The 144,179-nt window shown below is 37.8% G+C and overlaps 5 protein-coding genes and 2 long non-coding RNA genes across 7 annotated transcripts in view; 3 read left to right on the forward strand and 4 right to left on the reverse strand.

Annotated features, from left to right (window-relative positions):
* Positions 1 to 36,878: 36,878 nt before the first annotated feature.
* Positions 36,879 to 38,111, reverse strand: LOC121731110 (basic helix-loop-helix neural transcription factor TAP). Its single transcript, XM_042120454.1, has one exon. The coding sequence runs from the start codon at positions 38,109 to 38,111 to the stop codon at positions 36,879 to 36,881; it is 1,233 nt and encodes a 410-aa protein (XP_041976388.1).
* Positions 38,112 to 42,325: 4,214 nt separating this feature from the next.
* On the forward strand, positions 42,326 to 51,066 carry LOC121731218 (retinol dehydrogenase 11-like). The gene is made up of 2 exons (XM_042120573.1): positions 42,326 to 42,345; positions 50,103 to 51,066. The coding sequence occupies exons 1-2, from the start codon at positions 42,326 to 42,328 to the stop codon at positions 51,064 to 51,066; spliced, it is 984 nt and encodes a 327-aa protein (XP_041976507.1).
* Positions 51,067 to 53,602: 2,536 nt separating this feature from the next.
* Positions 53,603 to 62,213, reverse strand: LOC121731111. Its single transcript, XR_006036192.1, has 2 exons — positions 61,941 to 62,213; positions 53,603 to 54,227 (listed from the first exon to the last, which is right to left on the reverse strand). It is a non-coding gene; the product is annotated as an uncharacterized LOC121731111 (long non-coding RNA).
* Positions 62,214 to 63,712: 1,499 nt separating this feature from the next.
* Positions 63,713 to 79,017, forward strand: LOC121731246 (exocyst complex component 4). Its single transcript, XM_042120602.1, has 16 exons — positions 63,713 to 63,915; positions 64,741 to 64,902; positions 65,147 to 65,467; positions 65,871 to 65,994; positions 66,662 to 66,819; positions 67,182 to 67,396; positions 67,495 to 67,591; positions 71,341 to 71,494; positions 71,807 to 71,936; positions 72,274 to 72,423; positions 73,346 to 73,631; positions 74,551 to 74,682; positions 76,263 to 76,403; positions 77,119 to 77,256; positions 77,502 to 77,690; positions 78,413 to 79,017. Exons 1-16 carry the CDS (start codon positions 63,859 to 63,861, stop codon positions 78,575 to 78,577), a joined length of 2,619 nt encoding a protein of 872 aa, XP_041976536.1. The 5' UTR covers positions 63,713 to 63,858; the 3' UTR covers positions 78,578 to 79,017.
* Positions 79,018 to 85,290: 6,273 nt separating this feature from the next.
* Positions 85,291 to 86,256, reverse strand: LOC121731219 (retinol dehydrogenase 11-like). Its single transcript, XM_042120574.1, has one exon. The coding sequence runs from the start codon at positions 86,254 to 86,256 to the stop codon at positions 85,291 to 85,293; it is 966 nt and encodes a 321-aa protein (XP_041976508.1).
* A 20,488-nt stretch (positions 86,257 to 106,744) lies between these two features.
* LOC121731098 lies at positions 106,745 to 126,245 on the reverse strand. Its single transcript, XR_006036191.1, has 3 exons — positions 126,042 to 126,245; positions 124,662 to 124,664; positions 106,745 to 106,756 (listed from the first exon to the last, which is right to left on the reverse strand). It is a non-coding gene; the product is annotated as an uncharacterized LOC121731098 (long non-coding RNA).
* A 1,779-nt stretch (positions 126,246 to 128,024) lies between these two features.
* Positions 128,025 to 144,179, forward strand: part of LOC121731220 — a 22,689-nt gene continuing 6,534 nt past the window's right edge. Inside the window, exons 1-4 of the mRNA XM_042120575.1 lie at positions 128,025 to 128,312; positions 128,692 to 128,884; positions 129,044 to 130,254; positions 134,432 to 136,003. Of these exons, the coding sequence (XP_041976509.1) occupies positions 128,025 to 128,312; positions 128,692 to 128,884; positions 129,044 to 130,254; positions 134,432 to 136,003 (3,264 nt within the window). The remainder of the gene's footprint in view (positions 128,313 to 128,691; positions 128,885 to 129,043; positions 130,255 to 134,431; positions 136,004 to 144,179) is intronic.

Here is a 144,179-nt window from a genome sequence, read left to right on the forward strand (position 1 = left end):
CGTCACAAGTACAACACGTCAATATTATAAAATGATGTACTATTTCAACTTTCCTACTTTGGATGCAAGCTCTATAAATATTATAAAAGCGAAAGTTTGTGTGTTTGTATTTGTATATGCTTCTTCACGTCAAAACGGCTGGAGCGATTTTAATAAAATTTGGTATGGAGTTAGTTGATACCCTGAATTAACACATAGGCTACTTTTTACTATGGGAAAATATCACAATTTATAATAAACCGCGGGTAACATCGCAAGGCACACGTAGTATAATAAAGATCGAACTGCTAAGCAATATATTATAATAATTAATAAATAATAGGCCCAATTTTACCAACGTCTGTTAGTGACTAGTGTTAACAGCTTGAATGTAATTTCTTCTCTTTCATTCATATGAAAAATGAAGGAGGAAACGTGATACTAATTATTCGAGCATTAACTTTAAAGGTACAAGTTGGAACCGAGCGTCACGCTACAACTGCGACGCGTCGTCGCGACACTACTGGTTTCTATATATTTCTATGAAAGCCTCCACAGCTAGCGACACTTATTCATAGAAATACATAGAAACCAATCGTGTCGCGATGACACGTCGCCCGTTCCCGCTTCATGTAGCCGGCTTCCAACTCGTACCTTAACGTTAGTCGTTGATGAAATTGGACCTTACTCTACCTACTGGCAATAGTAAACGTTTGGGATAATTAAATCTTGAGGGTGGCTGAGGAGCACAGGGGCACACAATAGCGCCAGGTGCCGGGTACAGGCGAGCACAAAGCGGTTTAATACCGACAACTGTTTGTACAGTTCTATACACAAGTTATTGCCTTTATATTTGTTTCATAGCACAATATTCTATTCCTAGTTTAAAACTCTTACGAGGGCTGCTATTTATGTATCCGGAATTAAAAAAAGAAACAAACATATATCATTTAATATGGTTTTATTGCTTTTCAAAATATTCGCCGCGATGATCGACACACTTTTGCATACGCTGGAACCAATTTTCATAGCACTTTTTCCATTCTGATTGAGGTATCTCCAAAACGTGCATTTTGAACGCATCAACAGCCTCTTCGCGGCTCGAAAAACGTTGACCACGTAATTTGTTCTTCGCGTATGGAAATAAAAAGAAATCGTTAGGTGCCAAATCAGGGCTGTACGGCGGATGACCAGTCAATTCGATCTTTTGACCCTCCAAAAACTGAGTTGTTTCAGCTGAGGTGTGACAGCTAGCATTGTCGTGATGTAATATGATTCTGCGTTGTCGGTTGTTCTTTCTTATTTCTTCAAAGACTTCTGGTAAACAAATGGTCGTATACCATTCAGAATTAACCGTTTTACGATTCTCTAATGGCACTGTAGCACATGTCCATTAATTCCAAAAAAACAGGCGACCATTTGCTTCAAAGTACTTTTTGCACGAGTAACTTTTGTTGGTTTCGGCTCATCTTGGAACACCCACACCGTTGACTGTTGTTTAGTTTCGGGGTCATATGCATAGATCCAAGATTCATCACCTGTGTAGATATTATAAACGGCTTTTGACGTACCACGGTTGTATTTTTTTATCATTTTTTTGCACCAATCGACACGAGCCCGTTTTTGATCGATTGTCAAGTTGTGCGGAATCCAACGCGAACATATTTTTTTTACAGCCAAATGTTCGTGTAATATCTTATGTATGCTCGTCATACTTATGCCTAAGGACGCCTCTATCTCGCGATATGTAACATGACGATCACGTATTATTAGTTCCCGCACAGCATCTATATTTTGTGGGACAACAGCTGTTTTTGGGCGACCTTCTTTATTTTCATCCGTGAGCATAGACCGCCCACGATTAAACTCACTGTACCAGTGATAAACAGTGGTTTTTGATGGTGCTTCATCTCCAAAAGTTGCGGTGAGTTGAATAAAGCACTGTTGTTGATTTAGCCCACGCCGAAAATCGTAGTAAATCATTGCACGAAAATGTTCACGCATTAAATCCATGGCAAATGAAGACACGCAATTTTCAAAATGACGCCACAATGGAAAAATAATTGACAGTCACATGAAACAAAATGTATTCTTCAACCAAAGAGTTCTATTTTCAAATGTTGTAATTACTTTTTAAATATTGTTCTTGTAAGTGGCCAGTTCCGGATACATAAATAGCAGCCCTCGTATGGCCGCACACATGGATTGAATCATTACTTAACTTTAATTTTAAGAAGAGTTTGACAGAAAATTATTAAATTTCACCAAGTGCAGCCGTTATTTTTTTAATGAATAACTATGTATTATTAATGTAAATAACTGTGTTTAATGTTATATGGCTTCTAAATTAATAATTTGGTGTAACTTTTTGTTTATTACGATACATATTTGCCTCTTTAAAATAATCTATACATACATACATACATACATACATACATACATACATATATATATATAAATAAAATTGGAGTGTCGGTTTGTAATATTGAAAGAACCGTTTTTTACTACATGCATATGAATCTATATACGATACATACACCAAAACAACATTTTTTACAATTTTTGTCTGTATGTCTGTCTCTAATCTCTGAAACGGCTGAAGCTATTTTGCCGGGACTTTTTTTGGTAGATAGCTGATGTAGTAAGGTGTAACTTAGGTTACTTTTAACCGACTTCCAAAAAGGAGGAGGTTATATTTTACTTTTTTCATATTTGTTAGCGGACTATCCATCTTTGTTATTATACTATGTTAACGCGGACGAAGTCGCGGGCAACAGCTAGTCCTAAATAAAACACTAGAAATCGTAAACGTTATATTTTTTGTGCAAACAGTAGATTAAAAGATTTAAAATCTGAGAAGCGATTAAACTGTGTACGTAGTTAACAAAAACTTCATGTTTTTAGAAAACAATACGCAATAAACGTGTGATGATATCAATTACTTTATTCACAAACCTACTGCTTACATCAAAAAATCTTAACAAAATAATTTAAAAAAAATACTCAAAAAAATCTTACAAATTGATTAAGTACAAAAATATTTTTTATTATATCTGAGGTGTGATTGAAAATATGAATAATGTAAAAGTAGATAAAAGTCTAACAAGTGGGGTGTAAAAGTATTAATCTCCGCGCTTAAACCCAACACCCGTTTCACCCAAAGCCGTGTTTTTTGGTCGAAAAATCCATTTTTTCGATAAAAAATCGCATGAATGCACCTCATTGTTGCTGCAGTCGACAGATGCAGCGATAAGGGTAAACGGTTTGACACCGACAAGCGGTCAAAAGCATTGTACCGTACATATTTTCTGACAAAAATATGGTTATTTCAAATGTTATGGTAGACAATAGGTTTAAAATTAATTTCTATATCAATAAAAATTAATTTTAAATTTTGTTAGGCTCGCTAAAACTCGGAAACGGCTGAAAGTATTATTGTACACATTTTTCCGATTTGACTAATTTTAGTCTTGAATAATACCTACGTGGAAATCCCAAAAACTTCTATTTAAACTAGGAAATCCAAGGTTTATATATTTAGGAGGGAAGTGATACGAAGTTCACCGGGTCATCTAGTAAGTATTTGTTATAAAAAAAGTTATTTTACTTCAATCTCTGACTAGTGTGGTATGCAATAACATTTGGATGAACACGAGTCACGACGGATTGAACGATCTATCGCAAGCGAGATCGAATGGGAGCCGTACTTGAATATTGATTGGAAACAAAAATGCATTATCGGCTACTATCAAGGTTAAAAAGATAAGAATTAAGATGCTGCTGACAGACAAACAGACAGTGAAATCTCGGTTCTCTAGTTGTCATTATCTATCCTTTTGGGTATCCATAATTTTGGGTACATACCCTAACAATCACAGACACCTCGTCATACGTCTATTGAAGATTAGCAGATAAATGAATATGCTTTATTGTGCTCAAAATTTACAAACATAATAAAAGAAGTTACATGAACTCAGCATGCAGAATGCAGATGTATGGCTTTAGGTAAAATTCGCCCCCAAACCTTTAAATTTGATATAACAAGCATCAAATTAAGACCTCCACCACGGCACCGGCGTGACGAATCGCCAATATAGCTTATTTCACGCTTACTATACTAACATTACTAACCATAGTCACCACAATATTTCCATAGTCATAGACAGGCGTGACAATTCTGTGTTTACTTAATTTCATAGTAATTATGTTATAGTTAATGAGAAAAGCATTTTGGGTGATAGTTGTGACTTGTGAGGGTGGGAATCTATAAATTAATACGTGAGCAAAAAACTTTGGACCCCTTTTGACGAAAAATGCGGAAACGTAGGTGAATGAATAGTTTTAAATACTTTATATGGAGAAGGAGTGCATCGAGCCAATATTGTTATAAAATTATGCTTTATAATACCTTATTTTAATATATAAAATAATACACACACTACAATGTGTGCACATTGTAGTGTGTGTAATATTACACGAATAATATTCTTTTATTTATGGTTGAAGTCTGTTGTCAAATTAAAAATGGATTATTGTTTTTTTTTTATTAAATCTGAAATAGTCAATACTTGTACAAAGGCAAAAGAAGAAAGACAATATATATAGAATATTAATAGCATTGAAACTTATAATTCGACCATTGGGCGATCTCTAGTACACATAAATGGTCCAATTCTAATTTTTAATACAGTCCAATAATTTCATCATCATAAGTGCAGTTTTGTTGTTTGTATGTCTATGTAGCCGTTACGTCTATCACCAAGCTGAATCGTTTGAAATCAAAGGTTTTAATAACCGTCAAAGTCAAAATAGTGCAAAAATATCGGCACCATCACTTTCCCACGGAAAAAAGCTTAAAATATGGCAATGCAAAATCCGAAATAGGTACTTGAAGTCCTATATTATCACTTAAAATTTCTCACAGTATAAAAATCATAAAAAAGTTCACACCATGGTGATTTACGCCATAAGTGGTGTAATTGTTGGTGATAATGGTGGCATCCCACTTCAGAGAGCGCGTGTCACTGGTACTTGAGTGGTATTTATGGGATTATTAATAACATTCACACGAACATCCACCTAATTTAAATGAGGATTATAAAAATACTTAAAAAAATCCATATTTGTATGTTACAATTAAAGATTGGATGGATTTTTTAATCGTGAGAAAAAGTGTTGAGGATACAATTTTTATGTTGTTTCTTATGAAAAAAGTAGATTTATGAAAGGAACATTGTGACATAATAATATTATTTTGAACCACTTTTGCCCATACTATTTTTTAATTATTTAAGTAACTGTTGTAAGCTTACTCGTTTGTTAGAAAGTTATACTTAACTCTATTTCTCTACCATCGCACTTTATAAAAAATGCGATTGCCTTATGAAAACAGGATTTTTGACCAACTGTGGTGTTTTTATAAAGTGTGATATAACAAGTGTGGTTTACACTTGAAGTGTGCAAGCGTGCCATGCGCTGTCGCGTGACAGTCACGTGCCGGTCACGTGATCTCGCCGAATGAGCCGCATATTAGATAATTAATTGTTTTTTTATTTGATGATATTGAACTCAAGTGGCGCACGTGTCGACAATATGATGTGCAAATGTTTCTAAAACGCATTTTTAAACTACCCATAGAAAAAAAATCTGACCGTATCGGCGATATGGTCAGATTTTTTTCTACGGGTAGTGTTAAAATGTTATCGCAGAAGATATGAATAGCATGAACCAGATAAACCCTGATGTTCTAGCACTGAGCAGGTTGATGATGATGAATACTCTCGATCATGACAGCTTTTAAACAAAAAAAATAGGTCAAAATCGGTCCACCCGTTTGGATGCTACGATGCCACAGACAGACACACACACACAGAAAGACAAACAGACAGACAGACACGTCAAACTTTATAACACCCCTCTTTTTGTTGGGGATTTTTCTCCTTCTGAGTCTTATCAGATCAGTGAGCTCTCTAGTCCACCAAGATACAAGATGACTTCTTTTGTTTAATGCTCTTTGACTTTAGAGGCATCCTTGCAAGCGTTACTTCACTACGTAAAAATCTTCAATCTCCTCGATATAATATGATCTTGTAATAATTTATTTGTTGTCAAGTTCTTTTATTAGCTCGTCTTTAAACTTAATCCAATTTGCTTTCTTTGTATTGTATATACGAGTACTGTTAGTTTGTGAGAATGAAGGTACATCTTTTTCGCAGTACTTAAATGTTAATAGTCTATGATGCTGGAGTATAGAGTTTTACACCGGTAGATTTTGCGCCAACATTACGTTTTTTTATGCCATTTAAATCGGTTCAGAAATTTAGAAGTCCATCGCGGATAAACAACGTGACAATTACTAACAATATATATAGTAGGTATATTTTTATTTATAAAGATTTAGGTATTATGTCATTATGTCATATTATGTCATTCAGAATTCAATTATGTATTTCATGAATTCATTATGTTTATGTTGACAGAAATCAATTATACAGGGTGCTGGGTGTCACAAAATAAAATGATAATACTTTATGGAGTGTATGAATTATGAGTTCCCTTTGAAAGGAGCAGCGCGGAAAGAGTAACTTTTTTTACTTATGTATAATTTACTAGCTGTCCCGGCAAACGTTGTTTTGCCCATATTATTTTATTGAAGTGACTAATATATTATAAGTATGGCACCATGGTCGTCCGACCTGGCTCTCTTAGGCATTTTCAAATATTTAAGAAAATGTTAATAGCGTGTAATATTCTAAGCTCTGAAAAGAACTAATAGATCTAAACTCCCCTTGATGACGCCCACTTTGCAACGGGCCCTGCAGTAGGGAGGGAGGAGGATCTGCCCCTAATAAGGAGCGGTGAGACTCTCGACGCCCGATATTGAGCCGAAATTGGGCACATCGATAACGGGTGAGAATCTGCCATCCATCCTGGGGGGTAAAAAGCGGGATATCTTCCTGGCTTTTTGCAGGATAATCGTGGGTGTAGTAAATAAGCGTAACGGTAGTATTTTGTGTGATAACAATAATTAGGATCTAATTTTAAGCTGTGAATTGTGATATTAGGATAGTCTCTGTAATTTTGGTTTTATATTTGTGCCGTTGTTTTATTATTTGACATTTTAATTGTATTTTATTTTAATTGTTTATTTTAGTGGAATCATTTGTATTTTTATTGGAATTGGTATTTTAATGTAGTGTTAATTACATCGTATATTTATATTGGATTGTATGTATAGACAAATAGAAAATAAATAGCCCTGATAATGTTAGGGGGACGAAATAATAAAAAAAAAAAAAAAAAAAAACGGGCCCTGCAGTAGAAATCGTAATACATATTTTAATTTCGCCATAACTTCAAAACCAAACGTCCACTTTTAGTCATTCAAAGACCAAATATTATCTACATAAACTGTACTTAGTGATTAAATAATTTGTTTCATAAGGATTAATAGCATGTGTAAAATAAACGCGTTTAAATGTAGTCCAAAAAAATTCAAGATTTTTTTAATAAAAAAATTGTTCTTGTGCCTCACTCGACATAGATAGGTATAGTGTGTCGCGGACTTTTTTGTAGATATCTATAGGATCTACAATTAATCCCAATATTTTATGGTTCTATCTTTTATAGTTTAGGCAGCGTACGCAAAATAGGTAACTTTTCTGGTCGATTTTTTACACCTTGTCTCAGAAAAACCCAAATATCTTACGGAAACCTACTTTTTCCTAAATAAAATTTTACCTATGTTACTTGTGGATAATGTAGCTTTCGAATGGTGAAAGAATTTTAAAAATCGGTCCAGTAGTTTTTGAGCCTATTCATTACAATTATACAAACAAAGTTTTCCTCTTTATAATATTAGTGTAGATGACGCCGCGGCGGGGCGCTTGTCCATACAAATAAAAAAATGTTCTTTTAGCGCTGCTACTTTCACAGTAAGTATATAAGTAGTATAATACCACGTTCTCACAGAAAACCGGCGTGAAACAGCGCTTGCGCTGTGTTTCGCCAAGTGAGTGAGTTTACCGGAGGCCCAATCCCTTACCCTATTCCCTTCCCTACCCTCCCCTATTCCCTTCCCTTCCCTACCCTCCCCTACTACCCTATTCCCTCTTAAAAGGCCGGCAACGCACCTGCAGCTCATCTGATGCTGCGAGTGTCCATGGGCGACGGAAGTTGATTTCCATCAGGTAACCCGTTTGCTCGTTTGCCCCCTTATTTCATAAAAAAAAAAACCAAATATAAAGACGAGTCATACATCACCTTAAAGTATTATTACTTTGTTTTATTACAGCCTGTTTAAAAGAAAGTGTAATGGAATATTTTTAGTTTTTAGGGTTCCGTACCCAAAGGGTAAAAACAGGACCCTATTACTAAGACTTCGTTGTCTGTCCGTCTGTATGTCTGTCTGTGTGTCTCCAGGCTGTAGCTATGCTTCTGAAATTTTCACAGATTATGTATATCTGTTGCCGCTATAACAACAAATACTAGAAACGAAATAAAGTTAATATTTAAGGGGAGCTCCCATATAACAAACGTGATTTTTTGGCCCTTTTTGCTCGTAATCAATAATGATAATAGCTAGGCACTTGAAACTTTCACAAAATCCTTAATTATATTTGTACATTCATAATTAGGTATTAATAATATAAAATAAATATTTAAGGGGGCTCCCATACAAAAAACACATTATTATTGACCAATTTTCGCTCTATAACGGTACGGAACCCTTCGTGCGTGAGTTTGACGCGCACTTGGCCGATTTTTGTTAACTACGAGACCTTGTTGCTCTTGTATTTGGTTTCAGTAAATAACATTATCCGACCCTCTAGGCCTAGCCTAGGGTTACCGTCTTTAATAGCTATTTGTTTTTTAACCGACTTCCAAAAAGGAGGTGGTTGTAAATATTCGTTTGTTTATATATTTTTTTTGTATATTCAATGATTACTTCGCCGTCTGTGGACCTATTTTCAAAAGGTTTTCGCTGTTGTATAGGGTACAATCCAAATTTGGTACCATGTTCGGAAGACTGGTGTTCTGATGATGGGACCCATGAGAAATCGAGGGGCCTCCTTGAAATTTTTATGGAAACATATTCGAAGTCTGAAGACGGCACTATAATAAGGAATAAGAATAATTCTTATTCCTTGTTATAGTAGTAATAATTTAAAACGGATCTGATAATTAATATCAGATCCTTTTTAAATTATTTTTAAGAATATAATATTTTTGTTTTTATCTTGGAAGTCGGGTTAAATTTTTCTTTAAAAAGTAATAATTTCACACACATAGGAATCTGCATTTATATTGTTCTTTTATACGCTAGAATCTAAATATGTATATAAAACTCAAAGATGACTGACTGACTGACATAGTGATCTATCAACGCACAGCCCAAACCACTGGACGGGTCGGGCTGAAATTTGGTACGCAGGTAGATGTTATGACGTAGGCATTCGCTAAGAAAGGATTTTGATCAATTTTACCTCAAAAGGGTTAAAATAGGGGATGAAAGTTTATATTTATAATAATACGTCTTGTTTTTTTACAGTAAATGTAGTAAAATGAACTCTATCAACTTTTAAAACTCGTGGCAAAATTTGGCAATAATAACTTTGTCTGTTCTACCCCTAACAGTGAATAAATTTACTGTTTTTATAGATTTAAATACAAAAGTATTTATTGTAAAATAATAAATGAATAGATTCATGTGCATATTATACATACAATATATTACCATCCCACATATTTTATTTGTCACTTGATACGCTTACCTAATTCTAACAAAATTACAAAAATGTACGTACTTTTATTGGCATTAATATTGTGTGTGTATTTTTACACAACTAAAATACAGAATAGTAAAATAAGCAGTACGTTCTGGCAGTACCCCACCTGCTATAGTGAAGTGCCTTTTCTCGGAAATTTGTATAAGTTTGGGGGCGGCCCAAAAGGTATGTACTTATACGAAAATAAGTGTTATTACAAAATATTTTTAGTGTAAAGAGTTTAAAGAAACAGTGACATTATTATACTACATAATACTTATTAATTTTAGATTTCTTTAAGATTTTATTCAAAATTTGCAAGAAAACATGTGAACTCGGTGGTGTAAGCAGAATAAATGGCTTCAACCGTCATTATTTAGGTAAGCCGTAAGATCAGTCATTCAACAGTCTTCAAGATAGAATTTAAGAACATAATATAGCTATTATATTTTGTGTTGTAACATTTTTAAAACAGTGATTTTGCACCATAATAATTATTATGAACTTTAGTCTTTACAGATGTTGCGGATGTAGGGGAAATCCTCAAGTTTTATTTAAACAAAGACAAACTTTATAAATTATTACAAGTCCTATCTGGAGATGGCAGTGTCTTCAATCTAGGTAATATAATTATTATAATATACTAACACCGCGAGCATTCATTTGTAATGTAACATTATAGATTCGTTTTTGAGCATTACATTACACGTGTAATGTAACATTAAAGATTTGACTTTGAGCATTACATTACATATACCACCTCCCTGACTGACGAGCATTAGCGTGTAATGTAACATTCGGCTTTGAGCATTCCTTAGCTAGTTGATGTTACAAGTTGTATCAAGATATTACATACTGTATCATAACAAGGTGAGCATTATAAAGCTCGACTCTGTAACGTTACATTACAAGCGAATGCTCCTGGTGAGGGAGCACTATTAAGTTCATTCTTTGTTTTATTAGCTTATAAAAGTACCTTACAAGATATTAACTGTACTGCTTCAGCCATTACAAAAATGCAAAGATGTGGTGCCGTTTATTAGGGTTCCGTAGTCAGCAAGGAACCCCTATAGTTTCGGTCTGTCCGTCCGTCTGTCTTTCTGTCTATCCGCAGTTTTGCTCAGAGGTTATAGGTTTACAAAGCCGTAATTCGACATGAATGCACATATTAATGATGCCGACAAAATGATAATATATTAAAAAAAAAAAAAATTTATGGTACCACCCCACACGTCAAGCTGATTATTTTTTTTCGCATCTACCCCACCGTGTCGGTGTGGATTTTTTCGGTGTCGATATTTTAATAACCTTCTCATTTTTGGAAGTCGGTTAAAAATATTACGAATGTGTCCCTCCCCCCTTCTACCAGCCAAATGGTTGTTTCTGGAAATGTGAAAAAATTTACGGGAGTAGGAAATATGCTGAATTTAAAAGGAAAACTATCACGGCTAAGAAGACTTCATAAGTTATTGCTTAATGAGTAATAGTCGATCAACTAAAAAAAATGTATTGGGAGAAGTTTAAAGTAACTTTTCGTTCAAATTCCTTTAAACGTAACTTAGATGATGATATTACTTATTAGTAGTGTAAAACACGTAAATACATACATTCATTGACCATACAAAAATTATACAATACGCACTTGGCCGGTTTTTTAACCACAGTTCTAAATATTTGAACACATCTAAATTAAGAAAGTGGACATGGCGAAGCCCTGACTCTGTGGTAAGGAACGAGATAGATTTCATCATTACGGATCGGAAGTATATATTTAGGGATGTCTCTGTAATCAATAGGTTCAATACCGGTAGCGATCACCGACTACTGCGAGGATCCTTGAGTGTATGCTTCAAACTCGAAAGAGCCCATAATTATGCTGAGGTCTACTCTCCGACCCAACTTCCAACAATCCGTCGCTGACACCCAGAAATTTCAGTTACAACTGAGAAATAGGTTCGACGCTCTTAACATCTCGGAAACTACAATGGAAGTTGACGAGGCTTTAAATGCAATTATGGAGAGTATACGGGTCGAAGGTGAAAGGTTTTGCAGGCCCAAGCATGCGGGCAGGAAATCCAAACTTTCGGATGAGACACTCAAACTTATGAGGGAACGGAGGGAAAACACGGACTCGGGTTCGTCAGATGTAAAACTTCTCTCGAGGCGAATACGGAAACTTGTACGTAGAGATCTTCGCCGCTCGAATACGCTGGAAATCACGGAAGCGATTGAGCGGAATAGAGGGTCTAAAGTTTTCGTAAGGCGCCTCGGGAGGAGTCATCTGACGAAGGTGAAGAATAGCTGTGGCCAAATCGTTTCCTCACGAGGGGGGGTTCTGTCCGAGATCGAGGATTTCTATAGCCGCTTGTATGCTCCTCATGCTTCGCAACCTGATCCTCGTGATGACGACCCGCGTGCCAAACTCACCCGGCATCTTTCTGGCGAGCTTCCTGACGTCAGTATAGGCGAAATCGGATTGGCTCTAAAACAACTTAAAGGAGGAAAGGCCCCGGGGAGGGACGGAATTACGATCGAACTTCTCAGAGCGGGAGGCGAACCCGTCTTGAGAGAGCTTCGTAAAGTCTTTAATTTTGTCCTTCAACGGGGAGTTTCCCCCGAAGAGTGGCTTAAAAGCGAGGTGGTTCTCTTTTTTCAGAAGGGCGATAACACCCTTCTTAAAAATTATAGACCCATCTCGCTTTTGAGTCACATATATAAGTTGTTTTCTAGGATCATTACGAATCGCCTATCCAATAAACTTGACGAATGCCAGCCACCGGAGCAGGCTGGGTTTCGCAGAGGCTTTAGCACCATAGACCATATTCACACCTTAAGGCAAGTTGTACAAAAGTCACATGAGTACAGGCAGCCATTGTGCCTTGCCTTTGTGGACTATGAGAAGGCTTTTGACTCTGTTGAGACCTGGGCTGTTCTGGAAGCCCTGCAACGATGTCAAGTCGATTGGCGTTACGTCGAAGTTTTGAAAGGTCTATATAATGCCGCATCTATGTCCGTCCGAGTACAGGGGGCCACAACAAGGCCAATCTATTTGCATCGAGGAGTGAGACAGGGGGATATTATTTCCCCGAAAATGTTCACAAATGCGTTAGAGGACGCCTTCAAGACCCTAAACTGGAAAAGACGTGGCATAAACGTTAATGGCAAGTACCTCTCACACCTTCGTTTCGCTGACGATATCGTCATATTGGCAGAATCGTTGGAGGACTTGCAGGAAATGTTGAACGACCTAAATGAATCTTCCCGGCGGATCGGTCTCGGGATGAACTTGGACAAGACGAAAGTCATGTTCAACGAACATGTTCTCCCGAGACCGGTTGCAGTTAACGGTGTCTTTCTCGAAGTCGTAACGGAATATGTCTATTTGGGGCACATACTGCAGGTAGGTAGACATAACTTCGAGAGAGAAACCGATAGGAGGATACAGTTGGGTTGGGCAGCATTCAGGAAGCTAAGCCACATTCTCACGTCGCATATTCCGCAGAGCTTGAAGACGAAAGTCTTCGATCAATGCGTGCTTCCCGTTATGACCTACGGGGCGGAAACCTGGCCTTTTAACAGCAGGGCTAGCTCGTAAGTTTTCCGTCGCTCAGCGTGCTATGGAACGCGCTATGCTCGGAGTTTCTTTGGCGGATAAGCTTCGAAATGAAACAATTCGTCAAAGAACTAAAGTCACCGACATAGTGCAGAGAATCAGTACGCTGAAGTGGAACTGGGCTGGTCACGTAGCTCGAAGAACAGACGATCGCTGGAGTAAACTTACTCTGGAATGGAGACCAAGGCTGGGAAATCGGGGTGTAGGTCGACCTCCAACTAGGTGGGACGACGATCTCCGCTTAGTTGCAGGCCCATGTTGGATGCGAGTAGCAGGAGATCGGTCATCTTGGCGTTCATTGAGAGAGGCCTATGTCCAGCAGTGGACGACTATAGGCTGATATGATGATATGATGAAATATTAGTACTAATTCGACTACATGAACGCATCGTTTTGTATAATAATAAAATGATTGCTTTAATTAAATAAACTACAAGGCATTCGACGACAATTCGTAAACCTGCCCTATTAGACAAGTGGCAAGCGATCATCGTAAACGCCAACAAAATGTATGCGATTTGACATAAGTCATCGCTTCGCTAGCGAATACTAATGTCAAATCCCATACATTTTGTTGGCGTTTACGATAATCGCTTGACACTTGTCTCTAGGCGCAGTAACTTTGGCAGAGTTTGAAGCAAGGGGCAAAGACGTGTGTCATTTATTCCAGATGCCTCAGAAGCAAAAGTTCGTCGTCTACTCCTGTTGCCGGCTTTCAGCTCAAGGATGTTAGCGAACTGCACTGAAGACATCTGCAAAGAAAGCACTTGGCTAATTGAGGAACTGGCTCAGCATGCCGATAGCGGTCCCTTCCGTGGTGACAACTATTTCACAACATTCTGTCTGCGTTGTCATTTAAGTAAGCACTAGCTATTTGACCGAGCTTTGCTCGGTATTCGATAAAACACGAATAAAATGACATTTTCTAAAAATGATTCCTAGCTAGATCGATTTATCGCCCTCGAAACCCCCTATATACTAAATTTCATGAAAATCGTTGGAGCCGATTCCGAGATTCCAATTATATATATACAAGAATTTCTCGTTTAAAGATATAAGATTTATCTATAAGCCTAACAAAATGTGCATAACATAAGAGAATACGTACATGAAAATTGTCTAAGAATATTGGCTATTAATTCATGAAAGGACTAAGGAGTATGAAAAAAAAATTTGAGTTTGGTCCAAAGTCCACCACTAATGATACTTAATGCAATGGTCTGCTAAATACTGAATCATTATAACTGGATCGCAACCAAAAATATCCTGTCAGTAAAAAAAGTTATGATGGATTGAAAAAGTTTTCTACCATTTTATTCCATAAAATATTGTTGATAATAAACACACCGGCAAAATTAGAGGAACATAACAAAATTTTCATTTTTTTTTAAATTGTTCACTGATTTTTATATATTTATTTATTAATTTACTAATTGATTATTAAAAAATAAATTTTATATAAATTTAGGGCATAAAAACGTGAAAAATAGGATTAAGAAAATCTTTGAAATTTCAGTAGTAAGTTTTTAAGATAAATTCTCCATTTTTAGGGTTCCGTACCTCAAAAGGAAAAAACGGAACCCTTATAGGATCACTTTGTTGTCCGTCTGTCCGTCCGTCCGTCTGTCAAGACCCTTTTTCTCAGGAACGCGTGGAGGTATGAAGCTGAAATTTATATCAATTACTCAGGTCTACTGTCCCTTGAAGCTGTGAAAAAATCAAACTTCTAAGCCAACGCAATCAAAAGATACAGCCGTTTATGCCGCAAATTTTCGACACTTGCAAGGGAATCAAAACCTACAGGGTGCTTCCCGTGAACTCAGAATCTTGAAATTTGGTACGAAGCAACGTCTTATAGCATAGATAAAGGAAAAATTACGAAAACCATAAATTTTTAGTTACATCACATAATATATATTTTTTTAATAATTTTAAACTTACTACCCATTTCCTCATAAACGCGTGGAGGTATTAAATTGAAATTCATACCAAATACTCAGGTCTATAATACCTTTAAGCTGTAACAAAATCAAACTTCTATGTCAACGCAATCAAAAGAAACAGCAATTTAAGCTGCATATTTTGAAACTCGCAAGTACTCGCAAGGGAATCAAAACCTAAAGGGTACTTCCAGTCGACCTAGAATCTTGAAATTTGGCATGAAGCAACGTTTTATAGCACACATAAAGGAAAAATTCCGAAAACCTTAAATTTTTAGTTACATTACAAAATATATATTTTTTAATAAATATAAACTTATTACTTTTTTCCTCATGAACGCGTAGAGCTATTACTTAAACGATAAAGAGATCTTTGTCTTAAATTTATGCTCCTCCATCTTTCCCCATTGTAATGTTATGAATTTCATTTTGCAATAAAAATACCATAGTTATGACTCGATTGTCGTAATGAACGAACTTTGTAAACCTTGCAGGTTTGTACGGAACCCTCGGTGCGCGAGTCCGACTCGCACTTGGCCGGTTTTTTATTAAAGAAATGCCATGTTAAAAGCGTGTAATTTTTTTAAACGGGCTTTGGCCCACCACACATTCCCACCACTGTATCTCCTGTGTCGCCAGGATCGACAGCGGCATCCAACCACGAAAACCCTTTGATATGATCTCAGGGAGCCCGAGGGACATGCTAAAGCTGTCTTGGGACCCGCAACGAAATTAATCAGAAGAAAATAGGAGGAGTAGGAAGAATTCCAGATTCCCTCCCCAATATAAAGCGGGAGACAGCACAAAGTTGCAGTGACCGAAAGTCAAAGAACTGAAGGGGAGAAGCACCACGGGAATTTAACGTTAATAATAATAGTGACTACTATGCTACAGCTAAATTAATTTATTGTGTTAGACTGTTGCCAATAGTAATTGTGACAAAAACGCTTGAAGGCACGGAAGTTCCTAGCGCTGTCCACGAGATCACCGTAGTATGCGACACCAGATGTGCAGAGTAGGTTGTTTAGCATTGTAGTTCTTTCGTCCTGCCAGAGACTGCACTCCCAGAGAACATGATGAGCTGTTTGTTCAAACATGTTGCCTTCGGTCGAGCACTCGCACATGGGTGATGCTACCAGATTAAATCCGTAGAGTTTGGCCTTAAAATTTCCATGACCGGTCAGGAATTGAGAAACGCAGTGATCAATATCCATCCAATGTTTGGATAGTCGTTCACGAATATTAGGGAAAAAATTATAAAGATGTCGCCCTTTGGTGGAACAGTCCCAACGCGTCTGCCATTCGGAGATTAGGCTTTGCAAAGAGTTTTCTAAAGGTTCAAACAATCTTGCTATTTTATTTTTATCGCGAGCGCTTAAAAAGAACGGGTTGTCAATGTTTTTGTTATGATAGTACATTGTCGCACGACGCTGAATCTCAAGGTCAACGGGTAAAACTCCGGCTAACACGGGCAAGGCTTCGGTGCTTGTGGTTCTGTAAGCTTTGCACAAGAATATAAGAGCAAGACGTTGGCTTTGTAGCAACTTGCGACGAGCCGCGCCGATAGTTGCTCTGTCGGCCCACACGGGGGCCCCGTAGCAAATGCTACCAAGGTAAGTAGCAGTGTAAATTATAATAAGCGTGTAATGCCTTCTATGGATCTCAAGAGGGCCTGGATTAGGGTTTCCAGATGTCCGGTATTTAAGCGTACAGTCCGGTATTTTTGAGGCCTGTCCGGTAAAAAATAAACGGTTATACCGGACAGAACAATGTCCGGTATTTTGAGGAAAGTTGGTGTTACTGGTACCTAGTTTTAGGTGATTTTAATTTTTTTAGAAGCTCCTACCTTACCTTTATTTCGTTAAGTAAGTTATATTATATAATGGCGACCACAATTTAATGACCGCATTTTATAATATACTCGTAAAAAACAACATCTCCCCTGTTGACGCGCAAATCTTAGCCTGGCTCTTCGGTGTCCTGTCTCAAGTTTTGGTGCCCTTGCTGGCACTTTTGAGTTTAATTTAACTTCTTTGAGTCTTCTTCTTACTGTACAATCACTTACACGTTCATCTTGGACCTGTTCCGACAGGTTTCGTGTCTGCATAGCAGTTTGAGGTCGATTTCTTAAGTTTTGTTTCCTTACAAAATGGTCATCCTGAACCATTGTCACCCGATATCTGCCTTGTTCTCGTCTCCGAACGTAAGATCCAGTCTCTCTGAAGCGTTGAAAGTTACGATGAACCACGGAAGCCGACACACCTAAGGCCTGACTGACCGAACGGTAGGTGTGACCTTTCTCTATCGTGGTTACAGCTCTAGCTGTCGCAGATACTGGGAAATCACTAATTTTGTATCTAAGCAATGTGTTCTTCCAAAAACCAAACAATCAAATGAGCTGAGCATATCTTGCACCCCGCTAAAACGCCATTCTTATCAGGAACACTTACAACGTCAATAATCGAAAAACACTTATTAGGGCATAATTGCTATAAAAACCTGTCAACTTGCCAGTTTTGTTCAATATTTTATTTCTTGAATGAGCTTAGAAGCTATAAAAAAGGCTTTCAGACAGCCCGACCCACTTGAGTTCAAGTTTTGGTCCTTTTTACCTACGAGTATGTTCCGCTAATTTTGCCAGTGTGTGTATGATCCAGATTCCAGTACATTTTTTAACTACTTAATCGATGTTATGTCATGCCTCTTAGTAATTAGGTTTTCACTGAAATAGATGAATATATATTTACACTCAAAAAAGTCATTTTCTATGGTCATAATTTTTGCTGATAGCTTATTTTTATTTTGTCTCATACTGGTATTTAATATGTACCTCTATAATATAATATTACATAGATTCAATAATTGACAGACATGCTCTTCACGGCTTTGGCTACAAATATTAAAACTTGAAGCGACTATGATTATTGTTATCCTTTCTAGATATCTAAATCTAATTTTACCATTATCTGTAATAGGAATAGGAAAGGTACTAGAAATTGAAAAGGAGATCAAATTAACAGAAATAGTCGAGGAATACAGAGCAAATTTTATACTCTTCACGAAGAGACTTTTCTCTGTTTGGCAACATTCAGATTTCTTATATAGATTCACAAGCGACTTCAGAAAAATGAAAAAACATAAATTAGAAGTTCATCATTACGCTGACAGGGTAAGATGTTTTATTTACAATATAATCGGTCAAGTACGAGTCAGTGTAATTATAATGTTACTAGATGACGCCCGCAACTCTGTTGTTTATCACGCGGAACCGTACATTTTTCCCGGAAAAAAAGTATGATATGTCATTTCCCGGGACTCAAAGCATCTCCATACCAAATTTCAACAAAATTGGTTCGGAGGTTTGGGCGTGAAGAGGCAACAGACAGACAGACAGACACACTTTCGCATTTATGTATAAATATTAGTATGGATTATGGATATGTTACGCTCAAAGACCGAAATCGCTCAGTGAGCGAAAAAATAGCTCACAACGCGTTGTGGTTGCAGTGAAACAGCCACAACGCGAAATTCGCGTCGTGGCTCTGATGAAAACGGCCACGACGCGTTCTGGCAATCACAAAAAGACCATAACGCGAAATTCGTGTCGTGGCTAATATGCTATACGTTTTTCTTGATTTGTTCTTGATTGATTAATCGTCCATAGGTATGGAAGATTATATTTGAATTAAGTACTACGCGTACTACAAAATATTTTTTCTTTTACTAAATCCCTGCATAACGTGTTTAACATTATTATTTATAAAATATCCATAGTTCCATACATTTCGTACTAATATTATTACTGTCTGTCTGTCTGTCTGGCGCAACGCAGTTTTTTTAATTAAGATCAGATTACGTCTTTATATTAAAAAAAAAACAACACGTTTCGCCAGACAGACAGACAGTAATAATATTAGTACGAATAGTATGGAACTATGGATATTTTATCTATATATTTAAATAAAATTGGAATGTCTGTTTGTAATATTGAAAGAACCGTTTTTTACTACATGTATATCGCTGGCCCGGGCAACAAAGCGGTAAACGCCGGTTACACCCTTTTTAATGTTATTTGATTTTTGGCTTCTCTGAGTATTAGTCTATCACCCCTACTTATTTCATATTTTTAAAATAATATTTTGGGTATAATAAATGACAAAAGCTTTATTGAATCGAAAATTCTCTTACGACTAAAACTGTATTCTTGCATAACTCTATGAAACATAACTAAAAAAACCGATGAAGATACGATACAACTAAGCTTTCGCTGTAAGATTCCCCAGAAGAACGGAGTAATCGGCTGGTACGCTCGAAATCTAAAGCGAAAAATACGTCGTATTATGTTCTTACAGCCGTAAATCTCAAGCGGTTTGGTGTTTTTATAAAGTCAATAAACAATGTTACAATTGAAACAATATCGCTTATTAGTTGTATTATACTTTTTTCAATTATTTCAATAATTTTTTATACTATTACAATTATTTTGATATGGTTAAATAGGTAAAAAAATTAACTTTCATATGAGACATCACACATTTGTTTTGGACCACTGTACGCTGCACTATAAACAAAATAGCTTATTTTGTCTCTCCTGAACAAAACGATTTTTGATATTACGCCTTTATTGCCCGGGGCCAGCGAATTATGAATGTACATACAGTACATATACCCAAATAGCAATTTTTATAATTTTTGTCTGTCTGTATGTCTGTCTGTTTGTTCCGGCTAATCTCTGAAACCGCTGGACCGATTTTGACGGGACTTTTATTGGCAGATAGCTGATGTAATAAGGAGTAACTTAGGCTACTTTTTAACCGACTTCCAAAAAGGAGGAGGATATTTTTTACTTTTTTTATGTTTTACCTATATTTTACTCCGCCGTTTGTGGACCAATTTTCAAAATTATTTTGTTGTTGCATAAGATTTGGTCCATTTTGTTGACGCGGACGAAGTCGCGGGTAACAGCTAGTAAACAATAATGATAAACACGTAATACAGTGATTTAGTAAAAGAAAAAATATTATGTAGTACGCGTGGTAATTCAAATATAATCTTCCATACCTATGGACGATTAATCAATCAAGAACAAATCAAGAAAAACGAATAGTTATGGTCTTTTTGTGATTGCCAGAACGCGTCGTGGCCGTTTTCATCCTAGCCACGACGCGAATTTCTCGTCGTGGCTGTTTCACTGTGACCGTGAGCTATTTTTTCGCTCACTGAGCAATTTCGGTCTTTGAGCGTAACAGATACTGCCCCCGTAGACAAGTGGCAAAACGCTAACGCTAGCGCTAACGCTAGCGCTACAAAATGTATGGATTTGACATTAGTATTCGCTAGCGAAGCGATGACTTATGTCAAATCGCATACATTTTGTAGCGCTAGCGTTAGCGTTAGCGTTAGCGCTTTACCACTTGTCTACAGGCCCTGATACATTACCATGCAAACTTTCACACAAAATGAGCTTGAACGAGAAAATAGTAAGTAGATTTTATTACGTCATAAATCGTTTAAAGCTATAATTTAACTTTCATTCAGTCAACTCATACATAAAAATAAAAGAAAAGATTTGTCCGATTATAAATGGCACGTAACAAGTAATAATTATTAATAACGTAATAAACCCGTACGTCGTGTCGTACGCAAGTCGCACTTGGCCGATTTCGTTAATTTTTAAACATTTACAACAACTATTACTACAACTATTGAAAATATGTCGGTTTCAGGTACAAGATATTCGAAAGCGGCAGTTAGATGCACAGGAAACGAGAGGTAATGGAGGATAAGAATAATATTCTACTACAGTTATATTATATCCCACTTATAAACATATACCTATATATATATTTATAAGTGGGAGAGCCATGCTTCGGAAAGAATGGGTCGGCTCGACCGGCGAAATACCACGTTCTCACAGAAAACCGGCGTGAAACAGCGCTTACGCTGTGTTTCGCCGAGTGAGTGAGTTTACCGGAGGCCCAATCCCCTACCCTATTCCCTTCCCTACCCTCCCCTATTCCCTTCCCTTCCCATCCCTACCCTCCCCTATTACTATCCCTCTTAAAAGACCGGCAACGCACTTGCAGCTCTTCTGATGCTGCGAGTGTCCATGGGCGACGGAAGTTGCTTTCCATCAGGTGACCCGTTTGCTCGTTTGCCCCCTTATTTCATAAAAAAATACCAAAGTTTTGCGTAGTCTATATTATACACACATGAACAAAGTCTAGGGCAGGGGTTCCCAAAGTGTGCGCCGTGGAAAGGCAAAAGCTGGGGCGCCGTGAGTCGATCCTCCATCATTATCCGAAACCACAAATATTATTATAAAATAAAATTATAATGTTTATTATTATTTACCTGCTTAACCTAACTGTTATCATTAAAGATATCTAAAATCTAAATATATATATGTAAAACTCATAGGTGACTGACTGACATAGTGATCTATCAACGCACAGGCCACGGCCCTTAAACCACTAGACGGATCGGGCTGAAATTTGGCATGCAGGTAGATTGACGTAAAAAAAAAAAAAGGCATCCGCTAAGAATGGAATTTGATCAATTCTACCCCCAAAGATATAAAATAGGGCATAAAAGTTTGTATGAAACTTTTATCCGATCGGGCTGAGACTGTTATACTTACCTAATAAAACTTCTTAACGCGAGCGAAGCCGCGGGCAAAAGCTCGTTTATTTATGTAACTTTTTCTAATTGCTAGGTAGAGTAGGGCCCCGTGACAAAATATTGCGGCGTGAAAAAGATTGGGAACCCCTGGTCTAGGGATATCGGATACATATTTTATGAAATATATATTTTATGAAACATCTAAAAATCAGTCAGAAATTTTCTAACTTCTTTCTAATGTAAACGGAGGAATAATAAGCTTATGACTATGGTCTCAAGGTACAAGTTGGAACTGAGCGGCACGCGACAACTGCAGACGACGTGTCGTCGCGACACTGCTGGTGGCTAGCGACACGAAGCTAGCGACACTTTCATAAACCAGTGATGTTGCGACGACACGTCGACGTCTGCTGCCGTCACTCACAAGCTGCTAAATTACTTTTTGGCATACTATCATTCCAAAAAGTTTAGCAGTTTGTGAGTGAAGAAGTAATAAATAACTCACATACTTTTGGATTCATTAGGGTTCAAATAACTTTATATTGTCATAACTATTGGATTATTTAATTACCTATTTATTTCAGGATACGGCATCTTTGATGATATAATCAAAACTCTCAGCAGAAAAGAAATAAGTGAGGAGATAATTGTTATATCGGGCACCGCCGAAGAGCCGGGATTGACGATAGGATACGTGTTAACACTTCTCTCTCAGTTCCCTTCCGTACAAAATAAGGTTTATGAGGAGTAAGTTTTTGAATATTTTAATCCCCTTGATGTAAGTTTTGTTATGAAAAATCCAAACTCTATAGTCAATTAACACTTTGTTCTTGTCTTAAACGTAGTGAACATAATAATAGTTAAACACCAGCGCCGTAAGCGAGATTTCTTAGGCGCCCAGAGTGCCGGTAGTGGCGCCTGCCGCCCTTTTTGTTTGCCTTTGGCGCCCCTTTTATCCGACGCCCTGGGCGATTCCCCTGCGTCGCCCCACCCTAACGCCGCTACTGTAGACACGCGGCAGCGTGTCAAGCCAAGTTCAAGTATAACAGAACTGGAGAGCAGCACCGTGTGTAATATTACTAATAAATAATAACTAGCTATTTGACCGACCTTTGCTGGGTATTCGATAAAACACGAATAAAATGACATTTTCTAAAAATGATTCCTAGCTAGATCGATTTATCGCCCCCGAAATCCCCTATATACTAAATTTCATGAAAATCGTTAGAGCCGATTCCGAGATTCCATTTCCAATTATATGTATGTATGTATATATATACATACATATATATATATATATATATATATATATATATATATATATATATATATATATATATATATATATATATATATATATATATATATATATATATATATATATATATATATATATATATATATATATATATATATATATATATATATATATATATATATATATATATATATATATATATATATATATATATATATATATATATATATATATATATATATATATATATATATATATATATATATATATATATATATATATATATATATGTATATATATATAAGATACACCTACGTCCACCTTATATTAACTGAAAATATTTTTTAAGGTTGATAGAAATCTTTGGAGATTCAGATCGGCCATCGGTCCGAGAAGATTTGCTGAAGATGAGTTATTTGAATATGGTTATAAAAGAAGCCTTGAGGCTTTTCCCTCCTGCACCTTTAATTTTTCGCAAAGCAGACGAAGAAATGACATTATGTAAGCACAAATTATTTCAAAACGTTGGCAAACAAACGATCTGCAAGTTGAGAGAGAGAGATATGATGCTTCTGAAGGATAGTGGTAGCCAAAAAAAAAATTATGACCGTATGTAAACTACTATTTTTTGTTCCAAGAAGCACTTTTTCGACAATTCCACAATTATTATTCATTCCTCAGAGGTATGCTTTTGTGGGATATAGATTTTAACGGTGTGAATGGTGGCTGAAAAGGAAGATCTTCCGACCGAGAGAGATGGCATGCTCGGTCAGGCCCACAAATAAGGTCAGGCCGAAGCCCACTGACGTCATTTCAGACGTTGTATACAAAATGTTAGTGTAAACACCGTTTATCCTTGAAACCATCAAATGAGCCCGTCAAAATGAACAACTTTTTCTATGAGAACAATGCTGGGAACTCAAAAAAATTTCAAAAAGTTGTTCATTTAAAGGGCTCGTTTGATGGTTTCAAGGATAACGGTGTTTGCACTAACACACTGTATATCTTGCCGTTCTCCGAAACTTCGATAGCGCGATGCAGGAATTGTTAGGCGAATTGTGGGTACCGCCACAAGGTCATAGCGTCGTGATATGCTCGAACAAGCCGAGCGAGAAGTTTGGCCGAGACGTTATCAGTTACGTGATAAGTTATCACGTTAGTTGGACAAAGTTCTCATACCATAACGTCCCCGTAGAGCTAAAATTCACCAGATAGCTTTTTCATCATTTTGAGATACGAGCGTTTAAAGTTTTAAAATTTTCAAAAAAATCCTGCAGATTTCTCTTAAGAGATATAAACTTTTTCTTTTTGCTATTGCTTGGATGGTATACCAAAGTTACTTAAACAATAATTTCTAATGAAATTAAATGTATTTTTATAATTAATATTCAATAAAAACTACTTTAGTTACTTTTCGCCCTCAACGTTTGTTTCATTAGTGTAATTGTATTGCTTGTTAAGTGCATTTAGTGAGTTTTCGCATAAAAACTGAAGAAATAAAAAGAGTTATAAGTATGCTTAGTTAATTTTCAACTAAATAAAAATTAATAATGCTCACTTAGTGAAAAGTTGGAATTTTCGTTTATTAATAAAAACAACATTTTAATCAGTAATCCTTATAAAATTCACAGCATGAAAACGAAACAAAATTATTATTTTTTCTATTATTCATAATTGGATACGGATATGGGGGACTGGCCGACGAGTAGTACCAGCCAACCCACTAAAAACATTTGCCATCAGCCGTATAACGGAGAGTGTCCTGAAACTATCTAACACAAGAAGCTTACCTCGACTGGCTGATCTACCACATAAGGGATTGGATTTCCAACAAAATAAGGGAACTTAGGCCAACTGAAGCATTTTCATCGGCACCGGGACTGGGTCAGCTGAGAAGGTTCCTCTACACCCAAAACCCCTTTAGACAAAGTCTTAGAACTTTTCAAAACTACGTCTCTGCTCTTTTGTTCTACCAAAATCTGTATCCTGAGCCGAATAGAGGGTGGATCTTTCTCCCTGTTCTGCTCTGCGGCCCTTTTCTGTGAAATTACGGATTCACAGCTGATGTCATGGCGCTGCATCGCACACCACAAGTTTTCTACAGCGCCACATTCGTGGCAGGCTGACGTAGGCTCTGCTGAATTGTTAATATTACGTACATGTACATACCGACATCTGAGTCCGGTGAGCACTTGTGTAAGACGGAGCCGAAAGGTGAGAGATTCTCTGAGCTTTGAGAACTAGACGCAGGGTCTGAGTCTCTGTTGGCATTAAGCTTCTTACTTCACCTTATCAGGAGATACTGCTCTCTTTTTCCGCACTTCCCAGAGCTGGTTCCATTGGAGGTTTTTCACCTTGTGACCTCATCTCTTATACGAGCAGGTGGAACTTGGCGAAGAACCCGCAACACACCCACAGCGGGTCCCCCTTTCATACCTGAATGCTCATCCTCATCGAGTCGTGTTCCTCATGTCTGAGGATCTTGACCTCCCCCTTCTATGACCTTCCTTTATATTATAGTGTTACGGCAGCTATTTCTATCTTTGGCCACTCGAAAAGCGTTATAGACATTGAACCCAAGTGTGGTGCGGATTTGATCGGACCAACTCATGGGAAAGCGGCCCCGCAGTCTTTTTCCTACAATCTTGCCAGTTATCATGAGTTTTTCAAGGTTGACTCCTTTTTTCTGCCTATGTGTCCAAAAAATTCTAAGATGTGTGATGTTTTTATGTTTAGTTTAGCCAGAATGGATGCGTTGGTTCTGAAAGCAGTTCATGGAATTCAGAGCATTTTCCTCCAGCAACACATCTCGAAGGCGTCGATGCGTCTTCGATCTGCAGCAGCAGATCCTTAAAGACAGATGGAGAATATGAGTGTGTGGACAAGCTTTGTCTTTGCATTTGTCTTTTCGGTCAGGTTTTTTGTGAAAATCTGGTTCACAGGAGCCGTTGTTCGTAATAATAAACCCAAAGACAAATACGCTAACCACTTCCAATTTTAGCGCGCCAGTCACAGGTAGAGTGTTGCTTCTATCTATGACCATGATTTTGGTTTTCTCTTTATTAATAGAGAAGCCCAAGGTATTGATGATTTGCTCCATTCTCTGAAACTGTTCTTGAATCTCGACTTCATTTGCAGCCAAGAGAGTAGTGTCATCTTTAATGCTAGCTATCTACAATTGATTGCGTTACATGTATAAACCTAAAGGTTTAGCTAAAAGCACTAAAACTTTATAGAGAATCTTTACGGATAAGACTTTTTGAAAAAGTGCCCAAAAGTGATATATATTTATAATTAAGGTAAGGGACTAGTGAAGTTATAACAATTACATAATTTTGTCTCAATTCTCAACGTAAAGGACATGTTGTGAGAATTATTATACTAAGCTGAAGGTTAACGTAAGAGACTGCATCGTATTTTAGAAGCAATTTACGCAATTTTTCTGACACGTTAAAATATTTACGTCCTTTAAATATTTTTTTTACTAAAAAACCTGTCTAGACGTTCAGAAATGTGTACTGTAAGGGACATTTTTTTAATGATAGAGGAATTTAAAGTATACCAAATGATAGAGCTCGAAATTCTGAATTCAATGATATTTATGTAACTAATTTTCGCCAAAATACATTACGTTAATTGATATTTCCGGTGTCGAAATATGCACTTGAAGTAGCATACAATAATCACTAAGTCTTGTTAGATGAACACGTAATTCGCATTTGCAGTATTTAAAAGAAGTATAAAATTCATTAAAATGGTTAAGTTGAAGAATTTTTACAATATATTTATGCAAAAAGTAACTAAATAAGACATAGTGAATTTACGCATACCAAACACAAACGCTAAACGCGTAAATTAATAGATCGAAAATTCACCAAGTAGACTTAGTTAGTTTCATTTAACATTATTCAATGCAAATATTTAGAGAGTTGTGACTAAATCAATGTAGTGAATTTTCGATTTACTTAAGTTATTTGAAATATAAGATAAGATAAGATAAATATTCTTTATTGTGCATACATATTATAACAATTTAAAATAAAAGACATTTTTAAAACACAGGTAACACACAATGGCGGCCTTATTACTAATTAGTAATTTCTTCCAGGCAACCACAGGTAGAGGAAACATAATTTTAAGATAATATAAGTATGGTAAATGTGCCATCAACAAAAATGTATTATTACATGATATATCAAACGTAACATAATGCTTCAAAATAAATATAATAAAAATATAGATATATAATTATAAAATAAATAAACAGCTACATGCATAAATACATAAATACATAAATACATACATATGATTTGTTCATAGGATGAAAAGTACCTAAATCAATTTATTTACGTAAAAATGCGCTCCGTTAGTAGCTATAATTAATTATGTCCATTAAGTGTTTTTTCGCTATCGTAGTCGATCTAAAAACACAAAGTAAGTGAGTTTTTACACAAATTATCTCCGAAACTACGCATCGTATCGATAAATTGGTAACATAGAAAAATAGAAAAAAAATCACACATCTCAATGGCATCCTTAACTCAATTTTGGCCATTTTGCTATCTGGTGAGTTTTAGCTCTACGGGGACGATAATTATTCATTGCTTACAGCGTCTGGAAGAGTGGTCCCCGCTGGTGTGGGCATAGCGGTTCCTATCATATATATCCAGCGGGACCCGCAGTACTGGGGCCCTGATGCGAAGCACTTTGACCCAGAGCGGTTCTTGCCCGAGCGAATACGGGGGGTTCCCAGTAACGCCTTCTTGCCATTCAGCCACGGCTCTCGGAGTTGTCCTGGTAATCAATACTTATAATATATTTTAGAGGCTAAAGTTTTTGTTATTTTAAGGGGCCGGGTGCCATCGAAATTATCATACATAAGTAATAATAGCTCCCATACCGATTTCGGTGACGGTGGCCGGTTTCATTGAAACCAAGCCAGCTACGCAGGAGTAATTTTATAGTGCCCAAATGTGTGCGCAGTACACAAGAACATTCTCTATTCCTTTACTCTCATAACCCAGTGAGACGGAAGACCGACACGACTGGCGAGAGATCAGGCGCAGGACTTACTTTTTACATGCCCATCCGACGCATGGATCATCTTACTTGTCAGACAATCAGGTGATCAGCCTGCATTGTCCTAACCAAACTTGGAAATAACATGTTGCCAACGCGGGAATCGAACCCACGACCTCCGAGTAAAGAGCCGCGCTCTGTACCACTAGACCACGGAGGCGTTGTGTTTTTTATATTTTGTAGTAAATTTTTGTGCAGGAACCGCCTAAGTAATTACTATTTTAAGCTGAAAAATAACTCAAACATGTTAAATATTTTCGTATGAGAAAATTATTTTGGTATTACGTGTGTATGAGAATTTCGATGGTACCAGGCGTCTTAAGAGGATTCCACACCGCCGTTTTTCCATACAAACGCTGTCCCCTGTTTCCTCCCTGGATAATGCCGGTAGAGTTATGATTTTTTTCCTGTATATCTATGGCCACCATTAGCATGTCCCTATGTTTTCTTTTTTTTCATAATTTAATTATTAAAATAGATAAGAACGTCCAAAAACCCAAAAAAATGGCAAGATTTTCCTCTGCGTTCAAACACCCAGAAAACAAAACTGGCTAGAATATACAAAAAAAATAAAACATAGGAACACAGCTCAAGCCTTGCTTTAATCCTTAATGAAAAAATTACTTAAATCGGTTAAGTTTTGGAGAAGGAATCAGCGGACAACGAATCGAAGATTTTCTGTTCTTTTATTAGAACTTTTGTCGTGTTGTCTCTATTGCGCTCTGCGGTGGGAGACTTGAGATGGGTGAGACAGCAATACATTTTCAAATACCTATTTTCAATTTATCTCGCCCCTTGTGTATCCTCTTAAGTGATAGGTGTTTCTAGTCTAAGGGCGTATTTTGCATAGGTACTCGATGTGAACTGAGTATGGAGTATATCACTTTGAACTCATAAATAGTTGGAGATTATCATGCTAAGACTTACCAAGAGGTTTTCCGATAAGTCTGTGTCTTTATAAGAGTTCAAATTTTTTTTTAATAGAAGAATACAGTGCAAGCATTTTTCACATAGCTCCTATACTAGAACGGTCAATGACCGCCGGTGCCACCATAAATTCTTTTGACTATAACATTTTGTTGATGTTACAGGTAACAGACTTGCAATTTACATGGTAAAAGCGGCCGTTAGTTCGGTACTAAGAAGATACAAGATTATAGGAAAGCCCGCGCCCGGACCAGTACCTAATATTGAGACGAAATACGAATTGATCCATAAACCTGTAAATCATTTTGAAATAGAAATCATTAAAAGAATATAGATCATAGCATGACCTTTGATTTGTTTAAGTATGTAGTATTTGTTACCTTTTGTAATGAACAAGTTGAATGAATCAACCTAAACAGGGACCTGTCAAACTACCTGCCAACTCGCACATGGCCGGTTTTTCAGTTACTTCATTGGTTGGAAAATAGCACAATAAAAATAGTTACCCTTGCTATTACGTGGATCATTTAAATGAAATACCCGGAACTAAATGAGTTTTCATACATTTTTTTTTTTTTTGATTTAGTACCTGGAATTCACCTTTGTATGAAAACTTATTATTTATCTTAGGTTATGGTAAATGCTTTTTTTAAGCAATATTGAAAATTTTAAACGCCTATCTTTAAAGACTTGGGGATTCTTCTCAGTGGCTTTCGAATTTGGATATGTATATGATACAATTTTGCATGAAAACATATCAAATCCACTTACATGTTTAAACTACTTAAAATATAATTATCCCTATACGTATATATATATATATATATATACGTATATATATATATATATATATATATATATATATATATATATATATATATATATATATATATATATATATATATATATATATATATATATATATATATATATATATATATATATATATATACTCAATCAAGAAGTTCCCTACATACTTTATAGATCCCATTTGGATCCATCATGGATTTTCACAAAATCACTCAACAAACGACAGAATAATGATCAAAGGTTCTCTGATCTGTCTCGATCTAAAAGACTACAAAATATTTTGTGCCTGGGTAGAGCCTACTGTTTTATATTACACTGTGGCTATTGTCCGCAACCTGCTGTTGCGCAGATGCGTGCTCGACTTCAACAATATCAGTTTGTTATCTTCACAAACAAACACACAATACCCTGCCGGTTTTCGATCTGCCTCAAGTGGCGCTCGAGCGCACCAAATGTTGTTACAAATAAAATGGGTCTATGAAGAGTGAATGTTAGTTATGGTACGATTCTGTTAATAATGGCTTTTTTAATATCCATACTAATATTAAAAATGCGCAAGTGTCCATCTGTCTGTTACCTCTTCACGCCCAAGCCGCTGAACCGATTTTGCTGAAATTTGGTATGAAAATAATTTGAGTCCCGCGAAAGGACATAGGATACTTTAATAATAATGTACGGTTCCCGCGCGATAAACGAATTTTGGCGCAACGGAGTTGCGGGCGTCATCTAGTAAAATATAAAAGCCAAACCATCTGCAGAGTAGACAGAAATAAGCCATCTGATAATGACGAAGTCGATAGTAGATTTTATGGAGAAAAAAAAGTTGTGGTAAAAATAATAAAAAGTTACGTTATACCGTAGTTCCGGGCAGCATTTAGTATTTAAGATGACGCCTTGATAATTTGGCTGCAGCGATATCGATTTTTCTCAACAATGACTAAAGCTAAGAAAATAAAGTTGATTGTCCGTAATTCGTATTCATCATGTCTTAATCTTTGAACTACCCATAGCATAACACGATTGGTCAACATTTATAACACAGAATAATTAATCAAAAAGACCTCTATAAAAACAGGGATTCTTATTTTGCCAACATAGGAGATTTAAGCTTCCAAAATGTGTACATACATTAGTTCAAGCATACACTTTAATTGACCCATAGCTTTTATGAAATATATTTATGGTTTGTAATTACGTGACAAAAACCATTTTGTAGCTTATGCCCTTTCTATTTCTTGCTGTTCCATTTCTTGTTTTCTATGAGAGGACGGCCCGGCCTCTCATAGAAAACAAGCGATCTAAAACATATCCAAAACGACTTTTTACTTTAACGCGGCGTCACCTTAATAAGCCTCAGATCAGTATCGGTTTGTGGCATCCTCTCGTGCAAACAGAGTGTCATAAATATATGATCGAGGGGCCTCGATATTTGCCCAAAATGTTTGTACAATGCCAATTGTGATTTAGCTATTTCATTTTCATCTAGACTAATAAAATCACACACATTTTATTTTGAGAAAATAGTATTAATTTTATGGTCTGAATCAAAGCTGCCTTAAAATAATGGCGACAGCGAAGCAAATAATTTGAGCCCTGGAAATGTACTAACAAACTGATTCATTCATTTGTTTTTGGTTGGGTTACATATTATATGGCAAGTCCAAGATTCTGTCAGCTGGGGTTGACTCAACTCCACCAATGCCATCTTTACGGGATAAAAAAAGTGTCCTATATTAAGGAATATAGGTATCTAATCAAAGAAAAGGTCTGTCTTTCACCTTTTAGGAGATACTTTTACTCGCTGGAAAAGAAAAACAGACACACTTTTGCATTTATAATATTATGTATTTGTATGGATTGAATACAGTCCGAAACTACGATGTATCGTAAGTTACACTATTTATTAATAAGTGTCACAAACACATTACTTTGCGGAGAAATTTGTTTTTTGCCCGGAGAATGTCTGCCAGACTTTCCTGTCTATGGACTGAAAGCGTCTTTACTCTTTACAAATTTTCATATGAATCGGTTCAATGGCTTACACGATACCAGCGGGGCTAAAATGGTCGCTTTGGAGAATCATATAATTAATCATAATATGATTAATTTTTAAACTCCACTTTGCGTGCAATTCATATAGTGATTCACTTACATCAATGACTGGTTTCTCGCGCGCGGCGACCAATCATTAATTTCGATTAATGATTGGTCGCCGCGCGCGAGAAACCACTATATTATGAATTGCACGCAAAGTGGAGTTTAAAAATAAATCATATTATGATTCAATATATGATTCTCCAAAGCGACCATTTTAGCCCTGCAGGCAAATACTTTTGAAGTGGTAACGGTATAGACATAATGTTAATTACCTCTATATTATTATGGTTTAATCTCAAGTGTGCAGACTGCAGAACTACGAATAATAAAAACTAGTACATAGAAAGTAATTCTGTTTGGTTTTAGTCCGATTTAAGTTGATATTTATGATGGTTTGGGTATAATTATGATGGTAAGAGCCTTTGGGTTTCTAGATACTGAATGAATAATATTATGTTAAACGAGAGTACCCAATAAAATCATGTTTATTGTTATTAAAATTCAATGAATAATAGCAGACTTTAAACAAATACTGCCCCTGCATCTCAATCCATTTAAAAAACTACAAACAACGTTATTAGCTTAGCTCAAACAGGGGACTGTGGCAATGAATTCAAAAGATACACACTATATCGGGTCGCAGGCTGTTGGAGCGGAGCGCAGAAATCCAGACAATATTATGTATGAATTACCGCATTGATTGATTGAGTTGTGATACAATAATATGATGGCAGAGGTTTGCTTCAATGTGAAGTGGATTTGCATCAGTTCGATACGGCCCACCCTGGTACGCTGCGCTTCACCAACAGTGTGCTATAATAACTAGCTGATTCTATAACTACTACCAATTTAAAGAATTAATCATTTTCCTCGCGGAGGTCTTAAAGTTCCCGTGGTTTCGGCAAATTCAGTGCTGTTGGAGTACGCCGAGTCTAGTCCACATACCATACCTTTTCGTATGTAAGTCCAACAAATCCGCGATGCGAGCCTCCAATCCTTGAAAAATGCTGAACGGCATTTCTTGACGAAAAAGGTTAGCATTTTACGCTGCGCTGCGCTCCATCCATACTGCGACTATTAAATTAGATCCCGGGATTTTCGGGACTAAAATATGACCGGGATCCCGCGCGCCCAGATCGAATCCTCTAACTGCGACTCAGCATAGTGTGCGCGTTTTAAGAGCAAACAGCAGCAATTAGCCCGAGGCGACGGACATAGTACACATCATTGTGGTCATAAAAGACAAGGGTCGAATTACTAGAGTATTTGAACAGATGTCTGCTTTTTAAGGGTGTGTTAAAACACTAGTTGCCTGTAAAGTCTAAGTGTCATGAATAAGTAAACATTATTTGAATGTACCTACAGTAGACCAGCAACGGAATAGCATTGTAGCAAGTAGACCACCTGAATCGGTGCAGCCAATGCGTGATAGCGTTTTCGCACTACGTCCGATCCGAATCCGATCCGAACCCGAGATTCGTAAATAGACCACCTGAATCGGTGCAGCCAATGCGTGATAGCGTTTTCGCACTACGTCCGATCCGATCCGAACCCGAGATTCGCAAATAGACCACCTGAATCGGTGCAGCCAATGCGTGATAGCGTTTTCGCACTACGTCCGATCCGATCCGAACCCGAGATTCGCAAATAGACCACCTGAATCGGTGCAGCCAATGCGTGATAGCGTTTTACCACTATGTCCGATCCGAATCCGATCCGAACCCGAGATTCGTAAATAGACCACCTGAATCGGTGCAGCCAATGCGTGATAGCGTTTTCGCACTACGTCTGATCCGAATCCGATCCGAACCCGAGATTCGCAAATAGACCACCTGAATCGGTGCAGCCAATGCGTGATAGCGTTTTCGCACTACGTCCGATCCGAATCCGATCCGAACCCGAGATTCACGGATAATTAGTGAGGTATCCGAAGTCGGATTTAGTCCGTAAGCTATCATATAATCAGTTCTACGTCCGCTCCGGAGCGTATTTTCACGGGTACGGAGCGGATTCGGATCGGACGTAGTGCGAAAGCGCTCAGGCCGTAGCCAAAGTCCCTTTCGTTAAAAACGATGACGAAATTCGTTACCAAAATGTATGGGATTTGACCAAAGATGAAGGATCATTGATGCTTGGTCCATGGGATTTGATCGCTAAATGACATTTCGCTTGAGAAGACTAATGAGTCTTCTCAAGCGAAATGTCATTTAGCGATGACTTATGTCAAACCGCATACATTTTGATAACGAATTTTGTCATCGTTTTTATAGAAAGATACTTGGGGGCTGAATCTAAGAGCAAAGCTATCCAGTAAAAAAATGCGTGCGGAAAACGTGTCTGAGTTTGAGCTAGTTTCATTTCAAGGACATTGCTGAGTTACCAGTTTGATTTAAGGACATTGCTGAGTTACCTACTCTACATTCAATTAATGCGTACCTACTTTACACTGAGGTAGAAAGCAGCTTTATATTTTTCATCAATACTAAAACGCACAGAATAAATGGACGCTGTTAAGCATTTGTCAATACGTAATTTTTTGTGGGATGATAGTACTATCATCCCACAAAAAATTACGTATTGAGTTATGAACGCAGTAATGTTCTATAGATCATTTACACTTTACAGCAAGACTATATTCGTAAATCAAAAGAAATAATTGTGGGTTAATAGAACCAAATAAAAATAAAATATTCATAGCCAAAAAATTCAATATTGCCAAATGCTAGTATACCGCAAAATCAAAATGATCCTTATAAATCAATATTTCAAATGATTTCTATGGAATACCATTAATTTGGTGTGGGGGAGAAACTGGACAGAATGTGCGGGATTAGTGGCTTAGAGAATGGAGTGACAGGGATAAAGTATGACGGGCTCCTACCAATTTGTAGGGATAAGCTAATGTTACTAAAACCACACGGAGCACCTGCAAATGTAATTAAAAGAACATAGTTAATAATGGGAAAAAATCTAATTTTCTGCAGGATAAACTGAAATATAATAACTTTTATGTTTATTTTTTAATAATGAAATGAAAGATTTATTATTAACTAGCTGTTGCCCGCGACTTCGTCCGCGTCAACATACTACATAGTATAATAACAAAGATGGATAGTCTGCTAACAAATATGAGATAAGTAAAATATATCCTCCTTCTTTTTGGCATTCGGTTAAAAAAGTAACCTAAGTTACTCCTTACTGCATCAGCTATCTGCCAAAAAAAGTCCCGTCACAATCGCTCCAGCCATTTCAGAGATTAGCCGGAACAAACAGACAGACGTACAGACAGACAAAAATTGTAAAAAATGTTGTTTTGGTGTCTATACCGTATTATTCATATGCATGTAGTAAAAAACGGTTCTTTCAATATTACAAACAGACACTCCAATTTTATTTATATGTATAGATAATTATTTTTATTAGTGAAAAACGTGAAAAGAAAGCAACGAGATATGATTGATTAATTAACTTAGAATGTTGTATTGCCAAGACTCATTTACACCGAGCCGAGTAAGTAAGTGAGTTAGTAAACTGTACTAAAACATATATTGCATACATAGAACAGCTATAGAAACAAACTATCCGTTATCAAAGAATATCCGTTAGACAGATACATCACTCGACAATTTATAATCCACAATATTTCGTGTCAAATAAACGATCCATTTAATATCTCTATTGAATCGTAGAAAGTACGAATAGAATAGGCCATAACGAATTTCCAGAGCAAACATACAGAGTAATTCGACCCAAACGGGTGCCCACTGCCCTCATTTTGATTTACACGAAATTTACATTCAAAACTTGACTTTAATCCAAGTGAGTAAGGTTTAATATCGTGAATCAATTAGGTTATAGTGCGGGTGGCAATCGTTGCACATGCACGTTTCATTTTGGACTCTAATTAAGTGAAAATAAAGTTCGAAGTAACATAGCTTGTGGTAGTTTGTGGAAAACAATGCGTGCACGCAGGGGTGCATTCACAACTTTTCGCTCTTTATTCTACATTGTTCCAATTTGATTTATATTCATTGCTCCTTGTATTAACACAATGCAGTAAATCAAGTGTGAATTCGTTTTCTGTTTGCTACTGGGTTCGGATCGACTCCTGTTTTAATTACCTATGATAAAATCTAACGTTCCAGAAATATTTATCGTCGTTTAAGTTCTATCCCCACGTAAGTCATTTCTAGGAACTTTTCAGGAGAGACAAAAACCAACTAATTCGATAAAAACATTATATAGGTCTACCAGAATCTGATGGCAAAAAGTGAGAAAATAAATTGACTCTAGATATACCGGGGTAATAGGAATAAAACATTTTGATCCTTTTTCTTCCTTTAGCCACTTATTCTGTATGTAAAACATGCAAATATAAAAATGTATCCAATGATCAAGGATATTTTCTGATAGGTAGTCCCTGTCCTATACTTGTGTTACGTTTTAAGTACATACTCAAAGTACAAATTAATGTAACTTACAATTATTATAGGTCTATATCAAATTAGTCGGTTTTTGTCTCTCCTGAAAAGATCGCATAGATTACTTACGTAAAGAATTTGAACGACGTTACGCTATTATCATATTATAATATATTTGAGTATCAAATAAAACGAACGCAGTATTTCAAAATATAAAAATATATTGTTAAATCTTGATATGACTAGAAATACATTTTTGGTCCATTGTAAAGCTAATTATTGTCACTAACTAGTTTGTACAATTATATAAAAATACAACATTCTTGACTAGACCGTATTGTCATTAAAAAACTTTATACAAAAATATTAAATCTGAGCATTCACTACGCTGGGCCCTCGGTAATAATCTCTGCTAATATTACTTTGATCGTAGCAATAGTTACGTTGAGAATAAAATTCTTCGTTATAGTTATACCTATCACCATAATAATATCCGTACTTTGATGGGTTATTATAATTAGTTAAGTAATCGGTAGTATTTGGGCTTTGGTATTTTCTGTTCTTGGCATTTTCAAAGGCATTCTTGAATATCTCGTAGTTGTTCTGATTAAAATAATCTTTGGTATCCTCAGTTCCGTTATAGTTGCAATAATTGTTTGGCATGTAGGGCTTCTGATTGTAATAGTTCTGTGTCATCAGATCGTCTCCAAAACTCGATGGGTTTGTGAAGAAACCACTGCCTGTAGTCGAAGTTATACAATTTCCGCCTTTATTGTTAACAGAAACTGTAACATTACCGACGTTGATAAGAACTCCTTCAGACGTCTGCATGAAGTTACATCCGTTCGAAAAAGGTTTACTGAATCCTTGGAAGTTTCTGTAGCTGCCGTCACTGTTTTTCTCTTCAGTCTTGTTGGGCATAATAAATATTTCCCTAAATGCGTCTTTGTTAGTCTTTTCTGTTGGAAAACTTGTTTTGTCGTATTTGTTATTACAATCGGTGTCACCAGAATTAATGTTGTCTAACGAATCCAAAGTTTGGCTCAAAGCGAAGATATAGTTGTGTGCGAATCTTAGAGTTTCTATTTTCGTCAGCTTCGTATCTTCTGGAAAGGTTGGTAGTACACATCTTAATCTATCCAGAGCTTCGTTCAGCATGTGCATTCTGTTTCTTTCCCTATCGTTGGCTTTCATTCGTCTATTTCTTTTTATTCTTAAAATCTGCGTTGGGCTTTTACATCTCGATACTCTAGTCTTGCTGTTGGCGTATTTTCTTTTCGGTTTGTTGGGATCCTTCGATTTCTTGTTGTCCTTCACAGGCGTCGACGTAATATTAAGTGGCTGGAATTCTTCATACGTTTTAATGTTTTCAATTCTGCTTTGAATCTGGTAATCATATTCATCAGGGAAGAGTTTCCTTCGTATATTCGATTCTTTGACCGGTGTAAGCGATATTCCGAGATCTGTTGCATCTTGTTTGATGGGAGTGCTCGTGTTTGGTGTCCCGATGGATTCGGCGTAGGACCTGTCGAAACCGGAGTCGTTGCTGCAGATGCTGTCGTTGAAGTCGCAGAAATCTTCGAAGTCGTTGCCAAACATTTTTACCTGGAACAAAGAAAAAAATGTTATAATATAAAGGTTGATGCGTGGTAGATTTTTCTTAACATACAATACCTACATAGAAGAAATATTTGTTTATTTATATCGAGGATGCTTCAAAAGACCGACTTTGATAAAGAAAATGTGAGGAAATAGGTAGGTACTCTTGATATAGATTATTTGTTACGTACCACTATATTGTTATGTACTTGTAAGTTGATTACATCGAAAAATAACATCGTTGTCCCTTCGTATCTTGGCTAAAAAAGTAACAGGTGTGTAATCACTCAAGAGTCAATATTTGTATAATTTTCATGTCAAGTCCCCTCTCTCCCCTGGTTGTCCCTTGGCTGCCCCGGGTTGTCCCCTGCCTCGCGTGACCCACGTGCCGCGGAAACCGTGCCGAACTTTATCACTTCCTACTTCCGGTGCCCGATTTCCTGCGTCATAAGTTAATTTGTCGCTACACTTCACGCAACATAATTGCGTCCGCTATTAACTTTGATTTACTTTTGATACAATAATTTCCAATTTATACGCATAATTATTAATTTTAACGCTTATTAAAGTTATTGCTACAACAAAACTGTGATTTAATTAGATTGAAGATAATAACACTATTGTCTTCTTAATTGTTTTGTAACCTTTAATTATTTAAGTGATTGCTAGTAACAAAACTTTGTTATAATTAGATTGAAGATAATTAAACTATTATTTCTTTATAGTATTATTAGTTACTTAACTTTTGTGAATGTTTGCATTATAGCGAAGAGAAACCAAAGTAATCTAAGGAATATTATTTCATATTTTAACAAGTAGGTAAAATAAGAAATTGTCGAAAATTGTCGACTACGATTTACCAGAAGCTTTTAGAGCGATTTTGAGATATTTTGTTACAGCGGCTTTTTAAACAATTACAACTTATGCGTTTATCCCAAAAAGTATGAAGCTACAAGGAAACGAAAATAATTAATTAAGTACCTACCTACTATTTAAATACTATCAAACCTTTTTCTAATCTAGATTATACAACAGTAATTAGGTAACAAAAGTCACTTGCGCCCACAACACACCTGCACATAGCACGCGATTCACGACACGCGACCGACGCGTGACCGACGCGTGACCGACGCCTGCCACCACTTAGGCTAAACCGAAAGTGGTGGAATGTCGTATTGTAACAAGATTATTTGAGAGTTATGATTGAGATTAGTGATAACTGTAATTGATAATCCGTTTCAATTCGTTATTTTGAATAAAAACAAAAAATTCAATCTAGGCCAAAGGAATGCGCCATTTTTTGCTTAATTAATCCGTTAGCAGATACGAAAGCGATTATTAACATTTAAATTTAATTAAAGTCCTCTCCGAATATAATTACTTTTCCTTAGTATCTATTACCCTATTCGAGTATAATTATTTTCTTGTTTTGGTCAAACAATAACAATAATAGCTCCCACACCGGTTTCAGTGACGGTGGCCGGTTTCATTGAAACCGGGCCAGCTACGCAGGAGTAATTTTATAGTGCCCAAGTGTGTGCGCAGTACACAAGAGCACTCTCTATTCCTTTACTCTCATAACCCAGTGGGTCGGAAGACGACTGGCGAGAGACGCAGGACCGACTTTTTACATGCCCATCCGACGCATGGATCATCTTACTTGTAAGACAATCAGGTGATCAGCCTGCATTGTCCTAACTAAACTTGGAAATAACATGTTTCCAACGCGGGAATCGAACCCACGACCTCCGAGGCAAGAGCCACACTTGATTATTTTTAAATTAAGGTGAGCGAGACACAATAGCATAACAATAGATTTCCAAGAATCCACGATCGAAAGATTAACTAGATTCGGTCGCCGCGCTCAAATATGCAATAGCTTAAAACTTATTCTCATTTAAATAAAATACGCGTATTTTGTATTAACAAATTAGGTAATTATTATGTCATACATGATGTACAGTAAAAATATATCCCGAAAACTATTAAAGAGCAGTATTGTGTATCATTACGTTAACATAACCACAAAACGATCCGACACGTTCGCAAGCGGCGTATGCGACTTAGCCGCGAATCAGCAGTAAACGAATAGTTACGGTAACATCCGAAACCATAATCGGTAGTCGGCAAAGACTTTTATTAAACTGAGGGTAGTCGGCCGATTTGTCGGCGTCCTTGCAACGGACTAATCGGCTAGTCGGCCAAAGTTATGATCGGAACATCCATAATATTTTAAATGCGAAAGTGTGTCTGTCTTCCTGTCCGTCTGTCTGTTACCTCTTCAAGCTCAAACCGCTGAACCGATTTTGCTGAAATTTCGCATGGAGATACTTTGAGTCCCGGGAAAGGACATAGGATACTTTTTATCCCGGAAAACGTACGGTTCCCACGCGATAAACGTGTTTTGGCGCAACAGAGTTGCGGGCATCATCTAGTATTTAATATGCCACTAGTAATCTACTTAATACGAATTAAGAATATATTATAGTGCCAAGTTCTAAGGTGAAATGTTTAAAGGGACAGACGTGCGAGTAAGTACGCGGGCTTGTGGCTCGACGATCTTAATCGCCTGTATGTCAGCAAAGAGCCGCGAGCCTGGGGGCATGGTGATCCAGTGTAAGCGATTCGCGTGTGTCACCGACGCGAGCCGAGTAAGTTCGCGAACTTAAAACCCGCGTACTATAAGAGGATTCCACACCGCCCTTTTTTCCATACAAACGTTGTCCCCTGTTTCCTCCCTGGATAATGCTAGTAGAGTTATAATTTTTTTCCTGAATATCTACGGCCACTAATACAATATCCCTATGTTTTCTTTTTTTTCATAATTTAATTATTAAATAAGATATGAACGTTCAAAAACCCAAAAAAATGGCCAGATTTTCCGCTGTGTTCAAACGTCCAGAAAACAGATTTGGCTAGATTATACAAAAAAAGCAAAACATGGGAACACAGCTCAAGCCTTTTTTTAATCTTTAATGAAAAAAGTACTTAAATCGGTTAAGTTTTGGAGAAGGAATCAGGGGACAACGAATCGTTGATTTTCTGGATTTTCTGCAGTTGTCTCTATCGCGTTCTGCGGTATAGGCTTGAGGTAAGGGAGACAGCTATAGATATTACACGTACTTTTTTTTCATTTCTCTAGCCCCTGTTGTATCCTCTTAAGTTCGTACGTCTATCAGGCACTTAGCATGGCGCGTGGGAGCGGCGTAGTCTCGTAGACGCGGCGAGTGCTACGATTACGCGTAGCTGCTACGAAGCCGCTACGAAGATAAAAGCTACAAAATTATTTTTGTCTAACTACCCTTAGGCTTAAAGGTAAGCTTGTCCCTTGTAGGTTGTTCCACAATCCATACGCGTGTATGGAATGGATATAATACTAGCTGACCCGGCAAATATAAATACAACTATAAATACAAATATAAATACCCGCCATATAAATTATTACTAGTATCAATGTAAAAAGTAGATGAAAACCTATTCTCAGGCCTAACGGATGTACATATAAAAGTGCATTAAAATCGGTTGAGGCGTTTTGGAGGAATTCGAGCACATACGCTGTGACACGAGAATTTTATATATTAAATGTTTATTTATATTTTGGCACGATATAATATGGCCTACACAACTAAACTTATTTCTCTTAAGTCTTAATAATAATAACATTTTTGTGTTCGTGACAGAAACACTAATTGTTCGTTTGTTTGTTTTTCGAAATGAATATTATGATAAATGATAATATTCAAACTACAACATTAGGATAAAATTAATCGTTAAGAGGGCGACTAACCCCAAAAATCAAACATCCTCCTTCTCTCTTCACACTCACGCCCATCTTCCATATGCCAGGTGAAAAAGAACGACGCGGATTCATCGCCAAATTAGTTTTTTCTCAATAACTCGATAAATATACAACATTTTAAAAATCCGCTAGGTCGATCTCTCAATGATAGAATTTTATACAACGTGTTAAAATATTAACTTAGTTCAATGCACGGTTATGGCAATAAATGAAAAATTCGTGAAAATTAGATGCATCTTTGTGATTTTTTTCTATCGAGAAAATTTTAAGATATCGTGTTTTTGCTCAGATTGAATTCTCGGAAATATAATGTAGTATCTAATTTTAGAAAATGAAACAATTCGGGGCTTATTTTCAAGTATAAAAATGAATTATAAAATCGACACTTTAGGGTTAGTCGCCTCCTTAAGTAAACATGTATTGTAACATGCACTGGTACGTTTTGATTGTTTAAATTATAGCATAACATCATACTTAAATGATGTGCACTAATCTAATTTTAACTATTTGCCGACGGAAATAATGCGTTATTTCAGATGTAAAAAAAACTGCTATTTTAACATCTCATTATCTAATGTGACGTAAATTTTGAATAAAAAGGTTAAACATTGTTTTTCATATTTTGAACAATGTGTCATACACGAACACCGCAATTTGCCCGCTTTACACCTTTTATAAACATCGAAACACCTAAACGAACAGCACACATCAAAAACATCACAAATCCAACAACAAACAACACTTACTTTATATTAAACACTATACACAACACTATTTCACTGACTAGAACCCATGACTGACATGACCAGAGCTGACATCGGTCTGACATGAACTACGGGCGGCGTGAGGTCGCACCACTATATAAGATGGGGTCGTCCAATGGGGAGTCCCAATTGGGGACACCCATAGAACGTGGGAGGACCAAACCACGCCCACTCTTAGGACCCCAAGTTCTGATATAGTAACAGGTTGCGTATGAATTGTTGTGATAGTAAAAATATTAGTTTTAAAGTTACTAGACTTGTCGTAAATTGTACTGTAATTTTTAAAACGTTCTCCAGAGGGTCAGCACCTCTGATCTGACTATTTAGGATCAGTCCTAATCTAACTTTTGACGTGGGAGAGAAATGCTTTGGCACGAATGGGCAGGTTCAGGGAAAATACCACGGGTTCACAGAAAACCGGCGTGAAACAGCGCTTACGCTGTGTTTCGCCAAGTGAGTGAGTTTACCGGAGGTCCAACTCCTATCCTATTCCCTTCCCTACCCTCTCCTATTTCCTTCCCTACCCTCCCCTATTCCCTTGCCTACTCTCCCCTATTGCCCTATTCCCTCTTAAAAGGCCGGCAACGCACCTGCAGTTCTTCTGATGCTGCGAGTGATCCATGGGCGACGGAAGTCGCTTTCCATCAGGTGACCCGTTTGCTCGTTTGCCCCCTTATCTGATAAAAAAACTGGCTTAAACTGTAGTTTTTAAAAAGTTATAGAAGAAAAATCTAAATCTTCTTATTTAATGCAATATAGTCGTTCCTCGGATCATTCGATTTCCCATCAACATCAAAAAAGTACCTACTCATGCATAAAACCAACGGTTAGAACGGTAGTTCCATGGGAATACCATTTTGTAGCTTGATAGGAAACTAAATTGAACAAGGAGGGAAGCTGTATTGATATCGCATTAAAATAATAATAGGATTGGAGTATAGATCTTAGAAAAATTAAGTAAATATATTATTATACTTATTATAATAAAAAATAAATGTCAGATTAATTTAATTATTTTGTAGAGTTTTTACTAACTAGCACAGTTATAATATTATCTATTTCCAAAGTTATAAATGATACTTTTTAACGCTTTCCGACACCTGTTTGTACCCTTTGCCTATCAAACATAACAAATGTGAGCAATAAAAGTATCTGGGCCAGCGACGGCTTGAATGGGACATTTGTACCGTGTAGGGCCGATCAAATATTGATATAAATCGCTGTCGATACTGACAAAGGGTTAACGGGTCGATTCGACCCGCACTATTAAACCATTAAGTAAAAAATTATTGGAATTTATGGCTGTGCCAGTTATGGTTAAAAAGACTACGCATCTATATATATAAAACTCAAAGGTGACTGACTGACATGGTGATCTATCAACGCACAGCCCAAACCACTGGACCGATCGGGCTGAAATTTGGCATGCAGGTAGATTATATGACGTATGTATCCGCTAAGAAAGGATTTTGATCAATTCTACCTCCAAGGGGTTAAAATAGGGGATGAAAGTTAGTATGTAATAATACTGCTTAACGCGAGCGAAGCCGCGGGCAAAAGCTCGTTTAACTCTAAAAGTAAAGTTTTTGGAAAAACTATAACCTCACAATGTCGTTACACTCACATTCTAAAATATGCCGCGTGGTTATTGGTCAATACTCATCCGTATCATTAGTCCTCCTCCTTCCTCGAGAATTCCTCTATTCGACTCAACCGCAATCCTCAAAAATGACGTTTTGTTAAACAAAATAAATGACATAATTTTTGAGGATATGAGGTTGAGTCGAGTTGAGGAAATTTCGAGGAAATTGCTGATGATACGCGTGTTAGTTTCGACTCTTGAGGCAATATTAACTTAATAATCGACCGTTAAGTTTCGAATACGAGCTTGCAAAATATGCTGCTAGAATCTTCAATACTTTATTACTTAGTACTAAATTTCTGACATTTTATGAACACTATCTTCTAACTACCTTTAACCTATTTCACCTTCAATGATTGTAAGTCAAATTCTTTGACTTGCAATAAAATGTCTGGAAAACACGTAAGCCAAGCGTAAAGTACTACACAGCTTTCCGTACCATTACCACACAAATGTTCAGTCACGGATCGCTTGCAAATCGTTTATTGACATTTTTTCACGCCAATAAAAAGGGTTGATTTACCGAACATCTGCAAGCTTTCTTCTACAACTGTAGAAAATTATATAGATGACGTTTTTATGTGTTAAAATTTTCAAAAACCATCGTTGTAAGTCACAAATAGGAACATTATTTTTAAGAATATATCTAATATAAAGACGATTAAGTACAAGTAGAACAATAAGAAACCAACTTATTAGGCAAGTCTTAACTATTCTTTAAAGCAAGCATGCTCAAAATATTAGCAACTTCTTCTACTTGGGTGCATGGCTTAGTATGCTTTATATATTTTAAAGAGATCGTACTTTTAACATCATTTCTGCAACATGACTGTACAGACACTGTTTCTAAACATTTGGCTTCGTGCCTCTTTTTGGAACTGCCTATTAATCATAAACAACCCCTGTCTAAATCTCAAAATTATAACAGTGCTGTTTAAAATAATAAATAAAACGCGCGGGGTCGTTAGTTACTCCGACGTCGTTACGGTCGAGAGCCCATGAATGCATTACTACACCAGCTCCAAAGGGTTAGTAGTGATGTGTCTTATATCGATATAAAAAAAAAGATCTAATTATAAAGATACATAATGTCCACACAACGAAACTCGTATGGCCAATAAAAATATTAAATGTGTCATGAATAAAAAGTAGCCTTTGTCTTATCCCCAACTCAAAGTAAGAAGTTTAACGAACAAAAATTTCAAGCTTAACTAGTAGCTTTGGCGTTAGAATATTCTCATCTTGTCTGCCATAAGAAATATTGGCATTGGCAAGTAGCAATCCAAAGCAATTTGAAAGAACAGATAAAACCCATGCCAACACATCACGAACATTGACTTGACATAACCTGAGTCCTGACCAAATAACGAAGGTCCTCCATTAATTAATTTCTCTAAAGGTGTTCGTTTAATGATTTTTTATAAATAAATCGACATCGATACACGAAAAAAAACTTTTAATCGACACAGCACATCCCTACGTCAACCCTCGTCGCGCGCCCCTACGTCGCCACCACCGAGCATAATTCTGCGGACTTAACAGATCGCGCATTCACATCATTATTCGCTTATTTCAGGCCTATCAGCCGTTTATTTACTTTACACTTACGTATTTCTACACTTTCAATTTACATTTATGTAAATTCAACTATTTTCAAAAGTTGATTTAATTCCATTTTTTAATTGAAAATATTGGGCATAGCTCTGGGCAAGAAATAATTTTACCGTTAAACCAGTTTTTGGAGAGTTATTCGACAAAGTTAAAAATATAGGTACTGCTATTCTCTGATTTCATTTGTTATAGTTATTTTCAATGTTTAGTATCTAGCTTTGGTTTTTATGCACACAAAGGTGCCTTTTTGAATCTTGTGTACTGCAATTACTGCAGTTGTAGTATTAACAGTAGTAACGAACTTAATAAAAATAGAAAACCCTAGCAATTTCAAATAACGCAACTTCAAAATCTCTTCAATAGACATCAAAGATTAATAAAACCTGTGCTAAGTCTTCTCCAGACGGTAAAGCAAACAAGATACGTTATTACATTTTAAATCCAAAAACAAACATGTACGTACAAAATATTTAGCTACTTAATGCTAACATGACGCTAATCTTTTAAATATTAAAACATTTACAACTCCGGCACTAATCCTCTGCCAAAAAATCAATGTTCCATTGTGGAGTTTTTAAATGTTAAAAGTTTTGTTGTGAAGGGTTAAGGTGGGGTTGTAAATAATGACGCAGCTAGTCGCCCTAAACGGTCGCCCATCAAAGGGTTGAGTGCTCAAACTTGCTAAAATTCAATACCTTTTGTCTCGTGACGTCAGAGTTAAGTTTTTTAATCGATAGAGAACAAAAGAACAAAGTAGTTGTGCAATAAAAATATCTATGCTAATATTATAAAGCTGAAGAGTTTGTTTCTTTGAACGCGCTAATCTCACGAACTGTTAGACTTTGATGTATATCTGACTGGATTTTTATGTAATTTGAAAGAGTTAATTTAGTAGATAACGGGAAAAAAATTTAGTAGATAACGGGGAAGGACATAATGTCATTTTATCGGAAAATGAAAGGTTTCCGCGTAATTCCTCGAATATCTTGTTTTGAATAAGGAAACGCAGGTACATAATTGAAAATAGTGCTACGTGGGTGCGCGCGCGCAGCGTAGTCGCTCTACGATGGTCTACGGCGCGCCGCCCAAACAACACGTGTGCCAAACAAATATTATATTCGCAAATATTACTAAAATAATATTAAAATGGCAATTATTTACACAATTGTGCCATTCGCTATCTAGAAATGGCCGATCCAAAAATAATTCCAGCTTAGAATAAAATTGATAAATGGCTTATCCGTATTTACATAAAAGGTGTTTGAAGTGGGTGAAATGATAAGATAATGATGGAAACAAATTCGGCATTAAAATTGCTTTTATTAGAACTCAAAATTGCATACAGTTTACGCGCGGCGTAGAGCGCTACGCATGATATCGGTGAACCAAACTATTACTCATAACATAAATCATAATAATAGAATTATTATCACTAAAATATTTTATAATAATATCAGTCGGTTTATTTTTATATGAGGCACGGCAGTTCCGCCGCCAAGTCCAGCATTTTTCTTTGTTTTAAAATATCCAACAGCAGTCACGTCTAACGTAACCGTCGCAGCGTAAAAATTTTTAAAAGCCATAATATAATGGACACATTTATAAATTATAATTCAATATAATGAAAAATAAAGATTCATTATTTTGCCAGAGGTTTTTTAGAATAAGTAGCTAGCGATAGGCCCAGAGACTTCTAAAATAATATAATGATATTAGAAACAAAATCGTACTTATAAATTAAGATTTACTTCGTTGGTGTCGAGACTGCGTTATCGAACTGAACTGTCTTATATTTTGTGAGTACAGGTAACATATTACTTATATTATATAACTAATATAAACAGTACTTTTAATTAAATATGAATTAGTGTGTTAGTGCAAAACTATCGTTCTTCGGAATTTATTAGTATAATAGTATCTATTGCAGAATTATTCGATTTAGGTGTTTGGTTGCCAATTTCATTGAAACCAGGGAAGCTTGCATTTTTATCGTGCCCTTAAGCAGAGTACAAAGATACCTTCTGTTTCTTGACTCTAATAATTCAGTGGAAAGAATTTTATTTTTTATTTATTTATTTATTAAACATTCATACAACTATCATTATACAGACTAATATCCAATTCGATAGCGTAGTAAATAGATTAATAATTCATGTATAACATATTACTGATGTGTCACTTTTGTGAACTCACTCAAAGGACATATGAATAAGTCCAACTTATTGTTGACTTTGTTAAGTATGACCGACACGATCAGACGCAGGACCGACAGTATAATTATGTACATTCATTCTGAAACAATCATTTAGTGACCACTGATCAGCCTGCATTGTCATGTAAGTCCTAATCCAACTTGAAACAATATTTTTCAAACACTTGAACTGAAACTACGTGAGTTCGACAGGTAGAATATAGTTAATAGCGTTTTCGGCATTTACGCCTTTAGTCCACCGACGTGGCGAAGCGAACTGCAAAACAGCGGCGAACCGATTTACTGTCTCATCCGCCACACGACTATGCGTTATCTATACTGTGTTATTATAATTGAGAAGAGTCTGTTTGTTTGTTTGTTTGAACGCGCTAATCTCAGGAACTACTGGTCCGATTTGAAAAATTATTTCAGTGTTAGATAGCCCATTTATCGAGAAAGGCTAAAAGTTATATTCTATCACGCTAAGACTAATGGGAGCAAAGAAATAAAAGAAAATGTGGAAAAAATAGGGGAAATTATTTGAAAGGGCTTATTTGAACGTGCTAATCTCAGGAACTACTGGTCCGATTTGAAAAATTCTTTCAGTGTTAGATATCCCAATTATCGAGGAAGGCTATAAGCTATATTTTATCACGCTAAGACTAATAGAAGCGAAGAAATAGAGAAAAATGTGGAAGAAACGGGGGAAATTATTTGAAAGGGCTTATTTAAACGCGCTAATCTCAGGAACTACTGGTAACTGGATCAATTTAAAAAAATCTTTCAGTATTAGATAGCCCTGTTATAGAGAAAGGCTATAGGCTATATTTTATAACGCTTCAGATGTGAGCGAAGAAATAGAGGAAAATGTGGAGAAAACGGGGGAAATTATTTGAAAGGGCTAGGGGCTAGGGCTTCAGATAAGAAGTAAACCACGTAAAGGATCATAGGCTTTTTGTGGACAAATTTTTCTGTGAAATGTCTAATTTACGCGGGCGAAGCCGCGTGGAACGTCTAGTTATATATATTGCATCTCGCTCTATTCCTATTTCGCATTGGTTTCGCAGATAAATTTCGCAGTTCGCAGCGTCGGTGGACTAGAGGCGTTAGAACTGCCACGGGGCAGGACAGGCAGGGTAGGCAGTAAAAAGATACGGAAATAGCCGAACAAAACCGGTGATCCACTAAGCACACGTATTATTGTGCGCTTTTATAATTTTGGACGTGACGGTAATATCCGAGTGGACGTTCGCGGTAAAACTCTATATCTCAGGGATGTAAAATGTATGGAGCTAATTAGATCTATATGAAGACGCTTTTTCTGTCGGCGATAACGTTATAAGTTATAACGTGCACGTACATCGTGCCGTAGAGATCCGGATAATTTGGATTTTTAGGACTACGAAAAATCCGGATTTTTATTTTAAAAACCTGTACTTATTTTCGGTTTTTCCTGAAGTCTTCCCAATCATCAGTTGCTCGCTACGGAGCCAAGAGATGGACCTAGTAAATAAAAATATTTTCGCCTTCTCTTTGACTTTTCTACTCTACTACAGAGCAGAAACTTTCCTACTCTACTAAAGAGGAAATTAGTGGCTCCAATCTGAACCACATCGTTCAATATATTGGCAGCACTGGGTTGGGGACGGTACTATGATACGAAAGAGTTACAACAGATCCTAAAGGGTCCAGGGGCCGTACCACGAACAACGCCGTAAATAGCCTTTTTTGTCGCCCTGTGCGAGCTTCTATATAAGTGCACCTTTGTTTTTTAACCGACTTCCAAAAAGGAAGAGGCTATGTGTTCGGCTGTGGATATTTTTTTTACTACATTGGGAAACATCTCTGGGGCGCAGCGGAAACTTATCGGGAGCAATTCGAAAAATAAGGATCTGTCTGGTCTGGCCATTCTTGCGCCCCTCAGAGTCTACGCCCTGTGCCTGGGCTCCGGCACTGGGTATTTACGGCACTGACCACGAAACAGTTTTGAGACTCAAACAATCGAACGAAAATGCCGCATTCTACTCCATTACGTGAAACAATGTAATGGGATCTGTACTTCCAAGAGGAGGCTGGACGGTAGAACGGTGATCATCACGGGTGGTACTTCGGGCATGGGTTTGGAGATCGCGGTAGACCTGGCTGAAAGGGGAGCCAGGGTGATCGTGGCCTGCCCCTTTGAGGATGAAGGCGAGACCGGTACGAAAGCCATCATCCAAAGAAGCGGCAGCGACAACGTTGTCTTCAAACTACTGGATCTATCCTTGATGTCCTCCGTACGGAAATTCGCAAAGGACATCCTCGAAAATGAAAGGAGAGTGGACATTCTAGTGAACAATGCTGGAACCTGCGCGCGCCAACAGTTCCACACATCTGACGGGCTAAACTACATCATGGCTGTCAACTATTACGGAGCCTACCTTCTAACACTCCTACTGCCTTTGCTACGAAAATCCAAAGACGAACCAGCTAGAATCATCAACGTATCGTCTGTACTACACTATTTCGGTCTTATAGACATTGAAAACTTAAATTCTGTGAATCGCAGTACGTCAGCAGTACGGGTATATGCCAACAGCAAGCTATGCCTGACTTTATTTACTATGGAACTAGCTAGAAGGATAAAGAGTAACGCGATAATTCATGCCGTAGATCCAGGGGCAGTCGGAACACCAATATACCTTACCTTTGCTGGGAAAATCGGTATACTAGCTACTATAATATTAAAATACGTCCAAAAGACTCCTTGGGAGGGTATGCAGACTGCGCTCCATGTGACTTTAGATAGAGAAGCGGGGAGTACCAGTGGCGGCTTCTATAGGAACTGTGAACCTGCTAGAGCCAGAAAGACAGCTTATGATGAGAAATTAGCGGGTAGACTGTGGACGGAGTCGGCTAGACTGGTCAATCTAAGTGAGGAAGACGTACAGAATTTGCTTTACAAATGATTGATGCACAACTAATAAAAAATGAAATAAATCTGTTATTTCTAAAACCTCTGATTAAGTCACATTTTTTTCAAAATCCTTTTTTTTACTGAAAATGTTTCTTTGCCGGTAGATGCACATCCTGGGTAAAAATTACGCAAGTCAATTCACATTCCTTCCTATTTAAATAATACCACGAAAAAGGTACGTTCATTGATTAAAACACATGAGTCCAGTGACTTCAAGTTCAGGACTGCATTTGGAAGTCATTTTATAATTTATATCTTGAATTAAGTAATTTTATAACAACATCTTTAGTTGAAAATAATCAAAATGGAAATGTATGGGGAATTTGACTGCGACCTTAAGAGGATACACCAGGGGCGAGAGAAATTGAAAATAGGTATTTGAAAATGTATTGCTGTCTCACCAATCTCAAGTCTCCCATAGGAAAATCGTTATAACTTCTAAACTATCTGACTTAGAGCATTGAAATAAAGAATTTATTTAAGATGAAAACCTCCTCTATTTTTTTTAAACAAAAAGGAACCAGTTTAATTTGCCAATTTTTTCACAAAAAGCCATTAATTAAAAAATACACAATTTTTTTCTTAAACTTTAGTTTTTCTATGTTTGACTCCACGAAATTTATAACATATTGCCTGTGTAAGCGTAGTCCACAAGTTTAGCTATCAAATGAGATCTTTTTTATCTTCATAGGATATTAACATGAGAAGTACTGGTCAGATTAGTGTGAAAGCCCGAGAAAAACTAAAATGGCTGCCATTTTACAACCGTGAGAGAGAGTAAAATTTGAGAGCCAATTCGTCGATAAAATATGCCATAGATCATGACATTAAAGGATCGGACACCGGTGTCGGGACACATTGTATATACCTTATAGACTAACACACATAATATCATTTATACTAAAACTAAACACGTGGGGCGCGACGTGTTCGGAAGTCGTCCTCGGAACCTCCTGTAGACGACTCCAATCGGCCAGAACTCCTCCTTCTCGAAGGTCGGTAGATGATGCTTCGGGACCCTCACCACAAAGGAGCTAAAATTGACTTTGTGGCGGGACTCCAAACGCTCGACCCTCAAGACGAAGTGGGTCTTGCTCCTGATGTAGTCCACGACCTGCTCGACCGTCGTGGACCAGTGCAGCCTGGACACGTACAGCGGCGTCGCGGGAGTCTCACGCCGCAACGGCTGCTCGGGTCCTTCGGGTGCGGTGCCGCGATGGTTGCGGACGACGGGTTTCTTCTTCTTCCTCTTCACTCTTATAAGCCCGTCATTATCGCACTTTCGGTCCTTTTTGGAGAGAGGACACTCTTTTGCAGGAGTCTCCTTTTTCCCTTTGTTTTTTGAACGCGGGGGAGGAGGCGGGGGGCAAGCGGCGACACTTGCGTAGTTCAGCCGCGGCTCCGTTGCAGGCGGCGAGCGGGCGGCGGGGGCAGCGGCGGCGATGACGTGCTCGTGCGTTGACGTACGTCGTGGTGCGCAGGTGATCACGTTCACGTGATCACCTGCGCACCACGACGGCGGGTGACGAACGCGGCATCAGGTGACCTACATATTGAGTTACCAATCTTTAATTGTGATAATCCATTACGTAGATCGCTGATCATAGACTCTGATGCCTGCGTCTACCTCGAACTTCGGCCAACTCTTCTTTCAGGAACCTGATGTCCTTTAAGAGGGTGACGGCGTCGATGTGGTCCAGCGTCACGGGCGGCAGCTTGTGCAGCTTTTTCGCCACAAAAGCCGGCACCTCATCCGGATCCGTCTGCTTCAGCAAGGATATTATATCCTGCAAGCTTCTTTCAGTTCCATCCCTCCGTCGCGATGGCTTATTATAATTCTTGTCTGATTTTGTGGAGTTGAGGTTATTTACCTTGCATCATAAATTAATGGATGAAAAGTATTACATATTCAATTACGTACCTCAACAAATTTATTGCAAGTGGGTTGCCTAAAAAATTTCAGTCCAGAATACTTATAAAAAAATATATACTTACTTATATATTTTTTTTTTACATTTAGCTGGTTTAGTTAATAGACAAATTCTATACCAATCGAAAGTATGGATAATGGAGCCTGTAGAATATGAAAACGTTAGGTTGTTTATTTGGTATCGAATTTGTCTATTAACCAAACCAGAAAAATGTATTTTTTTTTATTCTGGACTGTTTAGGCAACCCACTCCCAATTAATTTGTTGCGTACGTAATTGAATATAAAATACTTTTCATTCATTAACCAGCTCGGTAAAGGTCCTTCTATGAAGGGAAAGGGATCCTAGGCGATATTGCCATATTATTTCAGTGTGCGAAAAGAACCTAGAGAACCAAATTCAAAACTATTGATATAGGTATGGGATTTACATTTCCTTATTCGTAGTAGGTGATCAGTCACCTACTACGAATAACTTTAATACTCGAATAAATTTTGTGTCAGTACTTGGGTATGATCAAAATCTGCTCTAGAGACGATAGCTGTGATAGCATCAGGTTACTGTTTAGTGTGTTCTGATTCTTCTTATTAAACAAAACTACTTGAGTGGTCTTTTTATTGTTTTCGTCAATAATTTACAAATTGATAATATGTATTATGATGGCGAAATAAACGTCGATGGCTGCTGAGAGGTAACATCGTAATTATTTTGGAGCCGATTTTGTTTAATTTTTTTAATAGCAGTCAAGATGTCCATTTGCAATTCGATTTTTTCCGATTCTGACATATCTTTTATGTACGGTGTGAATGATTGAAAAAAAATTTCCTCATCAGTTAGTTGTCTTTGTGGCTGTGAATTCTGGCACTTATTATTTTTTAATTCTTCTAGTATCAGCTGCAGTTCAATATTATCTAAGTTTCTATTAGTAGTTGCACTTTTTTTGGATCTTTTCTGTTCCGGTGACTGAATTGTTTCTATTTCTTCATTTGTTGACAAATCTGGTGTAATATAATCGTCTCTGTTCGTCGCATCTTCCTTAATAAAAGAACCATTTTTGGGACTAGTTAAGGAGTCATCTGTATTTTCTTTTTTGTAACATTTTAATAAAAAGTCAAGATGCCTCCCATATACATAGGTTTTTTTAGCTCCTTGTCCCGATTTTGTTTTAAGTGACTTGAAATAAGCATCTCTTACATAAGTCCACTTAGTTGTTATTTTATATCCTGAAAAAGTAAGTATGTACGTGTAAGTAGTTAATTACATTTTCTGTTTCAGGTACCTAGCAAGTAGTTCAACATTTACAGACTTATACTACTATTATAGAATAGGCATAGCAACCTTAAGCAAAATAATATTTTCTGTCTGCCAAAATATATGGTCTACAAAACAGAAACACCTACCAAAACCAACGAAACAGACATGGGAAAAAGTTACACATAACTTCTCAGTTCCCTATGTGCATAGGAGCAATTGACGGCAAACATATTAGAGTCCAGAATTTTCCACATACAGGTGCATTGCATTATAACTAAAAAGGATATTACTCGGTTGTACCATATTGTACTTATGGCTGTTTGTGACTCTGAGTACAATTTTTAGGGTTCCATACTCAAACGGTAAAAATGGGACCCTATCACTGAGATTTCGATGTCTGTCCGTCTGTCTGTGAGTCTCCAAGCAGCAAGCTGTAACTCAAGAACCACTATAGCTAGACTTCTAAAATTTTCACAGATTATATATGTCAGTTGCCGCTATAACAACAATGTTGTCTAATAATATATTCTGGATGTGGTGTCCGTACAAGCTTTGCAAATTATTTTGTATCTGATGTTGGAGCTTTACCCTGGCAATTACAAAAAATTTGATGTACATACATAACCTTACAGTTACTGAATTTTTGACTTCGTTTAAGCCCCTGATCGACGGACGAGTAAGACCGTGGTTTTATGGCTTGTCGGTGAAGCTCGCCGGTGTATCATTGCAAAACCACGGTTTTGAATACCGCCGAGCCTGGCTCGCGGCTCGTCGTCGTGCTATATTTTTTACTCGGCCCGCCATGCAAAACCGCGTGTCGATCACGGCCGGCGAGCCGAGCCGTCACTTTTCGGCGACAGCGCTAGAGGACGGATGTGCGCCAGAAGAGGTTTAAAGGTGTCACTAAAGATAACAACTCGTTGTACGATTCCTCAGACATTCTCAGATAATTTTGGTAATCAAGTGGCTCTGCTGCCAATTCTTGAATTAAATCTTTTTTTTTTCGTCTACCCTCGGATGACATAGCAGTGTTGAATTTGGTATCGCTCTTATTAATTTCTTAAAAAATATTAATTAGACAATTCAAACTATTTACCTACGAAAACAGGACACTTCAAGTGAATTTTGTTGGCGCGGTATCCATTGTGATTTGTGGCGTCACTTCAAAGAAAAAGTGTTAAAAAATGAAGTGCTTTAAGTGTGAAGACGATTTTAATGACGACAATACAGTGCAATGTGATGGATGTAAAAGAAATGTCTGTTTACAATGTAGCAACCTTACCAGTAGTGAAGCACGCGTTATGGGGCTGAAAGGCAAACGGACGCTATTATACCTATGCGCTCTTTGTCGCGAGGCACTATTTCATGTTCCGAAGCTGATAAAGGCTTACGATGGCCTACGTGAAGAGCTTGATGAGATTAAAACTCTTCTTAAGAATCCGAAAAGTACTACTCCGCCCGTACATGAACTACAAGTACCCCCAGCCCCTGTGAAATCCTCAACGGACACAAACACTATCATGATGGAAATCGCTGAGCGGGAACGCCGAGCTAATAATGTGATTATAGTAGGAGTACAGGAGTGTAGCTCAGATTTAAGTAATGATAGAAAAGAGCATGATAATCTAAAAATTAAGAATATATTCCTGGATATTAGCAAGAGTGGCAATCTCGATTATAATGCTTCTGTAGTATCTGTGCAGCGCCTGGGTCGCCGGGAAACCGGAAAACACGTTAAGGTGGTCTTTTCCTCGCGTAATATTGCTATTGGAGTACTAAAAAATAAAGGTAGTGCGAGCAAGGAAATAAGGATTTATGATGACAAAACGCCCATGCAACGAGAACAATTGATGGATCTCAGAGAGGCACTTAAATCTAGGATTGAAAAGGGGGAAACAGACCTTACAATAAAATATGTAAAGGGCTCCCCAAGAATAGTTCAACAAAAAAACTAATACATAACACTAATACAAGCCCATACACTGACTTTACATTTTGCTATACTAATTTATTCTCATTACCACCCAAATTTGATCTTTTTCTTCAATATATCAATGCAAAAAAGCCAGCAATTGCCATCATAACAGAAACATGGCTTAATAGTAACGACCGTTCCTGTTCCTTTAATATATCAAACTATACTCTATTTAGATTGGATCGCAAACATAAATCAAAAAGGAGTGAAGGGAAAACTAGAGGTGGCGGTGTTGCCATGTATACAGGGTTACCTCGTAAGTCGACCTAGATCCTTTAAGGGGCTATAATTTAGATCATTTCTGACTGATTTGACTATGAAACACCCTATCCTAAATCCAATGGTTTTCGAGATAAACTAATTTTAAGTATTTTTCATAAAAAGTCCATTTTTTGCCTTTTGTTGTATCTCCTTTTTGTAATCTGAGGCTCTGGTATGTTTGTTTATACGTTTTATTTTAGGAGATAAATTGCTTTATCCATTACAATAAAAAAAAATACAATTGCAGAATAAAATGAGTCGTAAAAGATGGAGAAAAGTGAAAAATCAAACAAGAAAAAAACCTAAGATGTGTCTTTCTTTAAGCGATACTTAAAAAAAATCTATGGAAGTCTGTTTGCAGATGAGCTTAAAAACATCTCCGTTTTGTCAGCTATCCAAAAAGGTATAACATTATAGGGTAATAGCAGTTTTTATTACAAAAAACTCAGATGATAGCCTCCCCGGGCATTGAAATAAAAATATTAGTTAGTTCTAAAAATTAAACAAAAAAATGTAAACAGTAAATATTTATTAAATTTTGTTTTTACAGTTCATTTTCTACGTGTCCGCCTCTGTTTCGGACATAAATTCGCATTCTTTTTCTCAAAGCACTTTTAACTACTCCAGTTGTTAGTGTAGTTCGCATTTTATCGGCTGCATCAATAATCTTTTGGCGTAAAACTTCTACACTCGTTATGGGATTGGGGTCGTCATACACCAAAGTCTTCATGTGTCCCCATACGTAATAGTCCATGGGGGTTAAGTCGGGACTTCTGGCTGGCCATGGTGTAGGTCCACCTCTCCCAATCCACTTATTGGGATACGTCGTATCTAGCAATTGTCGGACTGATCTTCGGTAATGTGCAGGACAACCGTCGTGTTGAAACCACATATTTTGGGTGATTTCCGCCGGTAAGTCCTGCAATAGTTGTGGTAATTCTTCAGTCAAAAAGTTTTCATATGTTTCTCCATTTAAATTTTCGGGTAGAAAATATGGGCCAATTAAATGGTTACAAACTATACCCATCCACACATTCAAACTAAATCGCCTCTGGGATCCCTTTGCTCTTTTCTTTTTTGGATTTCCGTCTGCCTTTGAGGCCCAATAGTGAGCATTGTGGTAATTTGTTATACCATCTTTGTCAAATTTGGACTCATCAGTCCACAAAATGCGTTTAAAAAAATTTGGGTCTTCTAAATCGGCATGCAGCATAAATCTGCAGAAATCCAATCTCCTCACAGGATCGCCTTCTTCGATGACTTGTACGGGCGTGTAATGGTATGGGTATAAGCCAGCTGTATGGACGGTGGACCACACTTTCCACTGCGAGCATCCAAGATCTCGGGCAACAACACTCGTTGTTGTAGTTGGATCTGATCTAAATCGTTGTACTATATCGTTATCTTGTTCGTCGTCATCATTAACACGTGGACGACCCAGGTCAGACCGTCGTCTTGAAACTGAACCAGTCTCTCTAATTCGTCGGTAAACTCCATCAAACACACTGACATCTGGGGCGCGGCGGTTAGGAAACCGTCGTGTGTATTCGGCACGAGCTCTTGATGATACACCATCGCAATATCCGTAACACAATAACATGTCAGCATATTCCTCGTTCGTATAGGCCGCCATTTTCAACAGTTCCAAATCAGAAGCACAAAACAAAGTCCACAAAGCAAGCACAGGTAGTCACGAAGATAAAACGGGATCAGTCCAGAAATACAAGCCGAGTCAAAAAACAGAGAGAGCACAGAGCAAGAATCGCATCTACCACGGACGAATCGCATGAGCAGACTAAGCTAAATCTTTTGTTTAGTCATCCAAACTCCAAAGTAACTCGTACACTCCAAAGTAACGTAAACTATCTTTTTTCTCACTCCCACATACACAAAACGTATCTCATCTCGCTCGCACGTATCCTATTTCAAACAAGGATACTTAACAAAAGACCGGAATTTTTGCTACCTGTGGGCCTTTTAACAAAGTTTTTTTTATGAGGTTTTGATGTTACCCTATAATGTTATACCTTTTTGGATAGCTGACAAAATGGAGATGTTTTTAAGCTTATCTGCAAACAGACTTCCATAGATTTTTTTTAAGTATCGCTTAAAGAAAGACACATCTTAGGTTTTATTTTTGTTTGATTTTTCACTTTTCACCATCTTTTACGACTCATTTTATTCTGAAATTGTATTTTTTTTTATTGTTATGGATAGAGCAATTCATTTTCTAAAATAAAACGTATAAACAAACATACCAGAGCCTCAGAATAAAAAAAGGAGATACAACAAAAGGCAAAAAATAGACTGTTTATGAAAAATACTTAAAATTAGATTATCTCGAAAACCATTGGATTTAGGATAGGGTGTTTCATAGTCAAATCAGTCAGAAATTATCTTAACTATAGCCCCTTAAAGGATCTAGGTCGACTTACGAGGTAACCCTGTATAAGAGACAATTTTAATGGGGTTCCTATAATAGCCAATTATAATAGGAGATATATGTGCGATGAAGTGGAAGCTCTTTACATAGATATACAATATAGTATATACCACTTTCTTGTTGTAGGAGTATACAGAGCAGACGATACCAATGAAGATATATGGAGACCTCGAGACACCAAGCTCTACTCCAACATTTTAGAAGCGGCTAAAAACAATACAATTATAGTTGCCGGTGATTTAAATCACCCTGCTATAGAATGGCCAATGAACATAAGCCAGACATTACCTGGTCCCGCACTACTCTTTAGAGAAATGTTTATGGACAGTAATCTTACACAGCTTGTAAACTTCCCAACAAGATTTAGAACAAATCAGACCGCCTCACTATTGGACTTGATAATGGTTAATGAACACTCTTTTATCTATATATTTTTATATTAAAAAGCGATCACTGTGTTATTGAATTCAGTACCCAACTTCTTATAAAAAGACATATAAATAATCAAAAGTTGCAAAGACCATACCATTTGATCAATTATGAAAATTACAATGCAGATCTTGCCACACACTTACAAAATGTGAACCCGAACTGTAACACAGAGGAACAATGGTTACAATTGCTGACAGCAATAAACGTCACCACGAACAAACATGCCCCGGAAAGACTTATCACATATAAAAGCCACAATAAACCTTGGATCAATAAAGACATTTTGAAACTTATCTCCAAAAAGAATAAGCTCTGGAAGCTACATAAACAGACTAGACTAAATGAGGACTAAGAAAGATACCATGAAGTGAATAATAGATGTGTCTCACTTACAAGAAAGCAAAGATTTAACTATGAATCAAGAATTTTGGACCACGGTGAGAAGGGATTTTACTCATATGTTCGGCAGAGTCTCCTCAAAAGTTGGCATACCTCCCGCTATGAGAAACCCGAATGGAGATCTTGTTACAAATCCAGTGGACATAGCAGAAATATTTCGACCTCGGTACGCAGCTTCCTATTTTACCTAAACTTACAAATGAATTGAGTGATATTGAATTCACAGCTACAGATGTTACAAAAGTAATTGCAGGACTTAACACTCACTCATCACCTGGTCCAGATCAAATTTCATGCAGTATTATTAAGAGCTCCAGCAATTTACTAGCCCAACCATTAACAGACATAATGAACAGCTCATTCCGCTCTGGTGTAGTGCCTCAAGATTGGAAAAAGGCCATTGTAACACCAATTTTTAAAAAAGGAGATAAGACTGATCCCAAAAACTTTCGACCTATAAGCCTTACAAGTGTAGTGGTGAAAATTATGGAAAAAATCATCTCTGAAAAAATGAATACATTTTGGCATAGGGAGGGAGTGATCTCTGCCAAGCAACATGGATTTGTCAAGAAAAGATCAACCATAACCAATCTACTGACATGTGTACGTTTTTGGTGCAATGAACTTGATAATAAACACCCTGTTGATATCATATACCTGGATTTTGAACGTGCCTTCGATAAAGTTTCCCATAAACACCTTCTTTTGAAACTTGAACACTTTGGAATAAGAGGACGGCTTCTAAACTGGATTAGTAACTACTTGAAAAACAGAACATTCCTAGTTCGAATAGGTAACTCTCTTTCCAACTGTAAAGCAGTGACAAGCGGCGTTCCACAGGGCTCGGTGCTCGCAGCAGGCCTGTTTGGTATGTATGTAATTGATCTAATTGCAATGATAAGATCTCACTCAGCCTTCTTTGCTGATGATGGCAAATTATTTGCTAACCCTCTAGGAAGCTCTAATCAAATACAGGATGACCTTGATCGGATACTTACTTGGACCAAAAACTGATTATTAAGTTTGAACTTAACAAAGTGTTGTGTTTTGCACTTGGGAAACAACAACCCAAAATTACAGTACACCATTGACGGTTGTCCTTTGACCTCTACTAACTCACAAGCAGATCTGGGAGTTCAGATAACACACAACTTAAAATAGGATCAACATATTGCCAACATTGTCAAGAAAGCCAACTCGTTTGTTTACTTGGTTAAGAGGACCTTTCAAGTTGTAACAATTGACCTTTTTTTGAAAATATACAAAACATACATAAGTCCACTACTGGAATATGGATTCCAAATTTGGAGTCTATACTTTCATAAGGATATTGATCTTTTAGAAAGTGTACAAAGAAAGGCAACAAAAATACCGAAAGCACTTCGACATATGAGCTATGAAAATAGATTAAAGGCATTGCGCCTCACGACGCTAGAAGACAGGCGCTTTCATGGAGACCTCATAGAGACATACAAAATACTAACACATTGTTACAGCGTACCAGAGCTTGAAGATATTTACATTAGGAAAGATGTGAAATTCAGGTCAACTCGAGGTCATCATCTCAGACTAGAACGTACACCAGCGAACTCGCTTGTAGCTCACAACTTCCTAAGCAATAGAGTTGTGCAGACTTGGAATATGTTGTCCTATGATATTGTATCCGCACCAACTGTTAACAGCTTTAAAAATAGACTTGACAAATGGTTGATGACAAATAAGTCCTGCAAAAGAAATTAATAATGAGTGTGTGAATTACAACACTGTGTGATATGGTCATTATCAGCTAAATGCTGCTAGATCATTAACAATAAATAAATAAATAAATAAATAAATGGGTATGTGACAAAGCTTGCCTTTTTTCAATCCAACTTTTAACCCAAACTTTAGGGTGTTTTCTTTTTTTTTCATAACTGCGTAATATCCTATGGCGAGATAACACAAGACTTCAGACTCGGAACAAGACATGTTTGCGACTGTTTTGCTTGCTAATCGATCAGCACCAACGAGCCGCGAGCCAGGTTCGTCGGTATTTAAAACCACGGTCTTACTCGCCCGTCGATCACCCACTTTAGCTTTAGGGACCAACACTGGGAAACATTGTATGTACCTATAGATGTACTTAGAAATGCTGAAACTATGTAAAATGATGCTTAATAAAAAGTAACTAACCAACTTCTTTTTTTTCGTCACTTGATAAATTCATATAATTTTCTTCGAGTAATTGGAATATCTCCAACCATGCCTCTTGTTTAAGGATTTTATCCTTAAATTCCTCTATGGATTTGTCCCATATGCATGGTCGCATTCGCACGAGTTCTATTAATGTTATAATATCGTATTTAAACGCCATTTTTAGGTCCAGTCGTGTTCACAAAATACAAATTAGTAATTACTAACGGAGAAGAACATTAACTGGCAGAAACTGCTGTTAGCAAGACCGCCTATTTGTACATTGTGTGTTGTCTAGACTTCAAAATAAAGTTTTAAAGTTTTCCTTTATTGTTTTGTTTATGTTTATTAGTTGTACAAATTGTCAAACGGCTGTCACTTCTCACAAGGGCACAGAATATAGGTAATATATTAAGGAGTGAGCACACTGAGACGGGCCGTGCCAGGGCTCAGCGTGCCGGGGCTCATCGCAAAAATCCGCATACAATTTGTGTGGAAGCGGATGCGCGTATCGCACACTGTGTCGGGGCGCAGTGGATTTCCGCTTCCATACAAATTGTATGGAGGCTAGGATCTTAGCTTTCTAAATGTTATTCCACTTGACTAAATTTTTTAGGATCCTAGCTAGGACTTCCTAGCTAGGATAATCAAATCAAATCAAAATCAAAAATATTTTTATTCGGAGTAATTTTTTTACAAAAACTTTACCGAACGTCGATACTACGGTGCCTACCACTGGTTCGGGAACTAACCCGGCGAGAAGAACCGGCGTAAGAAACTCGCACGGGGCCATCTTTTACTAAAAAGATGGAAAATTACAATTTAAAACATATACAGTACAACACGGTCACATTAACCTGACGCACCACTGGAATGTATATGCAAGCTTCGTAATGACGTAATATAACAATATTATCACTAAGAGCTATTTACAATAGGAATTATAAAAAATATTCTAGTATCCTGTAAGAACCACCCTATTCCCAAGGTGTATTGGTATAAGTATAAGTGCAATAAGCGCTTAAAAGGCCCATTCACGGCAGAACTGCACGGCAGTCCTGCAGTGAATGGGCCTCTTTAAAAGCGCTTAACGCTGACAGGTATTGACGTCAGGGTTACTAGATCTCAGAGAATTCGATTTGTCAAAAGACATCGTCATTTTTAATATGGCTTGTTTTTTGTTATTTCAGCAAGATTATCCAAGTATATAATTAAAAAAATAATTACATTACATTATTTGAAACATATTAACGAACAATAAATTAAAAACTCTTTTTTATATTTAATAACTGGTAACACCTATTTCTATGACCGTATTGGATTCAATCTCTCAGCAAATGTCAAAAATCTATGATCAAGTAAGAAATTAATCATAATTATTATAATATGTCTATATTACATTATCCAATATAATAATTGACTCAATGATCTCGGATCCAATTGTATATGATAATCTAATATGATATTGCAGGACTGCACGGCAGTCCTCAGTGAACCGTGGCCGGAAACACCGAGTGTGAACCAATCAGTGAGGCCCGTTCACTGTAGGACTGTCGTGCAGTCTTGCCGTGAATGGGCCTCTTATGAATAAAAAGGCCCATTCACGGCATGTTACTAATAGCCCCCTAATGAATAAAAAGGTCCATTCATGGCAGGACTGCACGGCAGTCCTGCAGTGAATGGGCCTTTTTAAGGAAACAGAAGTCAATTACCTAATCTGTTATCTGTGCTGACATCTGTTAAGTCTAGTAATCTGTGGTTAAGTTGTCGATTTTCATTTCTCGCAAAATGGTTTTTAATTTAGTTTTCAGAGTCAACTTTATAATTTACGATAAAATATGGTGTTTTATAGAAAATATGTGTTTGCACTGAACTGAGGAACTTCTTTGTTTATGTAACCATTTCATAAAGCCAAAGAATGTCGTCTCCACCGCCCACCAAACCTCCTAGAGGGGTAAAACAGGGCAAAGAAACGGTAAGAAATATACTTTAGGATATACATTATAATATTATTATATTCCTCTTATTATAAATGTTATATTAACACAGTAGTTATCTACTAAATGATGGTTGAAAAGTCACCATACAACATCCATAACTGTGAAGTGACTTAGGTAGGAACACACACTAAGCCGAACCGAACGAATCGAATTCCCTGAAGTCCTTACATGGGGTCCTGTCAGATTCGACCGATTCAACACGGGCAAATGTGCGAGTTCTCATAGGATTTCATATAAAGAATTCTAAAATTCGTTGGCTCCTTCCATTCTTTCGGCTCCGATAAGTGTGCGTTCACCTTAATTCTAACTCAACAGGAAAGGGCAGTAACATTGTATTAGCTATCATGAATGAAACAATTCTTTTTTCAGTAACTAGCTGTAATTATTGTTTATATTAACATAGTTGTTAAATGAAACAATGCTTTTAAAAATTGTTTTTTAAAGAACATCAAACCTTATCGGCATACCTGTCGTATTTTGGTGTACACCTATAAAACATACGCCAATCGAAAGAGAAGATGTTTACAATCAATAAATATTCTTTGACAAAATGTTGTAAATAATATAGTTTCTGAGATAATGTTTGAAAATGTAAAATAAATAACATCTTAGATATAGAACCTGAAATATTTAAAAAATTATAACATTTACGACATTTTGTCAAAGAATATAATATTTTGTTGTTTGTAATTATTTTTTCTGTCAATTGACATATGTTTCATAGGTGTACACAAAAATACTTGAAACTAATTAGGTATGCCATGCTCCATACAAAAAGGTTCGAACTCTTTTGTTTTCAGAGTGGACTGTTGATGTCAGTAATAAGAACATTATCTGCAAGTGAAACAAATGAGCAGAGAGAAAAAGAGCGAGCGAAACTAGAAAAGGAATACAAGAAAAGTGATGCAAGACTTGATGAGCTTGTAGCGGCTCATGCTTCCGAGATCACTGAAGTCATGCAGGTTAGAAAAACTGAGTTTGTTTAGAACACAGAGATTTATCAGTGCAATTTTACATATTGTGGTTCAAGTTCTTATACCATGTAAGTCACTTTTTGGCTATTTGAACATTTTGAGGCCCTTCGCTAGAATATGGAAATCATGTTCTAGCAAATGGTATCAAAATGTTCAATAATGAATCAAATAAATAAAAGGTGCATTTTTTAAATTTTAATCCTAATTTTATATTGTTATTATTTTTTTACAGATGTTCAGTGCAGTGAGTGCTGCACTTGGATCGTGGGGTCAGCACTGTGCTGCAGCAGAGGCGCGGATGGCTGCATGCCGAGCGCTGCTGCGTTTACGTCGCGAAGACCTGCGACGTCTCTGGGCGGATGCTCGTGCACATCATCATGCTCTACGCACTCTCAGTGACATAGAAGCAGTGGTGCTGGGAGAAAGAGAAGCGAGGGAATTGGCCAGTGCAGGCAGAGTGCTAGGCGCTGCGGTGGCGTTGCGCGCGGCGCGACAGACGCAGCGGACGCTACTGCATGTGTCCGCGCTGTCAGCTATCACTGATCAACTTGAGGTGAGTCATATACATTTGCTGTAAACAATAAACATCATGAGCTGAATAGTGGTTTAGACCTTTAATACATAATAATATTATTATGTGCATGTCTTGATCTGCAAGACATGTACTATCAGAGAAGTTGATTCCTATGCAAATCGGGGACCTAAGTAGTTTGCTTGCATTATGTCAAACCCAGCTGACAGATCACAATTAACATTGAATTGACATATTCGACCAAAATATAACGTTGGTCTGTCAATTGCATAGGAATCAACTTCCTTGATGGTACAAAATATTATTTTTGTAGTTAAACTTTTTAACAATAAGGTCTCGTCATGAGAGTTGCGTCCAATTTAAGTGAATAAAGTATTGTTTTCCCCACTTGTTTGTAATACTCTGAAATCAACATGTTTTATAGGCTAAACGTCGTTCCCTCACTGCACTAGCAGTGAAGCGGATTAGTGCCGCAGTATACAGTAGCGGGCCAGCGCCGCTCGCCCGCCGCCTGTCCGCGCGACGCCGCACGGCGTTGCTCCTCGCAGGTGATTTAACCTTGTTGCTATTGTAATACAGTACAGCCACAGTTATAGCGGTGAAATATTTCTAAAAACTTGCCTTCATGTACCTAAGTAATTTGGTTGGTATAGGGTGCAATTAAACCCTCCTGCCAAATTTTTTACAGGTATCATTAGAAGAGTCCATTTTACCAAAAAAATTTGGGTGTTATTTTTTTTCAATGACATATTTTATCCCATTTAAAATCGTTGTAGTGACGCGGGGGGAGACGCGCGCGCGGGATCACTTCACGCGCGGCCGACGCATCGTGTCCATTAATTGCAGTGTTTTTTAGGATAACTTTCGGAAGCTACTTCTCAACATTTTAGTACTGAGTGATTATAAAAGAAAAAATACGTGTATTTTTATTTTCAACAAGGATCAATATATCAAAATTTGGCAGGAAGGTTTAATTGCACCCTGTATATAAATGGCCGATACCAAATAGCCACAAAAAATTATATCCCCAGGCTATTATGAATCAGCGTAATTTTTTGTATGGTGTTTACTTATAAGCATGACGTGCCATGTCGCATACAGACACTGTATAGAGCACACAACTTGGTCAACAAATATGTAATGTACTACAAACAATTTACTCAAATCAATTTTTCTAAACTCAAGTTATACATTTAATTCCATTCTGACTGGCAGAACTGACCAAGACCGAGGAGGTGACTGACGCGTACCTGCAGGACGTGACGCCGGAGTTCGAGGCGTCGCTGTCGGAGGAGGACGCGACCTTCGAGACGCACGTCATGATCGCTCTCGAGGCGCTCGGCGCTCTGGACTCGCTCGAGGACGCCACTGAAGTGAGTGACAGAACTGACGAGGACCGAGGAAGTGACTGACGCGTACCTGCAGGACTTGGTGATCAATCGTTAAAGGAAGTCGTAAAGTATTTGGTGAAAAGCGGGTTTAAAGTTAATTTAAAGGAGTTCCGAGACAATCAAGCATGCATGATCTGGATTTCGAGATCCATTGCGAAAAAGCAGCTTGACAACAAGCACGTTTATTTGTGTAGCATGCTCAAAAAGTTTGATGAGCCTATCAAGAAGATTGATCCAGCAAGGAAGATTATGATTAGATTATTTATGTACTCGTACCACAGTAATAAACTAATAACTATTACTGTGGTATGACTATAAATATATTTTATAAAAATTGTCCCCAGACGTTCAAAGTCCAAATCCAGACGGAGCTGCTGGAAGTGATCGACACGGTGTCCCGGCGTATCGCAGCCGATGACGGTGACAATGATGTGGACCCTGACGGGGAGGGGGACGACGACGATGAGCTGGTGGATGGAGTGGAAGGTGGGAGGACCTTCGGCCGCCTCGTGGCTTGTCTGGCTGAGGAGTTCCAGGCGTGCGGACTGAGACATAAGAGGTAAAGTCTAAAATTATACCCATTAAAAAAAAATAGTAGACTCAATTATTATTGATTGATTATATTATTATGATATTGATGATTAATTTCCCTTTCAGACTGCTGCAGCTGTGGCGCGCGGCGCTGACGCGGCACGGCGGCAGCGAGAAGTCCCTACACGCCGAACACCACTACTGGAGTGCCGTGCAGCAAGTGGTCAGTACACAACGAGGGACAAAATATGGTGGACTATGTAGCCATAGGGTCTATTGGGTCAAACAGCTGTCATATGTCACGAAATAGCATCCGGATCCACACGTAATATAGCTGTCATATTGTGTCTGTCTGACACGAAAGATCCTACCGTTCCTCCAGTGGCAATGGACCTTCATTGACAGATAAGAGACAGAAATTGTGCTACATGCAGTGAAAACAGTCATTTTTGGTCAATTTCAACAGAAATATGCAGAGAGACAATATATAAACTTAATGTGCTGACATAAATATTTAGATACTGTCGTTTTAGGTCTTTGATTTGTCGATTTGCACTTTAGGGTTGGGGTTAAACAGGATCTACTGACTCCAATGCAAATTTTTTGCCTTTACTGTTTTCACTGAGTGCCACCGCAAGTTTGTGCGCTTTTGTAACGCTTCTATCGATACTAAACTGTACCTATACCTAATTTTATTTCTTATTTATCTCTAAATAGTATAAAACAAAGTCGCTTTCCGCTGTCTGTATGTATGTGTGTGTGTATGTATGCTTAGATCTTTAAAACTACTCAACGGATTTTGATGCGTTTTTTTTTTAATAGATTGAGTGTTTCAAGAGGAAGGTTTATATGTATAACATATGCATAATATGGTAGAGAAACACTGATAATTTTAGAGGTTTCTAAGGTTATGTCGTAAATAAATTCATTTTTTTGCGTTTATATTGCAAACGCTGGCTAAACCCTACGAGATAGATCAAAATAATGTACTACAGTATTGTACACCTTAATAAGGTAAACAAAAAAGTCCGCGATGGTATATGTCTATTTCTTAGGTGGGATTTCACCAAACACACATAAAACTTAGTTTTATAAAACTTAGTTCCCATTGAACGCGTTCCTGCTGCGACGTAAATCTCGTTTTGTTTCGATTGGATTTCACAAACTTCTTTTGATCGCGATTATTAAATCTAAGTTTACGTGACGTCACGCGATTATTTTACATGTTTTCATCATTTTAAAGCCTTTTCACGTTAATTTAACCACAAAATAGCAAGAAACAATACATAAACTAACAAACGCATGTGTCAAAACTGTCATCTTGACATTTCTTTTGTCTATGTTTTTCGTTCCGCCATGACAGGGCTTGAACGGGTTTTATGACGTTAAACTTCGGACTTTGGGCGTTCAAAAGATAAAACTCGGATTTGCTGTGAACGCGTTTAGTTTATGCTGGTGAAATGCATTTCGATGCTATAATCGCGTTTATACGTTTTGAACCGGTTCAGAGTGCTTTGAACGCGTTCCATTTCTTTGGTGAAATCGCCCTTTAGGGATAACTCACAATAGCCATTTTTGTTCTTTACTTTTTACGAAAAATAATGGCTTATTTACGAAGCGATTTTAACAATTTACAACATTAACCCTTATCCAAATAAACATGTTTGGAAGCTAAGACAGTAAATGTAGATTATAATTGTCTTTTACACTATACAATTTCGACCAATACTTTAGAAGTTTTCAAACGTATAAACTTACGCGGAATCAAAAAATATGTCGCGCGGCGGCGGCCGAGGGACATAGCGGTTACGGCGGAACCGGCCGGGGGCTCTCATAAGCTTCGGGCTTATGTTATTGTAGTACATAGTGTATTTCGTCATTGTGTGGTTGTGCAGACGGTAACGCAGAGGAGCAACCACAGCGCTTTCTTTCAGATATTCATTGTTTCTGGTTCTTTGGTTTCTGAATTGTCGATAAAAATATATTTGACTTGGTTAGAAAAACGGACTTTTGTTTTTGCTTTGCGATTGGGTTATTTGTTGCTTTGTGGGTATTACTATACGATCATGCCTGGAAGACGTCGTCGTTCGAACATAGGTCGTAGTACAGTGAATGCCAAAAGAGCACGTTCAGCAAGAGATGAAGAATCGTCAACGGAACGTGAGACTCGCCTCAGCCAGAATAGTGATAGAAATCGGACACAGAGAGAAAGAGAATCGTCTGTAGAGCGTGTGGCTCGCCTCAGTCGGAAAAATGATAGAATTCGGATACAGAGAGAAAGAGAATCGTCTGTAGAGTATGAGGCTCGCCTCAGTCGGAAAAATGATAGAATTCGGATACAGAGAGAAAGAGAATCGTCTGTAGAGCGTGAGGCTCGCCTCAGCCAGAATAGTGATAGAAATTGAATACAGAGAGAAAGAGAATCGTCTGTAGAGCGTGAGGCTCGCCTCAGCCAGAATAGTGATAGAAATCGAATACAGAGAGAAAGAGAATCATCTGTAGAGCGTGAGGCTCGCCTCAGCCAGGATAGGGATAGGCATCGAATACAGAGAGCAAGAAAATCATCCGCACAGACACATAGCAACACCGAACAAAACGAACAACCAAACAGCCACAGACCCGAGAGAGTAACTAATTCATGGGTAAATAAAGAAAATTCTGCCAATTTTTGCGAAACTTTTATCGTTTACGCAGCACAATAGGAAAAATCACCCGATTTTGAAACATTCTTCATTGGTGCTCCGCTTCTATTGGTCTTAGCGTGATAATATATTATAGGCTACATCCTACTAATATTATAAAGGCGAAAGTTTGTTTGGATGTATGGATGTGTGGATGTATGGATGTTTGTTACTCTTTCACGCAAAAACTACTGAACGGATTTTAATGAAACTTTACAATAATATAGCTTATACATCAGAATAACACATAGGCTACAATTTTAACCGACTTTCAAAATGGGGGAGGTGTTATGTTCGTTTTCTTATATTCAACGATTACTCCGCCGTATGTTACCCGATTTTTATATTCACAAAAGTGGTGATCTGAGAAGTATTCTAAGCATATGCTACCAACAAGTAAGATTTTGCACCGAGATATACCTGGTATACCGTGGTTCGGAAGGTGCTGAGAGAACTCCTGATTCTTTATAGATGCAAGTTTGGGAGTTTCGGCGTTGTTTTAAGAACAGGAACCATATGCTACTATGCAAATTACATTCATCATCATCATCATCACTACCATATTATACCATTTCATAGTCTTTTAGATCGAGACTCGAGTTTGTCAAGCGATAATTAAAAAAAAATCTTTATTTTATTTCTAAAAATAGATTGACGACCTCTGTGGCTCAGTGGTGAGCGCGTTGGTAGCTCAAGCCGGAGGTTGCGGGTTCAAATCCCGCCGACGGAACAAAAAGTTTTCAAAGTTCCTGGGTCATGGATGTGTATTAAATATGTGTATCATATAATAAAAATCTTAAATATATGTATAGTATAAAAGTATTAAATATATTTCCGTTGTCTGGTACCTGTAACACAAGTCCATCAGGTACTTACCACGGGGCCAGACTGACGTGGTGTGAAGCGTCCATAGATAAAAAAAATCTATACCTACCTAATATAATAACATTGAAGCGTATGTTTGCTTGAACGCGTCAATCTCAGGAACTACAGGTCCGATTTAAAAACTTATCTCAGTGTTAGATTGATCATTTATCGAGTAAGACTATAGGCTATATTATATAATATATTATCACGCTAAGACTAATACGACCGAAGAAACTCAGGAAAATGCGGGAAAAACGGGGAAAATATTTTTTATGGGAAAATGTACGGTTTCTGTAAAATTCCTAATTTACGCGGGCGAAGCCGCGCGGGACATCTAGTTTACAGTATAAAGTGTAACACGAAATAAAAATTTGTGTTTTTTTTCTTTAGCAAATAATTTCTAACTGAAACTTGTTACTAACAGATGCAGCTGCTACTAACAGAGTATTTGGAGATCGAGTCGGTGACGCTGGCTGCGGCGCGGGCGGCGCGCACGCCCACACACCCGCGCTCGCTAGCCGAGTACTTCGCTAAGAAACGCCCACAGAGACGCAAGGAGAAACTGTTTAAGCTTACTGGTATGTATTTATCTGCTTATTATGCTAAGTTTGTTGCGAATAACAGTGCAAATTATGTTGGATTTGGTAGACAACTATTTCGGTTACAATTGACCGATCAGTCCTTTACGTAGTTTATAATTACTATGAATTTTTTCTGTCTTTGTTTGTCAATTGATGTTTTCAACATTATGCTAGCCAAAACAAACAGATCTTCAATAGTTATACGCTGCATAAATATCGTTATTGTTAGGCGGTTAAAATGTGTATACATTTTTTGATTAGCCTCGGAGTTCGAGTCATATTACAGTTATAAAACTCTTTTATGTCCAGTCCCAGTGCCCGTCGCGGAGACGGGCTCGCGGCGTGGGCGGTATCCGCTCGTGTGCCGCGTGCAGCCCGCACTCCTGTACGCCGCGCTGCCCGCACTGCACACGCTGTGCGCGCTCATCGAGCGTCCCGGGTGAGTAACAGCACATTGTTATATGTTTTATGTACCTAGTATGCAATGGCTTACAATATTTGAAAGTATGTAAACTTGTTGTAACACTCGATGGTGACAACACGAAATATCGTGACAATTTTAGTTGAATTTTGCTACCGTATTCGACTAGATGACAAGTTAAAAGAAAACTAATAATTTCACCACCGACGATCAAGAACCATCTAAACGTAACTGATTTCCGAAAACCTAGATATACATATAATTTTAGAACGAGTTAAAAAAAAGGCGATTCCAAATGACTACAACAATGCAATACAATTAAACAATTACATAATAAACATTATTATTATTGTAGGGGCGGCGAGTGCTCGCTGCGCGCGTTCATCGCGGACTACGTGCGGTGGGGGGAGAGCGAGCGTCTCGCGCGCGCCGCACGGGACGCCATCGACGCCGCTGCGCGCGCCCCCGCTGCCTGGCGCGAGCGTGTAGCGCCGCCGCACGACCCGTGAGCACAGAATATATATTAGTAGTACCAACAGAATTCCCACTGGTGCAACCCGTTTAAAAAAATAACAACTCATGCTACGATACTATAAAGTTCAAATTCCGACCGCGCAGTGCTAGGTACAATTATATTTGCCTACATGTGCGCTCTCTTTCTATCGCGTAAGAGGCACCCTTTCTGACCAAATCAAGATTGTCACCTTTTACAAAATAAAATAATCTTCTTTTAATTACTATAGCTACTAATAGCAAACTTTTTTATAGTCAAATTTTAGTAACCCAACGTATATTTTATAATAGTTTTATATTCGATTATAGTGTAGGAGCTGGTCAGGAGGGGTTTGTTTGTAACAAATTGGTTTATTTGCTATGTTTGTGTATTTTTTTATATTTTTTTGTATTTTAAAGTCCTAAATTACTTTATTGAAATATTTCTTTGACTTTTTTCAATCGTTCATATTTATCAGATTAATAACGATTCTGTCACAGCGGTTAAATCAATACGTAGATATATGCGACGAAAAAAATTTTGCGCGCGCGTCACCGCTCGCTTGTAAGTCCCTTGTGATCTGCCCCTTTAAAGGGGTACTTACAGTTCGATACCTAAACACGCGAGTGGGACAGGCCTGCCGTGAGTGTGATAATAATTTGTATTATGTATAGTAAGAGATGCCACCATCCGTAAAAAAGTGATGAAAACTGTGAGATATAATATATTAAATATTATTAAACGAAATGCAAAGAAACGCATCGTGTTGTTTGTGCTTCTTATTTACTCTTTCACAGGCATGTCGCATGTGAAACATTTTTTCCAAGTGAAAGTCACTCGCAAATAGTTATAGCCACATATTGATTGGCTTACTCCTGTAGTACAAGCTTCTTTTTAGCATCTGTCGGGTATACTACAACAAAAAAAATTATAGTGAGGGCCGACCAATAGCAGCGTGCGCGGCGGCAGGGTGGGCGGCGCTAAGTCACGTGGCCCGCGCGGCGCGACGCTGCGGCTCGTGCGGTGCGGGTGCGGCGCGTGCGCTCACCGCGGCTCTCGGCGCGCTGTGTACGGTCGCCCGAGCGCAGCACGCCCGCGCCGCGCCCCCCGCCTCCCCCGCGAGAGCCGCGCGATGGTTGGCCGATGATGATATTGTACGGTTCCTGCAGGCGTTACCCACGTATCTCGATGCGCCGGTACGCAATAAGGCGCATCCGCAGGTGAGAATTGTTTCCTCAAGTCGCTTTAATTTTTTAAAATCGTAATAACAAGAATAAAATAATATGTGCGCTTATTTACTCGTAGTAAATAAGCGCACGCTGGGAGCTGTGTCACAGTTTTAACTAGTTCAGCTCCCAACGCTAAAATCACTGATCTCGTATTGAAATTAAATATGCCTTATTTATAAGCTTTTCAATGTATATGATTTGAAATAAATAAATAATTATTATTATTATATAATTATTATTATTATAGTAAATCAATATATTTTCGTATGCGAATTGGGCACTATTAGTATATAATATTTTTCACATAGATTTATATGTCGTAGTCGTCTGGTTAAATCTGCGATTCAATTGAATGACTAGCGCATTCATTAAATGACACCATTCAATTGAATGACTCGACCGAACGTTAATTGAACAATCGTGACTCAACGTTCAACTAATTACCGATTTGTAACATAGCCCTTTGAAGATAGCGGACATGAAATTAGTCAGATAATTGAATGAATTTCATCATTTTTCCCACTGCGACTCTAGTAGTTGCCCAAATAAATATGGCGTCAAACAGCTCGCACAGCTGATAGAACTGTATTGATATTTTATTCGATTAAATTTTCTTTAAAGTGCAGTATTTGTAATAACATAATATGCCACCGTGGATTTACCTATTATTACTCCGCCAATGACTACTTTAATAATAAATTATAACATTTAACGACTTTACTATATGACTTTTAGTCAAGACGTTTAACGTTACAGTCAACGTATTGACGAGTTGTCCTTTAGTCATTCAATTAAATGGTATCATTCAATAAACGCGCTAGTCATTCAATCGAATCTCAGATTAAACCAGATGACTGCGACATATACAAGATTATTCACGTTTGATATCACAATTGCTGCATTCCTTTAGGAGCTGAAGCAAGCTTACGAGCGCGAGGCGGAGATACTGGGTTCGAGTTTGGGCGACGGCGAAATAGCCGCTCGGGAAGTCGTCGCTGATATCGACGCGCTGGTAGATCTGGCTGTGTTGTGCGAGAGTATGGTGAGTGACACCACCACAGAGATAGAGCAAGATAGATACCGCATATGTATGTACTTCGCGTGCCATATCGCGTTCCCAAACGACAATGAGCAATGCTCGTCTTTCGAAAGTCTTTTCTTTAGTCTGCTATTGGAATCGGACGTCAATCCGAAATCTAAAAATGCCTAAATGCGTAAAAGTGCTGTATTGAGCTGTAGAAATTCAAACAGAAACGTTGGCCTTGATAATTCACACGTTTCTTATAATCGGTACGTCACAGTAGGTAGTAAAAAATTGGCACGCTCGTTTTTATACAAATGGAGCGACATGCGGTATCTATGTCTGCGGACACCACGGTACACACCAGAACCCCGATTCTACTTTCAACTGTCTTACTTGTTGGATTCGTTTCCTATTAAGAGGATACACCAGGGGCGAGAGAAATTGAAAATAGTTATTTGAAAATGTATTGCTGTCTCACCAATCTCAAGTCTCCCACCGCAGAGCGCGATAGAGAAAATACGACAAAAGTTCTAATAAAAGAACAGAAAATCTTCGATTCGCTGTCCGCTGATTCCTTCTCCAAAACTTAACCAATTTAAGTACTTTTTTCATTAAGAATTAAAGCAAGGCTTGAGCTGTGTTCCTATGTTTTATTTTTTTATATATTTTAGCCAGTTTTGTTTTCTGGGTGTTTGAACACAGAGGAAAATCTTGCCATTTTTTTGGGTTTTTGGACGTTCTTATCTTTTTTAATAATAAAATTATGAAAAAAAGGAAAACATAGGGACATGTTAATAGTGGCCATAGATATTCAGGAAAAAAATCATAACTCTACCGGCATTATCCAGGGAGGAAACAGGGGACAGCGTTTGTATGGAAAAACGGCGGTGTGGATTCCTCTTAAACAGTAAGCTGTGCCGTACTTCGAAACTGTTCTGAGACTCAAACGAACGAATCGGAATGCCGGTTCCTAGGCTGGTATAAATAGTCAGTACTTAAGATGCGACCCGGTCTCAAGACGCGGTTTGGCTCTGTGATTGGTCCAAATTTTGACAGCCAACCAATCACAGACCCTGAACCGCATCTTGAGGCCGAGATGCATCTTGAGTACTGACTATTTATACCAGCCTTACTGTAACAAACGTGAAATGATGTTGTTAGAGTAGGCCGCGGCATTTTGATTCGATCGTTTGAGTCTCAAAACGGTTTCATAGTAGGCCTCCGTTTTAAAATTCTCGTGGAAGTTTAGATCATCAAACTCTTTCTGATTGGTCAAAACGCCAGAAGTGAGTCTTTTGACGTTTAACTGCTATTTTATACATACATGTTGTTAATGATAACCTAGTTAATATTATGTTATGTATTTTTAAATTAATTAACAATGACTTCTCAAATTCTGACAAAATTATTATCTAACTGCAATTCCGGCTACAAAAGACCTGTATGTTCAGAAAACACTTGTAAGTTGTAGTAAAAAATAAATAGAATGAAAAAAGAACATTTCGTAATAAATATAACCCTGAATTCCAAGAAAAAAGGTCGGTAAACACTAATAATACCATTTTTATAATAAACCACACTCTATGTAAACTTTTTAGTCGTGGCTGAGCGGTCGCGTGCAGTCGTTGCCGGCAGAGCTGAGCGCGTTGAAGTCGGAGCAGCTCGCGCGTGACGTCAGCGCGGCCGCCGAAGTGTTGGACGAGATAGCGCATAAGTGCCTGCTGTTTCTGCACTTGGAGGTGAGATGATGATGATGATGATGATGATGATGATGATGATGCCTGAGTCAGAATAACAACGCTACAATTACAATATGATGATGCCTCAAAGTAAATCGTATAATAACAACGCTACAAGTGTTCCACAATAAAACTAAACGAGTGTCCAAGTATTACATGGTACATATTGTGGCAGTTTAGGTGGGACATTGACGAATTGTGTAACGTTTTCTAGTTAACATTCAAACGTTTCAAAGACAGTCAAAATGTCGAATCGAAGTACCATCAAAGAAATTGATTGATAGGCAGTTGATGGATCTACGTCATTCGGTCTCATTATGTTAATTCAATAGCTAGACTCTATCGGCTAGGTTTGACATATACCCATCAAATTACGTAGGTCCGCCATCTGCTTGTAAATCAATCTGATAGTACTTTATATAATACTAGATGACGCCCGCAACTCCGTTGCGCAAAAATTCGATTATTGCGTGGGAATCGTACATTTTTCCGAGATTTATCCCGGAAAAAACATGAGACTTTTTAAAGTATCATATGTTTTTTCCCAGGACTCAAAGTATCTACTTCCCAAATTTCAGCAAAATCGGTTCAGCAGTTTGGGCGTGAAGAGGTGAAGAGGTAACAGACAGACAGACAGACACACTTTCGCATTTATAATATTATATTAGTTTGGATGCCTTTATGACATTCCGCACATACTTGTTGATGATTGCAGCTTCGCATCGAGTGCTTCCACTACTTGGGGCAAGAAGACGCAGGCGAGGAGGAGGCGGGCGGCGCGGCGCGGCTGGCGCACCGCCTGCTCGCCTTCCACGAGCGAGCCGCGCCAGCGCTGCGCCCGCACGCGCTAGCGGTGAGTATATGAGGGGTGGATGATGATTTCACTTATAGGGCTATCACTTATCAGGTTGCACGCTCGCCTTCCACGAGCGAGCCGCGCCAGCTACATTTTAGTTTGGGTGCAAGTTTTTCCTAACGGATGTTCTAGGCTGTAAAATATCTGTCATTCTTTAAATCATTTTAGATTTGTGTAATAGAATAACAAAGAGCCACAACGAATTTTCACACATGGTAAGCTAACTCAAGTCCCGCTTCCAGTACATAATGAACGGTCTCGGCGAGATGATGTCTGCGGCTGTGGTGTGGCGGTGGCAGACGGGCGGCGGCGCGGCGGGCGCAGGTGCGCGGCTCGCGGCGCTACGCCACTGTCTCGCCGCCCTCTCCCTGCCGCACGACGGCCTGCACGCCGCACATAAGTACCTGCAGCTGCTGGCGTGTGATCCAGAGGTACGTATACGCAGTCATGTGATCTTAAAGTACGTACACGCATGGTGACGTCAAGTGTGTGACTTTGACGTGCACGCAAGATGGTGTCTGGCGTGCGGCTAGCTGCGCTACGCCGCCCATATATACGTGCAGCTGCTGGCGTGTGACCCTGAGGTACGTATACGCAAGATGACGTCTGACGTACATGCACGCACGATGGTGTCTGGCGTGCGGCTAGCTGCGCTTAGACACTGTCTCGCCGCGCTCTCCCTGCCGCACGACGGCCTGCACGCCGCACATAAGTACCTGTGGTCCCGAAGTACGTATAGCAGTCATGTGATCTTAAAGTGCATACACGCATGGTGATGTCGAGCGAGTGACCTTAACATGCACGTAAGATGGCGTCTGGCATGCGACTTCATGACACGTACACCCATAGTGACGTCTGACATACAAATTCTAATGAAATTGCGTACGCATGCACGCAGTTATTGTATAAATTACAACTAGTAACAAAAAGTTATTTTCTTGCAAGAAATAAACACAATGATTTTGATTGACGGTTATGTTAAACACATTTAACGATAGTCGTTTGCGTTTATGTTTAATTTGACTTATTATCACCAAAATATCGTCGTCATTGAGTTATTGTTGTTATTGCTTGCTAATAGTTTATCTGAATATTTCCTTGAGTTTTTGTTGTATATACGTAAGTGCTTATTTACATTTTACCATTATTTCAGGAGATAATTCGCTCGGTGCGCGAGAAGGGTCCTGAGTTTTCGGAGTTGGAATACTTGAATGCGTTCAAGGTCATCGGCGCGCGACGCAACTTGTCGCCGGCGGAGTTGCGCACGCAGTTACAGCGGCTGTCTGCTGCGCTCGGACATGTTGGCGTCACTGTGTGAGCGGGACAGACGAGTGTGTGAGCGAGATAGCCTTAATCCATACAACAAACGCTCGTGTGTTTAAAATATAATATTATGGCATAGTATAAGGAGGGGAAGTAAGTTATCTTCATACAAAGGTATCTCGCGCGGTTTGTATATTGTGTGCGCCATAGTATCTATGCGTCGCCACACGCACACTCAACAAAATCTCAAGACGCAACTCGTTTCTGAGTGCGCCAGTCGGGTCTAACACTGCACGAGGTTCGCGCGTCATAGCTTTTCGGCACCGCTAAATGAATCAAACATGTCTGATAATCGCGTGTTTGAGTGTCTTAATAATTCATCAATTCCAGAATTGCCGCCGCCGCCGGCAGATTTATTTTATCTTTTTTAGGCTTCCTTACCCAAAGGGTAAAAACGGGCCCTATTACTGAGACTTCGGCTTTAAGGGGGGCTCCGATATAAAAAAAAACACAATTTTGCCCTATTTTCGCTCTATAACGGTACGGTTCCCTTCATGCCCGAATCCGACTCGCACTTGGTCAATTTTTTAATGTAAATAATGCTGCTCTTTATTTTGAATACATTTCTATATTTGATAGGAAAACCATTGTTGAACTTTATTGACTAATAACTAATAAGAGATGTGTTATATTGCTAAAATTGACAACCCTAAGAGAGTAGGTAATTATATCGCGGATTGGGCCGGAGATAACCTACTTCCCTTCCTTATATTATGCTTATGGTGTACTGTATTGTACTTATATGGAGTACTGTTTACAATAATGCAGTCAATAATGCAATATACAAGAAACAGTCAAGTGTTAAAATGTGGTTTACAAAATGCTGCATCAATTATAACTTAATATCGCTTAATCAATACATACAACGCTGGAACAACTATACTGGCTAGTGTATATATACGCTTGCATCTATGTGACATCATCATACTTAATAGATCGCAAAACTTTGTTATGTTACTTCTCAATCAGCAATAAAAACATTTTCCTTATAATTTAAAGAACAAAAAATCATCGACGTTGCCTTAAAATTTAAAATATTCTATTACAAAAATGTTTATTCTCTAAGGTTAAGTAGGTGATAAGTATTATATTTAATTGTTATATAACTACCTATATAATCATCGTATGTTAAGTTACTTAAATTATTTATTCAATATACATACAATAAAGATTTTATTCAAACATTTCTATGTTATATGTCATTGCTCCTTTTTTTCTAGTCGCTTTTTTCCTCATAAACAGGTTGTTCTGGTGAACACCGTTAACCTTAAAACCATCAAATGAGCCCGTCAAAATTAACAACTTTTTCTATAAGAACAATGCTGGGAACTCGAAAAAAAATGCGGTCTTCATACCCAATACCCATACAAATTGCCCGGATCGGCAATTTGTATGGGTATGACGACGGATTGAAGATGTAGTTTATGAATTGCTATGTAGCCCGAGCGCAACTTTAAGATAGGTCGGCCAAAATGGAAGTGGGAATGTGCCTCCCACTTCCATTATAGCGCACGGATACACGCTGTTGGTAGACCAGTGATTTGACGGGATTGGTTAAAAGCGATCAGGCAATGTCACGGTTATTGGTAGTTATAATGATAACCACCAATAACCGTGATGGCAGTTGATGTTCATACAAATATAATGTTCACTTAAGATGCATAATGTATTATGCATCTTAATGACAGACGGACGGATAGTGTAATCTCAGTCATACAAGTTTTTCTTGTATGGAAACCTAAAAGACAAAGAATTGCTAACATCCATACTTAATATTAAAAATGCGAAAGGGTGTCTGTCTGTCTGTCTGTTACCTCTTCGCGCCCAAACCGCTGAACAGATTTTGCTGTTTGGCATGGAGATAGTTCGAATCCCGGGAAAGGACATAGGATAGTTTATATCCCGGAAACATAAGGTTCCCGCGAGATAAACTAATTTTGACGCAACAGAGTTGCGGGCGTCATGTTCTAGCCTATCGATGTTGTTTTAACAAAACGGTAATCCACGTAAGTTTTATTTTTGTCATAATTCTTCCTCCTACATTCATCACTTATAGGAAATCTACTGAATATTATTAATTATTATACTAACTGATAGTAATGTGACAAAAAGTGTAATATATAGCAAAATAATGTTTATTTCCACAACATATTTAATAAGTACCTACATTATATTATATTGTGAATCTATATGTCTGTCTGTTACCTCTTCATGCTTATTTGCTGAAGAAATTTTAATGGAATTTGGTGATATGATTGTCTGCAGGGCAGGGGATTGTCGTAAGGGCTACTGGCGCCTGTGTGCAAAAAAAGGATTTTGGCGCCCCTTTAGGCAAATTTTTTGGGATCTTGGTTTTGGCGCCCCTAAAGATGGCAATTTGGCGCCCCTAGAGGATGGCGCCCGTGTGCATTGCCCACATTGCACATATGGTAGCGGAGGCCCTGAATTTGTCTGAGCCCCGAGAAAGAACTGAAGACCCATCCTCATCACATTGATGAGTGGCAGTCTTCCACCGTGCGTTATTTGCGTAACTTTCTGCCGCGCACCGTAAAACTCTGGAACGAACTGTCACCAGCAGTATTTCCGGACTAACATGACCGGCAAACCTTCAAGAAGAGAGCGTATTCCTTGGCAACGCACATGCTGCAGCTCTTCTGATGTTGCGAGTGTCAATGTCAAAGGCAACGGTAGTTGCTTTCCATCAGGTGACCCGTTTGGTCCTTTGCCCCCTTATTTTATAAAAAGAGTACTTTAGATGGATAGGAAAAACATACGGTAACTGTGCAATAAACTTTGGTGCAAGGAATTTGCACGCATGATTTATTATTAAAATATGTATTTTTTTATATTCGCTTGGACGCCTACAAAATTGTTAGAAGATAATAAAACTAAAATAATACCTACCGGAAAATATTATGTTTTTTGTTGTACAAATGTCTTAGGAGGTACAAATTCAAAATAGGTAACAATTATAACAATACATAGATACGTTAATGTGTTTTAAAATGGTTTAAGAATAATATATAATTTGTTTCACATAAAACGTCAAAAACATAAAATATTAAATAATAATGTGTATCATGAGGATTTAAAACAAACGCCTTTTTTAGTATATTTTTATTGCTTTAGTTAAAATATTAATTATTATTGTTTACCTTGTGTGAGCATTAAATTACTTTTGGTATATACTTATTTTATGCATTCACAGTTCATATAAAATAAACATAAATTACATTTTACGTGCAAAAATAAAACATTATCAAGTCATTACGAGGGCTGCTATTTATGTATCCGGAATTAAAAAAAGAAACAAACATATATCATTTAATATGGTTTTATTGCTTTTGATGATCGACACACTTTTGCATACGCTGGAACCAATTTTCATAGCACTTTTTCCATTCTGATTGAGGTATCTCCAAAACGTGCATTTTGAACGCATCAACAGCCTCTTCGCGGCTCGAAAAACGTTGACCACGTAATTTGTTCTTCGCGTATGGAAATAAAAAGAAATCGTTAGGTGCCAAATCAGGGCTGTACGGCGGATGACCAGTCAATTCGATCTTTTGACCCTCCAAAAACTGAGTTGTTTCAGCTGAGGTGTGACAGCTAGCATTGTCGTGATGTAATATGATTCTGCGTTGTCGGTTGTCCTTTCTTATTTCTTCAAAGACTTCTGGTAAACAAATGGTCGTATACCATTCAGAATTAACCGTTTTACGATTCTCTAATGGCACTGTAGCCACATGCCCATTAATTCCAAAAAAACAGGCGACCATTTGCTTCAAAGTACTTTTTGCACGAGTAACTTTTGTTGGTTTCGGCTCATCTTGGAACACCCACACCGTTGACTGTTGTTTAGTTTCGGGGTCATATGCATAGATCCAAGATTCATCACCTGTGTAGATATTATAAACGGCTTTTGACGTACCACGGTTGTATTTTTTTATCATTTTTTTGCACCAATCGACACGAGCCCGTTTTTGATCGATTGTCAAGTTGTGCGGAATCCAACGCGAACATATTTTTTTACAGCCAAATGTTCGTGTAATATCTTATGTATGCTCGTCATACTTATGCCTACGGACGCCTCTATCTCGCGATATGTAACATGACGATCACGCATTATTAGTTCCCGCACAGCATCTATATTTTGTGGGACAACAGCTGTTTTTGGGCGACCTTCTTTATTTTCATCCGTGAGCATAGACCGCCCACGATTAAACTCACTGTACCAGTGATAAATAGTGGTTTTTGATGGTGCTTCATCTCTAAAAGTTGCGGTGAGTTGAATAAAGCACTGTTGTTGATTTAGCCCACGCCGAAAATCGTAGTAAATCATTGCACGAAAATGTTCACGCGTTAAATCCATGGCAAATGAAGACACGCAATTTTCAAAATGACGCCACAATGGAAAAATAATTGACAGTCACATGAAACAAAATGTATTCTTCAACCAAAGAGTTCTATTTTCAAATGTTGTAATTACTTTTTAAATATTGTTCTTGTAAGTGGCCAGTTCCGGATACATAAATAGCAGCCCTCGTAATGTGACCCTATTTTTATATTTTTTAATTCGAAATGAAACTATATTTTCGTTCAGTAAATTAATGCCAACTTTTTTTACTTTTAACTTTTAACCCTTTACATTAACATCCTATTGTATTTAGCTACATGGTATGTTACAATAGGTTACAATCCATCGAAATGTATTATACAAGGTGTAACAAATCTAAGTGTACTTTAGTTAGGGTGTCTATCCCTTATATAAAGTTCACTGTGAAAGTAGCAGCGCTGAAAGAGAAAAACTTTTTTTTGTGATTTGTATGCCCGAGCGTCATGAATTTTTCCATAAAATGGTGAATAAAAGTGACTCTTTCGGCGCTGCTACTTTCACAGTGAACTCTGTACACTATACAGGGAAACCATACTCAGTATGCACCCTAAAGTATTAATAGTTTTTTTACATCCTGTATATCTAAAATGATTTCGAATAGAAATGTATGAAACCCTCTTACTAACATTTTACTCAGAGTTTATAACTATTGAAGGTCCGCTGTTTTTGTCTGCCACGTGTTTCTCCAATGTGTGACGTTGTATAAAGGTTTTCCAGAGTTTAAATATTTTTATCACCAAATATTGTAATGTATTAAAACATTTAAGAATAAGAATAAGTTTTAAAGAACTTTTTTGTTTGAATGTAGTATTTGGGAGTTATTAGTTTATTAACCTTTAACTATGGACGCGCGGTCTCACAGACCGCTCGTACCCTGCAAGAATTGCATCTACCCTACTTCCCCTTAAGCTTCACACTTGCGGCGCTCAGTAGCTTCAGTTTTACTGCAAGTTTGCAAAGTTATTTTGGTTTGAACTTCGAGCGCGGTCTGTGAGACCCCATGTCCATGCTTCACATACAATGAATTATGTTTGTGTCTTCGGTAGTGCGCAATCAGTATCTAAATAAAACATCTTGAAATAACTTCTGCTTATGTTTTTTTAGTGAAATTCTTCGTTGTGATACATAAAAAACTTGGAATTGGTCAAACGATTGGAATATTGCACTAAAAATGTTCTAAGGAACAAATTTGGGTCTAGGAGAGCTAATATTTAGGAAATATTTTTTTTACAACAAAAACTAATTGGATCTGTATGATCTAGATAACTAAAATAAATACTAACGACAATATGTTTAGTTACATTTAAGCTATAATTACGTTTGTCATGGCCTTTACCGTGTGAAATAGCTGCCAATAATTTTGTCCATGTTCGACCTATGTCAAAATTTTATGTTATATGTTCAGAAGTTTAAATTCCAATTTTTATATTAAATATGGCTTATATTAATAGACAATTAAGGCAAAAAGTTTCAAAACTTATGTTTATTATATAATAATGTCATTTTTTCGTCACAGGTGAATGAAAATCTTAAAAGTGACTTGTTTGCTTAAAATGGTTCATTTTACAATATAATTCAGAATTTTGGATATTTAACCCATACATTCCCTAAATCAATTGCGTGTTAAGGCATTTAAGCAAAAATAATACAAAAAAGTCTTTAATTTACCTGAAAAACAGATGAAAATACGAGCGGTCTGTCAGACCCCATGTCCATAAGTATGTTACAACTTTTAGATGTCCATAGTTAAAGGTTAATAAAAATAATTTAAAAAACCTGAAAAACTATTTCTGACTTATGTTGTTTTAGCAAGAAATAGGGTGAGTGGTAAGTATATAATTATTATGCCAAAATAATCGTTGTAATTAACAGTTTTATTGCTTATTATTAAACATTACACTTAAAATATTTGTAACCTTATTAACATATCACAATATATTATACTTTGTCACTTTTTAAAAGCTTTAAGGTACGCAGTCAAATTCCCCATACATTTCCATTTTGATTATTTTCAACTAAAGATGTTGTTATAAAATGACTTAATTCAAGATATAAATTATAAAATGACTTCCAAATGCAGTCCTGAACTTGAAGTCACTGGACTCATGTGTTTTAATCAATGAACGTACCTTTTTCGTGGTATTATTTAAATAGGAAGGAATGTGAATTGACTTGCGTGATTTTTACCCAGGATGTGCATCTACCGGCAAAGAACCATTTTTAGTAAAAAAAAAAGGATTTAAAAAAAGTGACTTATTCAGAGGTTTTTCAAATGACCGATTTATTTAATTTTTTTATCAGTTGTACATCAATCATTTGTAAAGCAAATTCTGTACGTCTTCCTCACTTAGATTGACCAGTCTAGCCGACTCCGTCCACAGTCTACCCGCTAATTTCTCATCATAAGCTGTCTTTCTGCCTCTAGCAGGTTCACAGTTCCTATAGAAGCCGCCACTGGTACTCCCCGCTTCTCTATCTAAAGCCACATGGAGCGCAGTCTGCACACCCTCCCAAGGAGTCTTTTGGACGTATTTTAATATTATAGTAGCTAGTATACCGATTGTCCCAGCAAAGGTAAGGTATATTGGTGTTCCGACTGCCCCTGGATCTACGGCATGGATTACCACGTTACTCTGTATCCTTCTAGCCAGTTCCATAGTAAATAAAGTCAGGCATAGCTTGCTGTTGGCATATACCCGTACTGCTGACCAGCGGTTCACAGAATTTAAGTTTTCAATGTCTGTAAGACCGAAATAGTGTAGTACGGACGATATGTTGATGATTCTAGCTGGTTCGTCTTTGGATTGTCGTAACAAAGGCAGTAGCAGGAGAGTTAGAAGGTAGGCTCCGTAATAGTTGACAGCCATGATGTAGTTTAGCCCGTCAGATGTGTGGAACTGATGGCGCGCGCAGGTTCCAGCATTGTTCACTAGAATGTCCACTCTCCTTTCGTTTTCGTGGATGTCCTTTGCGAATTTCCGTACGGAGGACATCAAGGATAGATCCAGTAGTTTGAAGACAACCTTGTCGCTGCCGCTTCTTTGGATGATGGCTTTCGTACCGGTCTCGCCTTCAACCTCAAAGGGGCAGGCCACGATCACCCTGGCTCCCCTTTCAGCCAGGTCTACCGCCATCTCCAAACCCATGCCCGAAGTACCACCCGTGATGATCACCGTTCTACCATCCAGCCTCCTCTTGGAAGTACAGATCCCATTACCTTGTTTCACGTAATGTACCACAATTAATATCACAAGAACTACAATCATAAAGATGATCATTTTTCGCTATTTATTTTGTCGTTAGTTTTAAGTTATGTCCTCCAAAGGCAATTTATAAATAACGACGTTAAACTATGGTTTCACTTATATACTAGTATAGCATTCTCACAAAAACGTCCGAAATATAGGGTTCCTTAAGCCCATTCTTATGATTTTTATCCATTTGCGATTGCGTTAAAAAAATTAATTAAATATTTAACAGTAGGTTAATGTTTGGAGCTTTTTTTTTATAAAGAAAAATTTATCAGAGAAGTTTATTCATAGGAAGATAGTTCGTAGTTTGGTCGTGCTATGACAAACCCATATTACGTCTTATTGTTGTTCTATAAAAATACTAACTTCCTACTTTGTGGAAAATACGGAACCCTTTTAAAATATTTAAAGTGTCCTCAGCGCTAACCAACGACCGATATTAAAAAATGCTTATTGATAACCCCATTAGTTCTCTGTCGGAGCACGAGACCCTTTCTAAACTTTCATTATTAAATTATACTCATTGATTGTTACTAGCCGTCCCGGCAAACATCGTTTTGCCATATAAGTTATTTCGGGAAGATATTGGCTGACTCTCTGACCTATCGAAACTAATCCGTTTAACCCATCAATCCCCAAACGGCAGGCGGCTGCCGCATAACAATTGAAAATCTATTGTGTCTGCGATACCCACGATGGGGCTGTTAAATTGGTATCTACAGTTATTTCGGAGCATACTGTTGCCAAAGACCGTGTTAAGAGAATAAAATATGTCAGCCACTCGGATATCGTAGATTCGATTCTCGCGGTGGAACAACTTAGGACAATGCAAGCTCAATTTTTCAAAGGATAGTTCTCTCATTACACTGCACGCTCCTTCCCGTAATCATCTTCAATTCAACGCTGCGGCTGTGAGGAAGCACAGTACCTCCAGCGTCCCAGCTTCACACGAATATACCAGGAGAGTAGCCCCAGTGCCGTAAATAGGGCGGTGCCACCGGTGCCCAGGGCGTAGACTCTTGGGGCGCATGAAATGCCAGACCAGGCAGACTCAGATTTTTTCGAATTGCTCCCGATAAGTACTTCCCGCTGCGCCCCAGAGATGTGTTCCAACGTAGAAAAAAATATATACATAACACAGAACATAATATAACCTTCTCCTTTTTGGAAGTCAGTTAAAAAACAAGGGTGCAGTTATAATATAAGCTCGCACAGGGCGCAAAAAAGGCTATTTACGGCACTGAGTAGCCCTACGGCCCATAAAGTGACAGTCGAGTAGGCAATTTACTACGACCTTATAAATTTCGTGTCTCACCTACCGGGCATTTTTAATTTGTATTTTTTTTAATATACTAAATTGTTAGGGCACCGAATTTTATTAACCCTGTAACGGTAGATGTTACACTAAATTTATAAGGTCGTGGTAAAGTGCCTACTTGAACCACCTTTCGTGTTGGTTATCCACGCGTCGGATGGGCATGCGAAGAGTCATCAAGTCTGTTCTCTCACCTGTGGTAGCGGTAGTCAGAGGCGGCATACGGCGTGGGTGGTGTGAGGTGTGAGTCACCGCCTACGGCCTCGTTGTCTAAGGGGCCTGGCACCCCTTAGTCCACGAGTTTTTTTAGGATTTGCAAGGTCGTCCTCTTGCGTCATAAATCAGGGGGCCTCACAAAATATATCTTGCCCACATCAAAAGGTCCTCGTCACTGCGGTCAGTGGTAACCAAAAACTAATATGTAATAACTGACATGGCATGAAACCACCATCATGAAAACTTGTGCGGGAGGCATTAAGAGGATACACCAGGGGCTAGAGAAATGAAAAAAAAGTACGTGTAATATCTATAGCTGTGTCTCCCTTACCTCAAGCATATATCTACCGCAGAACGCGATAGAGACAACTGCAGAAAATCAACGTTCGTTGTCCCCTGATTCCTTCTCCAAAACTTAACCGATTTAAGTACTTTTTTCATTAAAGATTAAAGAAAGGCTTGAGCTGTGTTCCTATGTTTTATTTTTTTTTGTATAATCTAGCCAAATCTGTTTTCTGGAAGTTTGAATACAGTGGAAAAATGTGGCCATTTTTTTGGGTTTTTGAACGTTCATATCTTATTAAATAATTAAATTATGAAAAAAAAGAAAACATAGGGACATTGTATTAGTGGCCGTAAATATTCACTTATAATACCACAAGAGCTTCAAAATTATCGGGTATTTCCCGATAGGTTCGTTGCAAACAAATGAAGGAGTCAAGTTTTTCAGGTTAAAAAATCACGAGCGCGAAGCGCGAGTGATTTTTCCTGAAAAACTTGACGACTTTATTTGTTTGCAGGGAACCTTGAGGGAAATGCCAGATAATTTTGAAGCTCGTGTGGTATTCGGGGGATTATTTTTCCGTCCCAAATGTCGGCCAATAGAATTAGAATTTGTTTTTTATATATAGCAACTACCAGAGAAAATTTTCAAAAAATTATCAGTATAATACCATGTAGGTTGTACCACGTGACGTCGAATGGTGCAATTCTATTGGTCGATATTTGGGTCGGAAAAATAATCAGGAAAAAATTATAACTCTACTAGCATTATCCAGGGAGGAAACAGGGGACAACGTTTGTATGGAAAAAAGGGTGGTGTGGACTCCTCTTAATTATCAATTATTTATCATTGTTATAATTAGTGCACCTAAAAAATTTTTTGTGGAATTGATCAGCAGCCCATGATTGTGATGAAATAAATAGCCAACGCCAACGCCTGTTATAAATAAATAGCAACAGTAAGTAAATATTAACATTTTACAAAATTTAGGCAACTGCATTTTTTGTAAGCAGGTACTATCAGAGAAATAGCTCCGCATAGGCAGATGGCGGACCTAAGTAATTTGGACGCGTACCAGTATAGAGTGAAAGTAGACTAAAAATTGTTTCTTTTTTTTTACGAAATAAGGGGGCAAACGAGCAAACGGGTCACCTGATGGAAAGCAACTTCCGTCGCCCATGGACACTCGCAGCATCAGAAGAGCTGCAAGTGCGTTGCCGGCCTTTTAAGAGGGAATAGGGTAATAGGGGAGGGTAGGGAAGGGAATAGGATAGGGGATTGGGCCTCCGGTAAACTCACTCACTCGGCGAAACACAGCGCAAGCGTTGTTTCACGCCGGTTTTCTGTGAGAACGTGGTATTTCTCCGGTCGAGCCGGCCCATTCGTGCCGAAGCATGGCTCTCCTACGTATAAGTGTTTTGTATGGGAGGCCCCCTTAAATATTTACTTTATTTTAATTTTATTAAGTACTAATTATTAAAGTACAAATACAATTAAGGATTTTGTGAAAATTTCAAGTGCCTTACTGTTACTATTACTGATTACGAGCAAAAAAGGCCAAAAAAATCACGTTTCTTGTATGGGAGCCCCCCTTAAATTTTAACTTTATTTTATTTTTAGTATTAAAAAAATCAGTAGTCTAGCTATAGCAGTTCTTGAGTTACAGCCTGGAGACAGACAGATGGACAGACAGACATCGAAGTCTCATGAATATGGTCCCGTTTTCACCCTTTGGGTACGGAACCCTAAAAATAACGATTGATCATACTAGTTGGCTAACACTTATCTAGTAACCGATATCGGGTCAGTTTTAAAAATATCTGAGCAATTTGGCAAACATTCCCCACTTCCTTGAAGCTATGACTTCTCTCGTGACGTCTACGGATTCTCAGAAGACACTTTTTTATTATTTCATTTTGTGTAAAATTGAGGAAGATATATAAATTACAGTTTACAGACGGCGGTAATGCGGTATTCAAACATTACCAAAGATATATTAAGTAGTTTTAGTATAAGTCGTTAGAATTTTTCTCTCGACGTGGTTTCGTAATGAAAATCGCACGAGAATCGTAAAATCGATGAGATTAGAATAATAATTAATCGATATATCGTCGTTGCTGTTTCAATGTATAATAATAGGTACTACAGTCTACGGTATTTTGTGTATTCTTACTCGGAATGTCCATTTTATTGAAAATACGTTTGCAGCAGCTTATGAGCTAGAAACTTGAAATTACGAACACACGTTCCTCTGATGATATATGTAAGTAGGCATGCATTAATGATGATATATTTTTTTAGAAGATGATAGGCTTTTTTGAATACCACCCCCTAATGCTAAGTACTCACATACGGTTTTGCTCGATAGTTTTACACCAAATCGAGCAATAACCACCGTGTGGACCGCAAAACTGACAGCTCGAAGGCTCGCTTCGAGCCGGCTCGATGGAATTAAATGTCAAATATGTAATTTCCTTCGATTTTGAGTAAAACTATCGAGCAAAACCGTATGTGAGTACTTAGCATTAGGTGGTTAAAAATCGACCAAGTGCGAGTCATACTCGCGCATGAAGGGTTCCGTACCGATACAGAGCAAAAATAGGCTAAAAATTGTGTTTTTTGTATGTTTTTAAATTTTGCATTTTATTTTAATATTTTTATTAAATATTAAAGTACACATAATATATAACAAAAGAATGTGTGAAAAATTCAAGTGCCTACCTCCTGCCATTATTGATATAGAATATAGATTATAGAGCGAAAAGACCGAATTTTTTAAATTTTAATTTTTAATCAAGTAATTAAAATATTAGGTTTATTTTGTTTTCAGTATTTGCTATTTTAGCGGCAACAGATATCTATACACAATCTGTGAAAATTTCAGAAGTCTAGCTATAGTGGTTCTTGAGATACAGCCTGCTGACAGACAGACGGACAGACAGACGGACAGACAGACGGACAGACAGAAGTCTTAGTAATAGGGTCCCGTTTTTACCCTTTGGGTACGGAACCCTAAAAATGATCAAAATTTTTCAAGAATCACACCGTCAAAGCAGCGATCAAGATCTAGATATTTAGGGTGGGTTGCACCAGAGGCGTGGTTAAAGTTAAGGTTAAAGTTATTTAGCTTTAACTTTAACCTTAACTTTGACCGGAGAAATTGACAGATGACAGCTGGTCCAACAAGGTTATAAAGGAACGTGGGCGGGGGCGCTGCTGGTAAAGGAGAACTGTCAAAAATGGCGTTTTTGTATGATGACAGCGTTAGTTCCTTTTTTCGCCACGTGCAAATAAAACCTTGTCGAGCTCTATGGTTATGGTTAATTAAATGGCGTCTTGATGGCATCCATTTTTAAATTTAACCAAATATTTGACATTTTGCGTTGTAGTTAAAGTTATAGTTACAGTTATAGTTAAAGTTATTTGGTGCAACCCAACCTTAGAATAATATAATCTGTTGCAACATGCATGCGGCCTGCGGGGTCTTTAACTTGGTGAGGTCTCGTCCTTTGCATCTGGGACACTAACCTAGCTACTCCCATCATTTAAAATTCAAACGCGAGACTACATTCTACAATAGCCGTTGATAAGTGAATTGTAGAGAATAGAGCAGCTGTTATATTATTTTTATTGTGAAATGTGATTTGCAAATTGCAAGTAGAAAAATAAATCTAGATATTAGGGAGATCGCAGACGGCACACTTTTTGTTCTATGTTATTCCTTCATCCATAATCCATATACATAATATTATTATGTATCCTTAAATAGCATTTCAGTTCAGAAGCTGAAGCGTAAATAGGTAAGGAACTGAGAGACAGACAGACAATCCCTCACTCTTCAGTTATAGAAATTTAACACCTAAGACAAAAGAATCCCAGGATACGTCTATAATAGTTTTAATTTCAGAAAAATTTACCTACGGCTACCACAATAAATAATAAGCAAAGACAACATATTAATTAAGTAAAAGTAATAAAGTATTATGTAATAACTAATAATTATTTCACAACTATATTATCATTATAATGATATGCAAGTTGTAGCCAGCATGTAGCCAGTAGCTCGTCATGAACTGACATTTTCGTATCACGCTGTCACGTGGACATACGGGGCCTGGGGATATTTTATTGTTTGTAAATTAAAATATCACATGAATATAAATATATTTTTAATAATAATTTACCTTATGAGTTATGATGCAATAAATAAGTGGATTACAAAAGACCAGCGGGGCTAAAATGGTCACATTTAGCAATTCCTCTCAATCAATTCAGAAAATGAATTGTCAAAACTGTCAAACTGACAAATGTCAAATCAGTACAAAAATTCAGAAATGAATTGCAAGCAGAGTTGCATTTACGATTTTATAAAAATGAATCATATTATGATTCATATCATGATTCTTCAAAGTGACTATTTTAGCCCCGCAGTTTCCGCACTCAGAAATCCACACAGTATTACAGACTTCGATCAAGTTTTATTTGTACTGGGTTTTATCCCTGTCCGACATTTTAGAAAAGTTGGTCACTTTTCTAAAATGTCGGACAGACGAAAAAGTTTGTCACATAAATATAATTATTATCTTCTAAAATATACACGTGTTGATCTTTTTACAAAGATTATAAAGTAGATATATTCGTAAATGTAAAGAAGTTTTCGGGACTAACTGACCGGATATGATGTGTGACGTCCCGGAAATACTTTTTTGAGATTTTCAGGAAATTGAATACATATTACTTAAATATATTATGCATAATGCCGTGTGCAGAGGGAGATTTCAGATTGCAAGAACTCTACATTTTCCGCGATAAAAGATATCATCGATCTACTCAACAGTTAACACAATAATATGTTTGGTTTAACAAAATATTTATGATTTGCATGGAAAAAATAGGTCGTAGTAAAGAAAAATTGAACGCAAAAAATACGTCAATACATCTTTGTTTTCGCAAACCGGTCTACGCAAAACCTGTTTTAAATTCAGTCAAAAGTTCAAAATAATATTATTATAATGCTAGCACTTTACATTTCCTACGCCTTTATATGTGTATTGAGTAAGGCTGTCTCAAGTATGAAGTATCTATCCATACTATCTAATATTATAATTTACAAATGCAGAGGTTTGTCTGTCGCTTCATACAAGTTAATCGCTGAGTCGATTTGATAAAATCCTGTATAAAGATAATATTATACGTCTTTAAGTTTGGAGAATGGGTTTAGGCAATGATGAAAAACTCAAAGCAGATATGTTACTACCGCACGCGTTGTGAAGATTCAAATACGGCCCAATTAGGCCATCTGTTGTTTAGTCTGCATCGAGCGCAGTCACGAACGTGCCGCGTCTTGTCTTACCTAAATAAATTGAAAATGACGTCGTGCGCGTTTCGAAAATGTACCAATTATGACTCAAAAAAAAACAAAACACATGGAATCTCTTACCACATGTCTTGATTGCAATAAATGCCTCGATTATTTACATTTTCAATTATTTTTTCGAACAATCTGGAAAAAATCGAATTTTCGTCATAACTCAGTCGAAGAAAGAGACAGCGATACGATTCGACGTTTAAAAATAGAACTGTCTCTTTTATGTAAATGGTTTTTCGTATCTTTTGTTTCACTTATCTGTCAAATTTGTCAATGTTTGCAATTTTGAATTTGAAAATTGTTCGGAAGAGATTTAAGCCGGAAAATAGTATAGACGTAACAGATCTGTATAAGTAGAATATCATTGGGTTTAGGTTTGAAACGTAACGTCTTCTTACATATTTTGTTTTTATTTATCCTCTTTAAGATACCGCATACGCCATAGGTGATGAAAATAATTTGAACTAGATGTTGCCCTAGTTCAAATTATTTTCAATTAGCTCTGTTACGAAAAAAATCGTTTATCGCGCGAAAAACGCACATTTTTCCGGATTAAAAAGTACCTAAGTAGGCAAGTCCTTTGCCCGATTCAAAGTATGTATCTCCATACCAAATTTCAGCAAAATTGGGTTAGAATAGGTATAATCAGACGGATAGAAACGCTTTCGAATCTACAATATTAGTATGGATGATTCACAATAATTTATTACTTCAATAAGTTTCTGAAATGAAAATTCGCATCGTAATTTCATCATCCGGTTTCCCACAACATGAGTCTTATTCATAATGCTACAGTTAAAATGATGAAACATTGTAACAGAGGTGATGATTTGGTGGTGAGTAACGGTGAAACCATCAACCTGTTGGCAGCTGTTGGCACCACTCCGGAGATCGTCGGTTTGATGTTCGCGTTCGTTTTTCGAAAAAGTTGTTCAACCTGAATACTTAGTCAAAATTCTTGCGCATTGCCCATAAAATTAAAAGTGAAAAAAATAGGTCTTTCAGCGCTGCTACTTTCACAGTGAACTCTCTACAGGGAACACATACACACTAAAGTATTATCACTTAGTTTTGTTACAGCCTGTATATCCGTTCAACGATGTCTGATACCTACCTGTAAGTTGTAACACAAGTCCATCAGATACTCAGTAGAACTTTATACAAGAAAATTACCCTTTCCCTGGTTTTTTTTTAATAAAATGAGGTGACAATGAGCAAACGGGTCAGCATTCAGCAACTACCATCGCTTATGGTTCTCGCAACATCAGAAGAGTTACAGGTGCGTTGTCGGGGCCATTCTGATAAGATAACGCATAATTTAATTCTGCCGTAGTAAGCCTATTTATTCTGTTAAACATTTTGAACCAAACCAACGCCGTAGGTACCTACGCAGGCCGCAGCTACACCTTCATAACCTCCAATAACCCCTACCAGTACTCAGTAGTAAATCCACAATTGAATTGATAGAATGTTGCAACGCGGACACACCTACAAATGTCATTCCGATGTGTTCACTGTTCTCTAGCACAGAACAGATACCATAGAGCTACTCAAATATTTCGTGATTTACCACAAGTCTACTCTAGAGCAGTCATTCTCAAAGTGTGCAAACGCCTTGTAGGAGCTCCGCGAGCGACACATAATAGGGAAGATGCGATATTTTTATTTTTTTGCTTATTTTAAAGAACTCCATGTAGAATAGACCACAAGTAAGTTTATTAAAAAATTAAAATACTGGAATTATCTGCAAAAAATGCTGTTTAAATTGTCAATTTTTTTGGTGCCAAAACGGATCTGTAGTCTGTATGACGTCACTACTGTTTGACAATTATTGACAATGGCCCCACCTGATCGTACCTCTCAAAAAGTTGTCATGCCCCGCGTTCAATTTAGCGTCAAAAGCGCTCAAAATAGGCAGCATTTTGAGCGTTTTGATCGTTTTTAACGCTAAATGATACGCGGGGATAGCATGTGTGTCGTCACTGAAATCCGTTCCGTTTCAACTAGTTACTTTTAATTCATAATTTTTGTAAAAAAACAATATTTTTAAATAAAATATTAACCATGCCACAGTGGCCCTTCTTTTATATTTTTTTAACAATTTAATAGCATCATAAATATTATATTTGCATGTTCCCTATTGTTTTTGACACCAGCATGGAGAAAATTCATTAAAAGACATAACATTATTTATTTTGGGGGTCCGTCAAAGATGTCGCTTCTTAAAAGGGTTTGCCATCAAAATAGTTTGAGAACCGCTGCTCTAGACCAAGGGCTCCTAAACTACCATAAGAACCCCAGGGACTGGGACGGAGGGTTCAAAAAACAAACTTTGGAAATCCCTCGTCTAAAATAGTGTCATGCAAAAGTGTTTTATGCAAGTAGGTACTCTACATATATTATGGAAATAATAATTTTTGACCATTTAACATTATTATTATAATTTACAAATTCCTAAAACTCCGGGACTTGAATATTGATGGAGTGATTAACCTATATTTTCATTCAAAACATTGCTTCCGGTATTTCAACTAAGTATTCATATTAATAAATAAGGCAATTCTAATAAAAACGGGTTTAGTTTTCCTACGCAAACAATTCAAATGTTAATTGTTATGGTAAAGTCGAAATTATTATACCAACTTGATACAAAACATACCACTCTATGACTTAATAGCTAATATCTCACGCCTAACTTGTATAAATTGTGATAATCGAAACTAGGTCTATTATAACACCACAGTTTAGTAACAACTGACAAGACATACCTTCACACAGCGACCACATAACCCAATAGACGCCTTTTTTTTTTTTTTTTTTTACGCCAAGAAATGCATTTACGCATTCCGCGGGGTATGGGAGATCCTGACGCGGATATGTGGGACTCACTCGAAAGCCCTACCCACTAAAACTTGGCGGTGCGCCCTCTCTCCGACGACGGAGCCACGGGTACGACACCGCGACCGCAACTCCACCAGCGGTCGTCTGCCTGGTGGTCGGCAGACCCCTCTTCGGAGGGGCGATTACTCGCCCCCCAGGCTGAACAGAGGCCCCAGTGCGGGCTTGTCTAGGCCATTCCTCTCCTTTTGTCGCGATGCGCGGGAGCACGTTGCGCATCACGACTCTCGCGGGGGCTCGGTGCAATGGGTGACGGCTTCCCCTTGCCGTCACCCTGAGCTCCCCATCTATGGCGGGAGGTTGTCGCCGTTGTGGGCGCGACGTCTCCGCCTGGGCCGTCTTCTAGAGTCGAGCGCCTCCCTTTCTCTCGTGTGCTCGGCCTCTTCCTTGGCAGTCATCACCTTCTCTGCGAAGTGTTCGACCGCCCTCCACTCCTCCTCACCGCACAGCATCGAGCGGATCAGTGCTGGCAGTGAGATGTCATTGCCAACCCAATAGACGCCTAATGTTTTGATTTCTCTTAACAAATTATTGTGTCAATGTGCTGAGGTAAGCGACGCGGGGGGAGAGGTAAGAAATGCATTACGATTGGCCAATTCAAATTCACGGCATGTCATAAATCAGAACTAGTGATGGGAAATACGAGAAGCGCTTGTCAAAAGAAATAAAAAAACCAGTACATATTTATTTTAAAGTATGGAATGAAGAAAATACTTTTATTAATTGTGGCAAGCTTCTAAAAATATACAAAAACGTTTTCGGATTATATTAAAAAAGTACCTTATACTTACCTAAGTATATTTAAAAATATACTTTTTTTACAAATTATATATTATATACTTTTTTTAAACTTTTAAAGGGCAAAAATTCTGTAATATTATATGATTTTTGCGAAACTTTTATCGTTTACGCAGCACAATAAGAAAAATCACCCGATTTTGAAACATTCTTCATTGGTGCTCTGCTCCTATTGGTCTTAGCGTGATAATATAATATAGGCTACATAGGATATATAATAAAGCGTTCCTTGATTAATACTGAAAAAAAATTCAAATCGGTCCAGTAGTTACTGAGATCAGCGCGTTCAAACAACAAACAAACACTTCAGCTTTATATTTATTATTAGTATAGATTATTTGACTTGCTAATTCCGCCACATGATTTCTAAGTCACAATGAAATTGATGGAAATTTATTTCTAAAAATAGTTGTTCGCCAATAAAACTGCTTGAAGTTTTAGTGACTAAAAATCTTTACTTGGTTACTTTCTTTACGCTTTCAAGATAAGATTTCATGATTACTTCACAACGCCGACGAAAAACAACGCTTTGTGATGGGTAGATAGTAGTAGTACTAGTAGATGGATGGTTTATCCATATTTCTCTTACTAAAATTGGCAAAAACAATGTTGGTACTGCAGAGCTCAGTAATCGTCGACAATTTTTATTGCTATTTTTTTTTGTGAGATAAGGGGGCAAACGAGCAAACGGGTCACCTGATGGAAAGCAACTTCCGTCGCCTATGGACACTCGCAGCATCAGAAGAGCTGCAGGTGCGTTGCCGGCCTTTTAAGAGGGAATAGGGAAGGGTAGGGATGGGAAGGGAATAGGGGATTGGGCCTCCGGTAAACTCACTCACTCGGCGAAACACAGCGCGAGCGCTGTTTCACGCCGGTTTTCTGTGAGAACGTGGTATTTCTCCGGTCGAGCCGGTCCATTCGTGCCGAAGCATGGCTCTCCCACGTATAGCTGTACGCTTTAAATTATAATCATTAATCAGTTGTTTAACAACAGTTCTACTCAAAATGACTTGAGCATATTATCACGCTTTGTTTCGATTTTCGATTAAAAAAAATATACCTCTGAAAGATAGTTGGTATCACATCACTAGTGACGCGTGACGATAACGGAAGAAAGGATAAGCATTACTAATTTGTATTTGATAGAAAGGGATATGACTTATGTCAAATGCTTTCGTCATGGATTCAGACCAGTGTAATTTGAGCTCTGAATAAATTGATTCTTGACAGTAAAAAAAATATTTTGTATGAAACGCACGAGATGTACATGGGTCACGGATGTGTCGGATAAGTCTTACATATTGTCTGAAAGTATTCGCCTTGCATTAGGCGTCTAGACTAGAGGCTATGTGGTCGCTGCCTTCACACAATATTGGAATATTACTTAAAGTGTCAATAAAGTTTAGGCAAACTTTTTTTTATGAAAGATAGAAGAGCACCTGATAGAAAGCAACTTCCGTCGCCCATGGACACTCGCAGCATCAGAAGAGCTGCAGGTGCGTTGCCAGCCTCTTAAGAGGGAATAGGGTAATAGAGGAGGGTAGGGAAGAGAATAGGGGAGGGTAGGAATTAGGAAAGGAAATAATTATGGGAGGGTAGGGAAGGGAAAAGGGTAGTGGATCGGGCCTCCGGTAAACTCACTCACTCGGCGAAACACAGCGCAAGCGCTGTTTCACGCCGGTTTTCTGTGAGCCCGTGGTATTGCTCGGGTCGAGCCGGCCCATTCGTGCCGAAGCATGGCTCTCCCACGTCAACATATACAAAAATCAATAACTATTCGATATTCGTACTTATAAGTAGTAGTTATTAGTAGAGCTGCTGTTTTATTTAGCTAGCTAAGCCAACTTAAAAAAGTCAAGTTATTTAGCTTAAACTGGCTGTTAGCATTACTTAAACCGCTTAATATTAGCTCATATTTCAGCCAACAACGGCTGAAACTTTTTCAGCTTTTCCCTGATTTCTTATCCATAAGCCTTCGATCAAAAGCCATAAAGAAGTTGTATTTGTAACTTGTAAGTTTTTAGTTGCAATTAATTTAAGTACTGATTTTTATTGCATCATGCATCCATAAGTAAGTAGTGTCAGAACTCAAAATATTATTGTGACGTGATAAAGAGAAAAGTCGCCACGCAAACTATTATTTGCGCGACCACGATCACATAAAATTTATATTATTTAGCAAACGTGAGAAGACATAAGTTTCTACACAACGTGTCTATGGTAGAAATATCTACGCCAGCCATTCCCAAAGCGTTCTGTACCGCGGGACTCCCCAAAGGCCTTGTAGGGGCTCCGTGAGCAATTCATAAATGGGCTTTAGAAATTTCGTCAGACCAGCATAGAGAATAATTAAAAAAAAAATGGGGGGTCTGTTGAAATTGACACTTAAAAGGGTTCCGCCACCAAAAAAGTTTGAGAACCGCTGTTCTACACAATGTGTTGGATATACGCAATTCTGTTTATTGATAGAGCGTAGGACGTAGGTGTAGTCTACGCACCTTTGATATTAAAAACAATCGCACGCAAATTTCACGTAAAAATCGCGCGAACGGACGCGCAATTGAATAAACTAAAATAGATTTGGCCAAGCGCCCCGTCCGCCCAAACTATGTGGGAAACTAGGTCGATACTCTGTTTACCGTGTCACTAATGCAGCTTATATCTAGCAAAGTAACTACCACGTGGTGGCACTGCGGTGGTCTTAGTGCTGTTGAGAAGAGGCAAGTGAATAGACTTAGATAAATGATTGGTCTCGCGCGCGCGGTCGTAGCGCGAGCGCGAGACCAATCATTCATCTAAGTGAATAGGATATGTTACTGCAATGTTTCCACGCTAGAGTCAGAACCAGCATTGACGGTAAACAAAAAGTTTTGTTCGACGTTTGTCAAGGTTTACTGATAATATTCTGAGTCAATATTGCGTATAATATTCCCTATAATTATTGTTACCTTACCTCGAGACTTGGCCATTAATTATTCTGTATTTAAATCTCTCTAAATCTTCAAAAACACGTGTCAACGAACTGGCAGTGGGCTAGATCAGAGACTCCTACGGTTTTCCGTTATTTAGATGGTAAACTATATTTTGTTTCTTTGCTTTTCGGTGTTGTTCATTCATTTGATCCTTAATGTAAAAAAAACAAAGGATTTTTGTATGTGTTCCGATGTCTATGTTACCGGCCAAACCCGATTTCAGGACAAACCAGTTTTGCCTAGGCTCAACTAGTTCTTCCTATACGCGATAGGAATAACTAGTACAGCCTAGTCCAAACTAATTTGTCCTAAGCCCGATAGGATAGACCAGTTTAGACTAGGCCAAATTAGTTGATCCTAATATCAATACGCACACTCTAGGATAAACTGGTATGGCCTAGTCTAAACATTATAGTATATCTAGAAAGTCAAAATAAATAGATACCTAAACTGAATAAAATACTCCGTAATTAGATTTTTTTTAATAAAGTAGTAGCTTTCATTTTCTTAGCCTGTTTCACAAGATTTTTTGCTGCAGTTGTTCTAGCTTTATGAATGTCTATTTCAGATGAAGAAACTTTTTCTTGGTTCAACAACGTTAATATCATCACTGTCTTCTGTCAGGGTAACATTGCGATCATCTTCTATTACCTTCCTTAAATCATCCTGAATATTATATTATGAACTCTGTGTTCTATTCCAAATAATGCCTTGTTTGGCGATTGTTTTATCCCTGAAGGGTAAGCGCGGTTTTTCATGAATTGAACATATTATTATCTCAAGCCAGCTTATTTCGTTGAAATGTTGTCCTTCATCCAAGAGCCTATCATATTCTCAATATCTTGATTAGCACGTTCAACAGAGGCTTTGACTGTGCCTGGGTTTTCCGTACATAATTTTGAGTGGGTCACAGACTGGCAAGACCAACGACCTCGCAAATTTTTTTCACTATTTAGACTAGGCCATACCAGTATATCCAAGAGTGTGCGTATTGATATTAGGATCAACTAGTTTGGCCTAGTCTAAACTGGTCTATCCAATCGAGCTTAGGACAAATTAGTTTGAACTAGGATATACTAGTTAATCCTATCGCGTATAGGAAGAACTAGTTGAGCCTAGGCAGAACTGGTTTGTCCTGAAATCGGGTTTGGACGGTAACATCTATAAAACCCTATTTGATTATTGTAAGTGTGGACCGTAGATGAGAACTACGTTTAATGAGAACCGTGAAGATGTAAACACGTCTTAGTCTAGTCACTTTTAATCTGGACGACTCACTGCAAACTTAAAACGATAAATAAACACCAAACCAAGCGTCGTAAAGATCACACAAATACATTTTTAAGACAAAATATATCTAAATCTCTATATCTTGCCCCACAGATATTTTTTTTTATAATAGCCAATAAAGTGCGTAAAAGAAAAATAAGACACAAATAACACTACAAGGAAGATTCGTCGAAAGAATCTCTTTTCGACGTCAAAATAATGACCGGGCGGCCTTGTAGCGCGAAATATTGTACTCAGGATAAAATAAATAATCTTAATGTAGGAAGACTGTAACAGGAATAGCTCAGAGACGCTTCCCATTACGTTCGATAATCTTAAAATAGGTGGAAGTTAACTTTAATCGCTTTTATCACTTGGTATGATAAAAATTAATATCGAAGATAATGTTTTTCTGTAATCGTTAATGAGTTTCCTTTGTTTACATATAGATACAATATGGATATGGTATTGTAAAGAAATTTATAGATGTTGTTATTTTAGGCTCTTTCGTAATAAAATATAATACTAGCTGTTTGACCGAGCTTTGCTCGGTATTCGATAAAACACAAATAAAATGACATTTTCTAAAAATGATTCCTAGCTAGATCGATTTATCGCCCCCGAAACCCCCTATATACTAAATTTGATGAAAATCGTTGGAGCCGATTCCGAGATTCCAAATATATATATATATATATATATATATATATATATATATATATATATATATATATATATATATATATATATATATATATATATATATATATATATATATATATATATATATATATATATATATATATATATATATATATATATATATATATATATATATATATATGATAATTTGTTAAGTCCAGGGGGTAAAAGTAGGTTGAGAAGCGGTCTGCTCTATATTTTTCTCTACTTAATTATTACCTTTGTTCTTCATTTTATGGTGGAGTTTAGGGACAGAGTCCTGAAAGTATAAAATGACCTCGTTAATATAAAAACTATCATTATATCCTTTCCCAGGACGGGACTCGACATAGTATCTAAATGGAAAACCGATTAAGATAATATAAAAGAAAAGTATGGTCCCTAAATCGGTTTAGCAGTTTATTACATTTCTTGGAGATCATCAAACTAAACTTTTGGACTTTGGTCAAATATAAATTAAGTATATTAGAAATACAAAATAGTTTCTATTTGTACTATTTCTAGATAATCGACAGGAACAATACGAAAACAACGCAAACTAAACTGCAAAAGTAGGAAATATAAAATAGAACTACCAACGCAGAGTTCAAATCTCGATTTGAACAGAAATCACGCCAACTATTTGTAGAAAAGTCACATTTCCTCGTGTTCACCACGTGGTAAAACTCTGAAAATAGCACTTTTCGCCGCTTTAAAAGCTGGACTTTATTACTCAGTATAAAATCATTCACGTATTTAATGAGTTATAAGTTCATTTACCGCTTTTTAGAGGTTAGTTTGTAGATAATGCAATAGTGTCTTCCAAAACCACCGACAAAAATATATATATTTCGTGAGGGTACCGGAAGTAAGCAGTATAACTACTCTACTATGGATTTAGCTCGCGGAAATAGGGTATCGGAATTATTATCGTGTAGTCGGATAATTGCATTCGGTAGTTTTAACAACGTATGTAACTAGGTATACGTACGTAACTAAAAGTATCGCAAGCGCTACGATGGCGATGCGTTAAATATCAAATGCCATACATTTGATCAGCCCCGGATCTTAAATTTTTTTCAGGTTGGACAAAAACTGAAAAATGCCGCCCCTCCTACCTGTTTATTTTCACCTTTATCATCCATATAATTTCAGCTATCAATATTATGTAGGATATATTATATTACGAGTATATAATTTAATTAACAGGGTAGGGTTTAAGAGGAGTCCACACCGCCCTTTTTTCCATACAAACGTTGTCCCCTGTTTCCTCCCTGGATAATGCTAGTAGAGTTATAATTTTTTTCCTGAATATCTACGGCCACTAATACGATGTCCCTATGTTTTCTTTTTTTTTCATAATTTAATTATTAAATAAGATATGAACGTTCAAAAACCCAAAAAAATGGCCAGATTTTCCGCTGTGTTCAAACGTCCAGAAAACAGATTTGGCTAGATTATTCAAAAAAAAGCAAAACATAGGAACACAGATCAAGCCTTTTTTTAATCTTTAATGAAAAAAGTACTTAAATCGGTTAAGTTTTGGAGAAGAAATCAGGGGACAACGAATCGTTGATTTTCTGGATTTTCTGCAGTTGTCTCTATCGCGTTCTGCGGTATAGGCTTGAGGTAAGGGAGACAGCTATAGATATTACACGTGCTTTTTTTTCATTTCTCTAGCCCCTGGTGTATCCTCTTAAAAACGTGCGGGAGCCGGGCGCGTATTTTGAACTATGCCTACGCGCCTCGCGAATAATAAATGTTCGTGCAGCACGTCTCACTCCGCAGTCCGCGCTCAGGGTATCGGTCAAGTTGATATGGCCATGAAATTGCTGTACTTGTGCTATTATATATTTTATTACGTGGTCAATGATGAGTTATCCATTGGTCCGTGAAGTATGAATTTGGCCGCCCCCTGAATTTGCCGCCCGGGGCACAGACCCCGGCTTGCCCCCCCCTAGATCCGGGGCTGCATTTGATATTTGTCGAAATTATCGAATGTAATTTTCCTAAGAGTACGGTCACACGGTCAGTCTGGCATCAGTCTGAGACTGGCCTCAGAAGTTGATTCCTAGGTAGATGGCGGACCTAAGTCAAACCCATCCGGCCGATCACAGCTAACATTGAATTGACATAAGCCGACCACAGGACGTAGGTCCGTCAACTGCCTAGGAATCAATTTCCTTGATGGTACATAACAAAAAAAATATCATTTCGTCATTTTCCCGTTATTCTGGACAGACTGATGGACTGAACTGATGCCAGGCCGTGTAACTTATGTCTAGAGCTTACGCGATATTAATAATATCAATGATGCAACAATTTCGCAGATTAAGTAAGTCGATAAGGTAACCCCACGATAACACCCCGCACAATGTAGCGGTGACATTGTGAAAGTTGCCAAGGTCGAAAATAGCTAATCGTAATTTTGTCACTGTCTTTTAAATATAGATTTCATTAATCATTTAGATGCCCGATACCAACAATCACACCACCACGCTAAATAATATTAAACTCTTTATTTGCACGCATAAAACACAAAGCAAGAAAAAAACAAATTAATAATTATTATTTAAAAAGCGCAAATTGGTTCAGCGGTTTCTACCAGACAACCATAAACGCGTACTTTGACTGTAGATTTTTTTTTATTTCTATGGAAAAATAGCGAAATAACAGATTGCAAATAAAATTCTTCATTCCTATTTCTCATGCGGTACATTATAATTAAACCCCAGGTTAATCAGAAGCATGTGCTAATTCAAGAAAAGGCTAAAACTGAAGGCACACTATTAGTCTTTAATTCCGGCATTTCATTTGGTATTTACTAGGAGAACAAGGTGCCCATGCCACCCGGACCCCTGTGTACACAGACTTTCGGAGGTTCTTAGGAAATGTAACTTCATTATTGTAAAATAAGAATCGGCCAAGTGCGAGTTGGACTCGTCCATGAAGGGTTCCGCAGCAGCAATAAGCAGTTATTGCATAAGTAGCATTTTTTATCAACTTATGCAATTACAATTCGCATACGTCTAGTCGCTCGCACACAAACACCGTACCGAAGTCAGTCGAACTGAAATGACGTTAACGACGATACACGACAAAAGTAGTCATCTTGAACAGCATGAGAATTCAATCGAGATTTCATTGTCCTCGAGTTTTGTTATGTGGGCAGTGGGTAGGCCTCTAGTATGCTTTTTAGGGTTCCGTACCCAAAGGGTAAAAACGGGACCCTATTACTGAGACTTCAATGTCTGTCCGTCTGACCGTCTGTCTCCAGGCTGTAACTCAAGAACCGCTATAGCTAGAGTTCTGAATTTTTTACAGATTGTGTATAATTATCTGTTGCCACTATAACAACTCCCATCACCCATGCAACAAATGTATTTTTTTGGCCTTTTTTTGCTCTACTTATATCAATAATGGCAACAGGTATTAAGTACCTACTTGAATTTTTCTCAAAGTCCTTAGTTATATGTGTACTTTAATACTTAATAATAATATTAAAATAAAATTAAAAATTAAGGGGGGCTCCCATACAAAAACAAAATTTTTGGCCTAATTTTGCTCTTTAATGGTACGGAACCCTTCGTGCGCAAGTCCGACTCGCACTTGGCCGATTTTTTTGTCTTCATTGCTGTATGTGTGCTTTGTTTTTTAGAAGTGTATTGTGAATTGTATGTCGAATAAATGTGTATTATAAATTATTATTTATTACCAGAAGTACAAGAATCGGGCCCCTCAAACTGCGCACTAGATAGTAGATAGGTCTATAACATCCGGAGTCCGGACGCTTTCCGATTGGCGCGGTGCCGACGTGCGTCAAACGCCGGCATCATGGCTTCAAAGAGCATCAGCACGGCCAGGGTGCAAGAGTATTGCCACAGAGTAGATAAGTATTGCAGTCAAAATATCAGGTGTAGACCTTTAGATTAGTTGCATTCAATAATAGCTTAATTCTTCGAGCCCCATAAGAGCACCGGTGATCCGTGATCGCGACAACAGTAGAATACAAAAGCATTTCCAGGAATCTGCGATCGAAGTATTAATATAATTATCAATTTCGTCAACATTGGTTTAGGCTTTAGCGGTTTACTCGTGTGGAGTAGTAAACTCAGCTTTCGCATTTAAGCGGCATTTTAGTTTTCTTAGGGCAGCTGTTTCACCACTTTCTGATAAAGAGCCGAATAGGCTATTTACAACTTTTTTGACAGATTCTCCATACTTCATCTGTCAAGTTAAGTGATGGATAGCCTTATCTTACGTGGGAGAGCCATGCTTCGGCACGAATGGGCCGGCTCGACCGGAGAAATACCATGTTCTCACAAAAAACCGGCGGGAAACAGCGCTTGCGCTGTGTTTCGCCGCGCAACGCGCAACTCACTCAGAGCTTACCGGAGGCCCAATTCCCTTCCCTACCCTCCCCTATTACCCTATTCCCTCTTAAAAAGCCGGCAACGCACCTGCAGCTCTTCTGATGCTGCGAGTGTCCATGGGCGACGGAAGTTGCTTTCCATCAGGTGACCCGTTTGCTCGTTTGCCCTCTTATTTCATAAAAAAAAATCAGGAAGTGGTGAAACAGGCCCCTAGAATAATAATTTTGCTATAGCAGCATGAATGTGAAAATGACTTATTTGACCCGATGACACGACTATCAATACAATCAGGTGATTTACTGCTTATTTTCTGGTTCATTTACAAATACTTACTTACAAATACATAAGTACTTACTTAAGGTAAATGTAGTCTCAAGAACATCGAACCTCAAAATCTGTGGTTAATTATGCCAATAAAGATTCGTCCATTTTGGTGTTATCCAGGATGTGGGTTGTTATGTATCAGTCGCTTCCCGTCAAGTCTGGCAGACAGCCACCGGCGGTCACTCGCTGGAGCAACGACACGGTAATTGCTAGCACCTAGACCTAGGGCAGCGAATCTGTTATTTCATGCAACAGTTATAACTTATACAGCATCGATATAGTTCTGAATTCTGATACTATCAATCAGGGCAACTAACCCAACAATAGGATTTATTATTGCAATGTTTTTTTATATGAGATAAGGGGGCAAACGAGTAAACGGGTCACCTGATGGAAAGCAACTTCCGTCGCCCATGGACACTCGCAGCACCAGAAGAGCTGCAGGTGCGTTACCGGCCTCTTAAGAGGGAATAGGGTAATAGGGGAGGGTAGGGAAGGGAATAGGGTAGGGGATTGGGCCTCCGGTAAACTCACTCACTAGGCGAAACATAGCACAAGCGCTGTTTCACGCCGGTTTTCTGTGAGAACGTGGTATTTCTCCGGTCGAGCCGGCCCATTCGTGCCGAAGCATGGCTCTCCCACGTCTAAATGTTTTCACGCTACATGCAGCATCAGAAAGCAGAAACTTTTGTTCGACATAAATTGACAACGTTTCTGTCAATATTCTGAATTTCTGATACGCACATGTCGGATTTAGGTCGGATTAACTGTATGTGCTGGTAGCGCCCTCTGCTCGGACCTTTGGGAAACCCAATGAACAAACGTCAAACGATTGTGTTTGGACTTTGGAGTGATATTGAAATTCGGAACGCGTTGTTTTGACTTTTGATTCCCATTTTGTGGTTTATGGCAATATCATATACAACATATTTTGTGGTTTATGGCAATATCATATGGCAATATAATAATATCATAGCCCATAGGTTTATGGCGAGACTGCTTTGAAACCTTCGTTCAAATATTTATGTTTAAAACCATATAGAATGTAAGTAAATTAATATTGGATTGTTGTAGCAGACTCGTAGTAGCAAAAATCAAAATCTTTGCTAAACTTTCGTTTTCAACGTACACAAAAAAATATCAAAATTAAAATATTTAAACGCCACTTCAATTGATAGCCTAGCCAGTACCCGTCCATTCTAAAAATATAATATTATGCTTGTACCAACTATTATCTATTCTGTGCCTATACTTAGTTTATAGAATGAACAGAATCGCAATTCGCACTGTACGGGTTGGAAAACAAAGTTTGTTTATCTATTCACAGTTTACTGTGAATTTTCTGAATGACGTGCTGAATTATTGTGAGGTGGAAAAATTCTGGGATAGCATTATAAATTCTAATCAATGGAAAACACCATGGAACTGAGAATAATCAGGGCGGGCAAAGCGAGCCCTAGTATATCCCACAACCAACACTTTTGTCATTGTTTCATGATTCATTTGATTCATTCATGACGTATAGAGGAAGTAGGAACCTTAAGGTTTGGTAAAATGAAACACATTGAGATCTATGCCTTTATTAAGGAATACCTGACGTTTCTTACACACAATTTTTCTGCAAAAAAGTCTAACACAAGTTAGTTAAACACAAGTAGACTTTTGTGCAAAAAAAAACAGAAAAAAGTGTAGAAAAATGATCTAGTGATCATTTCCCATAATTACTTATTTGATTTAACCAAATCTTATAATATTCTTACTTAAAATAACAAGTAAAACCTGCAAAAACATCACGTGATTGGCAGTTGGCTCTAAGAAATAAACAACATTTATTATTTCCTCTACAAACAAATGAATAATAAATACTAATTGATTTACAAGTGAAAAGTGTTGATATAAACAGAATAATCTTTCGCCTGGCGAGTGTGAACTCTGCAACTATTTCTGTATCTGACGCGCGAGCAGCATCATACAGAACAAACACACAAACAACATTATTAATTGCCTATTAGCCATAAGATTTAATAAAGATATTAAAAAGAATCCATAATAAAAGCGAGAGCGTATCTATCTATTACCAGTTAGGTACGAATATTAAAGTATATAATATCTACTTACTAAGTAGTAAGTACTTACATAATATTTATTATTCGTAGATTTATAAGTCACTTACAAAAATGTAGTGCCGCCTCGTCGTATGAACTTAACCTAAGATGGAATAATGATTTCTAATTATAATTATTTAAATTTAAGATAGCGCCAACTGCATATTTACGAATGTTTAAGAAAAAAGTAGATTTTCTCCCTATAAGGCGGGAGAGGACGTGTCTTCTTTAATTAATTCGTTCCAATTTGGAAATGTACCCGCAAAGGTTTGACATAGAATTTAGGCTCTAAAGTTGATATGCCTATTGCCTGCTAACATACAAGGTGTTACAAAACTAAGTGATAATACTTCACGGTGTGTACTGTCAACTGTGTAACTATGAGTCCCTTATGTAGAGTTCACTGTGAAAGTAGCAGCGCTGAAAGAGCATTTTTTTGTGTTTTGGGAAAATTCATGCGAAAATACCAATGGGAAAGCTCCCGAGCGTCATGAATTTTAAGTAAAAAAAAAACTGTTTCAGCACTGCTACTTTTATAGTGAACTCTATGTAAGGAGCAAATACACACGGCACACCGTAAAGTATTATCACTTAGTTTTGTGTGTAAGTTACCTACTTAGTTAGTCTTCGTTCGCGTAGTAGTTCGTAGAAGTTAGAACCCAACATTTCCAGTGCAGGCGCGGTCCGAAGTGTCACAGGGATCATGACATCCCCCAAAATCTAAGGTCAAATTGAAAAATATCAAAATCTTGCCAAATAATAAAAGGAAATTTTTGCCAATAATTTTTTAGTATACATAGTGAGTGACCCCCTCCAAAATTTCAGGCTGCAACCGCGCCTGTTCCAGTGCAGTGATGAAAAAAAGTATTATATTTATACATAAATAATACTTTTTTTTATCACTGCAGTAACAGTATTAAATATTAATAAATAATATAAAAGTATTATTTCTCCTGACTTTAAAGTTGCAGTGATGAAAAAAAGTATTATATTTATACATAAATAATACTTTTTTTTATCACTGCAGTAACAGTATTAAATATTAATAAATAATATAAAAGTATTATTTCTCCTGACTTTAAAGTTGCAGTGATGAAAAAAAGTATTATATTTATACATAAATAATACTTTTTTTCATCACTGCAGTAACAGTATTAAATATTAATAAATAATATAAAAGTAATATTTCTCCTGACTTTAAAGTTTAAACTTATCAGTTGTCACCGTAACCTCTACCTACTATTATCATCTTACATCTAAATCGGTTCATCGTTTTGGTTGACCTAAATATGTAACATATTAGTCCGAAACGAATCAATAATTAATATTATCACTGACAAATCCGATATATTTGAATACAAAACATACAACATTGGCGCTCTATTAGTTATACAGTGTGTTTGTGTAAACACCGTTATCCTTGAAACCATCAAATGAGACCGTCAAAATGAACAACTTATTCTATGAGAACAATGCTGGTAACTCGAAAAAATCTGTCTTCATACCCATACAAATTGCCGATCCGGGCATCCGTATGGGTATGAAGACGTATGAAGACGGCATTTTTTTTTGAGTTCCCAGCATTGTTCTCATAGAAAAAGTTGTTCATTTTGACGGGCTCATTTGATGGTTTCAAGGATAACGGTGTTTACACAAAGTACATTAAAGATGGCGTCAATTTCAAAAAGGCCTTGACTTTCGTGATAAGAGCCAATTTAAATACAAAAGGATGTTAATTATAGGTTTCCTTTTGATAATGTTGTTTTTACAGGAAAAATACCTATGTATGTAACCTATTTTGCACATGTATGTTAAAGAATAAAGATCATGAAATGCACAGTGCACGTTTTGATAAAACTTTTTTTTTTGGCTTTTCATAAACATATATTTTGACGACAACCTATAAGCTGAAGGAAAATGAAGATTATTATAGAGAATAATAGCATACTTCACCAATATCAAATTCCTGAAATAATAAATTATTCGGATATTGCCAATAAGTGATTGTCAATTTCGTGTTAGCCTCATGAGTCATGGTCATATTATTTTATGTAGGTACCTAAATACATGTTGCGATATGTTCTATCGTACCCGCAACTCTGCCTTAAGCGATGAGTGGAGCACCATGGGGTTTTAGTGGGTAGCAGGAGTCCCACATACCCCGGCCGATATCCCCAATTTGCCGGGGATGCGTAAAGCATTTCCCCATGTTAAAAAAAAAAGGTACCTAAATACATAGTAGCAATTCATCATTAATATGTAGTTTGGAATTGAGAGATTTTATAATTATTATTCGAAATAGGCGAGCCGCAAGTAGTCCTGAATTCTGACTTCTGAGTCAGCTGCAAGCAAAAACAAGAAAAATACAAAACCGCTGACAAAATGTAATAAAATTAATACCTACAGTCTTCATATTGTCACAAAATCTAGTATTTCAGTTAGCATAGTCACGGAATGGGGTCAAATATTCGACCCATTGTGCCATTTAAATCGGTATTCTCGTCCGCCTAACATTAATAATATTTTAAAACAAGTTTAACAATGCGTGAGTCTTACTGACCTTTCCTGAAATGAAAAATAGAAATAACTATTATCACGACACATCCATAATATCAATACTTCCATACTAATATTATAAATGCAAAAATGTGTCTGTCTGTCTGATACCTCATATACTTAGTCTGTCAAAAAAGTGAAGAAATTAAAAAGTGGCAACATCGTAGTGTCATCCCTTTCAAACAATGCTTTCAAATCAATCTAATAAGAAAAAAAAGGGACGATGTTGCTATTTAATTTCTTCACTTTTTTGATGAATTAGGGGGCGACTAACCCTAAATTGTCGATTTTATAATTCACAATTTTCACGAATTTTTCATAGGGTGGGTTGCACCAGATGCTTGGTTATAGTTACAGTTATGGTCAAAGTTATGGTTATAGTTAAGGCTAACTTTAACTTTAACCTTAACTTTGGCCACAGAATTTGACAGATGACAGCTGGTCCGACAAGGCTTTAAATGAACGTGGGCGGGGGCGCTGCTGGTAAAGAAGAACTGTCAAAAATGGCGTTTTCGTTTTATTTAAGATAGAGATACCTTTCCAGGACAAAGAAATTAGAAATTAATTGATAAGAAAGAATATGAACTTAACCCATTTTAGGTTATTATTCCTAGCGATTGTCGATATTTATCGAGTGAGAAAAAACTAATTTGGCGATGAATCCGCGTCGTCTTTTTTCACTGGTGTAATATAAAACTTAAAAGACGGGCGTGAGTGTGAAGGGCTGGACGATATTTGATTTTTTGCGTTAGTCGCCCTCTTAATGAAAATGAAAAATTGATATCTGCAAACGACGAAACTATGAAAGTGGAATTAATTGGTCGATGTATTTTGAATAAAGTAATTAACACAACAATAATCAAAGTTAATAATCCAAAGTCACCTGCCGGCTGCCGCCATGAGTCAGCCGTCAGGCTTGCACCCACTGTATTAAAATAGAAAGTTAATATACCTATCACATTAAAAAATATATTTGCATATTAGTGTCCCCGCAGACTTACAAGTTACAATTTAAAGTTGGCCGACTATCGTACAAACCACAGAAATAGATCAAGATAGAAGCGCCATGTCGCTCCAATTTGTATGAACACGAGCGTATGGCGCTTCTATCTTGATCTATTTCTGTGGTTTGTACGATAGTCGGCCAACTGTAAGTCTGTGGGGACCCATGTTCTAAATGCACAACTGTGTCTGTAACTCATACTTGTAAATATGCCGGAAAAATTATTTCCGAGATAAATGATTTCGCTGAATAGAAGTTGTGACTTGTGCGCACAATCTATTATCTAATGGACTTATCTGATTCTGATGTGAAATCCCATACGTATGCAATGTGACTAAGCACACACACACACACACACACAGGTCCAGGTGATGAAATATTGAAGCATTTACTATCACCCCCGCTTAAACTACTTTCATGTAAAAATGTGATTAATTATTTTGAAATTCATGCGCTTTGCCGGTTTTTATTAGGGTTCCGTACCCAAAGGGTAAAAACGGGACCCTATTACTAAGACTTCGATGTCTGTCTGTCCGTCTATCTGTCACCAGGCTGTATCTCAAGAACGGCTATAGCTAGACTTCTGAAATTTTCACAGAATGTTCTGTTGCCGGTATAACAACAAATACTAAAAACAAAATAAAATTATCATACAACAAACGTGACTTTTTTGTAATTTTTTGCTCGATATCAATAATTGCTATTGCTAGGCACTTGAAATTTTTACAAAATCTATTATATTTGTACTTTAATAATTGATTATAAAATTAAATTTATTATTTGGTAATCCCATACAAAAATCACATTTTTTGGCTATTTTTGCTCTATAACGGTACGGAACGTAACCTTTCGTGCGCAAGTCCGACTCGCACTTGGCCGATTTTTATTCATAGTCAGTGTGATTGTGAGTCATACATAGAGACTATTTTACTGACTCATTGTTGTGCTTTCCACATATTATTATGCTAATAATATTGTGATTTGCACTAATAACTTTACATAAGTACAAACGGGCTAGGTATTTGTTTACGACTTGCGTTCTTTACTTACTAAGCATTTTAGTTATGGAAATGCTTAGGTCTTAGAGTACATAGAAGAATACTTAGAGTGGTGACATTATAGTACTTATACTAAGAGCAGTTTCTCAATCTCAGAAATATCGGCTCAGCGGTATATGGAGAAGAGGTGAATGACATTAAAAAAACTCTAAGTACATTCGACAACAAAAAAAATTGTACAACAAAAAAAGAAAAAGACGGCTGGAATGAGGAATCTGTTTATTATACCACACAATCTAAAAAAACCGGCCAAGTGCGAGTTGGACTCGCCCATGAAGGGTTCCGCAGCAGCAATAAGGTTTATTTTTATGAAATTAAAAGGGTTTTGATTTATTTTTATGTTTCAGTTGATTAATTGAAAGTTAAATTAAGATTTACCATTAATGACGTATAAAAAATTACTGATCTACTAGATGTCGTTCGAACCAGTTTTCGTTGGTAGATTTTGTAGTAATGTACATCATATATTTTTTTAGACTTATCATGACTTATACTTTAGAAGTTAGAGGGGGGGGGGGGGGGGAGACACACATTTTACCACTTTGGAAGAGTGTCTCTCGCAAACTATTCAGTTTAGAAAAAAATGATATTAGAAACCTCAATATGATTTTAGAAGACCTATCCATAGATACCCCACACGCATAGGTTAGATGATTTTTTTTTTGTTTCAGTTGTATCTATAAATTTTTTAATATTTTTTCCATTTTTGTATCAAAATCTTAAAGCGGTTCACAGACTACATCTACTTACCAAGTTTCAATAGTACAGCTCTTATAGTTTCGGAGAAAAGTGGCTGTGACATACGGACATGACGAATCTATAAGGGTTCCGTTTTTTGCCATTTGGCTACGGAACCCTAAAAAGGCAAACTAGGCAAACAGGCATACAATTATAGACATTTTTTGGGGTGAATTTAAATTTTTACATACCAAATTACATACTACTAATGCTAACGTATGGAAATAAATTCCTCGAATGTCAAGTTCGTGGACATTTTAACATAATTAAAATAAAGCTGTGTTCACACCACTCTCTCAATTTAGCTTTAAACTAATTATTTTGTATCCAGTAACTTCTTAATCCTCCTATTTTATTGACATACTTTGTTATACAATGTTATATTTTATCATTTTTAGTGAGGCGGTGATGAGTGATAAGTGATATCCGTAGTCCGACTGCAGAGACCAATTTTTTTTTTATTTAGAAGACAACATCCTGGACCCTGGGCCCTGGTTCGTCGCGATTTTTTTTTTGACATCAATTTCAAATATTAAAAACCGGCCAAGTGCGTGTCGGGCCACGCCCAATATAGGGTTCCGTAGTACCAGTTACCACTAGTATTTGAAAATGACATACAAAGTCAATGAACGGACATTTATAACATTCATTGACCATACGTTATAATTTTATAACGTGTTTAAACCTACTAACAACATCATCTCAGTTTCTTTATAATTCGCCGAATACATTATTTAGTTGATCGACTATTACTCAATAACTTATGAAGTCTTCTTAGCCGTGATAGTTTTCCTTTTAAATTCAGCATATTTTCTACTCCCGTGAATTTTTTCACATTTCCAGAAACAACCGTTTAGCTGGTAGAAGGAGGGGGGGACACTGGACTCTAACGATTTTTTCTACTTTAAAACTTAATATTTCTTAAATGGGTCCGTAAATCAGAAAATGATCTATGAATACCCATAATATTTAAAGAAAACTATGCAACGACAGCCCACACGATGGGGTAAGCGCGAAAAAAATTTCATCCCCGCTTGTTGTGTAGGGGAGGTACAATAAAAAAAAATATATTTTTTAAGATTTTATGTACCATTTTGTCGGCATCATTAATATGTGTATTCATGCCAAATTACAGCTTTATAGGTCCTATAGTCTCTGAGCAAAACCGCGGACAGACAGACGGACAGACGGACGAATAGACCGAAACTGTAAGGTTCCTTGTGGACTACGGACGGACACTACGTTACTACGGACGATACTACGGACCTAAAAAATTGTATATTCTATGTAAACAAATATTACTTTTAAGTTTTTTTTTTTTTTTTAATGAAATAAGGGGGCAAACGAGCAAACGGGTCACCTGATGGAAAGCAACTTCCGTCGCCCATGAACACGCAGCATCAGAAGAGCTGCAAGTGCGTTGCCGGTCTTTTAAGAGGGAATAGGGTAATAGGGGAGGGTAGGGAAGGGAAGGGAAGGGAATAGTTGAGGGTAGGGAAGGGAATAGGGTAGGGGTTAGGGGATTGGGCCTCCGGTAAACTCACTCACTCGGCGAAACACAGCGCAAGCGCTGTTTCACGCCGGTTTTCTGTGAGAACGTGGTATTTATCCGGTCGAGCCGGCCCATTCGTGCCGAAGCATGGCTCTCCCACGTAAAATAGGAATTTTACCATTGAGGTTATAAGTAATGCTTTTAACCAACGTTTAACCGATCTCTTCGTGTGTTCATCGCCTTAGTATGTAGTGTGTCCATGTGTAACGTATCACACTGTCAGCTGTCTCAAGTCTCAACCGAAATAACAAAATGCGCACAACACCAATATAACCAACTTACAACAGTTTTGCCAGAAAAAAAAAAAACAACGGCCTAAGGGCCGAGCCAATAGCCAGCTTCTTCGATACTTGGACGGCCAGGGATTGCTAAGCGACAAACAATACGGGTTCCGTAAGGGTCGCTCGGCTGGTGATCTCTTGGCATACCTGACTCATCGTTGGGCTCAGGCAATTGAGTAGAAGGGAGAGGCATTGGCTGTTAGTTTGGACATTGCGAAGGCCTTTGATCGGGTTTGGCCTAAAGCGCTGCTATCAAAGCTTCCATCATACGGGCTGCTCGAGAAATTATGTAAGTGGGTCACTAGTTTCTTAGCAGACAGAAGCATAAAGGTCGTAGTTGACGGCGAATGCTCGGAAACTCAGTCTGTTAATGCTGGTGTCCCTCAGGGCTGTGTGCTATCGCCTACTCTAGTCATACTGCATATCAATGACATGTTACAAACCAATGGCATTCATTGCTATGCGGATGATAGTACAGGTTATGCTGTATATACCGGCTCCCCTAATATTTCTCGGCAAAATGTCACTGAGAGTCGAAACAAACTTGTGTCTAAGGTGGAGAATTCATTGGAGAAGGTCTCTGAATGGGGTAGACGTAACTTAGTCCAATTCAACCCCGCCAAGACACAAGTCTGCGCGTTCACCACTAAAAAGTCACCAATGGTCGTTTATCCTCGTTTCGATGGCACATCTTTAACCATCTTCCCTAGCATTGAGATACTTGGCGTCAACATATCGAGCGAAGTCCAGTTCCGATATCATCTTGAGGGTAAGGCCAAATTAGCCTCGAAGAAGCTTGGCGTTCTTAACAGAGCGAGACAGTACTTCAGTCCGGATCCGGACCAACGCCTACAACTCTACAAGGCGCAGGTTCGGCCTCATATGGAATATTGTTCTCATCTCTGGGCAGGGGCGCCAAAATACCAACTGCTCCCTCTGGATCGTATCCAACGAAGGGCTGCTCGAATTGTTGACTGCCATAGTGTTTCAAACAGCTTGGACCCCCTGGAATTACGCCGAGATGTAGCTTCACTCTGCATCCTCTACCTATCGGTTGTATCACGGGGAGTGCTCTGAGGAATTGTTCGGAATCATACCACCTGCAACTTTTCGCTATCGTCCCACGCGAAAAACATTCTATCCTCATCACCTTGATGAGTGGCAGTCTTCCACAGTGCGTTTTTCGCGTAACTTTCTGCCGCGCACTGTAAAACTCTGGAATGAACTGTCACCAGCAGTATTTCCGGACCGATACGACCTGCAAACCTTCAAGAAAAGAGCGTATTCCCTCTTAAAAGGCCGGCAACGCACCTGCAGTGCGGTATTGTGTTACATAACATATAAAATTCAAATATTTTATTTCAAGTCCGTATCGATTTATTCGTTTTGATCAATGTTTTTAAGCAGCTCACCTGACTATGGAGATTAATCTGACAGATTTTTTTTTAAACGGGCTTTGGCCCACCACACATTCCCACCACTGTATCTCCTGTGTCGCCAGGATCGACAGCGGCATCCAACCACGAAAACCCTTTGATATGATCTCAGGGAGCCCGAGGGACATGCTAAAGCTGTCTTGGGACCCGCAACGAAATTAATCAGAAGAAAATAGGAGGAGTAGGAAGAATTCCAGATTCAATCTGACAGATGTCAAATGTTACCTAATTACCTATTAAAATTCCCCGACTGTTATACGCCTTTTAGGGTTACGTACCCAAAGGGTAAAAACGGGACCCTATTACTATTCTTTCTCTACTCTCACAATTTCATACCTACAGAAATATGTGGTAGAGCCTGAAATTTCACATTTGAAAGGATAAATGAATGTTTACATTTTTTCACGGTTCACGTGGCGATTATTAAATCTAATTAAAACTCTACAATGGCGAGTTAAATTGTTTATGCGTTCCAAATTCAAACATTTTTCTGTGTTGCCAGACGAAACAAACACAGACTGACGTGTTGTTTGATAGACCATAATAATATGTCCGACGTTGCAGAAATTAGGACGTTGGAGGGCAAAACCATTGGGCAAAACACTAACCCCATTACTAATAAACGCTGTATAAGCTTTGAATAGTTATACAGTGTTTTGTCTTCTTCAATCCAATTAAAAATGTCACTTGTGTGACAGGAACAAAACACTGTATTTAAACTATTCAAAGCTAATACAACAAACAAATATTTTGTATAAACTACGTTATAGTACGAGAGCCCTAGAACAATTTTTTTTTATTACTATCAAGCACATTTTTTGTGAGTAGCTTCATTTTGATAAGACTAACACGGAACAACATTTTTATTTGCGAAAAATCTCGAAAGTATGAAATCCTTTCTATCTCTGTCAGCTACCACTGACAGAGATAGAAAGGATTTCAAACTTTGAATTGATGGTCCTAAAATATGGACTGTTTTATTTGTAGGACAATGTTACTCTTAAATAATTATACTAAGGGCCTGTTTCACCACTTCCAGATAGGGCTATCCACCAATTAATTTGACAGATCAAGTATGGAGAATCTGTCAAAAAAGTTGTGAATAGCCTATTTGGTATTTTATCAGAAAGTGGTGAAACAGGCCCTTTATATAATAATTTAAGAGTAACATTGTCCTACAAATAAAACAGACCCTAACGAGCAGATTTTTTGTATATTGATAGATTAATGTTCATATTATGAATATTAATCTATCAATATACAAAAAATCAGCTCGTTAGAGTTCCGTTATAGGTTTCTGTAATCAACAAAACTTGGTTGCTTAGGTAATCGACATCATCCAAGACCAATATGAGAATCCAGCGTTATGGGGCTTCTACACGATGGGTCATGATGGACAATCACCGGCGATCACGATCGTGTAGAGGGCATAATTATTAGCGATAGGCCATGATGGGCGTCGATGGAGCGCAATCACCATTGTGTCGGTTTTTCGCACAATCATCAAAGGAAGTTCGGCCATGATTGTAAGCGTGTCCACACGAAAAACGAATGCCGAATGCCGATCACTCAGTTCGTATTTGTTTACGGTACGGTGCGGACGCGTGCTGTTTTGTTTTCAACGATGTCGGAGACGTGGTCAAATGATGAAACATTTAAATTTAAAGAATTGTATCAAAAAGAGCCTGTAATTTGGATGGAAATAGTAGCAGCTGCTAATGTTTCGACGTCCATTGTTAACCGATGACAATTAACAAATGGAGGTGCAGCGATCGTGTAGACAGGTCCACGATCATGGTGACTTGAATTCATGGCACATTCTAGATTGTCCATCATGGCCCATCGTGTAGAGGCCCTATTAGGGTGAATTAACATTGCAACGTGACGTGAGTCGTGACGATGCAATTACTTATTAATAATTAATAATTATTATTTATGAATAAAAAAAGTTTACAATAACTTCGATATCAAATAACATGCCAATTTCCTTAAACAGAACTTAAGGGGCCGGGTGCCATCGAAATTCTCATACACACGTAATACCAAAATAATTTTCTCATACGAAAATATTGAGTTATTTTTCAGCTTAAAATAGTAATTACCTAGGTTCCTGCACAAAATTTTACTACAAAATATTTAAACACTAAAAAATATAGTGAAACACTAAAAAATATATAAATAAATACTTATTAAATTGACTACAATTTAAACTACTATTTTAAGCTGAAAAATAACTCACACATGTTAAATATTTTCGTACCTACATGAGAAAAATATTTTGGTATTACGTATGTATGAGAATTTCGATGGCACCCGGCCTCTTAATACTTATCTATAAAGTTACGATAACATAACTAACTTTCATTATTTTTAAAGTAATAAACAAATATTTGTTTATTACTTTTATGTTACGTAACCGTAACTATTATATTATAGTCAGAGACGCAGCGGTCATTCATCGTAGATAATTTAATAAAACGATATCGGGCTCTTTGTTTAGACTGTAGATTATCTTATTACTCGGATTAAGAGTTATCGCGAGACAGATAGTGTTAAAATACGAAATACAACCGTCAACCACAGACTAGGGGATGGTTTGTTAACATGAAAACTCGAAATTGTTAAAGTAAAACTTTTGTGCGAACTTTTTTGGATATGTACTAATATTATAAATGCAAAAGTGTGTCTGCCTGTCTGTTACATCCTCACGCCTAAACCGCTGAACCGATTATGCTGAAATTTGGTATAGAGTCTATAGAGATACTTTAAGTGCCCCGGAAAGGACATCTAAGAATGAATTTTGGCGCAGCGGAGTTGCGGGCGTTATCTAATCAAATATGCTAAATATCTCACGTCAAGTTTAAGAGTGTCAGGACTCAGGAGTCAGGACACAAAGGAGAGAAAAATTCATTAAAATAAAAGGATGTAGGTAATAGGTAGCTATTATATTATTATGGAATGCAAGTGGAACCTACTGTTGTAAAAAAACTATAAAAGGCGGTATTCGTTTTATTAGTTTTAAATGTAATACGTATACCTAATATTATACGTATACGTGTTGTTATCTACCTACCTGGTCTAAATAATTTTAAAAAATCGGCCAAGTGCGAGTTGGACTCGCGCACGAAGTGTTCCGTACCATTATAGAGCAAAAATAGAAAATAAAAGGTTTTTTTTTGTATGGAAATTAAATATTTTATTATTAGTTATTAAATTATATTACAACTGAGTATTTTGTGAACATTTCAGGTGCCTACTTATTGTCATCATTGATACGACAGATATCGAAGTCTCAGTAATAGGGTCCCGTTTTTACCCTTTGGGTACGGAACCCTAAAAATGTCAAAATTTTTCATTATAGAGCAAAAATAGAAAATAAAAGGTTTTTTTTTGTATGGAAATTAAATATTTTATTATTAGTTGTTAAATTATATTACAACTGAGTATTTTGTGAACATTTCAGGTGCCTACTTATTGTCATCATTGATACGACAGATATCGAAGTCTCAGTAATAGGGTCCCGTTTTTACCCTTTGGGTAAGGAACCCTAAAATATATATTTTATGCCATATAAATGAAATGCTACCTATACTAATTTTACAATTCTACGTATAGAATATAAAATAGAGATCCATACGGTACGGTCTATAATTTTGCATAAGGAATGGGGACGCATATTTTGTTTATTCATTCAAGATCTGCCTGAGGGCTGGGACCCACTTCAAAAATAAGATTGAGTTCAGTTCAGTTGAGAAATAAGTACTTAGTTTTTTTTTTTTTATTATAAAATTGTGGCCGTCTATGGACTGTTCGTCCATATCCTTTTTTTGTTATTTTATTATTTAGATTTTTCGCACCAAGGATAATAATTGAAATAATATTATGAATTTTAATTAATTGTGGTCCATCACGCCATGGACACTTTTTTTTTTTTTTAACAAGTAATATATGTATATTTATATATATATACTTACTTAGTAGAATAGACTATAATATATTATACATATAATAAATAAATATATATTTATTGTTTTATAAATTACATAATAATAATATGTTTTGAACGGTGAGGTCCCAGTCGGTGTGGCGGCCAGTAGGTCCGACATTTTCCGATTTCCTTAGATTTTATGCTGCTCCACCCTTTGCCTTTAGATGTTGTGACATTGGCTTGGTGGAGAGGGGTCACTCAAGCTGGGTGGAGTTTCTAGGGTGTTAAAGAGATATCGTTCTGTGTCGAATCTGCCCGCCATGTGGCTTAGGACTTTATCGTTCCTGTCTTTTATAGCCATTTTTATGTTATAATCTCTTATGTGTTCGGTTGACACCTCCGTGGCTCTTTTTATGAAGCTTGCCACAGCGTCTCCATCAGTGTCAGTGTAATAGACACAGGTGTTAGTGTGCCGGGATATGGCTACAACTGCATGAGGAACGCTGTCATGGATTGCCAGCTTTCGGGACTTGGTAACTAAAAAAAGTAAAAGTACTTAGTTTGAAAAAGTATTCATCTCAGAAAAATTTACGATTTTCGCACGACAAACGAATGTTAAGCAACATGTTTATAATTTTACAATAGATTTTAACCGCAGTTTAATTAATATTATTATTGTGTTTCAACCTTTTGTTACAATGGTTGTGGCGTTAATGTTGATAAATACAAATTACTTAATTGTAAAATATTATAATCCATTATTATTAATCCTTAGATACAATAAAACATTGAACTATTTATGTTGTAATCGTATTGTTAAAGCAACGATACACGTTCGGGTAAAAAAGATGTCAAACTGTGACGAACATTTGGACAAAAATAAAATTAAAAATATTATGACAATTGAGTGCCTATCCCTATATAAGCCCCAATTTCACCAACGACTGTTAAAGTTAGCGCCGGAATTAGTATGACGTTACCTCTTTCGATTTTCATATGAATGAAAGAGAAGACATTACATTTTAACAAGCTGTTAACACTAACAGACGTTGGTTGGTTAGGTACGTGTGTACCTACATATAATACATAATATTATGGGTTATCCTATGATATTAAATTTGTGTTTGCCTTTACTACCAGGCACAAAATATAATATATATGAAATATCAAATAACCAGCAAAAAAATCATCCGATCACATGAATCCAAAAAAAATTGACTTAAACATACTTATAAGTTATAGTATAAAAGGTATAATAAGTACTTATATATTATGTATAACATTAGGCAAGCACTGTATACATTAGAAGGAATATAATTAAGCACAAAAAAAATTCAAATTTGAAAGTTTTTAACTCGTTATCAACGAATCACAAACAGTAATATTGTGTATGTTTGGCGTTGAATGTAAATGGAATCGTGTGTGGCGGATATTACCGTCATAACAATAACAATATTATCCGAATGCGGATAATATTGTTTTTCCTTTCGCCACTGCGCAGTACCCGGCGCGGCGCGGCGTGGTGATAACACAAGATAAACTAACTTAATATAATATTACTCATATAACTCGTATTATGCAGGTTTATTTCCGAACTCCTAAATTAAAAAAGAAATTTGCTTTTACGTCAATTTTGGATTATTAAGAGGCCGGGTACTTTCGAAATCGTAGTAAATTTTCACACAGGAACCTAGGTAATTACTATTTTAAGCTGAAAAATAACTTAAACATGTTAAATATTTTCGTATGAGAAAATGATTTTGGTATTACGTATGTATGAGAATTTCGATGGCACCCGGCCGCTTAAACGGTATTCTTCGAGCGAAGTAACTACTTTTGCAATATATTATTGCATGGGGTAAGAAAAATCGCGGCGATTTGATATTATTATGCTTGCCTTGCATAAATACAATACATGTAAGTTGTAACACAATAATATGTTACGACATTTTGGAAACAGACCCGGCATTTAAGTTTTCGATGTAAAAACTTCTTTAGTGGCGTAGTGCACTTTTTTGGGATGCAAAATATGGGTTTAAAAAAATGTTTGATCTGGTTGAAAATTCGGAAGGCAGAGCTCAGAGGAAGTAAAAAATGAGACGAGATTTTGCGAAAAATATTATATTATATAGCCTTTGAGGCTAGCAGCTACTGACAATAAGGTATACCACTTTACACTGAATGAAAACTTACAGTTAAAATTAGGCTGACTAACCTAATAAGAACTCTCGCCAACTTTATATCCATCATCTCTAATTATTATTTATTAATATATAAAAACGTAGCTTGTCTTTTACCTACGTCATTAGAGAGAATGACCTGCGAAAGATAAGAGAACCTGGCAAAGTGCCAAACTTTACAGATGGAAGAATATTTTGCCAGAAATGTTGTAATATGCTCTTCAAAAATTAACACTCCGACGTAGCCTTGTCAATTTACTGCTAAACATGGGGCCACATTTGGGAAAATTCAAGGTGTTGTCCACAAATTACAATACGACAAGATGTTGGCCGCATCTTTGTAGCGCTGAAATTCGTTCTCTCTCGGGAATCTACATTTTTCAGTTATAAAATCAATCCTATGGTTTTTAAGAGGGCGACTAACCCAAAAAATCAAACATCGTCATTCTCTCTTCACACTCACGCCTGTCTTTCATATGCGGTATGCCAGGTAAAAAAGGACGACGCGAAATCATCGCCAAGTTAGTTTTTAACCCCCGACAAAAAAGAGGGGTGTTATAAGTTTTTGATAAGTTTGACGTGTCTGTCTGTCTGTCTGTCTGTTTGTCTGTGTGTGTATCTGTCCGTGGCATCGTAGCATCTAAACGGGTGGACCGATTTTGATCTAGTTTTTTTTGTTTGAAAGCTGACATGATCGAGAGTGTTCTTAGATATAATTCATCATCATCAGCCTGTTCAGTGCTGAACAATCAGTGTTTATCTGGTTCATGAAAGGCCGTTGGCAACTTGTAGTCGTTTGATAGGTTTTATATTTCATTCTAGTTCGTGACATTTGTGAATATACAATATACGTATACACATAATAATGGAAAGTTGACCTGGTGCTGCAGCATCACCTGGTAATCAATAGGATATCCAACTCCTCGCCAATTTAGAGCAGAGGTTTCGTGTTTGGGCTCATTTTAATTGCGACAACCAGTAAAAAGTAGATAAACAGTAAATATTTACATGCTGCTGCTGCAGCATCACCTAGATTCTATAGAAACCGAGCTTCGTATGAACCCGAAGTGGAGGTTTCATGTTTGGGCTCATATTAACGGCCTCATCGAAAAGGACATTGATAGAATATGGTAATTATGAGAATATGAGTGTGTTGATAGGAATTATTCTGCACTATTTAAACCGACACAAGTTTAAAAAGTATGAAATAAAATTAAATTAAGAAATTTAAAAAAACCCCCGCCAAATAACTTTAAAAAGTAATGAAATAATATTAACTGCCTTTAAGTTCAAATAATTCCTAACTTGTGTAAAGTAATATTTTAGTCCATAATTGTTGTTAAGGTGTGTCGGGGGAAAGCTTATGTAGATGTTTGATTTCACATAACAAGTTTAAGGATCAATTCACAGAGAACTGAATCGAAATAATCAGCGAGTTGGCGGTTGTAGGTTGTAGTTCACTTGGCGGTCCCCCGACACACCTTGACAACAATTATGGACTAAAATATTACTTTACACAAGTTAGGAATTATTTGAACGTAAAGGCAGTTAATATTATTTCATTACTTTTTAAAGTTATTTGGCGGGGTTTTTTTTTAATTTCTTAATTTAATTTTTTCGTATTAACATAAATATACAACATTTTAAAAATCCACCTGGTCAGTGTCTCAATGATAGAATTTTATAAAATGTTTTAAAATATTAACTTAGTTTAATGCACGGTAATTATGGGCTAGATGCTACTGGTAGGTATACTTACATATAAAATAGTAGGCACATTTTACCCTATTTGTATACATTGTAATATTAATCTTATATCTAACGAGAACCAGACGAAAACCTTATAAATAGTCAGACTTTTATAGTCATGGAATAATCTAGAAGCGAGACTTAGAGCGGCCTCGCCCCAGAATCTATTAGCGGTGCAACGGTCTCTGGTCACGTTGACTTGTTTACTAGTTGTATAATAGCTTTACCTACTATATTGTATGTTCAAATATTACATGTAACTAACTAATTATAGGCCTCATATACGCTAACAAGTAACAAGCAGTTTGACAAGCAGGAATATGGGTATGTCATCTCAATCGGATAGCCAATAAACGTAATTCAAAACTTAAAATCCAAATCTGTATCCATACTTTTAATATTATAATTGCGAAAGTGTGTCTGTCTGTCTGTTACCTCTTCAAGCCCAAACCGCTGCACCAATTTTGCTGAAATTTGGTATGGAGATACTTTGAGTCCCGGGGAAGGACATAAGATATTTTTTTATTCCGAGAGTATGTACGGTTCCCACGCGATAAACGAATTTTGGCACAAAGGAGTTGCGGATAATATCATCTAGTTATATCCAGTATTACAATCATGTAATAGGCCTCGCATACGTTATCAAGCAGTTTAGCAAGCAAAATATAGCAATGGTGGTCCCTGTCGATATGCAGAGATCAAAAAATATCGTAATTAAAAATTTTAAACCCTTACAGCCTTATTAATAAACACAGACTAGAGCAAGAATAACTTTACTCCTAGGCTTAAGGTAAGAGTAATAAAATTCAGTATTAATAAACATGGAGTAAGGAAGGAGTAAACTAATCCGAATCTACTCTCGGAATAAAAGTTAGTCCTTCACACTATCTAGTTTAAGGAGAGATTAAGTATAGAACAAAGGTGTATTTTGGCATTTGAAAAAAAACATGATGAACTAACGTCAGAAATGACATTTATGACACTGACAGTCAACATACTTTGCCTGTTATTATTTAAAAATTCAAAATATGTGCGGGTTTTGCTGTGGTGCATGCCGTGCATGTGGTGCTAAGGTGTTTACTGTTTTGTTCTTTGGTTTTGTTAGTACTGTTATTTTGTGCAAGTTTGCAACGTTACTTCTTTGAAGTTTTGTACTTCGAATCTGTGTTGAAAACAAAATATAAAATAATATATAAATTATCGAATACAATGATCAAACAAACAACGTATTCGTTTTAGTAATTGGGATAATTAAACTTTTTTTTGTTCGCTCATTGTATTTGATAATTTATAATAATAAATATTATTATATTTATTTGATAATTTATAATTAAATATTATTATAAGTATTTAATTGATAATTTTCAATAATAAATATTATTATATTTTAAATATAATAATATTTATTATTATAAATTATCAAATACAATGAGCGGACAAACAAAGCGTATTCGTTCCAGTAATTGGGATGAAGATGAAAAAGTAAGTTTTTACGAACATTCGCGTTAGACATCTGTAGTGCTAGCACGGCGACCAGCGGAAATGCGAAAGTATGGACAAACTGTGGAAATAAACCTAAGGTGCCGTTCCGATCTTTTTTCGTTCCGAAAAATTCAATTAAAATGCCGCTTTATGACACACTATAGTATATATGTCATAATGTAGGATATTATTTGAATTTTTAGAACTATAGTCTGTCATAAAGTGGCTTTTTAATTGAATTATTCGGAACTAAAAAAGATCGGAACGGCACCTTAAGTTTATCTCCACAGTTTGTGACTATAGTCTGTCATAAAGTGGCATTTTAATTGAATTTTTCGGAACGAAAAAAGCTCGGAACGGCACCTTAGGTTTTTTTCCACAGTTTGTCCATACTTTCGCATTTCCGCTGGTCGCCGTGCTAGCACTACTGGTACCTATTAAATGTCGGGTCGTGTTATTTTTTGTTCCTTCTTTCTTCTATTTTTTGTTTCTATACTTAATCTCTCCTTAAACTAGGTAGTCTGAAGGACTAACTTTTATTCCGAGAGTAGATTCGGATTAGTTTACTCCTTCCTTACTCCATGTTTATTAATACTGAATTTTATTACTCTTACCTTAAGCCTAGGAGTAAAGTTATTCTTGCTCTAGTCTGTGTTTATTAATAAGGCTGTTACTGATTAGCGATTACTCATTAAAAGTTCCATACTTACTATGAATGTAGACGCTATTGGTTATTCTTGTACAATATTTGATTATTTTTTGTCAAGCTACTGTTGTTTGTTCTAAACGTTTCAGAAGAGACGAATGTATGTTTTCAGGTAAGGAGCAAAATATTTAATTTGTGTTTATGGCTTTTCAAATATCATTTTTATTTCTGAATATCAGTGGTTGAAAAACATCACTTTTAAAATCACGCACGCGCGAGTGTGACATAATTTAATACTGTTACGGTGCATGGTATACGGGGGTGATACCGGTTCCTCCGCGTTGGTGTCCCTGGGCCCCTGGATGCGCCACTTCGCCCTTTACACGGAGTGAGGTACTCAGGGTGGCTGATCGCCGGTCTTTTCCAATCTTTCCCTCTTTTTATTAGTTATCTTGTCTTGCTTCTTATATTTTATATATGATCTATCTCTTCAACGTCTTTTCTCCTCTAATTTCATTATATTTATTCCTTCTATACATCAGTGTGTGTTTGTGTGCATATATCGGTGAGTGCTTGCGTGATGGATGGACCTGTGGGTCCCCAAACCAGGGTTCTGGTGCCCGGCTGTGGGTTGCGTGACGAGTGGGTGTCTACGTCGCAAGGGCACTGGGGCAGAACCACCCCTAATTGGTCAGGCCGGAATCAGCGGGTTGGCGGGTACCAACTCTGTTGGAGAATCCCGCACTCCTGGTTCACCATCAGGAGTCTGGCCCACGTATACGGGGGGTGCCGACACTGCATGTGGGGAGATGGCCGCTGCTGCGGCGAGGAGTGGGGAGGAAGGCGCGATGACGCGCGATGGTCCGGGGCCGGTACTCCTTACCGCACCGGCAACGGACAGGAATACGGAAAACGACGACTTACTTAGGCTTATCACACGGACTCCGACAGTACGTTTGGAAAGGATAGACGATTCGGATGGTTCTCTTAACACCATGAGAACAGCAGACAGCTCTCGCGCTTTATCACGCGATCGAGCAGGGAGAAACACGGCTGGAAAACGAAGGCTCTCGCTCTCGTTATCCGGCTCGGATGAAGGTGGGTCTGAGCGGTCCATCCGGTCGGACAACCGGCGCAAGAAGACCGCCAAAAGAGGACGTGGACGTCCCCCTACCACAGGGGATTACGTAGGCGTGGCTGCCATGAGGAAGCACTATTTAGAGCTGGAGTGTGAGGACCTGCAACTTCAAGCGGAAAAAGAGGTCGCTGCATGCGCAGGAGGCGCAAAAGGAGGCTATTTCCCAGGCGGAACGAGCGGCGATTGACAGACTCCCGGCGGCCACCAAGCTCAAGACCATTGGCGAGCAGGGCCTTGAGCTGATCAAGATGGTCCGCGCCAAAAGCGGCAATCTAAAGGGGACATTTACAAAGGCCTTGAGGGAAGGTGAGGCCAAGATCGAGGAATCGGTCAGCGGCCTTGCCTCTTTAAAAGAGGACACACTGAGACTCGAGGCCGAGAACATTCTCCTCAAAGAGGAATTAGCGAGATTGCGATAAGAGGTGAGTCGGGCCCAGAAGGCGCCATTAAGACCACCTCCTCCAGCAAATGCGGAGGACCCGGTACAACATGACGACTCCGTAATAACGGTCGCCAATCTGCGGGTCATTTTCGAGGAACTCTCTCGCTCGATAATGGAGCGAACCTCGAACATGATCAATGCACGCATTGAGGGCATGCAGGACCGGCTGCTTCCAGCCAAGAGGCTACGTCCTCCACTGGCAGCAGACGGCAAAAGCAAGGAAAAGGATACTCACCCGACAAAGGACTGGCCCGCCATCCCTCAGGCAGGGCCTTCTAGGACGGTGGCTTCTACTCCGGCGGCGACATCTGCACCAGCATCTGAAAAGAAAGCTAAGAAGAAGAAAAGAGCAGGAAAGGAGAAACCGGCAGATCAACAGCCGGCTCCTCCAGCGGCTGCAGTTCCTGGCCCCTCTGAGGGATGGAACACTGTGGTACGAAGGAAGGGGAAGAAGAAAGCGCTACCGAATGTGACAAACACGAACCCCACATACTCGGATGCGACAAGGGCACGGCCAAAAGAGACTGAAAAAATCTCCCAAAAGCCAAAACCAAAAAAGCGGACGAGACGACGGAGGCCCACAGCTCCCGCTACGGCTGCAGTTGTTATTACACTGCAGCATGATGCGGTCGAGCGGGGTGCCACCTATAGTGACGTCATCATGAAGGCCCGGCAAGAGATTAACTTGGCGGAGCTAGGATTGACGGAGGGCGTTCGTGTTAGGCGGGCGGCTACGGGGGCTCAAATTATGGAACTCCCACCCAGTGCGACCAGCGAAACGGCGGATCGTCTCGCCGATAAGATGAGGCTCGTTCTTGCTGGCGTTGCCCGGGTGGCCAGGCCTGTCAAGTGCACGGATATCCGCGTATCCGGCCTTGACGACTCGGTCACTCGTGAGGCTGTTTTGGCAGCGGTTGGAACGAAGACGGGTTGCTCCCTGGAACATATCAAGGGGGGCGACGTCCGACAGGGTCCTGGAGGAACGGGTACTATGTGGGTTAGGTGCCCCGTGGCTGCCGCCAACACCTTGATGGCTGCGGGTCGCTTACTCGTAGGTTGGAGCTCAGCACGAGTGCAGGCTATGGAACCGAAGGCCATGAAGTGCTTCCGCTGCCTGGAAATCGGTCACACCGGGCGGCAATGCACCTCGGAAGTGGACAGGAGTGGCTTATGCTTCCGATGTGGACAGGACGGGCACAAATCGTCGTCCTGCACGGCTAAACCCCACTGCGCAGTTTGTGCTGCAGCTGGGCGAAATGCCAACCACACAATAGGAGGAAAGGGGTGCGCTCCCCCGAAGAAGGGGCGCAACAGAACCAGACAAAATCCCTCTACGGCGGGTCGGCCACAAGACCGACATGGCGAAGACATAGTCATTCATAATGGATAGTAGACCCAAAGAAGTGCTCCAGGTGAATTTGAATCACTGCATTGGCGCCCAAGATCTGTTTTTTCAAGCGTTGGTGCAGTGGCAAATAGATATCGCCATAGTAGAGGAACCCTATCTGGTCCCGGCCCGCAACACCTGGGTTGGGGACTTGACGGAATCCGTCGCTATATCTGCCGTGGTATGACTATAATGCCGTTAACTACCAAAACCTACTTTTGAGTTATGAGCAAAAAACGCGGTAAAAATTTAAACCTATGTAACTCCTCAACGATAAAACCGATTTGAGATCGAAAAGCACCAGAACATACGTAAAAGAGATACTTATTATCTATTAATATGTGATCTTCTAGAATTTATTTATGAATAAAAAAAAACCCGTTTTTCGTTTTAGTTCATCATTTAATGTTTCTTTCTTTCATCTATAATTTCACTTAAATGCCGTTACGTATACCTTAACGGCATTTTAGTGTTTCTATTCCTAATAAAAACGTTGTCTATTAAAACACTACAAACATTTTCTCATATGTTTAGTTAAAACGTCGTTATAGTACATAACCCTGATTTAGCTTAATATCAAGTAACACAGAACTAACTTATGTTAGTCTTTAGTGCTGTTATTGGTATTTTACCGCATTTAAGTCTAGTAAACTACAAAATGTATATGAATAACTCCACTCATTGTTCCGCTAAAACGCCGTTACACTATTTACTTTTTACGTTAACGGCGTTATAGCGATACAAAGCGAAAAATATTGCATTGTGATATTTAACTATACGGAGTTAAAGTATTAAATAGGGATCTTATTTTGTAATAAATTAAAACCCAAGTTAGTAAATCACAATATTTATTATGTACTTTATTGAGCATCTTAGATAGCTCTATAGTATATCTGGGAGCACGGCAGTGCTCCAGCCAAGTTTTTTAGCAAAGGCACGGCCGTACCATACTTTTCTCGAAGCGGTTCGCGGCTTTTTCACATCCCATTTATCTTCGATGTTTACAAAGCTAGGATTTAGAATTTCGGTGACTAGGAGTAAGTATTAAAACTAGCTTAACCTCCAAATTACATAACATTTCGATAAATAGTTTAATAGTTACGGATGATCAAAGTAACTACATTTTGTCACTCACTGACTGATCATCAAAATTCTAAGGTACTTCTAGCAGACTTAGAACCTTGAAATTTGCCAACAAGGTAGGTCGTTATCCACAATGAAAGGAAAAATTATGAAACTGGCCAAGTGCGAGTCGGACTGGCGTACATAGGGTTCCGTACCGTAAATTTGTATGGGAGCCCCCCTTAAATCACAAGTTTATGTACTTTTTATTACTTATTATTAAAGTGAAAATACAATTAAGTATTTTCTGAAATTTTGAAAAACCTCACTTTTACCATTATGGATATAGGGCAAAAAATGGGCAAAAAAACGTGTTTGTTGTATGAGACCCCCCATTAATCATTTATTTTATTTTAGTTGGACTATTAGCTTTTATAGTGACAACAAAAGTACATAATTTGTAAAAAAAATTAAAATATCTAGCTATTGCGGTTCTCGAGATCTAGCCTCGTAACACACTGACGGACGACAGACAGACAGCGAAGTCTAGACTCATTAGGAATAGGCTCCCGTTTTCATCCTTTGGGCAAGGAAGCCTAAAAACTGAAAAAAGTATAATATAACTTTATTAAATAAAAGAAAATAATTTTATGTTTGTGGTTTTGCAAGAACATTAAAAATGAGTTTCGACATCATAATAATTATTTTACGTACAAAAGGAAAAATAGTGAACAAAGTTAACAATGAAACTATGATAATTAAATCCGATTAAATCTCAAATCAGAACTGTGAATTACGATGTACACTCCATACTCGCTCGATAGATGGTGTAGCACTCCCTTTATATCGCGGTATCGCTTGTTTGCTGAGTATAATTATTATGGTTTGAAAAAAATCCGGAATAGGTCGTAATACTCAATCGAAAGTAACATCGATGCACGAATAACCTCTTGATAGTTCAAAAGTTATCCTGAAAGTCTAGGCTATCGTCATAGAATTTGTACTTTGTAGAAGTACCTACCTGTTATTATCAATTAATTTTACGACCTAGAATATATACCTAGAGATAGAGAATGGGTGCTAAGCTAAGTACAGAAACGTTTTAACGTGACCTGAAAAGAAAAGAAACCTTAAAAAAAGAAATGAAATCCCACCAAAACATTAAATGTTAAAAGGAGCCAAGCAAAATATTGCATAGCCATGCAATATATCTATCGTAAAAAGTTTTCAGATCACATTCAAGCCAAGCCTTCAAATTAATTAATTTATAATTCATATTGTGTATGTATTTTGGTGTGCAATTAAGAGTTTTATTATTATTATTATTTTGTAATTTAAATCAACATTCAGTGAATTTATCAATAGTTTTCTTTATTTTATAATTATTATAGTGGCTTGGCAATGAGCACTAGAGAAATAATCAGCGACTGATTGGGTATTTATTGGGTACAATCGTCGACATGCGTCATTACATACGGTACTAAAAGACACTTTACGCTTGCCGTTTGTGTAAATATGAAGTTTTATATTTGTTTTTCTTGTGCTCGTTGCCGAGCCACTATAATAATTATAAAATAAAGAAAACTATTGATAAATTCACTTAATGTTGATTTAAATTACAAAATAAGTTGAAGGCTTGGCTTGAATGTGATCTGAAAACTTTTTACGATAGATATATTGCATGGCTATGCAATATTTTGCTTGGCTCCTTTTTACATTTAATGTTTTGGTGGGATTATACTTACAACTAATTTGTATGGACGTTTAGCTCTTTACTTAATACAAATATCACATTAATTGGGTGGGTAAGAGGCACGATAACATTTCTACATAATAATATTATAATTATTGCATGCTCTTAAGACGGCCGTTTTTAAGTCTTTGTGTCTCAAATAAAAACAACGCAACTAAATAAAATAAAACTTAATGAAACTACAAAATACAAATCAAGTCAAATGCTATTTTTAACATAAAATTATATTTTTAACCGACTTCAAAAAAAGGAGATTATCAATTCGACGTGTACATGTATGTAATATTTCCAGAACTGTTGTATAATATTATATCAATCTATGACAGCTTCTGAACAAATGTGCCAAATTTCAAAAGTGTATGTATGTATATGTATGTATGTTTTTATATTTGTGCACGCATATCTCCGGAACCACAAGTCCGATTTTAGTGATTCTTTTTTTATTGTAGTAGGTATTGTTCAACTTAGTTTATTATTATTATTAGGAATACTGCAAGTTTGTTTTTTGAGATAGGGAATTTTAATTCTTAATTACGTAAGCGCATTCGGTAAGCGCCTGCGACGCACTCAATACTCCTGACCCCTGACCGCAAAACTAGGATGTCACCGGGCGAGATTATTTAACGGCATTATAGCGTATTATTGTGAGATAGCGACATTTAAATCTAATATTTAATTTAAAATATGTTTTATTTCACTTTATAAATGCCGTTACTGGCTCGTAGCGTTCATTGAGTAAAAATATAAATGTACTAAATGCTAAGCTATAATGCCGTTAAGACTCGTTAGTCACATTTAAGTCTAATTTTTTCACTTTACGGCATTATTGTTTAGCAAACATAAAGTCCTGCATTAAAAAAGAGTAACAATAAAATAGTTAAAGTACTTTAATCACTTTACAGTGGACAAAATACCGTATAACGGCAATCTAGTGAAACAATCACAAGAAAAAAGTATAATAAAAATACAAGTTAATGAACATTAGCGGCTATATTGACTCCCATTATGACTTAACGTCATTTAAGCGTATTACATGCACAAAAAAGGGTAATATAACGGCATTTTCATAATTATTATTTCCGAAACTATTCAACTTATCAGAAAACCGCTTATATAGGTCGATAGAGAATTTTTTTCTTATTCATGTACAGTCAAAACCTGAAAATCGACCAAATGTCACTTAACGGCATTTTTGTTATACCACGGCAGATATACTGCAGTGACACCGGCCCCCCGCTCGTGGTGCGGGAGAGAGGCCGAAGATTCGTGGCGGCGGATCGGGGGGAGTATACGATCTTCGGAGTATACTTCTCTCCGAACAAAACGCTGGGCGAATTTGAGGCATTTCTGGATGAGTTGCTGGCGGCAGTCTTAAGAGCGGCCCCGAGACCTGCTCTGGTCGCCGGTGACTTCAATGCCAAGAACCAGGCATGGGGCTCTCCTGTGACCAACGCCCGGGGAGATGCCGTGCTGGAATGGAGCGTTCAGGCCGGCCTGTCGCTTTTAAACCGCGGGGCTGCGCCAACATGCGTTCGACCGCAGGGGAGCTCCATCGTTGATCTTTCCTTCGCTAGCCCCGCGGTCGGACGACTGGTCCAGAACTGGAGGGTGGAGGAGGAAGTCGAGACATTGTCGGACCACTTATATATTCGATTCTGTGTCTCCTCCCCAAACCATACCCGGATGGTTCCAAGATCACTAGAAAGTGCATCAGAATTCCCACGATGGTCACTGACCAAATTGGACCCGGAAGCACTGAGCGAGGCTATTGAGGTGGAGGCCTGGACGCCAAGACCAACGCTTCCTGCTAATGTAAACGCGGAGGCACTCTGGTTCCGAGAGGATATGACCCGGATATGCGATGCTGCCATGCCCCGCGTTCGTGGTCCTCCTGCAAGAAAGCAGGTCTATTGGTGGACGGACACGATTGCGGAGCTCAGGCACCAGTGCATAAGGGCACGCCGACCTTACCAGAGACAAAGGCGTAGAAGGACGCGCAATGAGTCATTGGAGAGGCGACTCAGATCTGAGTACAGTGCAGCCAAGAGTGCCCTCCATCTGGCTATAAAGCAGGCAAAGGAGGCGGCACGAGAGGAAATGCTGGCGGAACTTGATCGGGACCCATGGGGTCGCCCATATAGAATAGTGCGCAATAAGATCGGCCGCGGCCCGCCAGCTTTGGAGACGCTACCTCCCGAGCAACTTCCAACAATCCTGTCCGCGCTTTTCCCGACTGTTACGGGGGCGGATTCACCGACTAACAACGAGACGGCGCCGCTAGGAGAAATCCCGCCTGTCTCAGAGGGTGAGCTGGATGCGGCAATCCTAAGGCTGAGAGGTAAGAAGACAGCGCCCGGCCCGGACGGAATTCCCGGACGGGTTTGGGTGAAGGCTTTGGGACCACTAAAAGAGAGGCTGCGAGAACTGTTCAGCGCGTGCCTCACCCAGTCGGAGTTTCCTCAACCCTGGAAAGAGGGAAAGCTAGTCCTCCTCAGAAAGGACGGTCGCCCGGCGGATTCACCCTCGGCTTATAGGCCGATAGTGTTGCTAGACGAGGCTGGAAAGCTCCTCGAGAGAGTGATCGCGTCTAGGATAATTAAACACCTTGAGCAGGAAGGCCCGAATTTATCCGCAGCACAATTCGGCTTCCGCGCACAACGCTCGACCATAGACGCGATCATGGAGGTCAAGGAGTTCTGCGAGGAACGAACGGCGAACGGCGCAGTTGTATTGGCGGTATCATTTGACATCGCCAATGCTTTTAACACCTTGCCATTTGAGGCAATTGAGGATGGTCTTCGTTACCATAGGCTGCCTCTTTATCTGCGCCGTACCGTAGCAGGATACCTGAGACGAAGAACCATAGTAGTCGTCGGACGCAGCGGACGGGTCATAAGGATCGTCTCGTGGTGCGGCGTTCCGCAGGGGTCAGTTCTTGGCCCACTCCTGTGGGACATCGGGTATGACCGCGTTCTACGGGCGGCACTTCTCCGCGGTAAAAAAAAAAAAACGGTACATGGTATACGGACACGTGGTGCAATCTAGCGACAAACCAGCGAAACTTACCGAGGGAGCACAGGCAACATAAATCCCCTACTCAGTACTGGATGGCAGGAGGTGCGCAAGTACATACTCGAACCTTCTAGAAAGGTCCAATGTTTGTTTACGTGTTTACAGTTTATTTGTTTGCGTGTTTACGTGTTTTAATTTAGACCTTATGACTGAGTCCATAAGGTCTAAATTAAATTTGCAAAAAATTCAACTTACTGCACTTATCGTAAGGACGGCAGTTTTACTGTGGTACATGCTCGAGCCTCCGAGAAAGTTCCCACGGTTGTTTACTTGTTTACGTGAATCGGGAACTTTCTGGAATTCGTCTCGCCATATAAAAAGCCGCAGGCAGGCCCGGCGAGTCAGTTCAGTTCGAGCGATCTTCGAGGCGACAACAAGTGATCAATAGTGAGTGAACCAGGGAAACCTGCGACTTGGCTACGACCTAGGACAGTGATAGTGCTTAGTGATTGGACCTAGTGATTTGTGTTTGGACTTAGTGCTAAGTGTTGTGACCTAGTGTTTAGTGCAGTGTTAATAAAGTCTTCAAGAGAGTCACCAGGTCTTTCTCTCCAAATCCTCGAACCCTAGCACGTAACAATACATTTGGACTGGACTTGGAAAACAATATTAAAATAACATTTCAGTACGTGTGAAAATGTGTAATGTAATGGAAAAATCACACTTGTTACAAGAGTAACAAAAAATTGGCAATATTCCATAACGTTTACTAGAATTTTACTACAAAAACTTAACAAGTTACATACGTAGACATAGAGTATAAAAATAAATCTGTTGTTAGCAATGAGAGCCAAAGTCTACACAAAAAAAATTAAAATCATTCTTGACTAGATTTTATAATTTATTGCTTGAAAAGCTTCTCGTAGCTATAATACCTCGTGCTTGAGTTTGACAAACACGAGATTGCTTGCCAAGTTGTAGCGTGTACGAGCGCCATTTCAATTATTTCCATTACTCATTGAATGTTCTTAATTTAGTTATCCTTCTTAATTATTATTATTATTTTATGAAATAAGGGGCCAAACGAGCAAACGGGTCACCTGATGGAAAGCAACTACCGTCGCCCATGGACACTCGCAACATCAGAAGAGCTGCAGGTGCGTTGCCGGCCTTTTAAGAGGGAATACGCTCTCTTCTTGAAGGTTTGCAGGTCGTATAGGTCCGGAAATACTGCTGGTGACAGTTCGTTCCAGTTATACAGTGCGCGGCAGAAAGTTACGCAAGAAACGCACGGTGGAAGACTGCCACTCATCAAGGAGATGAGGATGGTATATTTTTAGCGTGGAACGATGGCGAAAAGTTGCAGGAGGTATGATTACGAACAATTCCTCAGAGCACTCCCCGTGATACAACCGATAGAGGATGCAGAGTGAAGCTACATCTCGGCGTAATTCCAAGGGGTCCAAGCTGTTTGAAACACTATGGCAGTCAACAATTCGAGCGGCCCTTCGTTTAAAATTACTTACTAATTATGTTTTCATGTGCTATAATAAAGGTATCTAAGGCTATATTACGCGCCTCCGTGGTCCAGTGGTTTAGAGTGAAGCGTGGCTCTTGACTCGAAGGTCGTGGGTTCGATTCCCGCGTTGGAAACATATTATTTCCAAGTTTGGTTAGGACAATGCAGGCTAATTGAATGTGTGTCTGACTGTCTGTCCGTCTGTCTGTTACCTCTTCACGCTCAAACCGCTGAACCGATTTTGCTGGACTTTGGTATATACTTTGAGTCCCAGAAAAGGACATAGGATACTTTTATCCCGGAAAATATACGCTTCCCACGCGACAAACGGGGTTGCGGGCATCAACTAATTAATAATATCGCATCGGACTTGTGGGACCGCGACCACTGAGTGACAGAACATTACTCAATTTCTTTGACCACGTGGTTGTTGCCACGATATTTCTAATAAGGTGCTCCCTTACCCGGGACCGGGAGCATTCGCTAGTAATGTAACGTTACAGAGTCGAGCATTACACCAGTGGGGGAGGAAAGCCGAGCATTACAATGCGCACCTTGTAATGACTGAGGTAATGACACTAATGGGTACTAATGACTAATGATACAGTGTGTAATATTATGTTGATTCACCTTGTGTCTTGACTCTTGTAAGTTGTAACATCAACTAGCTATGGAATGCTCATAATAATAGATCATATTTTTGTAATGTAATGCTCGAAAACGAATCTATAATGTTACATCACACGTGAATGCTCCCGATGAGGGCGCACTTTTATAATTTATATCTATGACTCAGTTTGTAGACTATGTGAGTTCATTCGAATGCGTTTGCTCAGCTGTGTAGTGTATAACATGCAAAATGTCTACATTCCATTATGTTTGATCATAATTATTGTGTTTGTCGATGATAAAAATGTCTATAACTTTTTGGGGATTTTCCATTATTGAAGTTTGAGCAATGGAAAATTCCCTAAAAATAGAGCTCGTTATCGGCACACGTTATGTCGGGCCTCGGTCCGCAGATAACAAGGTGTAACCAGGCGCAGTCCGAAGGGGGGGGGGGGGGGGGGGGGGGGGGGTCACAGGGGACATGACCCCCCCAAAATCTAAGGTAAAATTGAAAATAAAATAAAACCCAGAACTGTCCGAGGGCGCAGATAAAAAAATAGTGTAGTGACTACTGAGTGACCCCCCCCCCCCCAAAATTTCAGGCTGCCACCGCGCCTGGGTGTAACAGTACTAACTAAGTGATAATACTTTGTGTGTATGTGTCCCCTTACCACTATATTATAGAGTTCGCTGTGAAAGTAGCAACTAGCAGCGATAAAAGAGCAAATTTAAATTTAACTGCGGAACAACTCTTGAAGAAATACCTCATTTAATAGCAATTTTCTTAGAATTTTCCAGAATATAAAATAAATACTGCCAAAAATCTAAAATAATGAATGAAATTAAACACAAAATTGTTAAACATTCTTATGTAAGCAATTATAAATATTGTCATGAGAAACCACCTCCAAAAATATATTTATTGCGGTTGAAATCGCTTAATATACAATAATTAAATAACGTCTTAATATAAAGTAAATTAATTCTATCTAAAAGAATAAACATTAATGAGTAATTACTAGTTAAGTAGTAATTAGAACCTTAATAATAATTATTAATTAACAAAACAAAAATAACGGGATTAACTAGATAGAGAGATTTGTTTATCGCGCGGGAACCGTAAATTAAAATTATTCTGGGAATCTCCATACCAAATAACAGCAAAATCGGTTCAGCGGGTAAAGTGTGAAGAAGTAACAGACAGATAGACAGACAGACAGACAGATAGACAGACACACTTTAACATTTAAAGTATTGATATTCAGGATGTATTAAGGGGAGTCCACACCGCCTTTCTCCATACAAACGCTGTCCCCTGTTTCCTCCCTGGATAATGCCGGTAGAATTATGATTTTTTTCCTGAATATCTATGGCCACAATTAGCATGTCCCTATGTTTTCCTTTTCTTCATTATTTTATTATTAAAAAGATAAGAACGTCCAAAAACCCAAAAAATGGCAAGATTTTCCTCTGTGTTCAAACACCCAGAAAACAAAACTGGCTAAAATATATTAAAAAAAAATAAAACATAGGAACACAGCTCAAGCCTTGCTTTAATTCTTAATGAAAAAAGTACTTAAATCGGTTAAGTTTTGGAGAAGGAATCAGCGGACAACGAATCGAAGATTTTCTGTTCTTTTATTAGAACTTTTGTCGTGTTGTCTCTATCGCGCTCTGCGGTGGGAGACTTGAGATTGATGAGACAGCAATACATTTTCAAATACCTATTTTCAATTTCTCTCGCTCCTGGTGTATCCTCGAATTTTACATTCTCCTCTTTAAAGTCGGTAATAAGGCCTAGTTAAATGGTTATATTACAATGTAGTACTCGTAGTGTTGGTGAAAATAGCATTAAAACAATAATAATTAATTGTTAAATGTCCATTATTAGTAGTAAGTAATTCAAATTCAAATTCGAATTCAAATTCTTTATTAAGCATACAATAATATACAATAGTATAAAAGCTAGGTAGCGTACATCACGTCGTCTAATCCCATGCTAAGTAAAAACTTGCGTTATGGCAATCAGACAACGGCGTATATCGCCGAACAATTTTATCCTAATATATATTATTATTTACGCATTCACACACACAATCACACTACACTTCATCACGTTAAAATTCTTTCGGCGACGTGATGCGCGCTTCGTTCGGGAGCCTCCCCCGGAAGCTCCGGTAATCTACACCGGCGGGCCAGAACTCCTCCACCTCGAAGATGGATAAAACTTGAGTCGGTACTCTCACCACAAAGGAACTGAAATTCCCTTTTTTTCCACAAAGGAAGGAAATTAATACTACTTGCAGTGCACAGTTAAATTTGATCTAGTCGTTTTTATTAACAGCGATTTTTTCCTTAAAATCGGATGTGTTTGAATGTACAATTAGCTACTGTAGTTTGCTCTACTTATTAGAAAGAATCATGTGGCTGAGTTCTGAGATGATAATAACCTGTAGCTATAATTAATTCTCAAAATATTGTGTGTAGGTACTACGTATCACTATTCACTAAAACGCCGCCCGCGCCGCACTCAGAGACATTTAATTATGATTAAAATTCAATTTAATGAAGAGTTTGACATATTATATTATAACTAGCTGTCCCGGCAAACGTTTCTTTGCCATAAAAAGTATTTCACCCGTATTATTTTATTGAAGTGACTAAATGAGTATGTCACCATGGCAACGTCCATCGCTAGCCCGTCACAAAAACAATGGTCGCCGTCAGTCTCGAGTTGTAATAATTTACTATTATTTATTCAACAAATGCACTTATCAATATAAAAAGTACCCAGTAGCCGATTCTCAGACCCACTGAATAATATGCATATAAAATTTGGTTAAAATCACAAAACCTTTTCCTGAAAGTATCCCTACTCCCTAGTCGATCCAAATTTCATCAAAATCCGTTTACCGACTAGCGTGAGAGCAGAACCAGACATACAAATTGGAGATAGAGATACAATTTTGAGTTTAAATATTATAATGGATTTTCTCATAAAATACAACTTAGTTTTTTTGCCGTTCCAAAGACTTAGCATAAACGTGGTTTCCGTTTTTGTGTTCTGCGCAATTTACATAACTAAAGATGCCTTACAATACAACACAACATTGTTACAGTAGAACCATTTTTAGTTAATTTTACATTGTAAGTGGTAGAGCCAGGTAAAACTGATAGGTAGGAATTTGGACTACATAATTAGAATGGCAGCTTGCTTTTATATAATATATTCTAGAAATTTAAGGGTAATAGCAGAAGCGTCTCTACGCTTCTACTATTACCCTTAAATTTCTAGATTGGGGCACCGCCAAGGCTCTCTAGCCTTGGCGGTGCCCCGTATAAAAACTTTCCTGGAAGCCCCTAGGTAGTAAGAGTAAAAATTTCTCACAACAAAAAAGGCATTATTTTGAACTCAGGCTTTACGCTGGAAAAAATAAGATGATTTGCCATCTCTGAATTGTGTAGTGGTTCCCGTAAAGAAAAACATTATGGTGGTCACGTCTCTCAGCCACTGGGATACGACTAGAAAGAAGATCTGTCAATAAAAAAAATATTTAAAGTTTTTTTTATTAATATTTTCCTGCGCTGTATGCATGTTGGAGTTCCCATGGCCCTGGGACGGGGGCCCTGTTTATTTGATACGGCATATACGGCGGTAGGTACGGCCCCGCTACACAGTAACTGTATATGATGCGACGTCGCATAGCATCGCTGATGTTCCGCACGCGAGGCAGCCCCAACAACATTCTGAAAGTGCTCAGCGCCAAGCTGGACAGCTCCCTTCTGGGGTACTGGATCCATACACATGTGCATGTGCCCGGAGCGCCAGGAGGTGGCAAATACTTAAACTAATTATTTTTTTGATACTAATTACTAACATAGTTTTTTTAGGTTTATTATTTACTAGAACAAAATATGAGTTCAAACGCATGTAATAAACGTATTTTTTATATCCATAATCCACGGACCACGGTCCACCCCATCAATACACTCCATAACTTGGTTAATGTTTATTGTTTTAACCGACTTCCAAATTATTACAAGAAATGAGGATGATTGAAATTGTAATAATTATCATAATGCCATGGATAATGAAACCTCATTTATAATTGAAGGAAAACGAGTACAATAATAACAGGTGTAACCTACTTTACATTGAAAGGTTCTATCTACAAAATACTGATACTTGTTAATAATATTATATTGTAGTGTAGTAATTATAATTGTTCTAAATTATCGCATATTATAATTATAATATGCGCGTTTAATTATAGTTAAGGCCCTGTATTCCCAGAAACGGACGATTTTCAAGATTCGGCTGGTACGCTTTCAGTCACACCCTTTGCGCCTACTATTTTATAGTTTTTTGATCGTCGTTTTTTTATACATCAATTAAATCGAGTAAAAAAACTAAACGCCCTAGATATATTCTTTGTCTTTAATTCAGTGCAAAAAGTATCTGAAAATTCCAAATAATTTGGACATAGTATGGCAATTTCGTTAAAAGAAGAGGTAACTTTGGGATTTTTTTCTATCGAGTGAAGTTCATGATGTTGTGTAATGGAATATAAATTCCACTGTGTTAGATCCTTAACTAACACATATATTTTTTTCTGAATTTAAATTACTATATTTTTGTGTCTACTGTCACTTTTAAATCTTGAAAATCGTCCGTTTCTGGGAATACAGGCCCTTAAATACTTTTAGCACAAGACCGTTTCTCCTGCAAATTATTGTTCCTTTCTTTAAAGGTTGCCTGGAAGAGATTGCTATTTAGTAATAAGCGTGGCCTTTGTGCACTCTCATCATATATTATTATTAACGAGCTTTTGCCCGCGGCTTCGCTCGCGTTAAGAAGTATTATAAATGATCTTTAACTGGGTCCGGCTCTGTGGTCGTCGATAATGTGATTATTGCATATTAATATTATGATTGAAAGTTGAGAATATTGTGTTCTCAGTCCACCTGCAGGCTGAATATTTTAACAATTAGATGTTATTCAAGAATAAGTGTGATTCTGTTATCGTATTTATCATTGCATATTTTATTTAGTATTAAAAATTTTAATCGCTGAAAAACCAGTTGCATTCCGCGGTGGGAGTCAGGAATCAGGATATGAAGGTGTCAAAATACCTATCAGTTGAGCTAGCTCACGAATAGTACACTGATTTAACTGTTCTATATTATTCCGTTTTAATAGTCATATATTATTTTATAATATATCTAATATATAAAATTCTCCTGTCATGGTGTGCGTGGTTGAACCCTTCTGAAACGGCTCGACCGATTTTCGTGAATCTTAGCGAGCATATCGGCTAGGGTTGAGAATCGGACAACATCCACTCTTTATATTATTGGTAAGTAATAGTAAATTGTTACAACTCGAGACTGACGGCGACCATTGTTTGTGTGACGAGATAGCAATCATGGACTTTGCCATGGTGGCATAGGTACTTATTTAGTCACTTCAATAAAATAATAATATGGGCGAAATACTTAATATGGCAAAACAACATTTGCCGGGACAGCTAGTTATATTATAATAATATATATTATAGACGTTAAGGCTTAAATATTTACCTATTTGTTGTGGATTTAATACACCCATTGCACTATTAACAATCAAACGTAAACAAAAAAAGGGGCGCCTAACGCTGAAGAATTATCGCCTAGAACACTTGTTAAAGCGTGGTAAGTCTAGTAGTGATAAAGCATACGCTTGGTTTGGTTTTCCTTTTTTATATTTTTTGTCAAAAACAAAATATTAGCACATCTGATAGTCTGTACGTCAAGACTTAAGGCTCTTAATCCGTAAAT

This window comes from Aricia agestis, chromosome 10, assembly GCF_905147365.1.
Source record: "Aricia agestis chromosome 10, ilAriAges1.1, whole genome shotgun sequence".
NCBI lineage: Eukaryota > Metazoa > Arthropoda > Insecta > Lepidoptera > Lycaenidae > Aricia > Aricia agestis.

Excerpts from the sequence above, each read along its gene's own strand:
- LOC121731246 (XM_042120602.1), top strand. The coding sequence starts at position 63,859 with ATGTCGTCTCCACCGCCCACCAAACCTCCTAGAGGGGTAAAACAGGGC. Across the intron at positions 63,916-64,740 it reads TAAAACAGGGCAAAGAAACG|AGTGGACTGTTGATGTCAGT; the intron begins GTAAGAAATATA and ends TTTTGTTTTCAG. Across the intron at positions 76,404-77,118 it reads TGCTGTTTCTGCACTTGGAG|CTTCGCATCGAGTGCTTCCA; the intron begins GTGAGATGATGA and ends TGATGATTGCAG.
- LOC121731219 (XM_042120574.1), bottom strand. The coding sequence starts at position 86,256 with ATGATCATCTTTATGATTGTAGTTCTTGTGATATTAATTGTGGTACAT.
- LOC121731110 (XM_042120454.1), bottom strand. The coding sequence starts at position 38,111 with ATGTTTGGCAACGACTTCGAAGATTTCTGCGACTTCAACGACAGCATC.
- LOC121731218 (XM_042120573.1), top strand. The coding sequence starts at position 42,326 with ATGTATTGTAACATGCACTG. Across the intron at positions 42,346-50,102 it reads ATGTATTGTAACATGCACTG|TTTTGAGACTCAAACAATCG; the intron begins GTACGTTTTGAT and ends ACCACGAAACAG.